General features: G+C 41.5%; 1 protein-coding gene across 10 annotated transcripts; it reads right to left on the reverse strand.

Moving 5' to 3' along the window:
* Window positions 1-2,861: 2,861 nt before the first annotated feature.
* On the reverse strand, window positions 2,862-61,261 carry JADE1 (jade family PHD finger 1). 10 transcript variants are annotated; one of them, XM_032857794.1, is made up of 11 exons: window positions 61,067-61,261; window positions 42,983-43,060; window positions 31,039-31,124; window positions 27,901-28,058; window positions 25,887-26,074; window positions 22,881-23,092; window positions 19,704-19,871; window positions 18,308-18,424; window positions 13,591-14,112; window positions 8,110-8,227; window positions 2,862-4,524 (listed from the first exon to the last, which is right to left on the reverse strand). In XM_032857794.1, exons 2-11 carry the CDS (start codon window positions 43,032-43,034, stop codon window positions 3,617-3,619), a joined length of 2,529 nt encoding a protein of 842 aa, XP_032713685.1. In that variant the 5' UTR covers window positions 43,035-43,060; window positions 61,067-61,261; the 3' UTR covers window positions 2,862-3,616. The 10 variants fall into 10 exon arrangements, 9 of the variants coding, with proteins under 9 accessions (XP_032713685.1, XP_032713713.1, XP_032713693.1 ...); XM_032857822.1 differs by lacking the exon at window positions 61,067-61,261 and adding an exon at window positions 60,815-60,951; XM_032857802.1 differs by lacking the exon at window positions 61,067-61,261 and adding an exon at window positions 60,636-60,804.
* Window positions 61,262-144,179: the final 82,918 nt, after the last annotated feature.

Here is a 144,179-nt window from a genome sequence, read left to right on the forward strand (position 1 = left end):
CTCCTTTGCAGAGTGCAGAGATCTCTTTTTTCCTAGTGTTACAGGATCTGTGATCAAAAGATAGCACTTAATGAAACTAGCCTTTGAAAAATTATTTTTGAAGGATCTTAAAGTCTTCCTGTCATTCAATAATACATTTCTTGCCTCAGAGGGCTCACTGGTCAACATGTTGTTGAAATCAATGCCTTGTTCCTAACATAGTCTACCATTTACTAAGTGCCTACTGCATGCTTTAGATGTTTATGAACTTGCTTGAAAAATCTCAATAACCCCACCCCAGTAGACAGTGGGATGTAATCCTTTTGTACAGAAGGGAAGATGGAAGCTTATGCAGGGTAGGTGACTTGGCAAAGGTCCCGTAGCTGATAAGTTTCAGTTAGCCTTTAAACCCAGATCTCCCTGACCCTGCAGTCAGGTTACTTTCAGGTCAAAAACTGTATTCTGGAAAGAACTCCAGGCAGGGAAGACTAAAAATAAATGGTCATCATTTTCCAATGTCTCACCATCGGAGTTGGGCCAGACAGCAAGCAGCCCAGTGAATCTGTGCTCTTCGCTCTGTCCCCTACAGGTCTTCTTCCTCAACGGTCCAACAGTTGACTTACATACACCAATTCAGGACTGGTATGTCATATACATCTTTAAACACTTAGCAAAATCAAATTTCAAAAGACACTTAAAAATGTATTGCAAAATGTACAGCATTTATTCACATACAGACAAAAAGGCACAAATTCTACTAAATAGTTCAACAAAAAAATACAGCTGTCCTCAACTAGTTTTATAAATACTTTCAAAAAGGGGGTAGAAATAAATACAGGATTGGGCCATGTAATATAAAATAGTCATCTCTACATATACTTTGTTTAATTTCTGATTTTTTTTAACTCTTCATGCACCTTTTTTTCCCAATTTTAGCTGAATGGACACCAAGCTAGGCACATAGTGAAAAATCCTCTGTACAAGGTTACAAATGTAATGACAAGTTTGTCCATTTCAAAATAATTAAGATTTGTACACAACACATAGAACCCTTCATTTTCGATTTTGTGTTTATAACCTAACAAATGACATTCCAGGCAACTTTACAAAAGTTTAACTAGCCTACATTTTGACATAATACATTGATCATAATCAAAGATATTTCTTGGTCAGGATGCACAAGGAAAGATAAAGCTTCAAAGAAAAGAAAGGAAAACAGAGCAAATGGCTCCTACTAAGAGAGTGCAAGTGGGTGGGGTGGGTGGGTGCTGCGTATGGCCGCCTCATACAGAGTTCCCAGCAGGACGTGAACTAACTTACAAAGCTATCATTACACTGTCAGAGAAACCGTGCTCTATACCATTTGCATTTCAAAGCAGGAATAAAAAGTGTGGGCTTTTTATTTTTGTGTTTTGTTTTTGTGTGGGTTTTTCTTTATTTTTTTGTTTTGTTTTTTTGTTTGTTTTTTGTTTTTTTTGGTTCAGCATAACTTGGAACATTTGAAAGCTTTTCAACCTAAATGTGGGGAAAAACAGGTAAGGCATTATTTTTGCACAAAACTAGCATTCCTAAATAGTGCAAATGAATCTGGTACCTCTTAAAATGGTGAGAGGTCATATACTTACTAAAATTTAGATTTTCTTTCTATGGCTTGACAGATTACCCCTCTATATATTCTACTCTCACCCAGAGCTGTTGCTGTGGTCAAAAGGTAACTGTAAAGTGTCCACCTTCTTCTGTATCCAACAAAAACATTTTTGCTCATATGCAAAAAATCTGATTTTTAAATTACGCTATGAGTAAATGTACAACTTGGATTCATTAAGAAACTCCTAATATCTGTAGCAACAGCTTATCTGGACAGCAGTCTTTCAGAATGAGCCCCATAGCTCAAAAATAGTCAATCTAAAAACCTGGGTCATTCTTTCCCCTCCCCTGAATTAGCTACTAAAATGTATTCGAAAAGTTAAGACTTGGTTTGAAAATGTCATACATACAATGGGGATGTGTCAGATCTACTATTTGATCATCGGATAAAACTTGCATAGCAAGATGGAATTCCATAAGCCTTTTTTGCTGTTGACAATCACCTGGAAGACTTGAAAGGTAACTACAGAACTCAAAGCATCCCTCGTTAATTATCAGAATGTCCCTGCCACATGGAAACAGATGTATAAATGAATCAGGAATCTGAATACTGGTATTAACAAACTAAGGATAATTTAGGGGAAGTTGGGCTTGTTCCAAGTGCCCATAATTCTAAATTTCATTGCTACTTAAACTTTCCTTAAGTTTGATTCACAACTACATTGAATTCCAAAGAAAATTAACAGGACCTTAACACTATCCACTGTCTTCATACATACGCACTACAGTGAGTGCAAAAACAGAACATTGTACTCAAATTTAATGCTAAATTCATTATTGCTGATAACTTACTAGTTATTGCCATTTGCAATTAGAAAGTCCAAGTTACGAATTGGAGCTTAGAACTCTGACTCCAGGAAACCTATTACACTTCAGTCTCTTTCCCGTATAACCTTGGTCAATGGTAAGAGGTTATCGCAACTTATTGCCTTTCTATTGTTTTTAAAATATAACCTATTTTTCTTTTTTTTTTTTTTCTTTTTTTTTTTTCTTTTCCTTTTTCTTAAGGAATCCGTTCATGTTGGAAGCCTGGATTCCCCAACATATGCAATAGTGGTTGGCTCTGGGAAATAATGTCACCAGAGTCTGGAAGTTCATTGCTTAAACTTGAATAGCCATTAGTATTGTTGGAAGCCAGATGGCCAGGTATGCCAAAGGCCAGGGAGATCCCAAGTTGGCCCAAAAGGAAGTGGTTAGGGAAGAGGAAGGTCAAGAGGACTGATAAAATGGGACCTTTCTCACAGAACTTTCTAATGGCTTCTTTCTCCACCAGTCCCATACCCACAACACACTCAAGTGCTTCAGGCAACAGGACCTTGCTATACTGACCCTTAATCTGCAAGCTGCAGCAGCTACCCCCTGCCCCTTCAGATCTTCTAGATCTGACCTTTTTTTTTTTTTTTAAATTCTCTCTTCCCCATCTGCTGTTCTAATTTACACATGAATTCCCTAGAGTCACTGAAGCTTCGGAGCTGCTGCCTCTAACTACAATGCAACAAAAACAGCCTTGTGGGCCAAAGTATAAATAGGACTTCAACATCTACCACAGTCCTAGGAAGTAAGTTCTATGGGCTATTAAACGGTACGTGAGGGTTTCTCAAGAACTGCATCTGATTCCGCATATTCAGGTAACCAAGAGTTTGTGCTTTGGGAAAAATACAGAGGGCAATACAAACTCAGGAGGCTTCTGTAAGCCTTGCCCTCTGAAGACTTATTTCAGTCATTCTCATCTTAGTGTTTAATTCAGCCTCAAGTACTAAGGTCTTGAGGGTTACAATCTACTCTTGTGTTTCCTCAACAAGTTGCAGATAACACACTTCTCACAACAGTGATTCATAAAGCACTCTGAAAAAAAAAATTCAATCTGACTTGCAAGTAAATGTGTTTGTGTAGCTCAGGAGTGATGGGGTTCTGCTTGTCCCCCACATCAGAGCTCTGGTCTAGCAACTCCACAGCAAGCCCGCGGCGCCCCCACGCCATCTCGGTTTCATCAAGAGGCCAGAATGCTTCTCCTGATAATGTCTGTCCTCCGGCTGATAGTGCTGCTGGCGTGTATGCATTTCTTTTCTGATGCCTCACTCTCTGAGTCACTCATCTCTACATCAGGGACATACCCGTCATTCTCATTGTCAGATTTTAATTTGTTCTTTACCCTCTCCTTGGCTGGAACTCGGCCTAAGCCCAAATAGGGGTAGTCTGAGTGCTGGTGGCAGGCCCCCTCGTGGGCCTCTCCCTGCTGCTGCCGTTCCCCTTTCTTTGGAATCCGGAATCCTCCCCAGTTTTTCACTGGGCTGGCAGGTGTTGTAGGCACTTTGACTGCAGTCTGGTTACAGTTTACTTTGAGGGAGCCGTTGCACTTGGGCACTATCTCCTTCCTCGTGCCAGGTGCTGCCTGCCCCGCTCCCAGGGAGGCGGCAGCTCTGCTGTTGTCCAGGTGCCTCTGGGACACGTCTGTGGACCTGAGAGGCTTGTGACTCTGTTTACAAGGTCTGTCCTTTAAGTCTCCCTTACTGAGATCACAATGAAAACGATGGTCTCTTCTGTCCCCATGGTCTGGCATCACCAGCCCATTTTTCTGCTGTGCTGATATGAGACGTGCTTCTGCAAAGGTCTTTTCAAAACTCAAAAAGCTCTCTGGGACCACCATCCCCTCCCTTCTCCCACACAGGTCCGGCTGCTTCAGCAGGGTTTTGCCTCCACTCCCAGTGCTGTTCTGCAATAGATCTCGCTTATGGGGCTTTTTCAGCGAATGAACCAAGGAAGTACCCATTTGCTTCCTGAAGAACGCAGAATGCCACTTCAAGTCCTCTATCTTGGGAGCATCAGGGCCCACAGAAGGACTGTTAAACAAAAGCATGTTTTCCAGTGAGGAGGAGGAGCAGGAGGAAGAAGGCACACCTATGAACATATAACCACAAAGAAAAAAATTACAGAAGCAGATCCAAAAAAATAAAATTCTAGAACCTTAGCATGGCCCCAGTAATGCAAACTACCCACCCAACAGTACAACGCACAACCACCCAGTCTATAAAAATTTACACAGAAATATTATCCGCCTTGAGAATCTGCATTCAGTCTGTAGACTCGATTTAATATGCTGTATTTTCTAAAATAGCTGAAGCTCACAGAAGTTTTCATGAAACATCTTTCCAAGAGAAACATTCTCCTTCAAACAAAACAAGTGATCTTTCAAAGAGGAATCCATGCAGAATGCCCCTGGTCAAGCACTGCCTCTGCCCCTGCACCTGGTTAGGCATCTGCCTCTGAGACAAGAAAGAGAGCATCACAAGGGCAGCAACTGGGGCCTTAGAAGTTTGAATCTCCAAGGGCACCTGGGTGGCTCAGTCGGTTAAGCACCCAACTCTTGATTTCCGGCTCAGTTGTGATCTCTGGGTCATGGGACTCAGCCCTGCGTCGGGCTCCATGGTCAGCATGGAGTCCGCTTGAGACTCAACCCTCTGCCTCTGCCCTTCCTCCCTGCACCCTCTCTCACACTGGCGCGGTCTCTCTCAAATAAGTAAGTAAATGAAAATCTTTAGAGTTTCTTTCTCCAAAGTAAATGTACCCTCGTGGGGCTATGATGAGGATAAGTAACTGTAAGTACATGAAACGAGAAAGGAAGATTTAGTTTAAAATCATTCTTGATACCTAGTAAATGTCTTTTAAATCTTCACTATTATATACAAAGCCTATTTGTGGAAGTAAACTGAACTGTCACCCAACACGAGAAGGATAAGTTAAAATGGTGTTTTGCAAACATTTTTGCTGCAAATCACAATAACTAAAATTTCACAATGTAACCCAGTAAGAGCTCACATTTCATGAAATCATATTAGCCTTCCCCCACCAGATGTGGCACTGACATGTCACTTGCTTTCAATGCTGGTGGTGACCCACTGAATTCATCTCACAACCAACTAAGGAATCCTAACCCTCAGCGTGAAAAACAATGAATTCATAACACACTGGATTTTGTCACAAGGACCATGTTTCTGCAAGAGCCTCTGGGACATCTATAAAGAGCTGTTTTCATGTTCTGTCTCCCATAAGGTATAAGCCACCAGGAAAGCAAGGCTCTGCCAGGCAGGAGCCCAGTTGAGACCTCCCTGCTCCACAGACACGGGCACCACATGTGAACAGAAGAGAGCGAGCAACTCCGAACACCATGGAGTTCAATGAGCGCTCTGAACACGAAGGCATGTGGGCGCCACAGGGTAGGGAGTTCTACAATCCACTGGGCCAGAGACTGCCTGCTTTCTCAAGGATCAAACCTTCAGGTCAACCTTCATGCCACACTTCCATTTCTCTTCCTCAGTCACCTACTGTGGGAAAACAAAGGTAAGAGGGACTGACATTTTCTAAACTCTGAGTTCCATCTACCTGGGATCCATGTCTCTGAAAAGCCTTGGCCTCAGGACCTGGAAGCATGGTCCCCACTGAGGACATGCTCCTCCAGCAGAACAGCCCTGCCGTTCTCAGCTTCACACACACGTCCAAACCATGGACCCTGACTGACATGTCTAAGCTGTGGCCATGTCCTCCTCACCTGGAACCACCTATCTTCTAAGACTGGGGATCCACCTGCGGCGTGAGCAATAATACAGCTGAAAGTCTAAAACTGGAAAGGAGGGTGGGAGGAGGCATCCTAAAGGGTTTCCACTTCATTCCCTGTGGCAGCCTGCAGAAAGATTAATGTTGCTTTCAACCCATCACACTTAGTATGGGGAGGAAGGGTTTGTTTACCTTTTCTGGGACAGCAGTAGGATTTCCTTACAGCTATGATACACAAAACACTTCCTAACCTGGTGAAGAATCTCAATCACTTACCCAAATAAAAACCTCAGCCATGAAATGCAAAAAGCTTCCTGCAATATCCAAAAAAAAATGACTCTTAAGTGAAATCAGATGAAAATGCTCTTTACAGCTTATTTTTATAGGTAATCACTCATTACATAACAACTTAACCAGAGTCACAGAAAGCCCTCCAATGGCACAACATGCATTAAAGTTCCTGCTCAAGGGCAGCACAGGCAGCTCGGCCTATGCTGGCCAGAAGCTGGGGCATCTGCAGACAGCTGTTTACAGGAGGCCACAAAGACAAGGGATAAAATAGATCCCGTGTATTTATATTCAAGTAGGAATAATGAATGAAAGAAGTTCACTTGAAACACTGTGAGTCAAACAAACTGCTTTCCCTGATGAACCCTACTTAACAAAAATTTAAGTTTTACAACTATAAACTCTAGCTAATGATACATCTGGAAAATATTTCTTCTCGGGAAGAAAATTATCTAAGTAACATTAATAAGTTAATGCCATTAGTATTCACTATGAAACAACGCCTCAAGAATACCATTCAAAACTCCCTAAGTTTGTTTCTCTTTGTTCAGCTGACCAACTTAAGACTAGTTCCATTCATCTGGCTAGTTTTAGGTAAGCCAGAATTTGGACTTCAGTGTAATAGGGTATAACCACTTCTTTGTTGCTCCTATGCGTCAGCCATCTACAGAGACAAAAAGTCACCGCAGCGGGAAAAGCTAGCTTTCTATGGCCACACAAGGCAAGTGCTTGGGCCTGGGGACAGGGCCCTGAAGACCCAAGACCTGCCTGATCCACTCCGTGATCTCCTTCCCTGAGAGCCTCCCGATGCTGGCTCTGCGGGATTCACAGTCACAGAATGTCAGTACTCAGAGACCCAGGGGAGGTGGAGATTCTGAACCCAGCCCCTCTTACAGATCCAGGATCCCAGAGAGGTTCAAGGACTTGCCCTAGCATGCACCCTGCCTCCAAGTAACAGATGTGCTCTCCACAACGGAGGAAGTATGTATCTTCGTTTCCTTGTTCACTCTGCCTAACCCAGAGCAATGTAGAAGAGAGGGCACTAAATAAACACTTGGTGCTGAATCTCAAAAACATCCAAACTTCCACCTACACCAAAATGTGCATTGGAAATGTTATCTCAACATGGATGTGTGCCTTAACCATACTGTCTTAACAGATCTTATTTATCACACCTTACAAGGTAGATCCAAAGACCAGACAATCTATAAGTCTTTATGGGTATCCCCATGACACTTTACAATTATCAGGTGCTTTGCAACACACCAGAGAAGTTGCTGTTCTACTCGAATCTCACAAGAGCTCCCAGTAGAAAGCCTGAGATATCACCATCATGTTACACAGGAGGCAATGGGGGAGCCTCTGAAAACTTGGGCTTGCTTATGTTTGGCCTATAAGTAGAGGATATAGGATTCAATCCCCATTTGAGGTCACAGAGGTCACATCCAAAGCCCTTTTCCCTATATTGTGATGCTTCAGATGCCCAAAGATTTTCTTGAAATAGTAAAGTCGGTGCTTCCAAGATTCTCCTATAGCATACATAAAAGAAAATTAAAGAAACTATTATTTTTTTTTCCTTTCCCAGAACGTGAAGGCTTACAAACCCCTGCACTACTGTTTGACCTACAAGAGCTTAATGCATACCTGAAACTCTTTCTTGCTCCAAGAGCTTAGTGTAAAGATTGAATATCTGTTCCTGGACTTTGCACACAGACCGCTTAATCTTTTCCCTGCGGGTCACCATGTAAGTGAGGTTCCGAACCTAGAACGTAGAGAATAAAGACGCTAAGTAAGCAACACATCATAACGGTACTTCAGTGTTTTTTCTTTACCTGAGAAATGTGTTCTACTAGGGCTGTGAGTGACGTCGAAATCAAGATGTACTTCAACATTTTATCCAATCTCTAAACCACTTTTGGGCTGCTAACTAGGATTCTGCGTAGGCAGCAGCCACATGGAAGAGAGACTGATGGGGACCTTGAACAGAAGCCCTGCCTCGTCCACCACACCCAGCCTGAGGCTCATCCCAGCAGGGAAGACCACTGGGGTCCAAGTCCAGACATGCCACCTCCTGCCAAAGGGCTCTGCATACCACCCCCCAGGAGCTACTCCCCATGAATTCTGATGGAAGGCTTTCGAGCAGTTCAGAAGCCACTTTATCAAGCATCTCTTGAAGATGGAATTAAGGAAGCACAGGGTCAAGGGCCATCACAGAACACCCTTGACCACACCTGCCAAAAATCATCTCTGCACCAAGCCCACTAGAAGACCAAATGGGTACCAGAATCCAAGTAAACTTATTATCAACTGGACAGCATCTGAAATGCCTGCAGCCTACAGGTAGCTACTGTGTCCCTCTAGAATGTAAACCTAGGAAACGTCCTCCTTGTTTTGCCACTGATATGCTGTCAGCATCTCAAGTCCAACTCCCTGTATCACCACCACCAACTGCCACTGCCCTCTTCCACATTCATCTGTGACAAAAAAGAGCCAAGTACTAAAAGCTCCACTTGGCATCCGACCACAGCTGCTGGGGATCCCACATATACACCCACTAACCAATATGAACTAATCGATCCCTAGATTTGTTCCCCTTTTTTAAAGCCACCTATGATCAGTTGATACGAAAACAAAATAACTAGTTAATAAATGCCCTTAACTCCTCAGTCCTCAAACCTACTGGGAAACCTGACTAGATTGCATGCACCTGAAAACACAAATGTCAAATTCAACACCCCAGAGCTACAATTAAACCTCTTCAGGAAGATGAAGACCAGAGCCTCATTAGAGCTCAGCAGCGCGAGTGCAGGGCCTCCACCTCCGGCACAGCGTGGCGACACTCCCTTAACACCGGTCTTCCTGAGGTGCGGACAACCCCTTTCCCTGCCACCTCAACTGAACAAGCTGAAGGGTTCCCGACCTTTCCCGTAAGGGTGGCAACAAGCCCCACACACAGGCCTTGGCACTTTGGCTTCTGTGCAAGCACCTCCCCTAAGGTCTCCAGTCCTTTCTGAACTCTAACCGTTCCAGCTGCCCTTCCTGTGTTCACGGCTGTCTTGTCTCCAAGAGGACAGGAGGCATAAAGAGTGACAGGCCGGCTGGCTGGTTTTCTTCTTTTTTGCATCATGGTGGTTTCCGGGCCTATTGCAGGAGCACCCAGTCAGGTTTCTGCTGACCCTCATCATCTGGCGGACTACTGAGCATCCTAACAGCTCTTCTTGATGTACAGACATGTGTGCGTGTGTATGTGTCCTCTCAGAATTAAAGAATTGAGAAGAAAATCACTCTATCTCAGAGTCGATATTATTTTGGTGTAATTCGCCCTGGCCAGAGCCTGTTCTGACAGCCTCAGGGCCCCAGGCCAGAAGATGTCCTTTCTAAAAATCCTGGCCAATATGGGGATCAAAGCGGCTCCCAGGCTATTACCTTTGGTAAGTATTGTGCCACCAGGGCAGCGGTTTGAGCGTGGAAGGCCAAAGAGAGGAAGAGGCAAGACTAGGTTTGTATCACAGATTAAAAACTTCTGCCCAACAGTTTTTACATCAGGACTCTGACTTCTGGAAATAGGAAACAGAAACCAATTCTGACATCCTGAGAACAAGCGAAGTTACTCTATTCAAGTCAGATGTACACCCAAGGTACTTACAGCTGACTTGAAAGTATCCGGGAAAACAGAAAATAAGGAAACCAGGGTACCTGAACTTTGCATATTATTTAAATTTAATTCTGATCGCTTCAACCACTATCCCCAGGAAAGGCTTCCACCCTGACTGCTAAGTGGACAAATTCCACTACTATGCCCTCATGATCTCTGATAAGAAACCTCTACCTGTAACCCCAAAGAGCTAAGGCCAAGGTGGATTTTCACTGGGACAAATGAACCCCTGAATAACCTAGCCCTGGCTGACCACATTTAGACTAGTAAGCACACTAAACCTTCCCTCTTCTATGCACAAAATACTCCTCACAGGACAACTTCCACCAGCAGCCCCAGCTGCTCCTGAATGCTCTGCCCTTCTTGCATGCCGCTCAACCAAACATCCTCCCCCCCTTCATCCTCTCGCAACTGCCAGCAAGGAGTTACCAAAAATACCAGTTCATGGGTGCGCCTTCACAACACACTATACCAGAGTCAGGCTTTCCCCCAAAGCTGTGATTCTCAAACAGAAACATAAGGGGACCCTAAAACACAGGAAAGCTGGCCACTAACCACCCCACCCCCGTTTCTGGAGTCAAAGGTGGGGTCCAAAACTCTGCATTTCTGTTACGTTTCCAGGTACTATTGCTGCTGGTTGGGGCCCGTGCTCTGAGAACCACTGCCCTCAGGAATCCAAGAATGGTCTTAAGGAGTTTTCTTGAATCCCAAACACTGCTCGCACACTAAAGCTCAACATGCATTTTGTTTGGGGACACCTGTAGCCTCTATCAGATTCTCAAAGGTGACCATTCCACTGAATGGTGAGTAGGACAGTCTCCCAGGAGGTGGCCCCTTCGCATGAGCCCCACGTGCAGAGGAGGCAGGTCTCTGAGAAAGTTCTCATTTACTGCATCTTGTAAAAGACAATGTCCAAGGGATAGGGATTCCACCAGAGTGAAGCGGCAGCCTCGGGAACTTGACACAGCCACAGACCACACCTCAGCAATTGCGTCTTCTTAAAAATGGGGGTTCCCAAACCCTCCTAAAATGCACTCCTGCCACCTAACTTTGCCATCCAGAACGGTACCCAGGTGTGGAATGCCCAGCGGTGTGTATTTGCAAGAAAGAGCTATCAATATTATCGTTCATCAGTTGTTCGCATTTCTAATGAAGGCTACTCATTTGTCAGTTTAGAACCAACCACAGCCTTGATTATAATCCCGTGTATCCATGGCTTCTGCTTACCTGCTATGAACTACTACTATGTGAATTAGAAGAATTGTAACTTAATTGAAAAAGTAATTTAGGATTTGTTCCGGTCACCCCTGCCCTGATAAACCTTTGGCCTGATATACTTAATTGTCTATAATTACAAAGCACTGTGCGGCTCTCAGGAGCACAGTACGGATTTCAATGTTTTTTAAAGCTTCCACCATAGCTGGCCTTGTGGCAAATTCTGGAAACTTATTTTTCATTATAAGAAGCCCATTTTAAACAGACACTAAATTCCCTAAAATGGCCTAGGCTTTTAATAAAATAATTTTAAGTAATGCCACACACACACACACAAAAATCCTGATTTATTCCCTGTTTCTCGTACATCATCGGTATCATTCTACTTAAAAACCAACAGTAAGGACTCCAAAAAAAATGTTTAGAATTTAATTATAAGTGCGTGTTAATCTGAGTAACTGAAGTACAGAAAAGAGTTAGTACACCACAAGCATTTTCTACACTTTTATTCTGTGGTGATCATGAGACAAACACAGTCCAAACATTTAGACTTATCGTCCTCCCTCCTGAGGACTATCTGACTCCATAGCTCATGCAACCCCACGGACCGCGGTCGTCAGGCTGGGAATAATGGCTTCTTAGTAGGACTCCAGTTTAGCTTTCTGAATCCCTTTCTCCTCCCTCTCTTACAAATGCCACACACAGGTGGTTGAGGTGAGGTCTTCTTTACACTCACCACCAGGGGGGGGTACAGCAGCACAAGAGCCTCACAAACCCTCCTCCCGCTCGGCCTCCCCCTGAATCTGGAATCCAAACCTGGCCAGAGGGGGTGTTGCAACAAGCTGGCCCTCTGGCACTTGGGTCTCCTATGGAAAGGATCTCTAATGAACACTAAATACTTCCGCACCTATGCCATCTTTCGCGGGGCCACACAGGTCTCTGTTAGAGCTGGATTTTTCAGCTTAATCCTCCTCCAATTTATCCCTGCTCTTTGCCTACGCTCGCATTTCAAATTATCTCTGTGTCAGATCCTCTCCCAGGCAGGTGAATCATTCCCTGCTAATAAGTGAGGTGCTTCGGGGCGACGCAGTAACTGTTTCAGGCCACTGGGGTGCCTTTCAGTGCAGGATGCTCCAGGCCAGAGAGCTTGGGTCCCAGTTCCTGTGCACTAATGAATTTAATCGTAGCTGGCAGTCAGGGGAGTTGCCGCAGAAGGTGCTCTAAGATGCATCCCCAATTAGCAACCTCAGTCAGAAACTACCTACGGGCGAACAGGAGGCCCTGGAGGGAAGACAGCCCAATCCTAATTATTCCTGTAGCAGGAAGGGAGGTCCAGACTGGGGCTCCAAAGATAATGGAGAGTTGGGGAGGCACAAAGCAGCCACACGTTGAAGGAAGTGCCATCAGCCAAGGCTCCAGGCAGCCCAAAGCCACTACATTCACAATCCAGTAGTGGAATCAAGTAGTGTACTGAACACTACTCAGGGCTCCTCAGATAGATGAGACAGCACTGTGCGCCAGCTAGCCCGCCCCAGCCCCGCACAGACACACCACAGACACACATGGACAGGAACACACAAGCACACACGCACAGTATATACTCTGCCTCAGTGATGACTTAGCACCTCACTGCCAGGACAACCTCCGGGAACAGATACGCATGTGTATGTAAGTTCATGCACACACATCAGCACCCACTACCTGCTCGCCCCCGGGACGGTACCGGGAATGTCCCTGTGAATTAGCGAATAAACGAGGGTGAGCCAGAGAAGCAGTGCCTAGCTCTCCTTGATGAGCCTGTCACTGGCACCCAGTGTTTCCCCAGGTCTGAACAAGAATCTTCTACTTCTGCCTGCCCCCACCATGAATCAAATCCACCTGGTCTTTCTAACTCCATCTGCAAACAATTCTGAGCCAATCCCTTGGTCGTCTTCCTGGGGCTCAGTTCCCTCTAGCACTGGAACGAAGAGGAGAGGGGACACACCCCATTTGATCTTACAGAACAACAAGGATTAGTGGGAAAAGTGTTTTAAAAATAAATCACAGAGAAGCTCCCCACTCTGTGGCAGTCTTACACATATGTACAATGAGTTTACCAGCCCATAAATATATTTAACTGACACAACCTCATGCTGCAGTGTGTACAAGGGTCTGGGAGTAAAGGAACTGGCTACCATTCCTTGCTCTGGGCAAGCAGCCGCCTCTTTGCAATCTTCTTTTCTAAGTCACTACAAGGTGTCAGTGTCAATCATTACCCTCTCCAGGTCCTGCCTCAGGTGAGTGAACAGCTGCAGCCTCCTAAACAAGACATCCTGCTCCCGCTTCGCTAGATTGTCCTCTTCATCTTTCTTTGGAGTGATCAAGGGCTTGTTGAAGTTGACCTTCCTCTTCAACTTCCAGTACTGGTACAGGAAATCCACTACTTCCTCAGGCAGCCGCAGGGCCCTGGCCACATCCAGCAGGTTGACGAAGGTGTAGAATTCATCTTCCAGCTGTTGCAGCTTCTGCTTGCGGACACTCACCCGGTGGGCCTCCTCTTGATTCTGCTCAAGGCTGGCAAAAGGCTCCAGTGGATTCCGAGGGGAACACTCAGAAGCCCCATTCTCCTGTGCGGCCCCCTCACCGAGGCTCTCCTCAGGTTTTCTATGTGAGCTATGCTTCGGGCAGTAGGACTTGAACTTGACTTCATCATTCTCTGCCAAGATGGTCTTCATCTCCAGGCCCCGGTCGAAAGCACAGGTCACATGGAAGGCCGTGCGGCAGTTCTTCACAGAGCACTGGAAAGAACACAGAGAACGCGAGAAAAAACGGTTATGGAGGACAGTGGCTGAAGGCCCTCCGTGCTGGGCACCCTCTTCACATCCACACACAGGAAGAGTGGTACTTCAAGCATGCGCCAGGAGAGGGCTCTCTACCTCAGTTAACCCTGGCATGTCTAGTCTTCTCTTAAATAAGGTATTGAAGGGAAGGAACTCTTTCCATGAAAGGTTTCATAAACCAAACCATCACTCTTAGAAAAGTAACTGCATCCGAAACGCCTCTTAAGGCAGACGCAATTACACAAATGGCACACGTAGACAAAAGTGGTCTGGCACAGATTATACTAAAAAGAACATGGGCTCAATATGCAGAGTAAACTCTGAGGAATTAACTAGTTTTCCTAGATTTGAACTCTTTTAAAAGTGCTTATATAGGGACACCTGGGTAGCTCAGTTGGTTAAGCATTTGCCTTGTGCCCAGGTGATTATCCCAGAGTCCACACTGGGCTCCCTATTCAGTAGGGAGCCTACTTTCTCCCTCGACCGTTCACCCTGCTTGTGCTCTGACAAATAAACAAAATCTTTTAAAAAATAAATTAGGGGCACCTGGGTGGCTCAGTTGGTTAAGCAACTATTTTCGGCTCAGGTCATGATCGATCCCAGGGTCCTGGGATCAAGTCCTGCATCGGGCTCCCTGCTCGGTGTCAAATAACTAAATAAATAAATAAAATTAGGTTTTTAAAGTGCTTATATAAAAAGCTTGAAAAAGAATCTCTTCAGGAAGGATAACTACTACTCGGAGTTTTTCAAGGAACATGAATCCTCCTGCTTACTTCCAGCCAGGAAGGGAACACATGGGAAAATAAATAGTACACTTCTTCCAAGCAGCCAAGTCTGACAAGAGTGAATAAAAAACTCCTGGAAAGAACAGGTAAAAGGAGAATCGAGCACAGGAAGGGGGATGGGAACAGGTCTCCTCGCCAGTGAAGAGGCTCCACCAGATGCAGAAGGCTTCTGGGGCCAGGGGAGGCCCAGCATCAGGAGACTAAACTGCAGTGTGGTAGAACAACTGCGAAGGACCCACTTCCTGTGGGCCACAGGGAGTGTTACCCAGAGACCAGGCCCCACCCTGCTGTGTCTCCCGCCTCACTAGTGTCTCCCGCCTCACTAAACACTGTCCCTCTCTCTGCCTGATCAGGGCTACAATTTAGAGCCTTGATGTAGATGGCAAGCCAGAGGCTAGCAGGAAAAAAGTCATTAACTTCTCCCCATCTGATCTCACTGGGCAAATCCCTGGAAGGAGATTTCCTTGTGGTGACTGAAGCCAGTCCCTTAAAAGCAACACTGTATTTGTGTGAGGCCAAGTGATTCCCGGGCACACCAAGACTGCAGAGGAGCAGAACCCGTGGCCGCAGGCCAGCTGAAAAGCTTAATTAAACTCATTCAACAGACCCTGAATCCCATAACTACAAATGGCAGAGGCTGGAGATGGGGCTTTTTCCCCTAATCATTTCAGTATTTAAGAGGTGACACACTGGCATCCATGATTTCTTCCATTTTTATAAAGTCTCTTTTACACAGAAGTACAGAAAATCCAGCTCCCTTCACCAATCCCATTACAAACACTTCAGGCACATGAACTCACATAAATCTGTAATTTTACCTATAAATAACCTCAATTCCAAGAAATGTGTGAAATCAGCTTTAGTGGCAGGCAGAACATGCGTGCACACACACACACACACACACACCTGGCCACTATCATTAAAAGACAAAGTGCTCCTCCCTTTTAGAGCACAGCCAAGTGGGAAGTAAAAGTGGGAACAGATGACGAGACACTATCTGGGTTTGGCTTAAACTACATCTAACCAAAACGTTCCAACCTTAAAGAGGAATGAGCTGCAGCAGAATATTTTATACAGGACTTTGTAAAAACGCCAAACGGCCTTCCTCTGGGTTTTCCTATTCAGGTTGACTCAGCAAACAGATGTTACAGAAACATAAACCAGAGCCTTCCAGCTGCAGACATTTCAGAGAGGAATTCTTTAATAAAATCAATCTATTCTGTGAAGATATGAAAAATCATCAACCTTACTTGGCCTCTTAGACTCCTTCAAATTAATGTTCTAGGCAAAAAGGTCAGTGGCGACAAAAGAAGTCATTTTACTATTATTCTTTTCAAAAGAGAAACAGAAGATCTCATTCACGCACCTCTCAGAAACACCAGTTCAGGCCTAGGATTGGTGTACTCAGAAAAGGGCACAAATTCTGCCCACAGAACATCAGGTAACATGGAAGGAAATAACTCCCATTTCCCTCGGTCCCCCTCAGCTTGTGTTCTCCAAGTGCTCACATGGGCAGGTCTATGCAAGAAATGCATTCGCAGGGCTCTAATGCTTGTTTTTAATTGAGGCTTTTAAAAAATTTTCTCTTCCATTCTCTCCCCAAAAAGTCAGAGGGTTTTGCCATGTTTTAGTTTTAAACTGATTCTATTGATGTGCAAAACCCTCCACTATTTTCAAGGTGTGTAGCCAAATCCCACCACCTATCTCGTGCCTCACCCTCTGAATATTTGCTACATTTTAGATCCTTGAACTCCAGTGGAGGTGATAATGAAGAAAAGTAGAAACACCAGGCTTACAAAATGAAAAATTTTAAAAACCTCTGGTCAGTAGATAACTTTACTGAAGTAAATATTAGCCAAAATACAAAATAATTTTGCCCAATGAGGTCATTTCCTTAAAACCTAAGCCCAACAGTTCATATCTGTGCTGATCTGTTGTGTCGTCTGCATCAAAAGAAGCCACTCCAGAGGGACCTGCCTGGATGGCTCAGTTGTTAAAATCTGTCTGCCTTCCAGGGGAGTCAAGCCCCATGTTGGGCTTCCTGCTCAGCTGGAAGCCTGCTTCTCCCTCTCCCACTCCCCCTGCTTGTGTCAAATAAATAAACAAAATCTTTTAAAGAGAGAGAGAATCCACTCCAAAACAGTGCCCTTCTCTGCTCTTAGTGTTGTGGAGACCGAGGACCAGCCCGTGGCCCTGAGCTGTGGACCTCCTATAGGAAGAGCTGGACTTGGCCTTTAGGGCCAATGTCTACCACAAACAGCATCTGAAGACCTGGGGAATGAAGCAGCATCCTGGTCCTCTTAAGTCATGACTCTAAATGCCAATAACAAGAGGCCTGGGGGCGCCTGGGTGGCTCAGTGGGTTAAGCCTCTGCCTTCAGCTCAGGTCACGATCTCAGGGCCCTGGGATCGAGCCCTGCATCAGACTCTCTGCTCAGTGGGGAGCCTGCTTCCCCCTTCTCTGTCTGCCTGCCTGCCTCTCTGCACACTTGTGATCTCTATCAAATAAGTTTTAAAAAATCTTTAAAAATAAACAAACAAAACAAAACAAAAAACAAGAGGCCTGAAATTAACCTCTGGAGCAGAGTTTTTGAAAAACTGAAAAATCATTTATATTCCCTCTATAATTCTATCTACCTAACGTCTGTGTGGTGTGTGTGTGTGTGTGTGTGTGTGTATGTGTACACAGTTTGCACACAGCAGCTCTCCCCCACCCCTGACCCCACCCCACAAACGTGGTGCCTTGACAAATCAGGTATCCAACCTGGATTCAGGTAACAGCTTCTGCAAACAACACTTGGTGCAGCACCCCTCCAGTGTCCCTCTACCTAGCTGGTGCTCCAAGGACTCTATTCTACCAAACACGAAAATATCAGCACACTGAGTTGATTTTCAACAATGCACAGCTAAGGTCTGACACACCCCATGAGCACACTGAAACAAGCAGGATTGGGAGGCAGCCACAGAAGCGGGTCTGCCACCGGCCCTGTAAGGGCCACTGGGAGGGTGGCCAACACTACAGTGTCCAGAATGGTTCTTCCCGGAAGGTGTCTGCCTGTGGAAAGAGCCTCAGTGCCAGGCTTGGGGCAGAAAGGCAGAAACCAGAGACCAACGGGAACTGCCTTATGGCTCAAGTAGACTTCCGAGTTGCCTGTAATTGTTACAGCTAGGGTTCTGGTTACACTGGATAGAATCCACCAGCTAAAGATGTTTGCACTGGGCTTGAATCCTTCCTCAGCAGCCTCAGAAGAACTGTGAGAACCTTGATTCTAGACCTAACCCCAAAGCCTCTGACAGTTCACAGAGCCCTCCCTCATCCAGCCCCAAAACAGAGAAAGAAAATGACACTATTGTGACTAAGTGGATTACCTGTATGGAGGCCCCAAACTTCTCATTGCAGAGGCTACACACCAGCGCCCACCGACTGCTGGGGATGTGAGACACCTTCGTGATGGGTTCCATCTTCTCAGGGCTGCCAATGCTCACCTAGAGGCCCAAGGAATAGCAAGACAGGCTGGCAGAGGCCATCTGACAAGCAAGAGCTGAGCATGGACAGTAGAAACATATCTTCCTACGGACATCCTACCAGCTGGTGGCAAGGGGCATGCATGCACTCTCTAGGGCAGGAAAATCCCTACTTCTGAGCATCTGGACAGTGCAGGTGCCAGCTCTGGGCCAGCAGCAGTAGAGAACCCAGAGCCCAGTCCCCTCCATGCTCCATGCCCTCCATGCGTCGAGGGTGGGGGGGTCCTGTTTATGAAATACTCAGGTAACTAGTAACAGTCACTTCTCACCTGAGTGTCTGACAGCAAAAGATGGGTCTGTATCAGGACAATGCAATCTAACTAAACCTCTGGCCCACAATTAAGTGGTCAAGACTAAAAAGCCTTCCTAGATGTATTTAAATAGTTTGTGAACAATGAAGTAAATACATACTAATTTTAGCATCTCCCTCAGTGAAGAAAACCATTCTTGCCAATCAGAAAACATTACTACAATTCAAAGCGGAAAATTACCAAGATAAATAGGCATCCTGTCTGCATTCAGCCTGGATCACTAAACTCTATCCCTATTAATTAATAACAAACCATGAGATTCAGTGGTACCAAGACTCCAATCCAAATCATTCCCAGATAATATTCCTCAGGAGAAAAAAAATGCACCAAAATCACACCCACCCCCCGCAAAAGCTGCAATTTGAATCACAAATGACAGTCTCATAGTGAGCCATGCAAATCAAATTAGTCAAGGTCTGGGATTTGAAATAAATTAGACCAGACCTGAAATTAAAAAGGTTGAGGCTAAGTTAGAATTTTAATAAAAATCACAAAAATGTGACCTAAAGCAGTGGTTCTTTAACCATCTAGTGCTGCATGGAAGGCTCACCAGGCCCAGGGACTCAGAGCCGATCCCTAGGGAAGGCCAGAGCAGCACCCAGGCCAGACCGCCACAGGCCCACTCCTGGCAGCACGTGTCAGCAGTGGGAGGGTCAGCTGGGACACAGTTCTGAAGTGGTTTGAACACAACCAAGAGTCCGACTGACTGCTGCTTCCAGTTAACATTCCCACAAATTTATGTACCAAGTCAAGAGGTCAGTATGCCTGAGATTCCGTTTAAGAGGGAGGAAAAGAAAGACAACAATTAATAGGTGTCTTTTCACTCATAGGCTATAATACCCCTATTTATGAGTGGTTCCCCACCCCCAATCCCAGCTATAAAGCCCATAGTACTCCTGAGCTAGGCTACTACTAAGAACTACACCTACCTCAGGGATCCACAGAGCACAGCTGACATGGACCCATTTGGTGCCACTGCGGGTAGGCTTCATCGCTCCGCCTTTCTTGGGACACAGCAAACATTTTGGCTGAACCCCCAGGGCACACGTCCGGCACAGCCAACTGCCCTCCGGGACCTTGAGGATTCCGTAACAGGCCTGTGAAGCCACAGCACATCCCCCAAAGAAAACAGAGAAAGAAGAAAGATTTATTTTTCCCTGTGTATGTGTCATTTAAAAAACACCCAGAAAGACTTTAACAGAATAGAATAGAGGTACTCCCACATCCACCTAGCTTAGCTGGAGACCCTCTCCCTTTAGCAAAAAATGCCAGCCAGCCTCACAGCAGCAGCCTGGAGGTATCTGGGATCTTCAGGGATAAACACATCCTTATTTACCAGAAGGTGGTCCTGAAAAATCCTGAAGGACAAAAAGCTTGACAGAAAACCTGCTTTACTCTATTGCTACGGGCACCCATCTATACCAAGTTTCTAAATATTGGGCAATAATTCTCCAAACACCCCAAGAGGCTAAGTGGGGGAAGCTTTTCCTTCTCTGATATACTAATGTGGGTGGGATACCAAAGCGAGGGAAAAATGCACAAAGCAGTTGAGTCTACAAAAGCTATTCATTCAATGAGATGGCCTATGAAATAAGAATGAACTAAGGAGCATCTGCATTCCCACAGTCAAACAAAATCAGCTCACTAGACCCCACCACTCTCCCAAGTGAGCACAACATGCACAGAAAAATGAGACCCTGTAGACAAAGAATTTGGTGTCTTCAGCCAATATTTAAAACAAAGCCTGCTTTGCACAAGATGGCAACATTACACCAGACAACACAGAACTGCTGAAATCAAGGATTTTACCACTGAAGTCATTAAGATGGTTCAAAAATAAGAAAAGGCAAATGTTAAATGTGAAAAAACAAAACCGAGATGGTACCAGGAGCACATTCAGAACCTTTAAAAACACCAAATTATTCAGTACTTTATCCTTAAAGAAGCCAGAAGACAGGAAGTCAAGACACAGTAACATAGCTCCAATCCTCCAGACAGGAAAAACACAGCCATTCTGCGATCTGAATAGCCAGGACACAGAAAGGAAACCACAAGCATGAAGAGAGGAGCAAAGTTAAGCAACACCAAGACTGGAGCTTAGGAGCCCTAGGTCGGTGCCATGAGTAAGCCACTGTCAACACAGACTTACTGGAAAAAAATTTTTTAACAGAGCTAAAAGACATTATTAAGTTTTCAAATACTAAAAAGGTCTGTATCAGGCATTCTAGAAAAAGTCACATTTGAAGTGAGAACTTTTTTTACTGGAAAATCAAGTCTACACTAAATTAAAAAATTAAATATAGTATGCCCTCAAGAGAAGCCTTCAAGAACCTCCCAACAGGATGGTGATATAAATGTGAGGGCAAAGGGACAATGTGGCATGGCAGGCTGGGCAGAGGGGTGGGGCTGGGGGACCAGGGTCCCAAGTCCCAGTTCCAATGCAACTAAACCTGTACAACGGGCCCTAAACAGCCCAACCTACCGTTAGTGAACCCATTTATAAAAGAGGGGGTTCAACTAGTTTTCAAGCAGAACCCTTGTTTTCAAACAAAAAAAGGGTAAAAATGTAAAAAAAATGTAAAATGGCATAAAAAATACTGAATCATCATCCAGGAAAGGAACACCAGCAACAAAACAGCAACACTGGTAGTCAGAGTGATCTTGACACAACAAAACCACTTTGAGAATTTTGTTATCCCAGGGAAACTTCAAAGATAATCTGAAAATCTAGTGCCAAAAGGTGGCCTGTAACAGAACTAGAGCAAGAGACTGTGGCCTCCTGTCTCCTTGTCAGGATGAGTTGACACAGGGCCACCAGTGGTGACATCTTCAAGAGGGGAAGCCTCCTTCTTGTAGAAGGAATACACGATCAGCAAGAACTTCACAGAACAAACCTGATTCTTCTTTCTTTGAGGTCACCCAAAGAACTATTCCACAGGAGTCTTTAAGTTTGTTTTAAATCTCACCATCAACAGTTGAGTGATAGCCTTTTCGTGAGTGTATATACAAACTAGTGTCCCCTCAGAAATCCAAATTACTTCATTACTGCATTAAGGAATACGTGAGAGAAGAGATGGAGATGGTCACAAGCTTTTTAAAATTACCCAGCACCCTTCTTACTGATGTTGGAGGCTTTACCTTTCTGTGGATGGTAGCAAGCAAGCACCAAATGCCAGTGGGCACACGAAGGAAAGTAAGTAACATTTAAGAAAAGGAATCTCCTTACTCTTCTTTTAACATCACAGTTTATAAGCGAACACATTAGCGAATGTTATGGGTTGAACTGAGTCCCAAACAGATAAGAAGTTATCCTAACCCCAAGTCCCTCAGAATGTGGCCTTATTTGGAAACAGGGTCTTAACAGATATAACCAGCTAAGATGGTATCATATGGGAGTAAGGTGGGTCCCTAAATTCATTCGGAGTGTGCCCTTAGGAGAACGTGGCCATGTGTGAAGACAGACACACGAGAACACTGTCAGACAACAAAGGCAGAGACTAGAATTGTGCAGCTGCAAACCAAAAAACATAACTGTTAGCAAACTGCCAGAAGCCAGACAGAGGCAAGGACGGCTTCCCCTAGAAGTTTTTGAGGGAACGTGGGCCCACCAACCCACCACTGATTTCACACTTCCAGTCTTCAGAATTGCAAAATAATAAATGTCTGTTATCCACCCCGTTTGTGGTATTTTGTTATGGCAGCCTAACAAACTAATACAGCAACCTAACTAGCTTTTAGAAACTGCCCCCTGCCCTGCCCCCAGTGTTCATATCTAAACTCAGGTGTGAGCCAGTTCAGAGGGGCTGCATATATTCCTCTGAAGCAAACCTTACTTCTGTGGATGGGAATAAAAACATTATGCAAGGGAAGAAGATCTCCACAGAGGATCCTCTTCTTCCAGATGTAAGAAAGTAGTAGGAAATACTTCAGACACTGTAAGAACCTATTAGGAACAAAAGATGTCGTCCACAGAGCACACCTCTTTCACTCACTTAGGACAGCAGGAAAACAGACCCCATCTGGAGGGAGACCTCTGGCCTCCCTGGCAGCAGGTGAGCTCACACCCCAGGCGGCTCCGTTCTTTCTGGGCCTTATTGCCTACGTACCTGGTGCACACAGATGTTGCATTTGTCACAGAACACCATCTCATTGCCGTCCTCACCATCAGGTGACTGGCAGACATCACAGACAACATCTTCATCATATTCAATCCCCAGGCCTTCTTCAGTCTCTATAGCATGATTCATATTGTCATAGCATCGCTGTTCGAATTCCTCTAGGACCCTTTCCATGGTGTATTCATCCAATTCAGGCATTCCTAAAGGAAAAGTGCCCCAAAAACATTTTAATAAAACCATATTGATAAACATTACAGTAAGACATTATTAGTATATTTGTATTTATAATGCATAATCTTATAAATAAATCCATCCTGAGGATCCCAAACATCTTCTACGGAATGCCTCTCAGACTGTTCCAAGGAAGGATCTTCAAATTAAAAGGCAAAAAGAATCTTCCATGCAACAGTCTGTTACTTATGGTCAGGCACTGAGCTATAGTGTTGTAAGCAGAAAAGCAAAAGATAAATCCCAAAAGGGTTTAAGGATATTAAACACATATATTGTTAAACTAGCATTTTATTATATGATACATAACAAAACCATGACCATATGGGGCACCTGGGTGGCTCAATTAACCATCTGCCTTCAGCTCGGGTCATGATCCCAGGATCCTGGGATCAAACCCTGCATCGGGCTCCCTGCTCAGCAGGACAGTCTGCTCCCTTTCTCTCTCCCTGCTTGTGCATGCATACACACTCACTCTCTCTCACATAATAAATAAAATCTTCTAAATAAATAAATGAATCTTTAAAAAAAACAACAACAACCACCACCATGACCATATATTATAGTTTGGGTGTCTTCTGAATAACACTCCTTTCTTGCTACTGAAAATGTTGCTCTGAGAACAGATTTCACTGTGAGCACACAAATGTTTTTAACTGGTTTATCCCTCCTCACCCTCTGAATTTACAAAGTTGAGATGCATAGTCAATCAGACACATGAAAGACGGAAACACAAGGAATGTCTGAAGCAAGGGAAACAGCTCATTGTGAATCAAATAAAATGCATTCTTATGCAAGAATGATCAAAAATAAATTTCAAGTGGTTATCGTGGTTACAATACTGGTAAGATGAGACTTTTATTTCCTTCCATTTGTGGATATATTCCAAACTTCCTACAATGAAAATACTCATACAGAAAGAAAAACCAGGTTATAAAAATATTCTAACAAAACATGTAAGTGGCCAGAAACAATAGGTCATTAGAGCCAACTTCTATGCACTCTGATATATACAAAGCCATCAAATTAACACTTCAAGTTTTTAAAAACTTGGGAGGACACAGAGCTTCCACCATGATAAGCTCTAAGCACATATTCAAAAAAGCCACCTACCCATCTCCCACACTCCAGTTACTGATAAAATACTCCACTGCCTGGCCAGGCACCTACATCTCAATTCCTCCTACCAGTTTTGAAACACTGGCTTTGAAAATACAATTCTATGCCCTATAATTAACTTCTACCATTACAAAGACCAATAAAAACTAAAACATCTTAAAAAGCGTATGTTCAATTTATGTTAGACAACCGCATATCAGTCTTGCCAAAGTATTCCAGACTACCTTTCCATCTGGCGAGTTAACCCAGTACTCGTTACTTAAACCACCCACAAAGGCCTCAGCGTCTTTGGCTGTACCCTCTACCATAAGACAGGACACCTAGTCAAGTGCATGATACAGGTCTTCCCACAGCTGTCACAAAGCAGAAATTTATAATCTTTGAAGCTAGAACTGAACGGTATTCAGTTCCAAGAGAGCTCTGAAAACTTATCAACAGATTATGTCAAACAACCTCCTGGCTTGCTAACATCCTGGTCACTAATACCTAAAAGCAGGGACCAGGAGGAAGGCACTGTACTTTGTTAAAATACGTGAGTGATCAAACAAGGAGAAAGCAACAACCTTCCTGGCTCAGTTGGCTTGAATGCCCCCATCCAGTGGGCCGAGGCCCAGGGAATGCGGCGGCACAACATGCACCTGCTGTCCGCCAGGCCCTATGTGAGGCTCAGGGACTCATCCACAACAAAAGCAGTCTCTGTCCCTCAGGGCTCTGAAATCTACCACCAAGCATTCTATAAACGCTTACTGTGTGCCAAACTGCCAACAGACCTCTCTGCCACCTCTCCCCAACTCAGGACCCACAGCACAAGTTCTAATGAATCCTCAGTCTCTCACTCCAAGCCCAGACTTGACTGACCTCCGTGCTCCTGCTCATCACAGCCCTTCAAGCAGCACTTAGCAGCCTGAGGTGACAATGTAAGATATAACCTACATACCATCCTGGTCTTGACACCAGGAGGCGCAAGTAAAACGAGGTACAGAAGCCCCAAATTGTAGATAAACACAAAAAGAGTAACTTATAGAAAATAGCCTACAATGGGCAAAACATTCAGCCAAGCGGGGGTTTCACAGAAAGAAAGCAGGACAGAGGTGAATGGGAAAAGCACTCCAGGTTTGGAGCAGGACTTGAGAATCACAGAAGTAAAAATACAAGAGGTGTATTAGAGAACGGTGAGCTTGGCTGGTGTGGAGTTTCCTGAGAGAAACAACAGGCCACAGGAAGAAAGGATCTGAATGGCACTGTAGGAAAACACCACCAGGGCATGAAACTGTGTGGACCAGACCCTCCTGTCATCTTGGGGAAGTTGCTTCATCTCTCTGAGCTTCGGTTCCCTTGAGATAAGCAAGTGAGGGGGGTAGATCGGGGCAGAGATGGGGAATCCTGCCTCCCATACCCATGGAAAACATCTTCCTTCAATCCCACCACTCTATTCACAAGCCACTCACAGACTCAGTCCCGTTGAACACAGGTGCCATAGCCAGGCACACTCATCTCCGAAAAAGACCCCATGATTCTGAAACAGAAGCTAGAATGGAGCGGACTTCACCAGACGATGCTGAGGGGCTTCTGCTACACACCCATATGCCTGAAATTCTTCTCTACTCATCATTCATTAATGAAGCAATATAACCCATGGTCTCTCACCCATCTCCTTAAATTCCTCATTGGTCAGTTCCAGCCATGCAGCATCCATGTCGTTGAGGTCGTAACGACACACACTGTCGGCCAGTGTCCGGATATCAACATAGCCCAACTCTGGAGGCTCGGAGCCTGGCGACACAATGTATTTCTTGGGCCTGATGAACATGAGGGATTTTTCTTCAGACACGACCCTAGTTAACAAGAAAACAAAGCAGCCAGGTTACCCTTCCTGCCACAAAAAAGGAAGTCTTTCACAAGGCCCAAAATTTGCTTCCACTTACAACACCCTAATCCCCAGGATATCACGGGATAAACAGGCTAACACTGAGACATCCTCAAAACAGCTTTTTCCAACTGGCTTCCTGGGATACTGCACGCCCTGCCTTGAGCTAGGACAGTGGCTGCCCTGACCTGCTCGCAATCCCGAAACACTGACCTCCTAAGCTTCAAGAGTTAGCGATTAAGTCACTTTCAACCAATCAGGCCTGCCCACCCTGCTGAATGTCTAGCACCAGGTTCTTCAGAACATGGCGGCAGGACATGCACAGCAGGGCCCTGGGGAGCCAAGGAGACAAACCCACCACCTCTAATCTTAAAAATAAAATTAAGCCTTGCCCATTACTAAGCAAGCTAAGAATGTGAGAGGCCTAGCCAAGTAGGGGACTCTCCCAACATATGCTTAGGACCCCAGGAGACGAACACAAGCTCCCACTTCTCCTTATACTACCACCCTCTCCCCACACCTGTTAAGACCTGGAGCGCCTTTCACTACACCCCACTCAAAAGAAATGACAGCACACAAGACTGAATCCCTCCCAACTTGGAAGGAAGAGCCCTCTTCCTAAAGACATAGGCCCAGCATCACGGCCCCACATTCCCACACAGTTCCTCCCTCCATGCTGCCATGTCAGCAGACCAACAGCAGGTGGTCCAAAGAGTGTCAAAGTACTGTCATCAACCTCGTAACTACCAGAGTGATTTTACCTACAGGTAAAACAGGCAAACCAAAGGGAGTTATTTCTCCGACTCAACCAAGAGCAGGGCTTTAGCTAAAAACTCCATAAGCTGTGGTTAACATGTACTGCTCTTGGTCTGGGCTCGGTCTGGGCTCCCAAATAAAAAAATGACCTGGCGAGTAATTCTGGATGGGGACTGCCATCCAAACAGTGAAAATAGTGCTGTGCCCCAAACGTAGATTCGAAGGCAAACATGGTGTTTATCCTGCAGGGCCAACGACTCTGGCCTACGGAAGCATCGGATTGGTCATTTAAGCATGCACATTTAAGGGGACATTTGTCACAGAGACTCCAAACAACAATAATCAGCAACGGTAAGAGTCCATTTCACAAAGCCGGCAGCTAACCAACAGCACAGCAGAGAAACCAGGCGTTAGCTGAGCGCAGAGGCCCTGAGTCTTCCCTCCCTATGAGGGGTGTCCACAGTCAGCTGAGCAGCACAGTGAAGGAAGGAGCAAACAGGCCCCAGCTCCATGCGGAGGCAGGTCATCAAGGCCCCGGACCCACAAGACCCTTAAATAAAATAATAAGAGAACTCATCAAACGTCCCTCCTCTGAAGCCCCCCTTCCACACAACCATAACCTGGCAGGTCTCCTCACACCTGCCCTCCTCCAGAGGTGGAACCTATCCCCACAATAGCCACGAAGCCAGGCACTCCTCTCCAGCAGAACTGCTCCCCAGAGTGAACACAACTGGGGGTGGGGTGAGGGGAAAAAAAAAAAAGCAGCAGTTGTGTAAACATCCCAATTTCCTCCCCTCAACCAGTCACCTCCCTGCAATGTCTTGGAATTTGCCCTCCTTTCGTAAGAGAGCAGCACCTTCCCAAGATGGCTGGAATATTAAGTATGGAGGCCCATGGCCCACAAAATCACTCCCTCTGGACCTAAAGCATGTTTCTACACATTTCTGTGGCCACTTGAGGCCCCCTCTTAGTTCACTGCTCTTCTCAGGCACCTGGCTGTCAGCAGAAAGGCAATGGCAGGTGGAGAGACACGTCTACCTGGCCACAGGCTGAGGGATGGTCCCTGGACTCACGGGCACCTGGACCCCTTTCTCCCACTCCTGTCTCCAGGGATCTGCCAACACATAGTACTCATCTGGGTTCAGCTGATAGGAGTCATGCAACTTCATAGCAGTGATCAGGTCTGTCCTAAACACCTGGAAAGGGAAAGAAAGGGTCACTGACATGTGATATTTACATTCTGACTCAGAGTGCTGGCAGCTGCAGGGTAACCATGGAGCTGCCGTGTAACAAGGTCACTGTATCAGCAGAGACCAGGTCTGACCTATTACAGGAACCCCTTGGCCTGCCGTGCCCCTTGGCCTCTCAGGCTGGGGGCGGCAATGGCTCACACCAGCCTCTCACTTCCTCATCAACTCCACAAGCCTGCAGCATCTCTGAGAGCAGCGAAGCAACCTTGTCCTCCTCCTCCCAAAAACTCTAGAAACTCTCAATTCAAAAGAGGGCTGCTGAGATTTCACTCAAGGGTGCTCTTTTGGTAAGATATAAAACTCCATTAACCATGCAACAACTTCAAGCCAAAACCCAGAACTGCCAGGCCTCCTCTCCCATACGCAGAACACCACCACCCAGCTCCTGCCTCCCAGAGCACCAGGGCCTGCAGCAAGGTACCCGGGCAGTCAGGTCCTGGCTGGCAGATGCCACACATAAGTACATGTGGGGAAAATATGGGAAAGAAGCAACGACAGACCAGTGGGGTCAAGTCAGAAAAAGGGCTTGTAAAGAACATGTTTACACGTTTGTTTACCTGGTATAACTTCTATAAGGGAAGCAGTATTTGAGAGGAAAGGAGGGGAGGGAAGGAGAAAAAAAGAAAGCAAGCAAGCTACTCTACCCTCTCTTCACCCCACCTAAAACCGACCCCCCCCAAAACTCCAAAGCACCCCTGTACAGGCAGAGCTCCTCAATCTCTCATCAGAGGTAGAGACAAGAGCAAAAGTGGCCCTCGCAGGGCTGCTCTTCCCAACTGGGAAAAGGGCAGAAGTGCAGCGCCAGCGGCCAGACGGGGCCTTGTCCTCAGTCCACCAGTGTCTCAGGGCTACATAAGGAAGCTCTGACCCTGGCATTAGCGCTGGCCCAAAGTTGTATTTGGCACAAAGCATGCCTGCATCTGTAAGCTACACTCTCTGTTTACACAAGTCACAATGCTGAACTCTCTCTTCTTGGGACAGGGAGTTCTTTCTTAAGCTGTGAAGCACAGTTCACATTATACGCCTGTTAATAGGTCCATATTTGTTTCTCCTGGTGGCTTTTCAGACTGGTGATCACTTTAATAAACTTCACCATAATAAAGTCTGAGGGCAGTGTCTGAATAAAAAGTCCATTTCTCTGGCCTGCCATTTTTTTCAACACAGACTTTTTCCCCACTATGCCACTTCTCGTTTCTCAAGTCCCAGTAACAAGCAATAACCTGGCTGTGCACCGTCTGCAAAAGCACAAGCAAGGTCAGGCTCCCCTGCAGCACTGAGCCCCCGAAGCAGGCGCCCAGCCCAGATGCAAAGGACCCGTATCACCCATGCCCTTCTCCCCCAACCAGAGAAAAGTGCTTTAAAACAAAAACCACAAGTCTACATCTTCAGGAAGCAAATCAGTTAAAAAACACATTCCAACTAAGCCTTGCCAGTAAAAATCAAGGGAGTAAGCCAAAGGAGAAGGAAAATCAAACTGCGGCAACAATATGAGAAAAGGCAACCCACCCTTCCTTTACTCAAAGACTCGGAGGACAGTCAAGAACTCAAACAGATGCCCTACACAGACTCCTCAGTCTCTGGCAGAATTCGATGTTAGCACTAACCTATGTGTAAAGTAGTCTGAACTAAAAGCTCAACTCAGAATTTTAGGGGGGGACAAGGCCGGTGCCATCCATGCCGCTCTGCCTCCTGCTGCCTGGTGCCCCTCAGACCCAGTACTAGCTCGCCCATCCTAACCCCCCATACTATTGTCCTGAAGTAACAAATGCATGCAGCGTGAACGGGAGGACACTGGTTGTGGAGGCAGCAGAGAGAATTAAGAAATAAAGACAGGCAGAGCCGCTCAGATCCCACAGGAAAGGAGGAGAGCACGGCAGATCAAAAATGACAAAGACCTGGGAAAACGAAGGCAATAAAACAGCCACCTTCCCATGAAGGTTTGATCTAATGTTTAAGTGTCTCCTGGGATGGTTTTCTACTACGATTCCTCATGGAGAATGGTATTCCACAACTAACAACTCCTAACCTCAATATAGCCAGCGACCTCAGCCCTCCCATTACAGACCCAGAAAAAGGAGGAGCTGGTGGAGCACAGGCCTCAGCTCCGCAGCTACAGGATGAGGCAGCCTCTGAAGCCATCTATTCAAAAGGCAATACAAAACCAGGGGCTGAACCTAAGGCCCTCCTCCCCACAGCCTGCCCACCTGAAAACTGTAGTGAACTAAAATGCCCTTTCTGCGATCATTCAAATCCTCAGAGCCTGGCCAAGGTTGTCAAATAAAACCTATCTCTGGCCTGGTAGAGGACCCTAATCAACAAAGGCCTGCAGAGAAACGCACCTAAAAGCAATTTTAAATAAAGAGACAATAGATAATAAGGAGGTAGGTAACAAAATGTGGGGGAGCAGGAAAATAGAAGATGAGAAACAAATCGAAAAAGAAGGGGGAAAAAAAAGCCTTAAACGTAATCGCCGAAACAAAACTCCCAGAATTACAATGGGTTGTTGCCAAATAAGCCACAAATTCATGGCCAAAACTAACTTGAGGCTGGCAGGGACTGGCAGCAGCCGAACCCGCTGATCTCCTGGCCAGAGGAAAAGTTGTTGGGAGCCAGCGAAGATGAAACAGAAAAGGAAAAAAAAGAATATAATTAATCATAATAGCTAACATTTACTACTGAGCACTCTTTTAAGTGCTTAGTATGTATTAACGTCTGTGTATTAACCCCTCTTAATCCTCACAAGAATCCTATGAGGCAAACACCTGTGTCTCCCCCATTTTAGAAATTTGAAAACTGAGGCCAAAGTAGTTAGATAATTTGCCCACGATTGCAGAGACATCAGTATCAACCAACCAGGTGTGTGCCAACCACATGTACTCATGCACACGGTAGGACATGCACAGTCACACCATCATTCAGGAAATACCTCTGAAGGTTTTCGATCTTCATGTCTGGAGCAGGAACCTCTCCTGTGCTGCGATCGGGAATTCTGCGACCAAGTAGTTGAGAGGCCTAAAGACAAATATCCGAAGAAGAACAATTAAAAGTACACAAATCACTGTGTGTTCACGGGGTTTTGGTTATTTTAAAGATTTTATTTATTTGAGAGAGAGTGAGAGCGAGCAAGTGAGCGAGCAGGCACCGGCAGGAGCAGAGAGAAGGGGTGGGGGCAGGAGAGAGTAGACTCACTGCTAAGCCCTGCTCAGCCCCAGGTTTGATCCCAGGGTCCCAGGATCACAACCTGAGCTGAAGGCACACCCTTAACCAACTGAGCCAGACACCCCGGGACTCCCACAGGAGATTTTTTAACCAAATTCAACAAGGCTCACCTCAGCGCCTCCCCACAACATAAGCGGCAATGCTCCTCCACTCTCAGTACTTACTTAAACCACACACTTTCCAGAGCAGGCCTAACCAGATCCCTCCGTCCTGGCTCTGTATCCCGCTCTGTGTGTAACAGCACACAGGAGGGGGGCATTTTAAGCGTATCACCCATGCAGAACCTTCATCTGTAGGTCTGCACTTCAAGAGGTTCCAAGTCTCTCACATTGGTAAATACAATGTGAAAAGCATTTGAGTTTTCAATAAACTTTCTAAATGCTAGATCATTATGTTAAATCATAATGCCACCCCCCAAAACATTAAAAAACAGTTCTGACTCCACAAAACATAAGAACTTTGCATGGCCTGAAACGGGGAAGCTCAGACTGCACCAGACTAAGTGCTATGGCCAATTAACTTTTAAAATTGCCTACTCACCTTGCCCAAAAAAATGCCAACGGGGTCTTTTCTGTGCCTTTCTTCCACAACTAACTAATGCTCTACGATCCAGCCACTCCCCCACCAGGCCACAGAATCCAGAAGCCCTACCAGGGCACCCATATCTCCTAAATGCCACCATGTCTAAGCCCCTCTCAGGCCTAAGACCTCTTTTGCAGCATGAACTCTATCCTGCTTGAGATGCTCCCTCAGCCTGGGTGGGAATTCTCTTCCCTGGTATCTACTCAGTGCTAACTTCAGTCTTCGATGAACCCTGAACACATTAGCATTTCTCCTTCTTGCTCCAAGTATTCTCCCCATGGAGCAGTCATCCCTGCCCTTGGGTCTTCCCAATGTGCCCAGGAGACTGTCAGAATCGCATTTCCACTCTCACCTCCCTGCCAAGCTCCAGGTCCACGTTCACCTTCAGATAAGACATCAACTTCAGGGTTCCTTAGGTCAATCAACTCCACACGATAAAAAGTGGCCTCAACATTTTACCCAAACCTGTTATTCCTCTTCTATTTCTACTGTGATGAATACCACTACCATTTCTACTAGAATTCAGAAATCTAAGAGTCATCCTAGACTCTCCTCACTCAGGATACATCCAACCATTGGCCGAGTTATATTCAGTGCAAATACCAATACCTCAGAATCCCCGCCTCTCTTCCCACCTCCACCTCTGCCTCCTCACTTGTTTTATTGGTCAACTGCAGTGGCTTCCTGTCTGTGGGTACCTTACCACCACCAGAGAGCTGAAACAGCCCTCACAACTGCCCCTGGCAGGTGCTGAACTTCCTCATCACTCACCTCGAACCTGAACACATACTGTACTATTTCCCAGAAATGAACAAACCTCCGCAAAATAAAAGCACAAACCTAAAGGAACTGCCTTCTACCAATAAAATCATTTGCCACTCAAGTAGGAAGCTTTTATCTCTGTGGATTCCAGAGACGAGGGACACAGAATCAAAACACCTTAAGACCTTGGAGACATTAAGAAACAGATTGTACACATAAGCCTATCATCAGATTTGCAATGATGGAGACTAAAGGAGATTTCCAGGCTCCTCTGACACAGATGGGGGTAGTACCCTTGATCACCAGTTCTGAAGGCTCTTACTGGGTCAAGTGACTGCTGTTAGGTTAGCAGAATTACATTTCCTACAGGTGGCCCTACTGTACTTTCGGTAAATATTTTAGAAAATTCTTCCTTAAAGTATAGTAAGTATGTCTCTTTGGACTCTAATCAGTAAGAATGTTTCACTCCCACACTGAAGGAAATATTCTGGGCACACAGGAGTGCAAACCCAATTTGCAAAAGCTCTATGTCCAGTCATCAGCGGAAAAAGTAGAGACAGAAGCCAACTCAGGAACCTGGAGAGGCAGGCAGATGGTTCATGTCTTCAGACAGGTCTCTTTTCACCCTCTGGTCCTGCAGGCCCTCCTCCAGCCAGCCCACAGGCCAAGAGAACAAACCGAAGAGTACAAACAACAACTCTAGAAGGATGCCCAACTGTTTGTGGAGAGGAAAGAAGATACAGGGCAAAAAGGCACGGCCCCTTTCCTTTGAATTACTAGGAAAAGGATTATAAATATAAGAAAACCAGAAATTTTAGAAGAATCATCCCACTGCTATACTATAAAATGAATATAGAGGGGAGGTGAGTCTTTACAGTCAAATACTTTCAGAGTTAAAGCAGAAAATAAATTTGCTCACTTTTTAAAAAAGTTTTATTTAAGTGATCTCTATACCCAATGTGGGGCTCAAACTCAGGACTCCAAGATCAAGAATTGCATGCTTGGGGCGCCTGGGTGGCTCAGTGGGTTGAAGCTTCTGCCTTCGGCTCAGGTCATGGTCTCAGGGTCCAGGGATCGAGCCCCACATCAGGCTCTCTGCTGGGCAGGGAGCCTGCTTCCCTTCCTCCCTCTCTGCCTGCCTCTCTGCCAACTTGTGATCTCTGTCTGTCAAATAAATATATAAAATCTTTTAAAAACGGGGAAAAAAAAAAAGAATTGCATGCTCTTCTTTTTATAAATATTTTATTCATTTATTTGAGATTGAGAGAGAGTGCACAAATGGGGAGGGGAGGGAGAAGCTCCCCCCTGAGCTGGGAGCCTGACATGACTAGGGGCTCAATCCCAGGACCCTGAGCCAACCAGGCGCCCAAGAGTCACATGCTCTTTTGACTGAGCCAGCCAGGTGCCCCCAAATTTGCTCATTCTTGGTTTTTGTGTCACTCTTGCCTCTTCTTGGGGATCTGTCAGAAGTCCCTCCCAGGTAGTTTCCAAGATTTCCAGGAAGTACATAGTTTTGCTGGCCAAGAACATAATCCAAGTAATGGCAATCACTCAGAAACTTTTCCTAGGGCTGCTTTTGTATTCTTGAAAATGTCTGGGCCACATTTGCTTTTAAAATCAGGAATCCAAAGATGCTCCAAATTTGGTATCTGATAATGGTAATATCCAAGGGAAATGCTGGTCCACCCAGAAATAGTCTGTCCCTCTTCCTTCTAATTTAACTAATGCAAAAGGAAGGAGAGAAAAAGTAATCTATTGAACTCACTTTGCAGAAAGGGAGACTGGCGAAAAGGCAAAATTTAAATTTTAACTGACAAAAGGGATGTTCATTAGAGCCAAAAGCCTGTAATCACCCAAATATCCACAAACTGAATAAGTAAACATACGGTGGTATCCATACAATTTACTGACCAAATTATGGTATGTGCATACAATGGAGTACCACCCAGCAATAAGGGGAAAAATGAGCTAATGATACATACAACATGATGCTGGAATCATTCTGTGATGAAAGAAGACAAAGAATACATATTGCATTATTCCATTTACACAAAACTCTGGAAGGTAACAACTAAGCTATGTGACAAAATAGATCAGAGGTTGATTAGGAAAAAGAGAAGGATTATCTTGAGTGTTATGATTTCATGGGTATAAACATTTCAAAATGTATCAAAAGTGCATACTTTAAATGCATGCAGAAAATAAGTGGTGATTTTCTATCATCCATTAACAGTAAAGGGAAAGATAATGCTCTATTTTACTTCACACAGGTAATTTGCATATAGGTGAGAATCTGCATAGAGAACTAGAGGATCCTTCCATGTCCAACAGCAGGTATTTGTTACCTGTAATCCCTTTTCTGGTTTACTTGCTTTTAAGCACTGTCAAGAGCCATCAGGCCCAAGACAGAGGTGACTATTTACAACATACAGTATACCTAAGTTGGTATTGTGCACACAGCAGATTCTCAAAAAAAAAATTTTAAGTGGAAAAAAGTATAGTGTTGTTGAGAACAGCCATGCTCAACAAGAATCACCACCACTGTAACTCAAAAACTGAAGGTGGCAGGCACCAAGAATATACCTGTTTTACTTACTAGAAGATAAGTTTTGCTTTGTTCTTAAAGACTGATCTATTTATTTATCTTAGAGAAAAACAACACAAGCGAGGAGGGCAACTGGGGCGTGGTTGGAGAGAGTCTCAAGCAGACTCCCCACTGAGTGAGGAGCCCAACCCAGAGATGGATATTAACCCTGAGATCATGACCTGAGCCAAGATCAAGAGCCAGACGCTCAACCGACTGAGCCACCCAGGTGTCCCTAGAAGACAGGTTTAAAAGAAAAAAAAAAAAAAAAAGATATGTTTGAGTTCTGGGAATACGAGGTCATGGAAAATAAAGCAAGAATGCATTTAAAGGGGTGCCTGGGTGGCTCAGTGGGTTAAGCCTCTGCCTTCCGCTCTGGTCATGGTCAGCCCCGCATCAGGCTCTCTGCTCAGAAGGGAGCCTGCTTCCCCCTCTCCCTGTGATCTCTAGCTCTCTGTCAAATAAATAAATAAAATCTTAAAAAAAAAAAAAAAAAAAAAAGAATGCACTTAAAGACAACTTGCTGGGCCACTGCCTCCTGACAGGAATGCCCCAACATCTACAGAAACATTCACAGAAAGCCTACAGGCCAAGAGACTCAGGTCTTGACAGTATTATACCAGTTCTCTCCACAGCAATGCTCTCAAGTGGTCAAGAAGCTCCCAGAGTATTACTCAAGCAAAATAATTTGCAACCCCTTTTAATTTAAAAAAAAAAAAAGTTACAGAAATCTTTTTTTTTTAAGTATGTTGGGTGGAAAAAAAAAAAAAACAGAACCAAGAGTACTTCAAATACCACAAGGACCAGGAGATAGTGATTTATGCTACAGCAAAACACTAGACACCTGTAAGTTCTTAAAAACCATGTGCTAAGATCACACTTTGTTAGTACTGCATTTTGTTTTTGTTTTCAGAATGCTAACATTTAATGGCAAATTAAACTAAGAATATAGCAAGTAAAATTCTTTTTTATTTTCTCGTTGCTTTCAGGAGGAGTTGGGAACTCTAGAAATTTGGCAATGATGTCTAAAATTACTTCACTGTCCATACACAAAACAGGGTTACTTAAAGTCCACTCTAGTGACAAGTTTAAGTGACTTAAAAAATTCTGGACATGTACACCATTTAAGAACAATTCTCTATTAAACACTGGAAAGAATGATTAGACAAAGCATCTTATTTTAATGGCCCCAAACTCCCACTGAAACAGCTCTGTGGGGTAACAATCAAAGTTATAAAAGGCTTACAGATCACAGCATCATGAGCATGGACCCCATATGTGCACAGAGCACTCAACCCTGTTTTTCGGGTCCTACTAGGCAAGTATTTCGAACATTCTCCTTTGAAATTAAAAATAGCCATGCTTCTTGCCCTAGATCTAAAATAAGGAAAAACCTCAAGAGTAAATCTACTACCTACTGCACACACTCCACTGGTAACCCGTGTGTGATAAGCCAGGTTGTGGAGCCCACGAGAGGTTTAGAAATCAGAACGAATGGTGGTCTGGGTGTTGACACCACCACAAAATGCAAACTCTGAAAGAACCGCACCACTCACCAAATACCAAATCTCCTAGGTCTCCAGCATTGCTTTGCTTCTAGACACTACATCACATGCTGGTGTCTTCAGGAATGTTAAACCAGCTTAACAAAGAAAGGAACTCAGGGACCAATGAGTATCGGAGTCTGGCAGGGCAACTGGTGTCACAAAAGCACAGATCCAAGACACACCCCTATGCATTACTTCAAAGCTGGGGACAGCCCTGTGCAAATAAAGCAAGGCTGTGGAAATTCCCACCGGAAAGTAAGCAAATTTAACGTAGTTATTAACCATTTGCTTTAATTGCATGATAGAAGACAAGACTCTAATATAATTGCTGTTTCTTGCAGGAGCTGACCCTACACTTCCCCCATCTCCTCCATCCCAGCATAGCTTAGCTCCACAGTCCAACTCACTTCCACATTCCAAAATACAAAAGCTTCATGCATATATCCAAAAAACTGGCTCAGAAATATTTCAACATAAATATACTTGTGCCTTCAACCAATGGACACACACGTTTCACTTACCCAGCGCTCCTGCCGACACCCAAGTCCAATGGCTATAGAAGACTAGCCCATGGACTAGATCATTTTGTGCTAACTGCTCCTATAGCCCAAGAAGATGCTGGCTCTGCCTCTCAAAGCCAAGCCACACGTTGGGTTTGAAAAGGGGCAAAGCCACCTCTGTGTGTCAGTACACATTCTGCAATATTTGAACCGAAAATCCCCTACATTTCAAGAATGCCTACACAATCCCTGAGTGTCACAAGATTCAACTGATGGGGGATAAGAACAAATTAAAAGTATAGTCAAATATGAATGGAAGTGGAAGCATGCAAAAGAGAAACCACTGAAGACTTGCATGAAGGTAACCAAGCACAGCCAACTGAATTGAGAAAATGACAGCAAGTTATTGAAAGATGGAAGGAAACTCATTAAATGCAATAAGACATAAAGAGGTACAAAGCAGAAGTATATTTCATCCACTAAAATTTTGTTCTCTCATTGTTTACCTGTAAGCTGGAGAAAAACTAAAGTCCTCACATAACTTTATGTTTACCACTCACCAACCTAAGTTACTAAATGCAAAATTAGTAGGTCTGAATTTTGCTCAGCACTCTTTTTCTGCACATTCATCATCACAGGTGATGGAGCAGAGCTCAGCTGCTAACTGGAGAAGACGACATGTTTCAGGGCTAGTACAGGTGTGGAAACTAGGTGACCAGAGGGTCCGCAAGGTACCTGTTTCCAGGCCCCAGCAACACTCTCCAGGCCTTCCCACAGGGAAGTCCCAGTCCTGACAGTTATGAAATTCAACAGGAAAAGGAAGCTCTGCTTCACAACTTCAGGTAAAACTTTCAAGTGTCAGCACACTTCTCTCATTATTCCTAATAAATAAATAAATAAATAAATAAATAATTTTCCCCCTTTCCCTCTGTTGTCTTTGAGAGGCACATTTAAAAACAACCCAAAAAACCCAAAAACATCATTTACATTTGGCTCCCTTATTCCAGCCAAAAATCCCATATTTTGAAAAGAAAAAAAAAGTGTGCCAAATGGACAGTATTCATTAAGTAATATTTAATTCTTGTCTTACTTTTACAGAAAAAAAAAAAAGAAGAATGGTGATCAGAGCTGTTAATTGGCCTGAGATAACAATCCATAATTCCTGCCAAAAGAAAGGACACCCAATGCTTTAATTAGCCTCTGCAGCTTCACCGAAGATAAAAATGCAATCTCCTTCAGGTTTTGGAAATACTGACAATAGCTGGTGGATCCCATTCCCACATTTGCCAAAACTCCAGAGGACAGAGGATCCTGGGCTGGGAAGCAGGAAATGAAGGGCTTGTTTCCCGGGGCCACACCCTGGCACAATATGTAACTTCAACCTAGTGAGGGCCACCCAGTCCCAGGAGCCCAGCTATTACAGGCATAGCCTGTGAACACCCCAATGCTATTTCGTCTAACTGTAGGGCCAGCCCTCCACAGGGCACCTGGAGAAAGGCTTCAACAACTCCAACTGCCGCTGGATGAGGGCTTGCACTGGCACAGAAAATGCCCATCCATCCCCTACTGTAAATACCACACTGGTATTCCCCTGGATCAGGCCAGAAAACAAAGCAAAGGACTCCAGCCCAGAGGCCAGCAGGGCCCTGCCGTGGCTGCGGCTGGTGTTGTGGCCCCACTCTGACGTCTGCAGCTGCCTCTCCTCCACTTGGACAAGTTCTGCATTGGGCTGGGAACTGCTGCCAAAATTCTGTCAGGGCTGCAGGCTGGAGAGGCTGGGGCGCAGCCACTGCACACACCTAATCCTTCTTGCAATCAGGACTTTCCAAGTGCCCAGACCTCCCTGAGGGCGGGCCCGGTTCTAGGGACCGCACTGCAAGGGCAGAAAGCACCCCAATCAGACCACCATGGGCTTACACAAAAAGATGGGCTCCAACACAAATAAGCCGACTGGTCCCAGAGGCCTCTGCTGTGAAGCAACTGCCCTCAGAGAGGGTTTGAAAGGGTATTCCATAGTGTCAATATGTACGTTTTTTTTTTTATTTATTTGACACAGAGAGAGAGATCACAAGTAGACAGAGAGGCAGGCAGAGAGGAAGGGAAGCAGGCTCCCCCCTGAGCAGAGAGCCCGATGCAGGGCTCAATCCCAGAACCCTGGGATCATGACCTGAGCCGAAGGCAGAGGCTTTAACCCACTGAGCCACCCAGGTGCCCCAATATGTATGTATTTTTATAAGCTGTGGAACTCCAAGGGTTCTTAATGAGACCTGTTTGTTTACTTTATCATCGTCTACTATAATTACCAAATCATTAAGCCTGGACAGACAGTCCAGTACTAGAGCATCAACATACACTTTTTACTGAACCAACTATATGACAAAAGGATGGCCCACCTACCTTCTAGTAGCGCTGTCGTGATCCCCTCATCTAGCCTGAGTAGGACAGAACCCAGCTTTGTGGTCTACCCAGTTTAACCCTCCAGCCCTCTGTAAATATTAATGCTCCTTAATGCTCTGACTCTACCTTCTTCAGGGAGGCCAGCACAGACAGGAATGTAGCTTTTTTTTTTAAAGACTTACTTATTTATTTGACAGACAGAGATCACAAGTAGGCAGAGAGGCAGGCAGAGAGGGAGGAAGGGAAGCAGGCTCCCTGCCCAGTAGAGAGCCCTATGCGGGGCTCAATCCCAGGACCCTGGGATCACAACCTGAGCCAAAGGCAGAGGCTTTAACCCACTGAGCCACCCAGGTGCCCCCCCATTAAGGTGACTTTTGATGGACACATTTTGGTGAACTTGGGCACTCTTTTCCTCCTTCCATTCCAACAAGAGTTCTAGGTAGAAAATCCTATTTAGATGAAACACCTGGTCTTCTAGGGCTGCAGGGAATTCTTATGTTGAAGGCTAACCCCCAGTACCTCAAAATGTGACTACATTTGGATAAAAGCCTTTAAAGGGGTAATTAAGCTAAAATGAGGTCATTAGGGTTGACCCTGATCCTATCTCACTGATGTCCTTAAGAGGACATTTAGACACAGAGATGCCAAGGATGCACATGCTCAGATCGTGTGAGGGCACAATAAGAAAGCAAGCCAAGGAGAGAGGCCTCAGAAGACACCAGACTTGCTGACACCTTGATATGAAACTTCCAGAACCGTGAGAAAATAATTACCTGTTGCTTAAGCCACCCAGTCTGTGTCCGTTTGTTCTGGCAGCTCAAACAGACCCATACAAGGGCCTCTGGGGCTATCAGGAGCCTCTGTGCAGCTGAGGAGTAGATTGGGCCACGGCCCAGAACTGCACTGTTCAACATGGTCGTCAGTAGCCACATGCAACTTCTTTTAATGTACATTTTAATTAATTAAAACTAAACAAAATCTTAAAACCCAGAGTTCCTCAATTACAGCAGATAAGAACATTTCCATCCTGTTGGGCAGCTCTAGACCAGAGAGGGAAAGGCTGTAAGTCTGAGAGAATGTTCCAGGAGAACCTTGTCTTCCTTTTCTTTTAAGATTTTAGTAATCTCAGGGGGGCGCCTGGGTGGTTCAGTCGGTTAAGCGTCTGCCTTCGGCTCAGGTCATGATCCCAGGGTCCTCGGATCGAGCCGCGCCATCAGGCTCCCTGCTCAGTAGGAAGCCTGCTGCTCCCTCTCCCACTCCCCCTGCTTGTGTTCCCGCTCTTGCTCTCTCTCTGTCAAATAAATAAATAAAATATTTAAAAAAAAAAAAAAAAGATTTTAGTAATCTCTATACCAAACGTGGGGCTCAAACTCACAACCCCGAGACTAGAAGTTGCATGCCTTACCAACTGAGCCAGCCAGGTGCTTCCAAGAGAACCTCCTCTAACCCAGCTCTCTCAAGGAAGAGATAAAGCGGCAACAAGAGCAAACACAGTGAGCATAAACCTGCTGCTCAATGCCAAAAAATATATTAAAACAGGACTCCAAGCCTTGTATCCAGCATTATTAGTATGTGAAAGTAATTCATGAAACCTTCTTCTGATTAATTCTGAACCTAAAAAGCAAGACATTTTTAAAATTGCTGTAGGACAAAATTGTGTATTCAAGCAAACAGCAAGCATTTATTGAGTACTTGTGACTCCTGAGGACACTTTGATAGGCACCACAGGGGGCAGAAGAGAAATATCAGCATGTTTTTGCCTCAAGGAGTAAAAAGCCTAAGTAAATATCAGAGAAAAAAACAGGTAGTGAGGGCTGTGTACAGACAAGCGCTAAGAAGTTCAGAAGGCTCTCCTAAGGGCTCTCCCAAGTGGTTTTAGCTGCCTGTGCCTGGGCACCGACCCTCAACACCTCTCCCTGAAATTAAAGGGAAGCCCTGCTCTCTGCAGCCCCCAAACCTCCATGCCTCTCCTTCCTTCATCCAGTTAATTCTTCCCCTGTGCCAAACATCAGCAGCTCCCACCATCTGCCCCCAAAGTCCCCGATCCCCTAGCTCGTCAAACCCAGCCTTTCATGATCTTGTCACAACTTAACACTCCATGTACCCCAAACACCCGACACCGCTCCAACAGCCACCAAATCTACATCCCACTGCCCCACACCTGTCCCCAAAGCCCCCTACAGAATGCCGTGTTTGAGGTCTTCTGGTTTTCATGGTCCCTTCCAGTAGGTTTCTGATGGCTGTCAGTGTGGCCACCTTTAGCAGCAAAGGCTTGCTGTCTATAATTTACAGCTTTTACTCTGCTGAAGACTTCCAGACCAGAAAATGGAAAACAATCCTGTTTGCCTAAAAAATATTTCATCCTTCAGGACCTGCCCAAATGTCAATCCTGGTGTTTCCCTGGTCCTCCTGTCCTCTGAATTTGTGCCTATATATATATATATACACACATTTCCAACAAGCGTCAAAAAGACCTCTCTGTTACTCCCCTAATGACTTTCTGTCAGACCTAGATTTTATGTATGTCTAAGACAGAGTTCCTTGAAAGCAGGCCTAATACCTTTCCCATCATGCAGCAGAGCAAGCAGGTTTCCCAAGTTTCATCTGTAACCTAAAACATAAGCCAATAGGCTGGAGCTCAGGCACTGTGCTAGGTACAAAATTCCCTTGTTATCTGAGACGAGCTCTTCGAGTAGTATGTTAGCTTCTCAATACACAGAAGCTGTATGACATTTATTTTGACTGCCTGGAAGCCAACTTCTGGTTCTCAGCTGCACTGTGAAAATACGAGGATGCCAGAGAGCAGAGATGCAGACAGGAGTAGTATTAAATACAGTCACGTTAAAAGTCAAGTGAAGAGCATGGACTCTTGCCTCACTAAAAACCTATACTTAATATTCACACATCACACTCAATCTACCCCTGTATCAGGTTGGACTAGTTGATAATTAACTGGCTTCAATTAAGTTCCCTCTTCATAAATAGCAAGTCTAAGTGCCATAAATGATGTTTAGGAAAAACAGACACACCAATGACTCTTGGAACTGGCTTGTTCATCCTTGGATAACAAACAGGAAGCCTGAGGAATGCCCGCCTGCAGTCAACCTTACCAGAAAGACTTGATTACAGACCTGCAGTCTCACACTCAGAGGCCTTGGCTTTCTCTGACCTGCCTGATATGTGAAGGGCCTCAGCTATTTAAAGCATTACATTAAAAAATCATGTTTTTACACCAACCCAAACCCGGGTAGGCTCCAAGAACAACAAAGCAGGACTTACTGCCATTGTCGTCAGAATCCTCACTGCTGCTGGGAAGGCGACCTCGTTTCATGATCTCCCCGGGAAACAGCAGGCAGCCTACAAAGCAATGAGACAGCACTTAACCCAAGATGATAATACACAATCATCAAGTTGTGCTTCAGATGGCAGCCCAGGATTTACAGCACACAAAAGCAAACAATTGGCTTTAAGTAGCATTTGAATTGTAAACAGCAAAAAGACCAAAGATACATAATTAGGTGCAATCTTTAACAGAACAGGTTCAAAGAGGGGGTGGGGTGGCGAAGTCACAAATCAGTAGGTCTCCTAAAGGTGCCATGTTTCTCTAGTTCCAGTGACATTATCACTACAACTACTCCAGGAGTCTTTTTAGCTGACTGGCAGCAAGCAAAGCAGAAAAAAACACGCAGCAATGAGCACAGTGCTTCCTCACTACAGACAGATTCATATTTTACATGTGTATATGGGGGATGGGGATGAGGTTGTGCCTGAATGTGTGAATATTTACACTGCACTGGGCATGATTATGCTTCTCAGGCAAATTTTGCTAAAATAATCCTAAAATCCAAATAACCTGGAGTTGCAGGAACAAAGTAAATGGGGTATTAGTAAAGCAATTATCTCCTCCAGCCATCTCCGACCCCTTGGCATTCAAAGCTCCAAGAGGAAGGAACCAGACATAGTAGCTGATCCAGCCCCCTCCCCTTTACTTGTGAGGAAATGAAATCAAAAAAAGTTTAAGCAGCTCCTCCCCCAAGTTCACACCAAATCCTATTTCACCGAACTTTACCCAACTCCTTACAGCCTGATCCAACCTAACCTAGCCAGACAGAGAGACACCTGGCCCAACCTGCTCTTGCTAACTCCTTCCCCATGATAATAGACCTACAGCATTACCAGGTAAGAGACTCTATTAGCAGACAGTGACCTGAGACTAAAAGCCAGTCAATGAACTTATAAAGATGGATTCCCTGGTCATATTCGCACAGGTAGCTTTCCAAAGAAATCCAAAAAGCTTTCCCAAAGTGAAGTTACTGATTCCCTTGGTATTTTTAGGAACTTGATCTTACTGCAGGGCAATGATTCCTGATGCGAGGAGGGCTTTACAAGTCAGAAGTACACACCCAACCCCTCAAGAAAAGTACATCCCAAGATCCCCCTCATTGGGAATCAGAGCATTGGAATGTGGTATGTTTCTCGTAGCCTAGAGCACAGGAACAGTGTGAGTTAAAATGTGGAGAACCACTGTGTTAGAACATGATAGAAATTAGAAACCCAAAGCTCCACTCTAAATGGACCTACTAAAGAGCAGACCAAAAAGGCAGAAACCCATCATACACTGTAGTCTGTTCCCACCTACAAAAGAGACCTTACGATTGACTCAAATGTTAAGCCCCTAATCTGTAATTCTCCCTGAGACACCAGCTAAGCTTTGTGAGTTTCTGTTCACAAACTGATTCTTCAAAAACCATTAATAAAACAATTTACCAAGTGGCAGCCCAGACATGACTTGGGATCTGGGTCATGGGCTACTTTGTGCACTAAGGTTTCATACCATAGGGGCGGGGTCATAGTCCTAGAACCCACCCACCCCTTTTCTGCAGAGCCCCATTCACCCATAACTAACACCCAGCAATCTATAACTTGGCCTGGGGCAGGCCCATTCCAGTCAGAAGCGTCCACACCAAACACCTGTGGCCAACTCCCCACTTGGAAGGACTGTCTTTCCTGCCCAGTCACCACATGCCGAAAACATCAACTACTGACAGCTAAAGTCTCCAACCTTCCAGGGAGGGCAGCCCTGTTTCCCTTCCAAAACAGGGGGCACAGGGAGAAGAGGAAAAAGCAAAAGACCATTTTTTCCTAAAAACAACTTCAAGCTCCCCAAAGCCTATTTACACCAAGCAGCTTTAAAAAAGGAAGGAATGAAGGAAGAAGGAAGTAAGGAACAAAGGAAGGAAGGGCTACCTAAAGAGGAATTCCTTAAAAGTAAGGGTGTGGGGCACCTGTGTGGCTCAGTCATTAAGCGTCTGCCTTTCTCAGGTCCTGATCCCAGGGTTCTGAGATGGAGCCCAAAACACACTCCCTGCTCAGCAGGAAGCCTGCTTTTCCCTCTCCCACTCCCCCTGTTTGTGCTCCTTCTCTCGCTGTGTCTGTCAAATAAATAAATAAAATCTTTAAAAAAAAAAAAAAAAGGGTGTGATGTGACCCAAAAGAGATGCAGCTCCCACCCCAGACTAGACACAAGAAAACCAGTGCTGATCACATCTCCACTAACTCAGACAACTTAAATTTACCTAAAAAGAGCTTGAAGAACTTAGCATCCTTTTCAGTCAAAAAGTCTTCCTCCTAGCCTTCAAACACAACTCCCAGAGAAAACACCCAGTTCAACTAAATGAAAAACGCCAGCACTGGCCAAAATAGAATGATGCTCCTAAACACATATATATAAACACTCTCTCAAGCAAAATTATGCAAGTAAAAGAATAAAAATAGTATTTTCCTCCTAACGCATTCCATTTACATCCACCCTGAAAGATGTTGAGAAATGAAGGTTGAAAATGCTATATTATACTTCTCCAGGGAACCTGGCATGGTAACAGGGGTTAGTGCCGGCAGAATCTCCTCTGTTGCTCTAACACACTTAAACCTTGACATCAGGCTGATTTATCTCACCTGGGGTTACTTGCTGTATCAAGAAATCAAAGTACACGTTAGTATCTTCAAGACACACAATACAGCGGTGGTATGCTTCAAACATCTGACCAATAAAAGCCAGTGTGAGAAACAGAGGGCCCTCCTCATCATTACCTTTGCTGACTCTTTAGGGTATGGCTGATTATTATCTAGACGATAGTGTAGTAAGTAATAAGTAAAACAACACTTCAGAGAAAGCACAAGAAGATACAATAGCGTATAATGCACCCCATGAACACGTGAATACCGAATCTACTTGGAGGCGCTGGAGAAAAAGAACTGCTCCGGACCTCATGGAATTTCTGGTCTGGTTGAGGACAGACAAGTCAACAGAAATTCAGTCATGGTTAGTGCTTGACAGTGGTAGACACAAGGCTCTGCAGGAACAGAGCTTGATGGGAGTCAGGGAAAAATTCCCGGAGCAGAGTCCTAAAGAGTAAGGAGAGGTAGCCCAAAGTGGAAGCACGACATTCTGGGAAAAGCACTGTAATATCTGACAACATACATGCAACATACCATATTACTCTACACAGCATCTTCATAACCAGAATCTTACTATTTGCTCAACTGCTTACTAATACACTTTCCTTTTTACCTTTTATCCTGTTGCCAAGCCTTACCGATTCATAACGTAGGACTCTTTCAAGTTCCCCTAACTTTGCCTCAACGATTTGTCTTCAAACACCTGTATCTGTATAGCTTTAAGCACCTCCCTTTCATTCTCTGTGCCTGCAATCTCTTACCCCTTCTGATTATTACAATAAATGAATCCTCTCTAATAGGTGACAGCATCAAGTCATTCCTTATACAAATCTCTCCGTCTGCTGCACACTTACAAATTAGTCCAGCCAGAAACTCCTAAGTGTTCTGCCACCTGGCCCCTCACAACTCTACCCAAGCATCTCTCTTAACATCTCCCCCTCAGCTAGGCTTGCCTCTGCTGGGCCAGGCCTCTTACCATTCTCAGCCTCTGCTAACGCTGGCTTCTCTGCCCTTCTTCTCCTCTGGGGGCCTCAGCGAAAAACCAGTAGGCATGGTCTACCATTCCAATTACAAGCACTTACATTTTGTACCACTCATTCCATCTTGTTTTAAAAACTTTTTCACCCTGCTTTTCAATGTGTTTTCTTCAATAATCAATTCTTGCTTTGTATGATCACCTAAATGTGCCATCTGTGTGTCTCTAGAAATTTATAGAGTCCTTCAGAACAGAGATCCTCGGGGCGCCTGCGTGGCTCAGTAGGTTAAGCCTCTGCCTTTGGCTCAGGTCATGATCTCAGGGTCCTGGGATGGAGCCCTGCATCCAGCTCTCTGCTCAACAGGGAGTCAGTCTGCTTCCCCCTCTCTACCTATCTCTCTGCCTACTTGTGATCTGTCAAATAAAAAAAAAATATTAAAAAAAAAAAGAGATCCTCTTTTAATTAAATATGAAAACAAGACACCATGGAGAGGGTCCTGCATAAAATAGCCTCAGGACAGCTACAATAAAACACACCCGGAACTCTGGGTTCAGTCCTCACCCACTCCGCCTGGTTTCATCAAAAGTGACTCAAGGTGACACAATTTACAAGAGCCTGGAATATCCCTTTGCCATGTGAAGTAGAACAGCTAGGCAGACAAAAATACTAATTATTAGGAATTTGGGACTTTGTCCAAAGAAAGGAAGACTACCTAGGAAGCCTGATTATAATAACATTGCCTGGAAAGGCCAAGTCAAAGGAGGTCCCTGGCCAAAGACCCTGGCTGGATGCATCCAGTGCCAATCCTCAGGCACCTCCACTGCACGCAGGGGCATGCCAAGACAACTAGGCACCAACTCCTCACCAAGCACAGGCACTATTTATAGGACCATCCTTGTAGACATTACATGCAAACCACTCTCCTTCAATCTTCTCTTCACACAGGTTAAAATGAGTGGATTAACTACTATATTAATTCGATTAAATTTGTATTGAGTTGGATACCCAAGAAAGGGTGAACAAGATACAAAATGGCCCAACAGAAAATACGGTAAACTAGACAAGTGGCTTCACTGCAATAACTGCTATAAAGGTTACTTGACTGCCATTCAAGGATTACAGTGGGACACGGCATACATAAATGAGATAGAAAGGTACCTTGAAACCTTGAAATTCCTCAGACTGAAACTGGGGGAAATACATCAGCATGCCCAGAAGCTAAGAGCAGCCATTAGCTGAAGGAATCCATTCCCAAGGTGGCTCAGGAATTTACTGAAGAGTGAACAAGTTCAGTGACCTGGGTGTGGTCCCAGGGAGACATGACTGGTATGTGATTCTGAGGAATAAAGAATGAGAAATGACTTCCGGGATAAGGAGTGAAGGGGTTTAAAAAAAGAATGAGATAATTAAGAATTCGAAGATGTTTATTCAGTGCTATTCCTGGGAAAGAGGGTCCAATTTGAGGAAAAGAAACTGTCCAGTTACTAGAATTACTCTCTGTGGCATAACAAGACCATTTATCAGGCTATAAACTCTACAGTTATAGTACCCTACTGATTTTAATTATCTTACAGCTCATAGGTAGAAAGTCAGGCTTCTTCCTCAAAGTATTAGCCATTATGTCTCATTCTTATTTCACTCTAAAGAAGTTCTAGAAGGTACTCAATTAAACACCTGTAAGGACTTCTCTATGCTATCACCTAAAGCAACGCTATGTATTAAAATAAACTAGTGCGGACACCTGGGTGGCTCAGTCCATTAAGCGTCTGCCTTAGGCTCAGGTCGCGATCCCAGAGTCCTGGGATCGAGTCCCCCATTGGGGTCCCTGCTCCACAGGGTACCTGCTTCTCCCTTTGCCTCCCTCTCCCTCTGTCTCTCATGAATAAATAAATATACTGTATTTGAAAATAAACTATTGGATGAATGACTGAGTTCTCATATACAAAGTGTATCTTATGCTCACTTGGCTTTACAGAATTTGAGATGCTTTCACTTTAGCATCTAATTGACATTTAATTGGTGTTATTCTTGTTATATTATTTTTAAAGATTTATTTATTTGAGAGAGAGAGAGAGAGAAAGCATGAACAGGAGGGGGAGAGGAAAAGAGAATCTCAAGCAGACTTCCACTGAACAGAGCCCACTGTGGGGCTTGATCTCAAGACCCTGAGATCATGACCTGAGCCAAAACCAAGAGTCAGACACTCAATTACACCACCCAGGAACCCCCACCATATTATCTTTAAATTTACTGGTGTCCTTCCATTTTCTGTCAAAGTTAATCTGATACCTAAATGTACTATATTTAAAGATGTATTCAGAAAATGTGTAATATAAAAATGTATATAAAGGAGAATATTTTCAGACACCAACTCATGGTTACATAAAAAGTATTTTATAATGAGCTACTTCCTTTCTGTTTGATAAGTTCATACAATTTGGATATTATTTTTAAACATTATGTAATTGATATTTTGATTCCTAAGTTACTGAATACCCCCTATTTAAAAAAAAAAAAAAACTTGTATTTTCTTAAGAAGTCACCTTATTAACTTCTGTGGCATACACAATACCCAGTGTAACAAAGTATCCAAATATAATAATGATCTATACTTGATAGTAATTTTCTATTCCCCAAATGAATGTGAAAGAAATCCAGCTGGTTTCTTACCTGTTTTTAAAGACAACATTAATTGCTCGGAAGTTTTCAAACTGGCAACATTATCTAATTCATATGCTCACTGAGAGTCTAAAAATACTAGTGTGACTATAACTCAAATCCAGCTTCCTCACTTTAAGCAAGGGTTAGATCTGGTTAAAAAAAACAAGTCATATATTTGATGTAAATGACAAACTGCTTAGATCTTAAGTGTTAAAGTTTTAACCTTGTCCAAATATTTCAAACCCCCTAAAATGGGAACTTTTTAAAAATGTCCTTTATAATGTCATATATCAAGATCTGTTTTAAAAAAAAATGCTGCCTAAGCTACTATAGAGCTTTTGTGAATATGTCACACTTGAAAATATTCAGTGGAGTTTATATTAGCAATAAATAACCACCATTCCCAAAAGATTATAACTGACCAGATAATCATGACTACAGTATTTATTCGTACAAACATTACTAATAAAAGCCTGAGTGCTATAACGCCTTAGTTCACTGTAAATTCTTCATGATTTGTAAACTCAGCCTTTAAAAGTCAATAAAAAAATTTTTTTCAAGATTTTAAAGAATTTACAAATTTGAGTGGTTCTAAACAAATCACAAGCAGTTCCCATCTGCCAAATTTATAAATAATCCAATCCCTGCTTATGAGCTCTAAAAACAATCAAACCCCTCACAGGTCTCTGTAATCACTGACTCAATTAGAGATAGCAACTGAAGAGCAGCTATGACAAAACATTCCAATCATTTGTATGTAGAATTTATTTAACTTTCCTTGACATGGGAATAACGGAATTCACATCCAAACAACAAAGGCAGTCGGTCACCACTTGAGCTTCTATCCCTACTTCTGTCTACTCAAAGTCTCTTCTGTTCTATCTATATGCTCAGCAGGAGCCTCAGCTCAGGTCATGATCCCAGACTCCTAGGATTGAGACCCAGATTGGGCTCCCTGCTCAGCGGGGAGCCTGCTTCTCTCCTCCCCACTCATGCTTTCTGTCACTATTTCTGTCTCTCTCAAATAAATAAATAAAATCTTAAAAATAAAGATCTATATGTTCAGATATGGAAAGATGACAAAGACATATTAAACAAAAGCAAACCGTAAGGGAGGGAGGAAAACCTGAAATATAGGTCCATTTACACATACAAAGGATAGAGGAAGAGAATATATACACACAACAATTGCATATTCATGGAAAATTTCTGTAAGAATATAAAGGATATTATTAATCCTATTTATCTCTGAGAAATGTGACCAAAGTGTTCAGATAAAAATGGGATGAGTACTTTTATTCCTCTTTCTGACCTTTTATATGACTTTAATTGCTTAACCATGATACTATCCGATATTTATAATAAAGTAAACATTAAGTAACAGTAAAGATTTAAAATCCAACACCTTTCTTCCCTGCTCCCAATCATAAATATAAGACCCTGCGAGCACAACTTCTGAGTCCCATGTGAAGCACCAAGTCTAAAAGCAGCAGCCATCAATAAACTATGAGGTACCAAAGGCTTATTTATGTCTGCCTTCTAAAGAATATTTGATGGAATAGTAGTACAGAAGGAAAAAAGTAAAAAAGGTAACAGGGTAATACCATAAAATGCTATTATCACCCACTCATTATTTACTTAAAAGCAAGTTTTCAAAACACGTAAGAACAGCCATTACCAAGAGCAGGTCATTAAAATATATGCAATAAGAATAGAAAAAAATAATTTAGACAGGAAAACTAGGGTTTAAACTACCTTTAAAGAATAAACTTTCCATTTCCTGGCCATTGCAAGAGTACTACTATTTTGGAAAAAAATAAAAATAAAAAAAGCTACATTCCAGAGATGGCTACCAAACAGGCCATTTCCTCCACCCATGACAGGCATTAATAAATTAGGTCATTCTTTTCACAAGACCAGACATGACTTCAGAATCCTTCTTAACACAGTGCTACCACCAGTCAGAATTCATGAGATAAAGCCTATTTGCCCCATATGCCCTAACCCTCTTTTCACACATTTTTTTGACAATTAACCAGGAAAAACTAAAAGTTTTTTTTTTTTCCTAAAATATTTACTGAAATCAGAAGTTGTGTTCCAGTCTACCCTGGGGTTTCTGAACCAAATTCTAATTTATATAACATACATACACAGACACACACACCTCAAATTCTAATTTATGTAACACACACACACACACACACCAAATTCTAAGTTATATAACACACATACACACACCAGCTCAAAGTCTAAAAGTCCCCTGAAGGTAGAGAACACTTTTAGAAAAACCAAATGGTAACAGGAGATACTTCTACACGAACAAAGGTGAGGGTAAGGATAGAAAGGAAGTCTACAAACCCTCACTCTGCCCACATAAGAATAAGTCAATAAATGCAAAGTGTCTACAGGGTAATTTTAAAAGATTTTTAAATGCTTAAACCAGATGTTCTTATACAGGATATAAAAAGCAGCTTCTGCAGAAACCAGACTCAACCAGCTAATGACAATTAACACTGTACACAGATTGAAATGCAACTGTTTTGAGGACTTTGCTCCTTGATTATAGCTAGTTGTCAGAAACTATTAGTTACCACTAACAATGTTAAGTCACCAAAAATTGTTAAAGTAATGTTGAAAAGGGAAAAAAAAAAAAAAGGACTCCCAATGTTGTATATTTTAAGACCTGGATAGCACACTTAACAAAAACAGCATTTACACATCATCTGAGTTCCATATGAGAACAAACACTATCACAATTGTACAAGTCTTGTTATTATGGTCACAGACACATAAAGTTGGTCTCAAACCCAGCAACAAGGTCTCGAAAAGTACTCTGAGTTAAAGGCTGAAAAGAGTCTCACCCATGGACTGCGTTTACAGGAAATCTTCCCAAAAAGAAACCCACAGAATGGCTGTAGCATTAGAAAACATTTCAGAGATAATTTAATCCACTTTTCCTAATTTTAAAGATGAATACATTGAATTCTGGAGAGGTTAAGCAGCGTGAGCAAAAACACACAGATCTAGAACAAAGTCAGTCTCCAAACAAAAGACCAGTTCCCAAGGTGAGTGGGCATTCCAGTGCCAGCCACCTCCCAGGTACCTACACCACAGGCTTCTCCCCTCCTGGACACCGACTGTGATTTAGAAAGATGCTATCTAAAAGATTAAGGCCGCATACTATATATTATCAGGGAGCAGACAATGAAAATATAATCAATGAAAAACAGTCTGTTAACTTAGAAACTGAAACATGGTTTTCTGGCAAGCTGATATGAAGACAGTTGTAAATGTCATTCTGCCTGGTGGAGCACACAAAAGGTAGAGCTGGAAGAAGAGTGCGCTGGTAGTTTCCTGAACACTAATCACAGGGGGTATGAGTCCTCTGAGCTGCAGGCATTAGCTTCTGAGTGGTCGGAGGACACACACATCCTACCTGGAAACAGGTAATCTCCCTCTGCGGGGAACTCCAGTCTATAATCCATATTCCCTTACATGAGGCTTCTTGGCCAGGGTCCCTTGGGAGGGTGTGACTACCTAAGTGTGCTTTCCCAGGTACACAAAGGCCCATGGTATAAATTCTATCCTCAAGTGGGATCTAAGAACGGAAGAATTAAGAACCACAGCCCTCAGACTAGCAAACTCCCTCTGTATTTATCAAACCAACTTGGTTTTTTTTTGTTTGTTTTTTATGATTTCAGCTTATTTCAGGTTCCCAACAGAAAGGTAACTTAGCCCCAACAGGAACAATCTGGTGACCAGGTAATGGTGAGTCTCAATATAAATCAGAATTTCACAGCTTATTTTTGTGCAGCCCCAGAACTAAAAAATTGTTTTACATATTTAAATGGGGGGGTCAAAGGGGGAGTCAAAAGAACATCTCGTGATACATTAAGAAAAATTCAAAATTTCACTATCCACAAATAAAGTTGTATTGGAACACAGCCATGTTCATTCACTATTTTGTCCACTGAGACTGCTTCCATACTTAGAAAAGCAGAGTTAAACAGTTTTATGAGACGATCAGGCCCACAAAGCCTAAAATAATTACTGTCTGGCCCTCTGCAAAGAGTGTACTGATCTCTGCTACAAATCAACATACTGGTACTATGTTTATAAACAAGCATTATATATGTTTAGTGAAATGTAAATCAATGACCAGGTCCTGGGCAAACAAGTGCCTTAAAGCTTACAAAGTTAAGGATCAGACACACATTCCTCAGGAAGTTTTTAACTAGAACAGGGAAGACTCAAAAAGGGAGAAGAGATGGGGATGCTCTAAGCAAATTAAAGACCATGTCTAGAAACCTGTGACTTTTTCTCAAACCCCTGAAGACTCCTACTTGGAGCCAGTGCACACTAAATTATAAAAACTTCTGGGGCGCCTGGGTGGCTCAGTGGGTTAAAGCCTCTGCCTTGGGCTCAGGTCATGATCCCAGGGTCCTGGGATGGAGAGCCCCCAGATCAGGCTCTCTGCTCGGCAGGGAGCCTGCTTCCCTTCCTATCTCTCAGCCTGCCTCTCTCTGCCTGCTTGTGATCTCTGTCAAATAAGTAAAATCTTTAATAAAAAATAAATTATAGGGCGCCTGGGTGGCTCAGTGGGTTAAGCCGCTGCCTTCAGCTCAGGTCATGATCTCAGGTTCCTGGGATCGAGTCCCGCGTCGGGCTCTCTGCTCAGCAGGGAGCCTGCTTCCCCCCCCCCCGCTCTCTCTCTCTGCCTGCCTCTCTGTCTACTTGTGATCTCTCTCTGTCAAATAAATAAATAAAATCTTTAAAAAATAATAATAAATAAATAAATTATAAAAACTTCTAACACATTTCTTACTTAAATTTTAAGCCAATAACCAATAAGGAAAAAAGACTGTTCCAGACAGGCATTTTAAGAATACATGGTTAACAAAGATATGAAAGTATCATAGAGAAATCATAAAAAGAAATCACCAGAATTTAAACAGTAAAATGGAATTCCAACAATACATTTAAAAGTATCCCCCAAATCCCTGAAATGACACACAAATTTCAATGCAACTTGATTTTTCTGGGGAGAGGTTCCATAGGCCTCAGATTTCAAGTGCGCTTGACTTTAAAGAAGTTACAAGCCACCAGTACTCAGCCTCTACATCTTAAATGCACCATTATATTTCAACACTGAAATAACTGATACCTGTGTAAAGATGACTATGAGTAATCAAGAAAAAATCTTAAATAATGTTTAGTGTACCTTGTGTTAAACAAAAGCCAACCATATACTTCCACTCCAATTCCAGCAACTTGTTACCCTTGCTAATTCTTGCTCCTTACTCTGGAGTAAGGAGTAAAGAAAAAAAAAAAAATACTCATTTTACTTTTCAGTTTGGACTCCCACCACTGAAATCGTCATTTAAAATCAGTGCTAAGAAATGGTCTTAGAAGCGGTCAGGAGATTTCATAAAATCTCCTGTGCAAACATTAATCAATACTACATATACATATATATATACACCACTGCCAATTTTGAGTGCTTTTACAACAAGATAATATTGTGGCTTAATTCCTTCCACAAACAAGCCCAAAAAAACCCAAGATATTTTTAAAAATGAACTTCAACTATCCTCAATCACCTAATTATGTTTTGATTCCACCTGGAGAACCAAAAGCAAAAAGTAAATACTGAACTGGTTTGAGAGTAATCAAGTTTGATACTGAACATTTGTTAACTGCACATCATACACCATTGGCCCGGAGTTACTACAGAATGGCAACAGCCCAACAACTAAGTTTTCCATTCCATGTCTGGCAATATTTTTGTCGCTTTCAGGTGAGGAATGACATTATTAGTAATCATTCAAGGCCTAGGCCAGAGAAGGCCACAATAACATCACCAGAGTCAGGAGCAATATCCTTAGACTAGATTTTGTCTGGACTCAGAGGATACTTGACCCTAAGCTAAACCTGCAGACAAGATGCCACTTCCACTGAAAGGTAAAAAGGCTCTCTAAGGCCACCCTGGCATATTTAAGGAATGCAGGGAACTTACTCCACCAAATGCAAAAACAACAAAACCTAACACCCCTCAAGATCACAGACCAATACTTTTATATAAGTATGCCAGGCAAATGACAATAAACTCTCAAATCAATCTCAAACTTTCTAAATATCATATACAAGTGATGTACTAATTGTCCAAATTTTAAATAATGAATCACATAAGCTACTGCAAGATCTTGAAAATGGAGAAAACAGACTCAACAGGAATACTTTCAAGGAAATAACTTGTCTCGGGAATTAAAATACTCTTCTTATTAAGTTTCCTACCAGGCTTCTGATACTAAGAACTAATAACTCCAAGCAAAGCCACCCTTTATTTTAAAAATTTAAAAAAATGTTAGGGGCGCCTGGGTGGCTCAGTGGGTTAAAGCCTCTGCCTTAGGCTCATCATGATACCAGGGTCCTGGGATGGAGCCCCATCTCTGCTCAGCAGGGAGCCTGCTTCCCTTCCTCTCTCTCTCTGGCCTCTCTGCCTACTTGTGATCTCTGTCAAATAAATACAATCTTTAAAAATAAATAAATAAAAATTTAAAAATATTAATGTATTGTTGAATGTGATACCAATACAAAAGGAGAGGAGAAAAGAAGTTTAATACTGGTATAACTGAACAACTGAGCCAAACTTTTTGATGCCAACCCAAATAAAAAGCAAAATGTACTGGCCAAGATGTCTATTTTATTAACCTTGTGGGGAAACTGTGTTTACAATGCATATTCTGACAGACTGTTAACTGCAATGGTATAATGGGTGTCCCACAATACCAAAGAAGCCAAGAGCTTCACAACAGGAAGTAAGCAAAGGGAGGTTCATACGCCTTTTTCCTACTCCTCACAAATCGTAGATACAGGACATGATCAGTTTGAGATCTTGATGTTTGCTGTTCCAACCACCTCAGTACTGAAACAAACAGTTGATAATTCTTTTCCCAACAAGCCTCCAGATAAAAACGTCAGGCAAATTTCTTTAAAGTATTTTTCAAACAAGAAATTTCCAAATGTAATCCCAAGTTACAATAAAATGCTATTTTCATTTTTAACTTTTTAAAAATCCAGTCATGATTAATTCCAAAGGCTTGATTACACAATGTCAGATGTTCTGTCAAAAAGTAACTACAGATTAAAATCTACTTATGGGAAATAATCACCAGATGCAATAATTGATCCTCAGGCTGGACAGTATTAATTTAGACAAAGCTGCCACTATATTTTAGGGCCAATTGAGGATATCTGAATATATCCCAGTCATAGATGAGATGAAAATTTACCAAGCTGGCAGACAAGGGAGAGGAAAAAAAATCTTTATAGAACTGTATGTATAGTATGATCTCATTTTGATTTAAGACTAAATATATAAGCATAGACAGTCATCTACAAAGTGATACAGTGGTGATCAGCAGTGATCTCTGGATAGTAGGAATGTGTTATTATATTTGCTTCTCTGTATTTTCTGATTTCCAACAACACACATGTAACACCACCTCTGTAATAATACTTTAAGTCACTAAGGGCTCCTAAAAGTCAAAAATCTGTATTTATTAAATGCCTACTATAGACAATTCACATGCAGATCTGCTTTCATTCCAAGTTCTCCAAGTTTTTGGCTAATCTTTCCCCCCAAGCCTCTGAACTAAGCAACAGTCCCTTTAAAATGTAACATTTCCTTAAACTCCTAAGAGTTTTTTCCTCTCCTCTCATTCTCAAGCACACTTACCATTTTTCAATTTTCTCCTTACAGCTATTCTTTCAACCTTAGTAACTAATATAAGGCTAAACCGCTCATTATAGGCTAAAACCTGTTAAGGGGAGGAAGGAGGAACTAATTAGATAGACTTTTTTTTCTCCTTTTAAATGAACATACACCTAGTTTTGTCATAGTTAAAATTTCTGAGGCAGCCCATCCAACTTTTCTTACAAAAAAGCAGCTTCCGATCTTGAGCTTAAGATGGAATCAAGTTCAAGGTCTACAGCCTACCAGGCAACTCCCTTTTGTCTGGCTAGCATAAAAATGAAGGGAGATATGGGGAAAATGAACACATAATTGAAAATTTTACTTGTTGCAGACATCAAAGATGACAATTCATATACAAATATAAAAATACACAAACTTAAGAAAAGCAAAATACTAATCAGGAAGTCATCTAATTTAAAAGGGACATTAAATTAGACCAAAATATTTGGAATAAAAAAGTAATAAAATTCCGGGTTGCAGATCTTTGTTATTAAGTGTCACCCCTAAAACACCCTCTCTCTCCCCCAACATGTATTACCCACTTTACTCCAATTACTGTACCTAAAGTGTTAAATCTGTCAAAGTATGGTTATATAGTACTCTTCCTTTACCTAGAAGTTAGTAATCTTGATCAGCTGTGATCTGATCAAAATGCAACTTCCTGTAGTAATCTCTAACCATTGTGGACCACTATTAAACCAGCTTTCAGTGAAATAATTTCCCTGTACCTTAGAACTACAGAAATAGCTCATCAGCTTTGAAAGATAATGAAATCCTTGAACTACAAGTAACTAAAGAGCAAGGCTTTCTTTCACAGTGGGTTTCCTAAAACGGAAAAATAGTTCACCTAATAAAAATCTTTGGGAAATAAGCCCCTAAGCATTCCTTATTAATGGAAACCTCAGATTTTCTCCCACTTCCCTAAAAATGTTGCTGTCGTATCATTCAGTTGCAGCTATCGTTTTACGAAAAGAAAATTTCAATTCCCTCTTGGACGGACTACACTGAGGACGGCTGACCCTCGCCCCCGCCGAAGCGAGGTGGGGCGCCTGTCTCCTCATTACTAGAAAGCCAGCCACAGCAGCTTTTAAACGGTCTCCGGGTGACGACGCATTCCTAACGGGTTTCGAAGGCACGTTTAAATCGCCCGCTTTTTTGTTTGCTCGCTGCATTCACCGGGTGCCGGGGCTGCAGCCGCCCCCGCGCGCCCGAGAGGGGGAGCCCAGGGTCGGGAAGCCCGGAGCCCGGTGGGTGGGGGGAGGGGTTGGAGTAGGGGAGAACCGGGGCGAGAGGCGGGGGTGGAGGACCCTGGGTCGCCGATCCCGTATGGGAGGGAGGAGTGCAGGGTGCGCTGTGGGGAAGAAGGCTGGAGAGGAGGGGGAGAAATCCCGGGGTGGGTCGGGGGTGGGGGGAGCCGGGCCACCGCCCCGCACCAGAGAACGCTTCGCATGGCTCCCGCCTCCCGCCTCCCGCCAGGGTGTGCGCAGGGCCGCGGCTCAGCGCGGCGCCGCCCCCTCGCTCCCTGCCTGCCTCTCCTCCCTCTCCTCCTCCTCTTCCCGAGGCGACAGAAACAACAGCGCGGAAGGAGGGGAAAGTAACTCCCGGCACCTCCGCCGGAATTAGCCCCGGTGCAGTGATGACACCTTCTCGTGGCGCAACCAAGCCCCGCTCCCTCCGCAGCGGCGTCCCCGCCGCCGCCCTCTCCGTTTGAAAGTGGCCACCCCCCGCCGCCCGCGCCGCCGCCGCCGCTCCTCCCGCCCCGCCGCCGCCAGCTGCACCAATCCGCTCGGCCCCAGTTGCAAATCAAACGCTCCCTCGCGTCCAGAAGCCACTTGCGCCGCTGGAAACGGCCGCGCGGTCCCCCTCCCCGAGTCCCTCCCGGGCGGCACCTTTGAGCTGGGGCGGGCGCGCCGGCAAGAAACGGCTGTGAGATGGGAGAGGCGGCGGCGGCGAGCAGCCCCGAGCGGGCTCGGCTCCCGCTCTCGCTCCCGCCCCCAGACAGTTCTGGAAACTGTGTATCACCTCTGTCACAGGAAGCCATCCGGCAAGGAAGGCGGCGCGGAACCAACAAACAAACGCCTGCGGCCGCCCGCCGGAATCGGCACGGGGACGGCGACGGCGACGGGCTTCGGGCCGTTCCCTAGGCGGGGGCGCGGCGGACGCCCCCGCGCCGCAGGCTTTGTGCGGGGCTCCCGCGGCGCGGGCGCGGCGAGCCGGGCGTCCCCGCCCCCGAAGCCCCCCACCCCGGGCCCCGCGGCAGCGCCTCTGGGACCGTTAGGTGACGCTCCGGCCGCGGCCAAGAAAGCAGCACCTCGGCGGCCGCCGCCCGCCCCCATTTCCACATGGAGCAGCCTCTCCTCCAACGCCAGAGGCGGGCTACAAAAGTTGGCCCCGGGGCCACCCAGCACCTGCCCACGTGCCACGGAGGCTCGCTCCCGGGTCTCCCCCGTCCCCTTCCCCCCGCCACCCTCGGCCGCCAGGTCACCTATTACCGGTGGGAGGGGAGAGAGCCTGCTATTTAAACGCCCGCGGAAGTTGAGACACCCCCACTGGCGGGTGCCGTGCACCTGCCTCCCGCCGCCGCGCTCCGCCACTTTGAGCAGCAGTCGCGTCCTCGGCCCCGCCTCCTGCCCGCAGGCGGGCGGGGGGGAGCGGGAAGGAGGTGGAAGGGATCGAATTTCTCCAGCAAATGGGACCGTTCCGACAGGATTCGGTTCCCTGGTCAACATTCCACATTCCATCCCTCTCCCGCATTTGCAAGCCAGGGCCAACAATCCGGAAAGCCTGCTGGCTACCAAACAACAGCCCCCAACTCACAAACACACACTCACAGGCACCAGACACGTGCACTGAAGGGCTTTGCAACTTGCAGTCCCGGGGTACACACTGCACGTTCATTTAAGGCAGGGAAGCCCAAGCGACCCCACCCCCACAATTTGCAGATGGTGCCAAAGGTTGCAATTTGCAATCCGTTTTTAAGTTCATGGTTAATCGGTACTTTGCTCCACGAATGCAACTCCTTCCTAATTTCACCGATGAAGGGTTTTACACTTTACAGACAGTCTCGCTTTAAGTAAGAGATCTGATTATTGGAAACCCAATTTGGAATAATCTAATTGCCAAGCTGTCCCTACACCCCCTGCTCACTGCCCTTGAATTGATGCAAAGAATATTTTGGACATGTGGTGACGCGGTGACAAGAGCCAGGGCTGCGGCGGCCACCCTACAGAGATGGACCTACACACACAGACACACACACCTATGTTTGGACAAATATAGTCGTCCCCCCGCCACCACGGTCACACACTCTCTGGATTCATATATGTACGCGGACCTGCGTTCTGCCATTGCCATCTGTCTACCAAGTTGCTACTATGCTTTCCACTTTCATGCAGCCTAATGCGCTTTGGCTTTTTAAAAAATTGTATCAACTAAAGCCAACTAAACTGGGCTTCTGTTACCAAACGCGTTTAAATGGTGATTCACCTGAAAACCGCATGTTCTTCGCAAATCCGAAAGAAGAAAAAAGCTCTAAGTCTTCAGCCCCCCAAAATTGAAAATTAATCATAATTAAACTTACTGATCCAACACAAATCAATTCTCAGGATCCAAAAATCATCTCCACCTCCTCCTCTGGCCCCCGCCCCAGCAATGCCCAAGTTACTGGTGGGATAGTAACGCTGCGCTCGGCGGCTGCCTGCCCTCCCTCCTCGCTACATATCGAGAACCCAATCTTTTGGCGCCATATTAATGACGTACTATATTATTTCCACTAGGCAGCGACCTTCGGCACTAAATTACTCCCGAGAACTCCCGAGCAAAGCAACAAAACCATCAAATATGGCTGAGCCTCTCGGCTCGTCTTGCAGCCGCCGCCGCCGCCACTGCCGCCGCCGCCGCCGCCGCCGCCGCCGCGGTACCGGGACGCGCACACGGACCCACACGCGGACACGCGCGGGCACAGGCGCGGCGCGCCCCCCCCCGCGCGCCCCCCGCGGCCCGCGCGCGTACCTGCTGCGGAAGGGTTCGGCGGAGGCGCTGGGCTCCACGCCGCTCGCGCCGCGCTGCATGAGTTCTGGCCGCGCCGGGCGGGCCCCTGCTCTCGCCGGCGCGCTCACACACGGCACTCGCGCAGGGAGGCACTCTCGGACGGGCGTTTGGCTTGTTATGGAGGAAGGGCTATGTGAATCAAACTCATTTCTGGGTCACTGCTGCCACAGGGGGGAGCACTTTAATCCCTTGCCAAAACGAGAGGGTGGGGACACGAGGGCGGAGGGAGCGCGCGGGGAGTCCGCGGCGCGGGGGGCTCCGTCCCTCGTTAACTCTTCGCGGTCCTCGCCGCAGCCGGCTGGGCCTTCGTCCGCAGGAGCTGGCAAAGAGTGGCACTGTTCAGCTTTTAAAATCTCTTCCCTCACCTCCCTTGTGAGTCTAGAAATTCTTGAGGTGTCTCCAAGCAGGGAGGTGGGCTCTCAGATCACCCTCTTCAAACTGCCCCAGTTCCAACTCTTATCTAATCTCATTGCACCTAGAAATGGATTCTTTCAAGTTAGTTTAAAATTATTTAGATACCAATGTGACTATTAAAAGTGTGTAATCTGGGTGAAAGGTTTTATTTTTAGGCTGAATGGCAAAATAAATAGTTCTTTTGTAGTAACAGTTCTAGGGAGTTGAGAATTACAATGACATTTTTAAATACAGAGAATCCAGTTTTGGAGACGGACTGCATCTTTACCCAAGTTTACATCGAACTGATAATTGCAACTGAGGATTAATTCATTAGAAGACAGTGATTATTTGTAAATGGACACCAGCTTTATATTTCACAGGATTACAGAACTGGACATTGCCTTCCAGATAAGAAAACGGAGACGACAGCTTAACCTGGAATTGCAGACTAACAAAAAATTAGTCATCAGAGGTTTATTTGGAGGTTATTTATGTGTAAAAATAACTGACCGATTTTCCACAGAATACAAATTTGCTTATTCATGCGGAGGTCAACATAAATGAGTGTGTATATGTCATTTAGCTTCAAAGGAAAAAGACCTTGGTGCAGATAAAAACTCCCATTCAGTAAATGTCAACAGTGGTCACTAATTACAAAATTGGATATTGAACCTAAAGGCATCCTTATCTGCTGGAAGAATTCTTCTGAAGATACCAGGTTTGATTTCACACAATCACACACCAACCTATCCACCTACATCAAGAACACAATAATCTAAGGAAAAAAAAAAAAAAAGAACATAATCTGATAAATGTTGCAAAACAAAACTAATTGAGTCTTTCCATACTTTTTCAGAAAACGAGGAAGCCAAAGGAAATCTCAAGTATTAAGTCTCATATCTTCCTCTCCTGTTTCACTGAGGAAAAGTACGGAGACACCCTGTCAGTCCTATTCCATAGGCTCATTTAATCGTATTCAGAGATCACAGACATAAAGCACTATGCTGTCATTATTACTATCACTAGGTCACAAGGCAGTTGTTGTTACCTTCCTTGGTTCACCTTACACACCCTCTCCTGTAGAAGTAAGAGAACACAGGCTTCATAGCCAGATGGACCACATTGGATCTAGCTCTACCAGTTGACCAACTTGTATGGCTGTGGGGTAAAGTATAGAACTTCTTGGACCCTCAGTTGCTTCATGAGTAATAAAATGAGGTTAACAACTCCTAATCTAAAGGGTTGTTAAGAGGAATGAGAAAGCTCCATAAAAGTGCCCAGCAGATTGGAAGTTATCAGTTCCCTGGGTCATTTATTCCATATCTCTTTCTTGATCTTCAACCAATTTTTTTGCAACTTTTCTAAATTCCAGCCAGCATTCCTGCACATATTCTCAAACAAACAAACAAACAACAACAACAACAACAACAAAAACTCAAAATGGAGCACCTGAATGGCTCTGTCCTTGGGCATCTGCCCTGGGATCCAGAGTGCATGGGGCTCCCTTGCTCAGCAGGAAGCCTGCTTCTCCCTCTCCCACTCCCCCTGGTTGTGTTCCCTCTCTAGCTGTCTCTCTTTCTTTGTGTCAAATAAATAAATAAAATCTTAAAAAAAAAAAAAAAAAGATTAACTTATATTAAAAAAAATTTCAAACATTTGCCACTTAACATTTTACTTGTTTTTTCTGACTATCCCATTCCCAAAACACCAGGCAACAAAATGAAAGTGTATTGAATAAGTTGATGAGAAAAATGAAGAGGTAAAATGGCACACAGACTTCCCTAGCTGATAGATTGACCAGGACTGATGGTCCCAAGAATATTCACTCAATAATGCCATGACATCAAAATACTGATGCACTGAGGCAGTGAGATGTGTTATAAATAACCCTGGACTAGAAGACAGGAGACTCCCACCAACTCACACTGTGACTCTGACAAGACTTTTGGGTCTTAGTTTTTCCAATGAGATGACTGACAGATGGTATCTGGTGCCTCTTCTTCTTTAACATTCAGTGATTTCTGATTGTTCTTACCTAACTTAGAAAGTGATGATTATTTGAATAAATGAAGGACAACTTGAGTCCTAAGGAACGTGTAAAAACATTTTGTCATTGATGATCAGCAGTTGTCATTTTTTTTTTTAAAGATCCCATTCATTTATTCTAAGAGATAGAGGGAACACAAGCAGAGGGAGTGGGAGGTAGAGGGAGAGGGAGAAAGCAGGCTCCCCACCAAGCAGGGAGTAGACAAGGGCTTGACCCCAGGACCTTGGGATCATGACCTGAGCCAAAGGCAATTGCTTAACCGACTGAGCCACCCAGGCACTCCAACAGCTGACATTTAAAAAATAAGATAGGCATTTTGCCATCAGACCACAAAGGAGACTTTTATACAAGCTATTTTTAAAATAGGAGAGGCAATGACATGGTTTGCCTTGCAGCTGCACAGGTAATACAATGTAGAATAAGAAGTACTAAGGTGGCAATTAGAAAAACTACTTTCTCTTCCATTCTGTCACTTAACTGTCTTACCTTGCCCAATCACTCAGGATCTAGATCTCCTAGTCTTTATTATTGCTATTTTTTTTAAAAGACTTTATTTGTTTGACACACAGAGAGAAATCACAAGCAGGCGGGGCGGGTGGGGGTGGGGAGCAGGCTCCCTGCTGAGCAGAGAGCCTGACTCGGGATTCAATCCCAGTACCCGAGATCATGACCCAAGCAGAAGGCAGAGGCTCAACCCACTGAACCACCCAGGCACCCCATCTCCTAGTCTTTAGAACAGTTCTGTTAATTCACACTTTATCGCCAGAGATGAAATGACATTTAAGAAAAGAGCCACAAAGTGATCAGTGTGGTTGAAATAGCAAGATTAGTCTTCCAGGGTGCCTGGGTGACTCAGTTGCTGGGCTTCTGCCTTCGGCTGGGGTCATGATCCCTGGGTCCTGGGAACAAGCCCTGCATTAGGCTCCCTGCTCAGCGGAAAGCCTGCTTCTCCCTTTCCCACTTCCCCTGTTGTGTTCCCTCTCTCACTGAGTCCCTCTCTGTCAAATAAATAAATAAAATCTTAAAAAAAAAAAAAAAAAAGATTCTAGTCTTTCCTGAACTCATCTGGCCTGATCTGACCATGTTTGTGATGAAAGTTATAATTCTATATATCTCTTACATTCTGCTGTAGTCATACACTGTTCAATTATTTTCTTCCATAATAATGGATTTTTATGAAATAAATATTTGGAACTTTATACTCATATTTCTGATTTTGAAACCATACATGATTAAACCTATGAATGTTTACTTAATCATTTCATTTGTATGTACATCTTTGTAGGTAAAGAATTATAAGGTCTTGATAAGAGATTCAGAATTATTCATAATTAATAGTTGTTTTATGTTTTGTTTTGTTTTTAAATAGGCTCCACATCTGACATGGGGCTTGAACTCATGACCCTGAAATCAAGAGATGCATGTTCTACCAACTGAGCCAGCCAGGTGCCCACAGAATTGTTCACAATTAAAATGAAGTAAATGCATATGTTGAAACTGCTATATATCTCATTCCTTTAGAGAAATGAACAAAAAATTCTTACTGGCAAATACCACTGCTAGTTGGTATACATTATGACACATAGAGAGAATTTTTTAATTGCACAAGGGCTATCCTGGATAAAATGGGTTGTGTTCTAAAAGTTTATTTGAACTTTACATGTTTGGAATTTTGAATTTATACCCTAAATAAACCTTATTATAAAGAGGGTTTAGGTTGTTAAGCCATCTTTAAGAAAATAATTTTAGGGGGGCCTGGGTGGCTCAGCTAGTTAAGCAGCTGCCTTCAGCTCAGGCCGTGATCCCAGTGTCCTGGGTTGGAGCCTTGAGTTGGGCTCCTTGCTCAGCGGGGAGTCTGCTTCTCCCTCTCCCTCCGCTGCTCCCCCTACTTGTGCTCTCTTTGTCTCTCTCTGTCGGATAAATAAATAAAATCTTTAAAAAACAATAGTAATTGGGGTGCCTGGGTGGCTCAGGGGGTTAAAGCCTCTGCCTTCGGCTCAGGTCATGATCTCGGGGTCCTGGGATCGAGTCCCACATCGGGCTCTCTGCTCAGCGGGGAGCCTGCTTCCGCCTCTCTCTCTGCCTGCCTCTCTGCCTACTTATGGTCTCTGTCTAATAAATAAATAAATAAATAAATCTTTAAAAAAAATAGTAATTTTAATACTGAATGATAGAAAAGAATAACTTTTTGTTTACTTTAAAAAATGGTATTATTTGGGTGGGAAAGGATCCAGTTCAAAGAAAGATAAGGAGGTATAATTCTGAATAAGAAGAGTAAAGTTGGGAACCATACTTAGCACATGCCTGAATTCCATGAGAAACAGGCAGTGATGAGTAAGAGATTAGGACTAGTGTACCCTGTCTGACCAGTCAATGAGGTCACCAGTCCCGAATGGCCTGGTTACCCCTCCAGGGAGGTGGTTACAACCTTCAAATATATGGAATGATTGAAGGCCAACATCTGACATACTTTCTTGTGGGTGTCAGTAACAACCACATTATTTTTTTCATGAGGTTCTTTCTTTCTTTTCCTTTCATCTTGCTTGTTTATTTTCGTTGTTTCCATTTTGTTGTTTTTCATACTCTTAGCACAAGTTGTCAATGAGAAACAAGTCCAAGAGGGGGTTAAGAAGGTCTATAACTTAATCCAACCAAATGGAAATGTCTAAGACTGGAAAGGTTCAAAATAACAAAAGCTTTGCTCTAATTATGAAAGAAAAATATGATAATTTTGAAGAATTATTATTATTGAGAGAATTTTGAAAATTTACAAAGGCAATATAACTCACCCACAGGGATAACTATTATAAATACTGCCATGTATTTTCAGTATTTTTTCTAGACATTTTTAATAAAATTAGAATGATGTCACACATTCCATTTTACAATCTTTCTTTGCACTTACACCTTTTTTTAAAATTTCAATATTATACTTTTCAAGTAAAAAAATTATATTTTTTTATTTTTTAAAATGTTCAGGGCTTTGCCTCCATACCATACTTTTATCTACAAGCCACTTCAACCATGCATTCTCATAGTTACTCCCTGGACCTTGTCAACTCTTGGAAAGTTTAATATAAAATTCAAATATCTCCCATTTGAGCCACCACTTCTGAGATGTGCAAAATGTATAGTTCTCACTCAGCCTTTCTTTTTATTTGAAAAGTCACTCCAATCTACCTACCCCTCTGGCCTGTCTTCTTTCTAAGACTAGACTGGTAACTCAAAATGTGATCTCCAACCAGCCCCAGCAGCTGTACCTGATACTTACTGGAGATGCATAATTTCCAGTCCCACGCCATAACCACTGAATCAGTAAGGGGGATCCAGCAGCGTGTGTTTTAACAAACCCTCCAGGTAATTCTGATCCATGCTCAAGTTTGAGAACCACTGGTGTAGCTCTTCCTCCTACCCACTGTACTCAAAGCACAGGGATGGACGCTAGAGAGAAGGTGACAAGTAGACAGCTAGGCCTATTTTCAAGTTAGTTAAAAAATATAAACAAGTAATTACAAAAAACTGCAGGGTTGGGGGGAAGTATATATCTAGACATCTAATCTTGTGTGTGTGTCCAGGGAAGAGGGTGCTCAGGAAAGACTTCTCTAAATAAGTGACCCTAAAGCTGAAACCTGAAGGAGTACAGCTGTTAGGCAGGTGAGGAGAAAGGGGTCAATTATTGTGAAGTATTGTGCTGCTTCTTTCTCCTTCCTTCCTTCCTTCCTTCCTTCCTTCCTTCCTTCCTTCCTTCCTACCTCCCCCTTCCTTTCTCTTTCTTTCTAACAAAATGTCTGACTTCCGTGTGCAGGATGGATGGGGTGGGAGTAACATAGGAGGTAGGGAGGCTAGTTAGGAGGTCTCTGCAGTTACCAGGTGAGAGATGAACGAGGCTTGGCCTACAGTTATTGATCATGGAAGAGAGACAAGCAGACAGATCAGCTCATGATGGAGGCGTGGTTAACAATGTCCCCGCTCTTTGGAGGTCTCCAGCTCACAATGTCCAGCAACCCTTCAGGGAAGCGTGTGGGAACTCCTTCTCCCAACTAATTAGTTGCCAAGGGGATGTCTCTATACCTTACGAGTTCCCTGGGGCTTCTCAAGAGGCACCCCCTAGATAGATGCAGTTGTCTGGGGAGAGAGCATCTTCCAGGGGAACCAAATGAAGGTCCTGCTGGGCAGTGAACAGGTTAAAGGCCCAGTGCAGAGGGGTCCAAGCCCTAACCTATGCACAGAGCAGCGGCTCAAGCCTCATGGACCCGGGCGATCAAACAGCCAGTTTCCTCCAACGTGGTTGGGAGGACTTGTGCCCCTGGCAGGGTCTTTCTCAGCCCCCCTTCTCGCACAAGCTTGGATCCCATCCCAGGCCCCTCCTCCCTCACTTCTCTGTAGCCACCCCACGAGGTCCTTATCCCTCTCCAAAAAAGCTCTGTTTTCCTCTTTTCTTCCACAATATACCTCAATGGCCCATTATAACCTGAGCCCAAATCATTAGCAAATGAAAAACGGGCTTGCTTTTCTCAAAGACTGAGAGGGCTGGGTGCAGATAGGGAGAGGAAGCAGGGAGGGAGGTGCCCTCCCACTAGTTTAGTCCCAGTGTTAATGAAGCCAAGAAAAGGAGGCAGAGCAAACACAAGTTACTGTGTTAAAACTGTTTGATAATTCACTTTTTCCCCCCTGCCATAGACATATCTAGTTTTGGACACGACTTGGTGCATTGGATGTCAGAGGTGAAGGAGAAATTGGAGTAAAAGATGACTCCCAGGTCTCAGGATTAGAGAACTGAGTGGATTCTTTCATTTATTTTAACAGACATTCACTGAACACTGAGCTCAGGGCATGCAGTGGTGAGAAAGACAAATAAAGCCTTGCCCTCCTGGAGTGCACATTCATTCTCAGAGTAGATGAAATGCTTGAGTTTGAGGAGACGCTGACTAAAGATACTCAGAAGGCAGATGGGCCCAGGAGTCTGGTGCGCTAGAGAAGGGCTGGGTTGTGTTGGGGAGGAAGAACTTCCACTCTATTATGGTCCTTCCAGCTGGATTTAGAATCAAATTGATAGGAAACAGAAAATAAAATTTAATAGGCATATGTACAGGGAGTCCACACAGAAACGAAATTCCAACGCCGATTAGGCAACCTGAAGCTTCCAAGAGCTAAGGAAAGGGAGAGGGTCTGAGGCCTTAAAGGGGAGGGGGCCATTAGCAGGAAGGTGAAAGGAGATGTCTTGAAAAACAAAGGTTGCCCTGTGATGCAGATAAGTTTCTTAGGTAAGGGGGAGTCTCTATTAATAGCTCTCTTCCTGGTACAGGCTCTCCTTTCTGATGTAAATTTAGGCAGGACCAAGAAGAGAGCTTTTCTGCATTTGCTGGGTTTTGGTTACTCTTAACTCAAAATTAATGTTCATTTCAAAGTGGCCTGTCTTGGGGCAGCCTGCCCTAGGCACTGACAGTGGCAAGTATTGGTTTAAGAGTTATCAGCATAGAGAGATTAAATCCCGACTTGAAGTAGATGAGATTAATTGGAAAGGTCTACAGAGTAAGAAGAAAAGAGAGACTAGGCTCAAAACTGTGGTGTCACATTTAAAGGATGGGCAAAGGAAGCTGCAATGCTTCAATGGTTTCATTGAGGACAGTCCAGATTAATTGAAATGTTTTAGCCTACCTCGTGCCTAAGTCCAGACTTCTAAGCACTACTAGAGAAAATCACAGACTTGTGCTGATTGGTTTCACAATGTATTCATTATTCTCCACTTCCACAATGTCCTGAAATCACGCTCCATTTCCCCCCAGTCAGTTCAATCTCCCATTCTCCTTGGAATCTTCCTCAGAACTTAGTCTTCCCATCCTTAGTCTACCATCCTGCGACTTACCTTGGCACTTTGAGCGGAGCTTCTAATTTCCTACATCACAGAAGTAACAGGCCCTTGGACAGGAAAGTCTTTGACTTTCTACCACCGAACTTGCAGATAGTCTTCCCTGCAGGCCCATCTTTTTCCCTTCTTTCCAGTCACAATGAGAGAGAAGATCTTCCCTCTACCTGGACTCATAGTCCCTGGAGCCTGATCCACTTTCTCTGTTCTCTAACTCGAGATTAGCTCTTCTCTCACAGGTACCTCTACTGCCCTGGTTATTGACTTCTTCCCAAATATGTTTAAATAATAGTTAATAACTCCACAAAACAAAATAAAAACTAACAAAAAACTCTCAAAAACTCTCTTCCTATTTCTTCCTCTTCATAGTCACATTTTTTAAAGAATGGTCTACACGTACTCTTGGGCCCACTGATATCTGACTGATGCCCCCAATCACCCCATTGAAACTGTTCTTGCCAAGATCACCATTGACATTCTTATTACTAATTCCTGTGGCAATTTCGAATTCTTGTTTTCCCTGACCTTGCCCTAACATTGACACTCTTGCTCAGGCGTGACCTGTTTCTTCAAATGCTTTCATCTGGCTTCCATGACACCAGCAGTCTTCTGGTTCCTCTCCTACTTCTCTAGCCTCTTCTAATTCTATTGCAGGTTCCTCTTTCTTTTCTGTTAAAGCAATGCCTTTGACAAATTATTTTTGAGTATATGAGAAGAAGCTTTTTGAAAAATTCAACTAAAGGAATAATTTTGGTTGAGACATTTTATAAGGAAAAAAGAATGGTTCACTAACCATTAACCGTTTAGAATGGATATTTAAAAAAAAAAAAAAAAAAGAACATCTGGTTAAAGATTATTAGGCTAGTCAATCAGCTGGATGGGTAACCCTAGCTTCCCAGAAGGAGTTCTCAGTCTTATTAAAGTCTGTCAGAAAACTGTTCACGCACTTTATCAGGAATGCTAATTGCTTCCCAGAAGGAGTTGTAAATTACATCACACAAAAAAATTTCTGTCCCAGACCAGGTTTGAGTCCATTTTTTTTCTCTATTTTCAGCCTCTCAAATGTTGGTTTTCCTTAGGGTTCCGTCCTACGTGTTTCCTTAGGGTTCCGTCCCAAGCCGTCTTCTCTTCTCATTATACATATATCTTTTGGTGATCATATCTACTCTCATTACACCCCTCAAAACACATGACTATACAGCCACTTTCACACTTGACCTTCACACTTGTGTCTCCAATGGTTTCCTGAACACTCCATTGGCAGCTTAAACTCAACATATCCCAAACTGAACTCATTTTCCCTTCCACTTGGTACTTCCTCATCTGTCCCATATCTGTCTCATTTAGTGGTACCACCATCCACAAAATCCAACTCAGGAGCCAAAACATCTTCCTTGACTCCTACTCTTCTTTGACACAGTGGGGCCAAGGGCAGGCTGCCCCAAGATGGGCCCCTTTGGCACGAACTTTATTTTGAGTTAAAAGCTTTTGAAAATCAGCTGGTTTAGGAAAAGCTCTTTACCTCCCCACTCAGCTGCCAGCCAGTATCGGGAAGAGAGCTATTAACAGAGATTCCTCTTTACCTAAGAAACTTATCTGCATAATAGGGCAACCTTTGTTTTCCAGACATCTCTTTTCACCTTCCTGCTAATGGTTTTTCTCCACTTTGTATCCTCTGACCCCTACCACTCCCCTTAGCTCATATAAGCAGCATGTTGTCTCACTGTCTTTGGAACTTCATGTTTCCATGGATTCCCCATACTTTGCCATTTTATTTTCTCCTGTTAATCTGGCTCATTTCAATTTGATTCTTAGTCCATCTAGAAGGACCTCAAAGGGCGGAGGAAACTCTTACTCACCAAGAACACCCTCTCCACCAACACTACCAATCCAATTTATCCCCCAATCGCTTCTCCATCAGGTCTCATTTCTTCATCCCCACAGCTACTATTATTAGGTCATTGACTTAAATCACCACTTAACTGGTCTCCTTGCCTGCAGTACTGTCTCCCTTTAATTCATTTCCTACCCAGTAATCAGTGTGATCTTTTTAAAGCAAAAAATATAATCATGCCATTTCCATTTAGAACCTTTAATTGCCATTTTTTTCCTATTTATTCATAAAGATAGAACATGTCACCAACACAGTCTATCAGGTCCTTCATGTTCCAATTTCTACTTACTTTTGCTACTTTTCCTTCCAAACCCTTCTCCCACACTCATGACCTTCATATTTCTTTAATGATATCTTGAGATAACTTTGAAAATCTTTATCCCTAAGCTTGGATCATTCTTCACTCTCTGTCCACTTTTTTTTTGGCTCCATCTCCCTCAAATTCCACAAAAAAGGCTTATTCTACCTCTTTAACCCCCACCCTTATCTAATTTCCCATGATATTCAAGACTATTGCTGTATGATCACTTCTCTTACTATTCTGTAATTTTTTTGTGATTCAAGGACTTTGTCAGTTATGTTCTCCATTGTGTTCATAGAAGGGCCTCGCAGTTGGTAGGCACTTAATAAATGTTTTGAATGTGATGGATGAATGAAGATTACATTCATATAATAAATACCTCCAAAACACTATTTTAAAAATAGATTATAACTTTCATTCTTATTTTCTTGTGCTAAAAATATAAATATTATGCTTTAGAGAAGCCAAATTAAAACTAAAATTACCAAAAAGCTTTTACTCAAAGACAATCACCACTAAAATTTTGGTTTATATTTTTCCTGTCTTTTGTATGGTTGTATACCTATATGTACATACAATTTTTTTTTAGCAAATGGGATCAAACTTTAATTCTATTTTGTGACTTTTAAAGTTAATTTATCCATATAGTTGGCCTTCTAGTTTATGTCTAATTTTTTTCTAGTGTAAAAAGTGCGTTAGTGAATATCCTTATAGCTGTATCATCCATGATTAGGAAAATGGAATCTTATTAATGGTATAATATTCTATCATACAAATAGAATTTGCAAAAATACAAACAAACAAACAAACAAACAAAAAACAGATAGAATTTGCATGATTCCTGATTTTTTATTGCTGTATCTTTATGTCTTTCTAAGTCCTTACTTTTACAGATAAGGGTATGAGAAATATTCCTATGTATAAATTTTTGTTCCTATATCTGAACATTCTTTGGATAGATTCTGAAAAAAGTAAATTACTAGGTCAAAGTGTTTAAGACTTTGGATTCATTTTGCCAAGTTGCTTTGCACAAAACCTGCTGTAATTGAGATACGCTCTATCAGTGTATTGGGGACTTGTTGAGGACTTGCCACTTGCCCAGCATAGAGCTATATTCCATGGAGGACGGTGAGGGGTTTGCTCTCTAGGAGATATTACGGTGTACATAATATTATGTATATGTAGGCATATTATGCCCATGAAACAATAACGCTAACCTGACCACATATATGGGTACTATGATAGTTTGGAGACAGAAAAATCTTTCAAATGCCAAAGGAGATTGAGAAGATTTCATAAAGGAAGGAGAATATTAGGACCAGGAGAGAGAGGCAGAGAGGCAGAGAGGAAGAAATGGAGGGTGTGGGGAAGGAGACTCTGAGTTGGGGAAAGTGTCTAGAGAATCTGCATTGAGTGTGATGTGTCTGTGTATGTGTCAGGCACTGAGCTAAGCATTTTTACACTTAATACTTCATTTATTTCTCACAACAATCTTTAGGCATAGGTATTATTATTATTTTCATGCAGGTGTTAATGGACTGAAAAATTGACATTCAGAGGGATTAAGTAACTTGAGAAAGATCACAAAGTTTGGGAGAGATGGTCCCAGGATCTGAACTCAAACAGTCTGGCTCCCAAGGTCATACTTTTAAGTACATCACTCAACTGACTCATTACAAAGTCAGAATCATGTGCCTTATCAGAAATTGTATCCATGACTTGGTATCAGTGACTTGAGTCAATAGATACTTGAGAAAGAAAATTAGAACAGAAAGAACTGCAAGTACTAAGGCTTATTTCAGACAGCAGGCATCTATAGCTATGTAAATATGTGGCCAAGGACTTAACTGTAAAGTGTAAAACTTTTAGAAAAAAATATGAAAAAATCTTTAGGATCTAGGGGTAGTCAAAGAGTTCATACACTTGACACCAATAGCACAGACCATAAAAGAAAATGTAATATAATGGATTTCTCAAAATTATTTTTTTCCCTGAAAAACCTGTGAAAAGGATAAAAAGTTAAGCTACAGACCAAGAGAAAATATTTGTAAACCACATACCCAACAAAGAACTAGAATCCAGAATATATGGAGAACACTTAAAACTCAACAACTAGGGGCACCTGGGTGGCTCAGTGGGTTAAGCCTCTGCCTTCAGCTCAGGTCATGATCTCAGGGTCCTGGGATTGAGCCCCACATGGGACTCTCTGCTCAGCAGGGATTCTGCTTCATCCTCTCTCTCTGCCTGCCTCTCTGCCTACTTGTGATCTCTCTCTCTATGTCAAATAAATAAAATTAAAATTAAAAAAAAAAAACTCAACAACTAAAATAAATAAATAAATATTTTTTTAAAATCCAACAATTCAGTAAGAAAGCGGGCAAAAACCATGACCATATTTCCTAAAGAGGATATACAGATAGCAAATAAGCACATGAAAAATTGTTCAACATCATTAATCATCAGGAAAATAATGCAGAGTTAAACCATAATGCTATATCACAACACTTGTTTCAGAATAACCAAAATAAAAAATAGTGGCAACATATAATGCTGGCAAGGATGTGAAGAAATTGGATCACGTATACATTGCTGGTGGGGATGTAAACTGCTCTGCTCCCTCTTGAAAAGAGTTTGGCAGGTTCTTATAAAACTAAACATGCAACTACCACAAGACCCAGCAATGGCACTCCTAGGCATTTATCTTAGAGAAATGAAAACTTACGTTTGCATAAAAGCCTGTACACAGATGTTCATAGCATCTTTACTTGTAACTGCCCCAAACTGGAAACAACCCAGATATCCTTCAATGAGTGAACAGTAAACAAGCTATAGTATATAGATTCTATAAAAGAGTACTCTCCAATTAAATAAACAAGCAAACAAAACGAACCATTGATAACATACACAAATCTCCAGGTATTTTTGGTAAGTTTAAAAAACCAATACCCAAAAGTTATAGACCATATGGTTCCATTTCTATACATTCTTAAAATGACAAAATTACAAAAATGGAGTAGATTAGCAGTTAACAAGGGATAGTGAAAGGGTCAGGGAAGAAGGGAGGGATATGTGAGTATAGAAGTGTAATATAAAAGATCCTTGTGGTGATGGGAATGTTATACATCGGGGTACCTGGGTGGCTCAGTTGGTTAAGTGGCTGCCTCCGGCTCAGGTCATGGTCCCAGGGTCCTGGGGTTAAGTCCCACATTGGGCTCCTTGTTTGGCAAGAAACCTCCTTCTCCCTCTGCCTGCCACTCCCCCTGCTTGTGCTCGCTCTCTCTCTCTTTTTCTTGCTCTCACTGTCTCTCTCTCTCTCTCTCTCTGTGTCTCAAATAAATAAAATCTTTTTTAAAAAATAAAAAATAATAAATAATAAAAATTAAAAAGGAGGGGCACCTGGGTGGCTCAGTGGGTTGGGCCTCTGACTTCGGCTCAGGTCATGATTTCAGGGTCCTGGGATGGAGCCCTGCATTGGGCTCTCTGCTCAGCGGGGAGCCTGCTTCTCCCTCTCTCTGCCTGCCTCTCTGCCTACTTGTGATCTCTCTCTCTGTCAAATAAACAAATAAAAATCTTAAAGAAAAATAAAAAATAAAAAAAGAAATGTTGTATATCTTGATTATATCAATGTTAATGATATTGTAGATAAATGCATCGCACAATGATACTATACCATAGCTTTGCATAATGTTATGATTGGGAGAAACTGGGTAAAGGGTACCCAGGATCTCTTAGCATTCTTTTTTTTTTTTTTTTTTTTTTTTTTTTTTTGACACAGAGAGACAGACAGTGAGAGAGGGGATACAAGCAGGGGAAGAGCAGGGTTCCCGCTGAGCAGGGAGCTGGATCCCAGGATGCTGGGATCATGACCTGAGCTGAAGGCAGACACTTAATGACTGAGCCGCCCAGGCACACCTCTTAGCATTATTTCTCAAAACTGCATGTCAATCTACAATTATCCCAAAAGTAAAAGTCAAAGTTAAAAACTATATAACCAATTAGAAGAGAAAAAAATTATTTTTTTAACATATTTTATTTATTTATTTGATAGAGAGAGAGATAGCGAGAGAGGAAACACAAGCAGGGAGAATGGGAGAGGGAAAAGCAGGCTTCCCGCAGAGCAGGGAGCCCAGTGTGGGACTTGATCCCAAGACCCTGAGATCATGACCTGAGCTGAATGCAGACACTTAACGAACGAGCCACCCAGGCACCCAGAAGAGAAAAATATTTAGACTCTTACACACTCCCAGAAAGTAACCTAAAAAGCAAAGGAATTTCTTTATGTCATTCAATAGGGCCGCACAAATGAAAAATTCATTTGGCTGTATGATTATGCTGATGTATACATTCCTAAAACTTCTGTTCTGTACCTTTTCAGTAGTGGTAGATACAATATAAGCAGGGTTGCGTAGGTAGGAAAAGAAAAGAGCATTGAAAATCGAAAAACAGGGGCGCCTGGGTGGCTCAGTGGGTTAAAGCCTCTGCCTTCGGCTCGGGTCATGATCCCAGGGTGCTGGGATTGAGCCCCACATCGGGCTCTCTGCTCAGCAGGGAGCCTGCTTCCTCCTCTCTCTGACTGTCTCTCTGCTTGCTTGTAATCTCTGTCTGTCAAATAAATAAATAAAATCTTAAAAAAAAAAAAAAGAAAATCGAAAAACAAAACAAAACAAACCTAGAGTGGTTCCTCCCAGAGCCCTTGATAAATATTCTCTGTCACCTGGCTTTCTGTGTTCTCCCCAAATGGCCAATAGGAATGAATGACTATACCCTTTTTATGGCAGAGACCCGCCGGAGCCCTAAGGACAGAGAAAGAATCTAAGCCTTGCCTCATATCAGCCAAATCTTACTTAATCTCTTGCACATATTTCTCCACCCCAGTTCCTAGGCTTCACCCTGGATGCCCTTCCCATCCTCCCAGAATCCCGCTGCCCTAGCAGCCCTGCTCCCCAGAGCAGATCAGCCATGCAGGCATCTAATACATCAACGCCTGACTTCCACTTGAGGGTCAAGCCCACTAGGTCATTCTGTAACATTCATCTTAGTTTTAAAAACATGAGAGGGACATTGTTGGCAAAAATCCAGGCATAATGAATTCTATGTTCTAGAAACAGAGAAACTTGAACTATTTCAATTTGAAAGTAAGAGCTGGCAAGAAACCAACAGAGCAAAGTCCTCTGGGAGAAAAAACAAAACAAAACAAAACAGGCTGGTTAGTTAACTTGTAGGTCTGTAAGGTGGGCAGATTTCTTTAAAAAGCAAACAAAGCAATTTTAGACTTGAGAGACTTAATTGGCATCCAAGGCCAAGAATATGAATAATGTTATATAAAAACCTTGCTCAAGTGAGAATTCTGCAATCGAAGCATTCTTACTCTAATAGCTAATGTTTAAGGGAAAAGAATACAGAAAAGGATATTATTTATCTACTCATACATTATATACCATTCATCGTACCAAGATATAAATTTCATCTTTTTGTTTCTTTGTTTTTAAAGATTTATTTATTTGAAAGAGAAAGCACATGAGCGGGGGGAGGGAGAAGCAGACTCCCCTATATTGCAGGACCCCAGGATCATGACCTGAGCTAAAGACAGATGCTTAGGGGCACCTGGGTGGCTCAGTCCTTAAGCGTCTGCATTCACCTCAGGTCATGATCCCAGAGCCCTAGGATTGAGCCCCACACTGGGCTCCCTGCCCAGCAGGAGTCTGCTTTTCCCTCTCCCACTCCCCCTGCTTGTGTTCCCTCTCTCTCTGTCAAATGAATAAATAAAATCTTAAGAAAAAAAAAAAAAGACGCTTAACTGACTGAGCCACCCAGGTGTCCCTCATCTCTCTCTCTCTTTTTTTTTTTTTTTCAGGGAAGTAAGGATTGATGCTTTTTAGAACTTCTTTAAGAAAACAGAGTCAAGCTGCTTTGGTAGGTTCCAGACAATGCCAGGGTATTCTTACATCATTGTATCACTGATGCATCCTCCATCAATAAAATGAGAAATTTACTATGTATAAGGTAAAAGTAAGGAACTAATAATGGCTTAATAGCAATTCTAGATCACTTTGGTAATGAAGGACAGGAATAGCATATGTAAATAGAATTAAAAAACAATTAAAAAATCTATATGTTTTAACCCTTTGCCTTTCTCATACCCCTCCCTGTCCACCTAGAATATTATCAGTGAAATGAAAGAAAGGCACACAGGAAGAAAAACAACAAAGCAAAGAACGTGGGGAAGCTATAACTATGTAATCTTCTCTCTTCTTTCAAAATATAAGCATCATTGTAAGCATCACTGGAAAAGACATATTTACGTATAAAATATGCCCATTTCTGGGTTATTAATTTTATTACAGCAAAAAAGGGAAACAATCTAATGACCAAAAACAGGAAAATGTTGGGGTACCTGGCTGGCTCAGTCAGAAGAGCATGTGACTATTGATTTCTGAGTCTTAAGTTCGAACCCCATGCTGGATGTAGAGATTACTAAAGTAAATAAATAAATAAATAAATAACCTTTAAAAAATCAGAAAATGTTTAAGGAATTTCTGACATGTTGACTGACAGAATGTTTTAAAGCCTCTACAAGTAGTCATATTTTTAAATCATAATAATTAAAGAGTGATTTGCCAACAAATAGTGGAAACAATAAAGAAAGGGGACTCTCATATAATGCCAGTAGAAACATGAATTGCTATAGCCTTTTAGGAAAGTAATCTGGCAAGATTTTTTAAAATTAAAAATACATTATTCAGATAGACTTGATGAAGGGAAAGAGTATTTATTTATATATTTTTAAAGATTTTTATTTATTTATTTGACAGAGAAAGAAAAATAGTGAGAAAGGGAATAAGCAGGGGCAGAAGAAGAGGGAGAAGAAGGCTTCCCACTGAGCAGGAAGCCCAATGTGGGGCTCGATGCCAGGATCCTAGGATCATGACCTGAGCTGAAGGCACACACTTAATGACTGAGCCACCCAGGTGCCCCAGAAAAGATTATTTAAAAGCAAAAATAAACAAAAGCGAGTAAGGACTATGCCATGGAATCCTCTTATACAAATGTGGAATAATTTTCATGGAGTAATCCAAACTGAAAGTTTACTTCCAACTACCTGACCATAATGTCTCTGTGTTCCTGTGAGATCCTCAAGCCTTGTCCCTCTCTTTAATACAGCCCTCTGGGCAATACCGTCTCTTACTTGGCAACAACTCAGGGATATTTATGGACTACCCGTAAAGTACAGTCTTCCTAGACTCTTTCTTCACTCTCTTTCTCCTCCTCCCCTGTACAATTAATCGCCAAGTCTAGAAAACTCTGAATTTGCAATGTGTCTCCCACTTGTCCCTTTCTCCTATTCCTACTTCCTCTAACCTGACACAAAACTGTATTACCTTTCACTTGAATTATCCAATGGTTATAATTGGTTTTCCTTCCTCCACAGCTCTCCCTGCTCCAAGATACTTTAGAAACTGTGACCAAAACAATCCTCCACGAAACTATAGCCATGATACTCTCCTGCACAGAGCAGTTGATGCCTCCTTTTTGGGTAGAGAGCAAACCTCAGCATCTTCGACACAACATTTCAGGTCTTCAAGCACCTAGCTTTAAACATGGCCTGAGGGGTGCCTGGGTGGCTCAGTGGGTTGAAGCCTCTGCCTTCAGCTCAGGTCATGATCCCAGGGTCCTGGGATCAAGCCCCACATCAGGCTCTCTGCTCAGCAGGGAGCCTGCTTCCTCCTCTTTCTGACTGCCTCTCTGCCTAGTTGTAATCTCTGTCTGTCAAATAAATAAATAAAATCTTTAAAATAAATAAATAAATAAAATAAACATGGCCTGAACGTGCAACCCTAGTGTCTTGGTGTACTGAATTGGTGTACTGGGTTAACGTCCCTCCCAAAATTCATGTTGACCTGGAACCCCAGAATCCAGCCTTATTTGGAAATAGGGTCTTTACAGAAGTAATTAGTAAGGTGAAATCTTGCTAGATTGGGGTGGGATAAATCCAATGACTGGCGTCTTGTAAGAAGGCCATGTGAAGTTACAAAGAGACATACAGAAGGAAAATGGCCATGTACAGATAGAGGCAGAAATTAAAGGGATACAGCTACAGGCCAAAAAATGCCAAGGATTGCCAGAAGCCACCAGAAGCTAGAAAGAGTGAAGGAAGGATTCCTCCCTGGAACCTTTACAGGGAGTGTGACACTGTCGCACACCTTGATTGCAGACTTACACCTTCCAGAACTGGGAGAATAAATTGTGGTTTTAAGCCACCAAGTTTGAGGTCATTTGTTAGAGCAGCCCTAGGAAACTAACACAACTGGCTAGGAGAATTTTGGTGGCTAACAACCATAACAAAAATCTAAAAAACTCAATTTAGCTTAAAGAAAAAGAAATTTATCACAAAGATACTGCTGTATTTCAGGGAACCAAGAGCAGAAATGCAACTGAGCTTCAGGGATGTCCAAAATCAGAGAAACAAAGGCCACCAGTTTCTCTGTGACTTTTTTTTCCCCTTTGTATCTGCTTCATTTCTTTCTCTTCCCACTTTTCCTTATTTTCTCTCCCTCTCTTCCTACATTTCTCAAGGTCATGGTCATCAACAACTGCAAAGTTTACTTTCTGGTACCCCAAAAGATATTGACTTTTTTTTTTAAGATTTTATTTATTTATTTGACAGAGAGAGAGAGAGAGAGAGAGAAATCACAAATAGCCAGAGAGGCAGGCAGAGAGAGAGGGGGAAGCAGGTTCCCCGCTGAGCAGAGAGCCCAATGAAGGACTCAATCCCAGCACCCTCAGATCATGACCTAAGCTGAAGCAGAAGCTTAACCCACTGAGCCACCCAGATACCCCTGAAATTAACTATTTTTGTCTCACTTTCTGTTCCAAAATTCCCAAGGAAGAATAGATCATCCTTTTGGGTCAGAATTCAGCCTCATTTACCAACCAGTGATCAGAAGATGATTCCTCGAAAGACCATGTGATCCTATGGCCCCAAGAAGATGATTTTCACAGAAATCATGTAGATGAAGTAGATCTAGGAAGGAGAGGGGAAAAAGAACCACTGGTGCCTTGATACTCATGCTTCCCTTTTCCTAGAAATTCCTTTTTCTCTCATTCTCTATCCCTGCTTACTGAAATCACATGTCTTTTAAAGTCTAGCTTAAATGTCACCTTTTCCACAAAATATGTTGGTCTCTACCATTAGACCATGAATCCCCAGAAGCAGAAACCCATAGATCTTATTCTTTCCTATATCCCCTTCCCCTAACGGAAATTTGTGTCTGCCCCTTAAACCCTTCTTGTATCTATTCATTTGGGATCCATGCCACCCTAGGACTCTGCTGGAACCTCCTTTACAGCATTTGCCATCTTCTGGCTTCTACTGGAGACACTTCTAAACAGGTTTTCTCCCTCTCTGAGGTGTCTGCTCCTTGTAGATGAAGTCCAGTACTTTGTATATAACTGTCAGATGGTGGTTCTTTGTTAAATATAATTCCCCATCCCTACCCTCTCAAAAATTCAATTAACAGTATGTAAAGTTCATTTTAATTGAAATACAGGTACATATACAACATCAATGTATTTTTGTCCTCAGCATATGACCTAGCTTTGATCGTTTTCCTCACATCATGGACTCAAACCATACTTTGTTGCATAATATAGTGAAGTCCTTCGAGCTTAGAGCCCTGAAGAAAGACATCCCTGCAAGAAGCCCATCCCTCCAGGCTCTGAGTACTGTGTGAAGGAAGGGGAAGACAGAGGTAAGAAAACTGCTGAGGACCTAGGAAGGGAGGTGTGCTGGCTGGCATGTCAGAGACAGGGATGACAAGAGCGGAGGGAGGTTTTGCCTGTGTTAAAGAGAAAAACAGAGAGCTGAGTGGGCAGTTTTGACTGCCAGTCCAGGAAGATGGAGTTGGTGAAGGAAAAATGGAAGTAGGTCTTGTCACAGTCAAGATTCTGTAAACAGTCTGCCTCCCCTATTAGGAAAGCAAAGCCTTATAGTGCTTAGATTGTTGGAAACCCTTGGAGATGCTTATCCGAGCCGGGCAGGGCAGGGAGTGGAGGTGACCACACTGTGCCTGGGTGAGAGATCGCTGTGCCCTGCAGGTGGTAAGGGCAGGGCTAGGGTAGGCAAGGGAAGGCCTCCAGGGAGAAATCCGGACTGGGAGGTTGTAGCCACTGGTCAGGCAGTGCAGGGGATGTTAAAACCCATGCAAAGGGTGGTAGGGCTGGGAAAATGGTGCCATCGCAGAGAGAAGCCACCCTGCTATCCGGCATCTAAGAGGATCCCTCACCCCTCCCCCACAACAAGTTGGGGACTTCTGAGGCTCCCTTCCTGCACCTTAATGCCATCTCAGACAAAGAGCACAAACTGGGAAAGACAGACACAAGTGTTAATAGAAAATTTAAGAGTACTCCTGCCCGTAAAACAGCTGGGTAGGGGGTTCAGATGTAAGATCAGGTAGAGTCCATTTAAAACTTCAATATGACAACCAAAAACAAAATGTGGGACTGTGCCACCCAAAATTAATCAATGTTTGTCCATACTTTTGTTTTATATTGATAAGTCATATGACTACAATGTGATGAATTTGCAGATCCTATGTCCAGGACCTCACACAGGTTTTTACTGTACCCTTTGCTTAGTCCTGCAGGTCAGTTCAAAATCCTTCAGACAATCAGAGAGCAAGTTAATAAAGAAAGACCATCATGCCATGTGCTTACCTTCTTTGGGGAGAACAAGAATCATGCTGTGAATTGGCATGAAGGACAGTACAGCTCTTATCACATGCACCGAGCACAGTGAGGACAAGGGAAGTAGATGGGGAGACAGACGACTGATAGGGACTCCGCATGCCTTCCTGCTTCACTCTCCTCCTCGGTCTGGCCCTGGCAGGGAGGAGCTCCTCCAGGTGGACCCGCTCAGGTCATCAGCCAAAATCTCTCTTCCTCCCTTTCCCTACTTACCACTCAAGAGAATCTCTTCACTCAAGGGTGACTTTGGTGCACAGAAAAACTATTCAGAAGTTACTTTTGTTTAGAAAATTAATAATTGACTTTACAAAGTTAAAATCTCTGGGTAGTTTTCTGTAAGCTTATAGATTCAATGTATACATTTTATAGATATAGCTAAATTAAACGTTTTTTTAAAGATTTTATTTATTTATTTGACAGAGATCACAAGTAGGCAGAGAGGCAGACAGAGAGAGAGAGAGAGAGAGGGGAAGCAGACCCCCCACTGAGCAGAGAGCCCGACCCAGGGCAGATCCCAGGACCCTGAGATCACGACCCCAGCCAAAGGCAGAGGCTTAACCTACTGAGCCACCCAGGCTCCCCTAAAACATTTTTTTAATTTACTTTTTCTCATCATAGCACATACCCTCCCCAATGTTATTTCTATTTATTTTAGATAGACTCTACATCCAACATGGGGCTCCAGTTCATGACCCCGAGATCAAGAGTTGCATGCTCTATGGGCTGAGCCAGCCAGGGGTCCCTAGATATAACTACATTTAGACAATCAGTTTTAAGGGGGGTTTTGATTATGTTTGGTCACATTTCCAAATTTACTTAACTAACCTATTTTAAGTATTATTTAACGATTGTTTATTTATTTGACAGAGAGAGATCACAGGTAGGCGAACAGGCAGGCAGAGAAAGGGGAGGGAGTGGGGGGGGGTGGGAAGCAGGCTCCCTGCTGAGCAGAGACCCTGATGCGGGGCTGGATCCCAGGACCCTGAGACCATGACCTGAGCAGAAGGCAGAGGCTTAACCCACTGAGCCACCCAGGCGCCCTATTTTAAGTATTTTAACTGCATTTATAAATTTAACATATTCAATTTATTTTTTAAAATACTTTATAGTTGTCTGACCAAAAAAAAAAAAACCTCCCAAAACAAAAAAACCTTTCCAAATACTTAAGTAATTCATATATATCTAATGAATTAATCTTATAAATATATCAACATTAAGTTCTTTTAAATATCTAATATTACATTTACATTTGAAAATTTTCCACTTAAAATCACAAATATAAATAATTAGATTACATATTTTAAATAAACTCTATACATATAATGTGTTATTCTAATAGGTCATATTCTCTTGAACATCATAAAAAGTTAAAATACTTAATGGACAGATTTCTTTACACAAAAGAACTAATACAATGTGTTTGATTTTTTTAAACATTTCTATATTTAGTTGTAAATTTTCCCACTGTTTAAAAACATTCTTATTGCTTTTTTAAAAAATTTATTTTCTCTAATTCTTTTGAGCATATCTTCCAAAGTTGGTTGAATTGCATGAGGTTTGAAGCCACAAATATCTAAGGGAATTTTGCTCATGACACCACTACCAGGGTGAGTCCCTTTATACTCTTAATATATCATAAACTCAAAAACATAAAAAGAGAGTTGCCTGTCACCAGTATCTCCAAATTGCTTGCAATGATTCTCACCTCCTATTAGTTACTTCCCTGGGTAGACGTTTCCATTCTAACCAGGACTCACCTGTGTAATCAATAGGATATTGTGGAAATGATGCAGCGTTCCTTCTGAAGCTAGGTCATAAAAGACATTGCTTCTATCTTATGTGCTCCTGGATCGTTTGCTCTGGAGGAAGCCAGCTACTCATACAACCTTGCGAAGAGTACTGTGTAGTGAGGAATTGAATCCTCCTGCCAATAGCCAGTGTTAACATGTGATGTGTATGAATCACCCATCTGGGAAACAGATCCCCCAGCCCCAGTCAAGCCTTCAGCTAACTGTAGCCCTGATTGACACTAAGACCAAGCAGGTGCTTCCTGCTCAAAACATAAAAACCCCTGCTCCCAAACTCCTGATCCATAGAAACTGTGAGATAATAAACATTTGCTATTGTTTTAAGCCTCTGAACTTTGAGAGATTTTAAGTAGCAGTAGGTAACTAATACAGAATGGTCCTATCAGCCATACCCCTGAATCTAAAGCATATCATTATCTCATTTTAAGTCTACTAGCTCCTATAAACCTCCACTCATGTGCCTACACCATTTGCTTGGATTAAACTATTTATTGCTTCATCTCATCTGGATTCCTCCCCCCCATTCTTTCTATCTGTTTGATCCACAATTATAGCCGTTAAAGTATGTCGAGCTCTGTGTCTCATAGCCTATTGCTGACTCTATTATCACAACTTAAAGGAACAGCATTCTATTGCCACTTATCATCATAGTTTCAGAGTTAAAATGTCCATGAAGTCTAATAAACATCTCAGGCTTAACATGGCTAAAATAGAACTGTCAATTTTCCTCCCCCCTAGCCTACTCTTCTTCGTTTTCCACAGCTCTGTAGATGGCATCATCAACAACCCAGATCTAAAATCTAAGTCCTTCTTGATTCCTCTCTTCTTCTCATGCAATCATCAATGAGGTTCTACCTCTAGAACATATCATGAATTTGTTAACTTCTCTTCGTTCTCTATTCCTAGCAGCCTAGATTAAGCCATCGTCTTTCACCAGGACACTACAAATAGCCTTCCAACTGTAATCCCTGCTCTATAAATATTCACTTACAGGTCTTGGCATGACATATTTTATGTCTCTTGAGTAAATACCTAGAAGTGAGATTGCTGAGTCATATGCTAAGTGACTACTTCATTTTAAAAGAAATTGCCAAACTATTTTGCATTTCCACCAATAAAATATGAGAGTTCCACATCCAGTTTTCCACATCTTATTTAGTACTTGGTATTGGTTTCTTTTGTTTTTGTTTTTGTTTAAGCTGCTCTAGTTGGTGTGTAGTAGTATTCTCCCCCCTTTTTTTTATTGAGGCAAAATTCACATACAATGAAATGTAACGATCATAAGTTTTCAATGAGTTTTGATAAAAGCATACATTTATGTAATCAAGATGTAGAACATTTCCATTACCCTATTTAATTCCCTAGTAACCCCCTTCCAGCGAGTTCTTATCCACTAGAGGCAGCCACATCTGATTACTATCACCACAGATTAGATTAGTTTTACTTGTTTTTCTTCTTAAACCTCATAAGAGGAATAGTATACATATGCTGTTTTGTATCTGGTTGGTTTTGCTTAATATGCAATGGTTTTGAGATTCATCCATGTGATTGCCTGTATCAGGAGTTCTTTATTTTTATTGCTGAATAGTATATTATTGTATGAACATATCACAATTTGTTTATCCATTCACCTTTTGACTGACATCTGGGTTGTTTCCAGCAATTCCATTCCTAGGTATTTACCCAGGAGAAATGAAAGCATATGTCCACAAAAAGACAGTAGTAATACCCTGCCTCCTCTCTTGATTCACTACAATTCACTCTCCATTATAGCAGCTAGAGGGATCTTTTAAATAAATTACTCAAATCCCATCACTCTTCTGCTTAATACCCTTTAGTGATTTCCTATCCCACTTAGGAGAAAACACAAATCCCTCACCATGGCTTGTGAAGCCCAGACATTACTGATTTTCAACCTCTGTCAACTTTTGATGGCTGGACCCCACCTCAGGCTAAGTGAAAGAAAATCCCTGGAGGAGGGCCCCACATAGTTTTTCCCAGGAGATTCTAAAAGGCCTCCATGTTTTTCAGGTCTTGCCAGCATGACCTGGTCTCTGGCTCTCCCCCTTTATCTCACACCACTCTCCCCATCAGGTGCTATAATCCAGCCACACTGGCCTCCTTTCCTCCCTCTGAACACAGCAATTTCATCCCTACCTCTGGGGCTTTGTACTAGTGTTTCTTCTGCCTGGAATGTTCTTTAGATCTTAGTGTGACTGGTTCTTTCTTGTGAGTCAGGTCTCAGCTGAAATGTCACCTGCTCAAAGGGGCTCTTCCTGCCCACCCAGTCTAAAGGAGGTGCATTCTAGCATTTTACACTTTTTCAAATACACTACATCACACTTACTTCTGACACTGTCTTGTTCATGTACTTTTGTGTGTGTTTATTGTATGCCTCCCCTTTCTAAAATGTAAACCCTGTGAGAACAGGGAACTTTCCTGTCTTGCTCTCTACCATATCCCTAGTATTTATAACCATGTCTGACACATAATAAGGGCGTAAGAAATATTTGTTGAAAGCACAAAGGGATACATGTATGAAATGTGCATGTTACCTGGAGAAAGGCAGAAATCGAGAAAGGTTCTTATAACTTTTTTCCCCCAAGTGTGTTAGCATGAGGTAGTTGATTTATAGGGGAAAGGAGAGATTCTAGCCTGAGCAAATTAAGTCCAGGTTCTTGAGTACATTGGGACTAAAGGCAGAGGTTGTTTTTGGCTTCTACTCTCATCTTTAGCCCTACTTCATGCTCTGTACATCATAGGTACTCAGTGATTATATTTCTATTAACAGTGAAGTGACTATGATCTGCTTTGAGGGGCTTGAGGGGATGTGGGAGGAGGGGGTATGGAGTATAGTGTATGAATGGGGATTAGGGGATCATGAGAAAGGAGACTGAAGTGTATTTATGTCTTTATCCTCACTTTAGGAAACTGTCCTCAATTCAAAGCATGAAATTCCAACTGGCTTTCAAAACATCATTCTACTCTACATGTGATTTCTCTTTATAAGCCAGGCAATATGTTAAAGCAATGTTTTAAAGAAATTTAAAAAGAAAAGGAAAAATATCAGGAAGAAGAGAAGAGGAAACAAGGAAGAATTCAGGAACCTTTGTGTAGACACAATACTAAGCATGTTCAAGAGTTTACTTATTTATCACAACCCTACATGAAATAAATATAATTATACTCATTTTACCAATGAGGAAATGGAATAAATTTTAGAGAAAAGTTACGTCTCTTTTAAATATTCTTACAACTTACCTGTTATAAGATTGGATAAAAATATACAAGACATATTCACTTAATATATAAATGACATTAACAGTGGAAAAGCCACCTAATGTAAGCAGGATAGACCAAAGAGTAAAACTGATCTTGTCAGGCTAGCGAGCTTGACTGAAACTGAAGGTTAAATACAATACAGGGCATAAAATGTAAATCCTGCAGTCAGCTACACAGGTACAGAAAGTTTATCTGGAGTTTTTTGTTCATCTGTTTGTTTTTATTTATTCATCTGAGAGAGAGCACAAGCAGGGGGTGGAGTGGTGGAGAGGCAGAGGGAGAGGAAAAAGCAGACTCCCAACTGAGCAAGGAGCCCCATGCAGGACTCCATCTTAGCACGATGAGATCATGACCTAAGCCCAAGGCAGACACCTAACCAACCAAGCCACCCAGGCGCCCCTGGAGTTTTTGTAAAAAAAAATTAAATAAATAAAATGATGTCAGAATGGTGAAAATCAAAAATGCAATAAACAACAAGTGAGGGTGAGGAAATGGAGAAAAAAGAAACCCTCACACACTGTTGGTGGGAATGGAAACTGGTGCAGTCACTGCGGAGGTTCCTTAAAAAGTTAAAAACAGAGTTACCCCTATGACCCAGTGATCCAGTAATCACACTACTGAATATTTACCCAAAACGTACACAAACACTAATTCAAAGAGATACATGCACCCCCATGTTTATTGCTGCATTATTTACAATAGCCAAACTATGGAAATAGGCCCAGTATCCACTAGTTGAATGAATAAAGAAGTGTGATGTGTGTGTGTGTGTGTGTGTGTGTGTGTATACTGAGATATATATACACACACACATATATAATGAAATATTATTCAGCCATAAAAAAGAATGGAATCTTGCCATTTGCAACAACATGGATAGAGCTAGAGAGTACATGCTAAGCAAAATAAGTCAGAGAAAGACAAATACCACATGATTTCATTCATTTGTAGAATTTAAGAAACAAAACAAGTGAACAAAGGGGAAAAAGAGACAGAGAGAGAAAGCGAAACAAACCAAGAAACAGACTCTTAACTGTAGAGAACAAACTGATAGTTACCAGAGGGGTGTGGGTGAGGGGGCTGGGTGAAATATGTGATGGGGATTAAGCAGTGCATTTATTGATATCATGATGAGTCCTGAATAATGTATAGAATTGTTGAATCATACTATACACCTGAAACTAATGTAACACTGTGTGTTAACTGTATGGAATTAAAATTAAAAACAATAAATAATGAATAAATAAAACTTGTGGACTGCTAGTTTAATGTACAGTAATAGTAGATGCTAAAAACGCAAATAGAACAACCCATAAGCATTTCATGATGGCCCTTACCTTACGACTTCTTTTTGTACTTATCCCCAGAGATATTTAAAAATCCTCTACTCTCCTGGCTTTGGTTACATATGATTATCTTTCTGTCTCTGAAGCAGATCCTCATTAATACTAACATGAATCATACATGAATAATACAATAGCCCTCATTTATTAAAGGTTCTGGGCCAGCTACACACAGTATTGTGTTTCATCCTCCCTTTGATTGACAGCGCTAATGAAATAGGCATAATTAGTCCCTCCATTTTCTAGATGAGAAAACTTAGGTGTAGAAAATCTAAGTGATTTTCTCCAGGTCAGACAGATGATGAGGTCAGTAGCATCCAACTCCAACAGTCTGACTTAGAGCATATGCTCTTCACCCCGTACCACAGTTTCTTTCCGAGCTTCCTTTTCCTTTGCTCACTCAAGTGTCCGTGTTCCTCAGAGTCCAGTCCTCAGTTCTTAGCTCAGCTTACTTTATTGCCTCTCTGGTTAATCACCAGTAGACGTGAGATTTCCTCTTACAGCTTCTACACTGATGAATCCCATAGCTGCCCCTGGTAGTTGCTCACCCAACATACCCTCCCACTTTCTTTCCTACTGGTAGGCACCTCTGTGAGCTTTAGAAGAGGCCGGACCCCAGAGAATGAATCATGATCACTTAAAACCAAACATGATGCTCCGTCTTCCACCATCCCCAGCTTTCTAGTGACTGGTTTAAGCACTGGTAGAAAGTCAACTGAGGAACTTTTGAGAAAAGTTATCTTGGTTCTTAAACACAAATACGCATTAACTGATAATCTGTCTTCTATCACTTTGTTGTATCTGTTTATGTCTAGAACTAAAGTAGCTGTCTTCGAGACTTTAATAATTTTTAAGATAATTAAAAATTTTTTTTTAATTTTAAAAATAATTTTAAAGAACGTGAAGGGCTTCTGAGAACAAAATGTTTGAGAACTCTTGCCTATAAATGCCAGAATCATTCCTCACCAGGATTTATTTGAATAATTTCTGAAATGGTTTTTCTGCTCCTGATTTGTCCATGGCCAATCCCAATATGCCCATTCCCTACATTGCTTCCAAGGTGATCTTACTAAATGCTAATCAGATCCCTGTTTAATCCTTCGATGGCTCCTTGTTTCTTTCAGTTTAGCATCTAACACTACACTTCTTGTGTTTTTTTTTAAGATTTTATTTATTTTTTTATTTATTTGAGAGACAGAAAGCAAGTGCACACAAGCAGGGAAAGCGTCAGGCAAAGGGAAAGGAAGAAGCAGACTCCCCACTGAGCAGGGAGCCTGAAATGGGACTCGATCCCAGGACCCTGAGATCATAACCTGACCCGAAACTACTGAGCCACCCAGGCACCCCTGTACTTGTCTTACTTATTTTCTTCACTCCTCTCACACCCATTCACAATTAATTGCAGTTTCCAGTCAGAAATGATGTTTCTATGCCTTCCCACCTGCTCTTTTTTTGTCTTTAGACCAGAGGGCATTTACTTCAGTGAATTGATTACACAGGTGATGGAAGAGCTAATAAATCAGTTGAGATGGTGAGGCAACCAGAGATGAGCAACACTAGCAAGCCACTACCAACAGACAGTCCCAGGCTGGAAGGAAGAGGAGGAGGAAGTGGTGTCACCAGGTCCCATGGGTCAGGGCTCCGCAGGGAAATCTAGAACACGTAGACCTGTTCTGCAGATGCTGGGAGCACAGAGGACCCAAGCCCTGCCAGTTGTGCTTTCCAAAGCAGGGGTTCCCCACCTGCTCTTAAGTCAGACCTGTCACACACTCTCCCCTCATTCTCTAGCTAGCTAACTCCTACCAGTCCTTTAAAATCCAGCTCCAGGGTTGTTTTGTACAGGAAGCTGTCTCTGAGCCCACAGTATGATTTACCTGTCCCTCTTCTGGGCTTGCAAAGCTCCGTTTATCCAAGTGGTCATCAGAAAGTACTGTGACCACTGGTTTGTCCAGTTTTCCCACTAGATAATAAGTTCTTCGAGGGGTGATGTGGTATCTGTTTTCTTGATGTTTCTTGAGCCCAGGACAGTATCTGACTACAGTGTTGGGGGCTAGTATATGTCCTCAGAAAATGTTTTGTGAATTCATTCATGAACTCTAACATAATTTGCTCCTGGGATGAGTTTCATTTTCTGAAGCATTTACTTTCTTTTGTCTGTGTTCAAGGCCTGTACTATTCAGGGCCTTTTTCCTCACACCTCCTGTCCAGTGTCTCCTGTTGCCCTTGAGAGGAAATGTTATTTAGCTTTTTAACAACAACTTTATACCTAGGGATGTATAGCAATACTTTCTGGGACCCCAACCTTATGCTCCCCTTCAAACTGTGCTTCCTGGAGTAGAGGCCTCAGCAGTTTCTTCCTAAGTCTCATGCTTAGAGCACTTAAATTTTACAAATCACTTTCTAAAAGACGTCAGAAAATATTTTTCCTGTTTTGTCAGTCTTGTACGTTTTGTGCTTTCTCATACCTTTTTTCTTTCACTTTGGATAAAAATAATAGGTAACAAAGACTTAATCGTATTTGGGGAATCGCTTCTTTGCTTTTAGATATGGCCATTAATATTAGTGCCTTGGCTTGAGATAGTCCGTACATGCACAAGTACTAAGAAAAGTTTTTTAAAGAGTAGGAAGACAATGAGCACAGTTAAAAATGAATAAATTATGTACTTTATAGAGATAGAAATCACATACCATAGCAGTCACTCACTTGTGTACAAATCAATGGTTTTTAGTATATTTACAGATGTGTGCAACCATCACCATAATTAGAACATTTGCACCACTTCAAAAAGACACCTTGTACCCTTTAGCTACCCCCCCCCACACACACACACACACTGCCTGCCTCCCACACTACAAATCTACTTTCTGTCTCTATAGGCTTTCTGGACTTCTATATGAGTAGAACCATATAATATAGTAGAATCTTTGGGGACTGGCTTCTTTCACTTTGCATAATGCTTTCAAGGTGCATCTGTGTGGTAGCACGTGTCAGTACTCCATTCTTTGGGGCAGCCCTTCCCAAACCCCAAAACTGGACTGGCCAAGCACTGTCACTGGAGCCATCAGTGTGACCCAATCTGTTTCACTTTGGTGAGGTTTTCATCTGCAACGGTTCCTTGCTGGCAACCTGCCTGGTGCCTGCTGTGTGCTTCTTTACCCAAGCCACCACTTCACACTGAGTCTTATGTGAAGAGAGGAAACTCGGAACCAGTCAGAATTACAGACAGAATCCTCCAAACCATTGTATGACTTGGAGCAATAGATTTCATACAAAACCACCTCGGATTGTTTCTTCATACCGTTCTAGTGGACTCCCCGAGTACATCCAGCAGGGGAGCCCAGGCTGGTAAGTGGGCTGAAGCTTATACGAATAGAGTGGTTATTAGTTCAGTTGTTCATTTGCTCTCCGTGTGTTCCCTCGGACCAGTAGCATCAGTAGCACCTGGGAAACTTGAGAGAAATGCAGACTCTTAGACCCACACTAGACTCACTGAATCTGACATCCTGGGAGTGGGGCCCAATACATCTGGGTGTACCGTGTACATGCCACGTGATTCCGATCCACACTTAAGTTTGAGAACTGCTGATTCATTAACTGGTATAGTACTATCATCACTGGCACATGAACACAAATTACTGACTCATATTCTGTTTGTATCAAGTGTATATACCTGATGGAAGACAAAGAACACCATTCAGGGATGAAATGGAAGATCGAGAAATATAGACTGGATTTCTATCCTTTGATATGACAGACAACCAATTATTCCCCATCTCCCATCTTTGTTTCCTTTTAAACATGTTTTGATAAAAAATATACTTTAGGGGCGCCTGGGTAGCTCAGTCATTAAGCGTCTGCCTTCGGCTCAGGTCATGATCCCAGGGTCCTGGGATCCAATCCCACATCAGGCTCCCTGCTCAGCGGGAAGCCTGCTTCGTCCTCTCCCACTCCCCCTGCTTGTATTCCCTCTCTCGCTGTCTTTCTCTGTCATATAAATAAATAAAATCTTTGGGGAAAAAAGTACTTTAAAAATCCTAATAAACTTGTTGCATGAGTAGAGGTTATTTCTACTTCAGACGGAGATGATCTTAAAGCAAGCATCCTTAGAAGATGGTATTTCTACAAATCTTGGTTCAGAAAAATTAGTTCTTCCATGCACTCACATCAGACATAGGTCTCTGGAGATTGCTTTTCTGAGTGAATGTTTTGTCAGCAGAGACAGTATCAGGCAATGCCTTTTTAAGGCAATTGGTAACATGATGCCCGTATTGATGAAATATCCAAGAGTTGACTTTGGACACGCCAGGGACTTTATCTATCTTTTCTTGTAAAGACCAAACACTTTTTAGTTATTCTGAGGATACTCATTATCTCTTTCATAAAGAGCACAAGAATGGTTTATTCTTAGTTAATCTGAATAGATTTGACTCATGGTTAGCAGTTTTGAAATTTTGCTAAAATGTGCCTTAAATACTTAGATAAAAGTATAATTCTGATAAAAGCAAAATTCACTTTTGTGTGGTTCTTTTGAAACAGTAGCCATCGTTTCATCAGCCTCTATTTTCATTTTGCTTTAAATACTATTAAACTTGATTCTTAAAAAGTCTTAAACTCACCAGATCGTGTCATGTGGTACTTACCATATACAGCCTTGCACTGCTAATTATCACTTCCTGTGTCTCTGTGTCATCCCTCAACTAAGATTATCCTCCTGGAGGCCAATAAAAATCTCTTATACATATTCGTTTGCCCTCATCCTGTCTATCAGGTGTCTTAAACATAAAAATCCATTAGATATGTGTGTATTGATTGAAAGTTTTGATGGTAATGTGAAATACCCATTCCTTTGGTCAGGAATAGAAACTCTTGGGGTGCCTGGGTGGCTCAGTCGCCTTTGGCTCAGGTCATGATCCCAGCATCCTGGGATCAAGCTCCACATCGGGCTCCCTGCTCAACAGGGAGCCTGCTTCTCCCTCTCCCTCTGTCTTCCTCTCTGCCTACTTATGCTCTACTATGTCTTTGTCAAATAAATAAATAAAATCTTAAAAAAAAATAGAAACTCAAATTAGGTCAGTTAAGAACAGATAACAGGGCGCCTGGGTGGCTCAGTGGGTTAAGCCTCTGCCTTTGGCTCAGGTCATGATCTGAGGGTCCTGGGATCAAGCCCCACATGGTGGGGGGGGGGTCTCTGCTCAGCAGGGAGCCTGCTTCTCCCCCTCCCTCTCTCTCTGCCTGCCTCTCTGCCTACTTGCGATCTCTGTCTGTCAAATAAATAAATAAAATCTAAAAAAAAAAAAAAGGAACAGATAACAACAGACAATTCGTAGGTATCCAAGGACATAAGTAAAGTATACCCAGACATGAGACAGAGACATGGAACTGGACAATTAAGACCCAAGGCCAGTCTTTCCTCTTGGGACCCTGTGGCTTCAGGTCTGTGCTTCTATCTCTGCCTCTCCTTCTCTCTCAAAATTCTTTAGTAGATTGACCTTTTACTGTGGAAACTTTATTTTAAAATATGAGTTAAAATAGGAGCTTATAATTGCTTTTAGTTTATCATGGCCCTACCCAACTATTGCAGATCAAGAGCCCATCAGCATGTATTGGTTCGGTTTCAGTAGCCCAATTTCAAATTTGTAGAGACATTATCCGATCAGGGTAGTGTTCAGTTCTAGTACAGTCACCCATGAGTAGGGAAGACTTGTTGTTGAGGTATCAAATAGTATATTGAGCTGTCTTTTCAGGAACTGTGAGTGGAACAGGGTCACCAAGAAGGGATCTTGGGCAAAGGAGTTAACAGCTGGTGCATCTATTCCAGTTTATATACTACAACCTAGAACTCCAAAAAGTATACAAAAGTTAGGCATTAGAGATAACAGAGGTCATAGATAAACTTCTTTCTTAATCTATATCAGGGGCTAGCAATTATGGCCCTGGGGTCAAATCCAGCCTGTGGTCTTTTTTTATAAGAACGAGGAATGACTTTCCCATGAAAAAGAATAGACAACAGAGATTTTTAAGTGACAAAGCCTAAATATTTTCTCTCTGGCCCTCTACAGAAAAAGTTTGTCAACCTTTGCTCTAGATGAGCTTTCTTTGTTCATTCATTTCATGAATATTCACTGAATATCTAATCCATTCTAGGCACTGTTCTAAGTATTGGAGATGCTGTGATGTCACAAGACTAAGATGGTTCCTGCCCAGGAGCTTAGATTCTGTTGTGGGTGAGAAGAGACCAATAATAGGCATATATATTAATAAATAAATAGGAGAATTTCTTTTTAAAAAATATTTATTTATTTATTTGTCAGAGAGAGAGAGTGCATGCACACAAGCAGGGGGAGTGTCAGGCAGAGGGAGAAGCAGGCCCCCTGCTGAGCAAGGAGCCCAGTGCGAGACTTGATCCCATGACCCTGAGATCATGACCCGAGCCGAAGGCAGATGCCCAACTGATCGAGCCACCCAAACATCCCTAAATAGGACAATTTCTAATTTTTAATGTTGTGAACAAAATAAACAGGAGATACTAGTACAGGGAAAATAACTGGGGAAGTAAACAAGTTGGTCCGAGAGATCCTATTTGTGGAGAGGACAATTATGCTAAGACATAAAGGACAGAAAAGAACCAGTCATAGGAAGTGAGCATTACAGACAGAGGAAATGAGGGCAAAGTCCCTCAGGGAGCTTGAAGTTTGGCTTAGTCAAGGAACTCCAAAGAGGCCAGTGGTGTTCAGGCTGAATGCAGTAGGAAATGAAGTTGAGAGGTAGATAGGGATCAGATCATGTATGGCCTTGGAAGGAAGCTATTGAAGATGACATGCTCTCATGAATGACATGATCTCATGGAGTTTCAAAAATATTCCTCTGACTTGGGGTGCCTGGCTGGCTTAGTTGGTAAAGCATATGACTCTTGATTTCAGGGTCATGAGTTTGAGCCCCACATTGGGCATAGAGATTACTTAAAAAATTCTCTGGTTGCCATGAGATAGATTATAAAGAAGCAAGAGTAAGTTTTCTCTAAGATTATTGTAAGATTATTTAACCTCTATTTAAGGATATTGTAATAGTTCAGGTGAGATATGATTGTGATTTAGACCAGCACGGTGCCATGGAAATGGAGAAGAGTAGATGAATTAAACTATTTCAAAGGGAGAATTAATGAGAATAATGGGTTGTATATGAGAAGAGAGGAATCACAGATTTCTGTTTGAGCAGCTGGGTGGATAGTGGGGTTTGTCACCTTATCCATATCAAGTTTCAGTAACAGTAATTGAGGCTCCAGAAATAAGAATCTTGCTCATGTATTAGGAACATTTTCAAAGCCAGGAAAAACATTCTCAGTATTGAATTTTCTTAACTTTTATGTATGTATTTGTCTACAAGAGATAATTGAACACAAAGCACTTCTTTGGTAAACTCCAGGCTGTCCTTAGAAAATTGCAAGTAGGGGTGCTGGTGTGGCTCAGTCGGTTAAGCATCTGCCTTTGGCTTGGGTTGTGATCTCAGGGTCCTGGGATTGAGCTCGCCCCCACATCAGTCTCTCTTGCTCAGTGGGAATCTGTGTCTCCCTCTCCCTCCCCACACTTGTGCGCTCTCTCTCTCTCAAATAAATAAATAAGATCTTTAAAAAGAAAAAAAGAAAGAAGGAAGGAAGGAAGGAAGGAAGGAAGGAAGGAAGGAAGGAAGGAAGGAAGGAACAAGGAAGGAAGGAAGGAAGAAAGAAAGAAAAGAAGGAAATTGCAAGCACTCTTCTCCTCTTCAGCATAATAACTTGTGTGTATGGACAGTGTAATGACCTCTCAGGGCTGCCATTTTGTCCCATGATTTTGTCACGTTGTTTCTCCCTTGGGGGAATTCTGTGAAAAGCCAGAGAACCATGGGTCCCTGTCCAATAGGGCGTGCCTGTCCCTCTTCTTCTTCCCCATCAAGGGCGCAAGATGAGAACCAGCATCAGCCTACAGATGCTGAGATTTGTTTTGAAGCATTTTAAGAGGAAGTAAATGCTCGAGGGAGGCTTTAAATTTCTTTCTACTTACAGAAGTTGAATTGCAGGAGCTATCTCTTTACCATTAATCACCAGGTCTAGTGTGAAGCCTGCCAACTTCAGAGTTAGTTAAAAGAGGTGACTAATGACTCAACTCTCTCCTTATCTCACTTTCTCTTCAGGTTTGATCTCCCTAGACACTCAGGCTGCGCTCACCAGCTCTCACAAGACTTCCAGGGCACTGCAGTATCCAGGGAGTTCTGCATTTAAAGAGGCCTGTGCTTTAGCCCCGTGTGGGCTGGTGGGGAACTTCAATGCCTAACCTGGGCTGGGAGCAGGGCCGAGGTTGGAAGAGCAAGTGTACTAGGTCTCTAGAAATGTCTGTGCTGACCTTGATGGTTTAGGCATGACCTAAAATCCCTGGGAGGTCTTCATCATTTTAGTCTAACAGTTTGACTCTTATTATATAGAACCTTCTTTGAAGTTAGTTCTTCTAAAAGTCTGCTTTTGGTCTCCACTCCCTGACTCCTGCAAGAAGTTATTTCAGAGATAAGCTTTCATGGTTATCCCTATTGTTCCAGCTTCAGTGATCAAAACATCCAAGACTGTGTTTTGATTTTACTTCTTTGTAGTTATTCTATTGTGGGTCTTTCTGAGTCTTAGATTATACTAAGCAATTATTAGTTACTTTGAATCCACAGTTTCACTGCATAACCCCTGATTATAACCAAGCATTACTCTCTTAATGATATTCCAATTGGAGCTAGTTGTTCAAATCACGTGTATCTCCCAGGACGTCTACTCTCCTTCACAAACATGGGGCTCCCTCCACTCCCCTCCACCATGGCTGCACATTTCCAGAAGGCCCTTTGCCAGCATCCAGTCAGACACATCTTAAGTAATGAAGTCAAAAGGAAAAAAATAAAGGATGGAAATGTAACCACTTAATGCCAATGAATTTGTTTAACTATTTAAGGCTGTATCTCAAAGTATAAGTGTGTTGCACTGTGTTCTGTAAATTAGTGCTTATAATTCATTGAGCTTTCAAAATAACTCTTTTCTATTAAGCTTGCATTGAGAAGTGGGGTTAATTTGCCAGAGTACTTTTTTGTGATAATTACAGGACTTGCAGAATTAGCATGAGTGAATTGGCGAGGTTCTGTAGCTAATAAAAATACACACAAAAATTGTAACATTCAACTGCTTCATGATTCCTCGAGGAAAGCAATAGGCATTCCTGCTAGGCCAGTTTTGAGTTCAAGCTAACACATTAATACTTACTTAGGGAAAGATACTTTTCAAGAAACTTGGTCCAACTTTCCCCATAATAAAAGACAGAGTTCTGCTATTCAAAGATTTGAAACTAATGGTAGATGAACTAATAAAAGATAAATTTCATGAAGTAGAAGATATTTTTAAAAATCAAATAAATGAGATTGGGGGGAAATAATTATTTTGCCAGCTAGGCTATATAATTTATTAGAACCATATGTGGAATATTGTAACACTGCCCTGAAATCTAGGAGCATATTATCATTAATCCAATGAACACTTGTTAAGTACCTACTGGGTTTCAGGCACCATGCTAGGCACTGGAGCTGAAAGTCCCCACGGGGAGTCCTGTCTGAACACTATGCTCAGAGATCCTGCAACTAGACTTCCGATGGTGGTTACTTCTGACCAGTTAAAACCATCACTGTAATTGCATTGGTTGAACTTCAAGGACTGCGGAGGAAGGGGTCTACTGTTCTAACATTTAGAAGCTACTGACTATCTATGTATAATAGTGGCTATTTCTCAGCTGCCTTAGAAATCTCTTCAAGTTCCAACTAGTTAGTTATATTATCTACTCAAGGGTGCTAAGGCATCTGTCTTCAACTTTGGCAAGCTCACTCATAACACCAAAGGGGAAAAAGAAAAACTTTCTGTGTCTCTGAGCAAAGATCTTTTCTGTGTTTAGCAAAAAAACCAAAAACGAAAACAAACAAAATAGGAGCTCCTGGGTGGCTTAGTCAGTTAAGCATCTGCCTTCAGCTCAGGTCATGATCCTGGGGCCCTGGGATCAAGCCTCAAGTAGGACTCCCTGGGAGCCTGCTTCTCCCCCGCCCTCTGTCTCCTGCCCCACTTGTGTTCATTCTCTCTCACTATCAAATAGATAAAAAAATCTTAAAATACTCCCTGAGTTAGAAGGGAGGAAAGGAAAGTTTCTTTGCTATGCATGGAGGGGGTTCGAGGAACAAATCGGGGCATATCATAAGGTAGTCTGTTGACCACTGACTTCATGGCACTTTCTTAGAGAACTGTTGTGGGTTTTTATAGTATTTCATTTATTTGAGAGAGGGTGTACACATGTGTATGGGTGTGTGTGCACGAGAGAGCATGCATGCAAGTAGGGGTGAGGGAGAAGCAGACTCCCCACTGAACAAGGAGCCTGATGCAGAACTCCATCTCAGTGTCCTGAGATCATGACCTGAGCCAAAGGCAAATGCTTAACCCACTGAGCCACTCAAGTGCCCCAAGAATAGTTTTTAATTCACAGAAAAGTTGAGAAGATAGTACCAAGAGTTCCCCACCCCACGCTAAACCCCAAGTTTGCATTTTTAGTGATATCTTACACTAATATGGTGCATGTTACAATTAATAAACCAATGTTGATATATTATTAATATCTGAAGCCCATACTTATTAGATATCCTTAGTTTTTACCTAACGTCCTTTTTTAGTTCCAGGACACCAAATTATATTTTAGTTCTCATGTCTCCTTAGGTTCCTAAGGACAGTTTCTGAGTCCTAACAGTTTCTAAGTCTTTGTTTTTGATGACCTTAACAGTTTTGAAGAATGATGATCAGGTACATTGTAGGATGTACCTCTTTTGGAATCTGATAGTTTTCCTCGTGATTAGACTGGGGTTATAGGGTGTGTTAAGAAAATCATTGGGAACAGTATCATTTTCATCACATCATATTAAGGGTACACACTATCAACATGATTCATGACTGCTGTGGTTGTCCTTGATCACTGTGCTGAAGTAGTGTCTGTCAGCTTTCTCCATTATAAAGTTCCTCTCTATGTCCCCTTTCCATACTGTCCTCTTTGGAAGGAAGTCTATGTATAGCCCATGCTTAAGGAGTGGGGAATTATGCACCCCTCATTATGGCTTGAGTAGCTACATAAATTATTTGGCAGTCTGCACATGAACAGAAGAGATTCGTGTCTTCCTCATCATGTTTGAATGGACTCAGTCATTTATTTCTATCAGTATAGACTCATGGATACTTACGTGTTGGGTTATAATCTGATACCAGTTTATTTTCTAGTTGCTTGAGTTGCTCCAGATTTGGCTATTTTATGAGAACTTCATTTGGCTCCCATGACCCTATGATAGACACCCAGCAATATAGGGGGTTTTTGCTTGTTTTTAGCACTTCGTGACTCCCTTTTATTCCACACAAGAGTCTTTTATAGTTTCTAAATCAGAGATTCAATCAGAAGGAGAGATATTTTTTCAGGTATCTGGATTTAGTTTCTCAAATCTTGTAATGAAGTTGCCCATTATTTTAGGTTTATCCAAAGGTATATACACTGTCTCTGCTATGCACCTCCCAGCCCTTTCCCCACCTGGACATAGAAAGATGAGTTAATCACATTCCTTGGTACATCGTACATTATCAACACTGTTATGTGCAAGTTTCTGCTCTTATTCTACTTATTTATTCTCTTATCCTTAGATTCCATTCCCATTTCCCCTTTCTTCTCCTCCCCCACTCCTGACCCAGGAAACTATTATAAATGGTTGTAAACTATGAACTTAATGTGTGTGTTGGCTGCATGTACTTCTGTAAAATGTGCAGTGTTTTATGCTCAGGTATTTTAAGCAAATGGTGTTCTATTATATACTCATACTTTTTTTACTCATCCATATTCTTAATGTCCACACATGTTGCTATGTGTGTATCTTTGCTTTTCTTCTAACTGCTGATTGGTACTCTATATTTCATCTATTCAGTCTCCCATATTATCTCCTACTTCCCATTATCACAAACAACCCTGTAACAAACATTCTTACACATATCGCTGAATGGATCTGTGTGACAGTTTCTTTGAGGTGTATAGCCGGGAGCAGAACTGGAATACTGTGATTTTAATTTAACTAAGATGGGCCAGATTGCTCTCCCAAATTATACTGCCTACATTTCACCAGCACATATCCCACCAATATTTGGCATTAGCTAGTCAAAATTTTTAAGGGTAAAAGTGTAAAGCAATATTTAGTTATTTTCATTTAAAAAAAAAAGATTTTATTTATTTATTTGACAGAGATCACAAGTAGGCAGAGAGTGAGGGAGAAGCAGGATCCCCACTGAGCAGAGAGCCCAATGGGGGGCTCAATCCCAGGACCTGGGGATCATGATCTGAGCTGAAGGCAGAGGCTTAAACCACTGAGCCACCCAGGCACCCCTGTTATTTTCATTTTCTTTTCACTAACTACTAGTTACTCTGAATATCTCTTCACATGCTTCTTGGACTTTGGATTCACACTCTTATAAATTGCCAGTTGTACCCTTTGCCATTTTCCCTTTGAGTTTAATGTCATTTTCCTGCTGATTTGCAAGAGTTCCTTGTTTGTTTTAGATACTAACCTCAACAGTTTTAGATAATGCAAGTATCTTCTCTATTCCGCATTTTCCTATCTTCACTATGTTCTTCCTTGAAGAGGAATTCTTAACTCAATATAATCAAATACATCAATATTTTACATTTTTATTTTTTTTAAGATTTTATTTATTTATTTGGTAGAGAAAGACACAGCGAGAGAGGGAATACAAGCAGTGGAAGTGGGAGAGGGAGAAGCAGGCTTCCCACTAAGCAGGAATTTCTGATGTGGGACTCCATCCCAGGACTCTGGGATCATGACCTGAGCCGAAGGCAGACGCTTAACGACTGAGCCACCCAGGTGCCCCAATATTTTATATTTTGAAATCTTGTTTTAAAAGTCATTACTTAATGATTGCTATTTTTTATAGGTTCACTGATGGCATTGTGGCCATCAGAAAAAACGTGGTCACACAAAAAAATTTGGCCATATTTTTAAGATACACTGGGGGCTATAAAGAATAAAATAGGGACACCTGGGTTACTCAGTCAGTTAAACATCTGCCTTTGGCTTGGATCATGATTTCAGAGTCCTGGGATGGAGTCCCATATTAGGCTCCTTGCTCAGCAGGGAACCTGCTTCTCCCTCTGCTGCTCCCCCTGCTTGTGCTCTCTCTCTCTCTCTCTCTAACAAATAAATAAATTTTTAAAATCTTTTAAAAAAAGAAAAAAATGATAAAAATCTTGGATTTGCTTTAAAATAATTTGGTAAAGTGAAGAAATGAAAAAGGGAATAGAAGAAGCAAATATAATAAAAATCTTACTAATTTTAAAATCTGAGTGATGACTATGTGGAGTTCATTGTTCTATTCTACTATTTTTTTTTTTTTAAGTAAGCTCTATGCCCAACATGGGGCTTGAACCCACAACCCTGAAATCAGGAGTCATATACCCTACCTACTGAGCCAGCCAGAGGACCCTGTTCTATCCTACTTTTGATATATTTGGAAATTTTAACATGAAAAAAATGAAAAATGAGGTATTTCTTTCTCCCAGGTCAGAAATTATTTTCTATATTTTCTCTTATTAGTTGTATACTTCCAACATTCACATTGAGGTCTTTAGTCCCTGTGTGATTTTGGCAAGAACTCAGTTATATATTTCCTTGTATGTATTAAATAGAGAAAACAGGTTTTCCCAAAAACATCTGTTAAATTATCTTCTCTTCATTCTAATTACTTGTATACATTAGTATATCTCTATAATCTGTTCTATTCTATTTTGTCTAATATGTCCATTCTATTTTATTCCATTCATTAATTTGTTCTTACACAAATATTATCCTGCTTTTAGTACTAAGGCTTTGTTATATTTTAATAACCCTTTATTCTTGTTTTTAAAAATTAAGCTGGCTATACATATGTCTTTCCATATAAACTTTAGACAAGTTTATTAAGTTCTTTAAAAAATCTAACTGGTATTTTGATTAGGGTTGAACTGAGTTTATGGATACAATTAGAAAGCACTGACAGGTTTATAGTTAAATTTCATATGTCTTTTTCTATCACAGTGACTTAATAAAGTAATGGTCTTATATCTCTTGTATCAGAATCTGGCCAATTTATGTTATTTGCCTATTAACAAGATAGAATTTAACTGAATGAATGGCAAAGAAACCAGACACTGAGTCATGAAGATATATTTGTTAAACTCACAATTATTCTTGGTGCTATGCTAGATTTTGTACCCAAAAAAGACATAAGTGTGTACGTTACATCAGTTGGAGGCTTACATTTAAATGGGCAACACTGAGTGGATAAACATGTACAAGATTTAGCACAATAAGAGCTAAACTAGTCAGTGAATGGACTAATGTATTTCCAGAATACAAAAGTGCAGAGTAAATGCATATCAAGAGTGAGAAATGGGAGCATGGGAAGAGAGAGGATAAAGAGCACGACGGTGGAGAAAGTGTTAGAAGATACCAGGAGTTATTGTTGCCTAAAAACAAGGTGTGTAGGGGCGCCTGGGTGGCTCAGTGGATTAAGCCTCTGTCTTTGGCTCAGGTCATAATCTCAGGGTCCTGGGATTGAGCCCCGCATCTGGCTTTCTGCTCAGCAGGAAGCCTGCTTCCCCTCCACCCCGCCCCCCGCCTGCCTCTTGCCTACTTGTGATCTCTATAAAATAAATTAATAAAATCTTAAAAAAAAAATTGTGTAAAAAGTATGCAAAATAGACTACCACATGTGTGAAAAAGGGAAAAAAGATTATCTATACATTGTTTTTCTTGCATATATTTAAAATATCTCTAGAAGGATACACAAAATTTAATAACATTGATTGCTGTATAAGTGGGAATGGGTGGGTTGAAATGGGAACAGAGAGGGAGAAAGAGTCCTTACTGTATACACTTTTAAATTTTTTTAAATTTGAATTATGTTAATTATCTATTTAAATTTTTTTAAATTAAGCTTAAAAATTAATGGATCAGAAAGGAAATTTACAGAATATTTATAATTTAAAGTAGGAAAAACAGGGGCACCTGGGCGGCTCAGTGGGTTAAGCCTCTGCCTTCAGCTCAGGTCATGATCTCAGGGTCCTGGGATGGAGCCCTGCATTGGGCTCTCTGCTCAGCGGGGAGCCTGCTTCCCTCCCTCTCTCTGCCTGTCTCTCTGCCTACTTGTGATCTCTCTCTCTGTCAAATAAGTAAATAAAATCTTAAAAAAAAAATAAAGTAGGAAAAACAGGCATGCATGCATACACACTTATAGACATACATCAAAAGAATTTTGTACCAATAAAGGGAAAGATGGTGGTGGAATAGGAGGACTCTAGGCTTGCCTAGTTCCACGAATACAACTATAACTATCATAACATCTAAGTACCCCAGAAATCGATCTGAAGACTGGTAAAACAAACTCCACAACTAAAGACAGAGTAGTAGCCACATCAAAGGAGGTAATTGTGAAGACATGGCTTGGGAGAGAAATGGATTGTGCCCACTGTGGCAGGGAGGGAGTCAGTCACAGAGAAGGGTGAGAGATAGACTATCACACAGGGGAATGCACAAGGAAAACAAATCCCCATAACAATTGGCTTGGAAAACAAAAGGACATGAATTTTGTGAGTTCTTGCAATGAGTGGGGTTTAAAGCCTGGAGTTTCAAAGGTCAGTGTGCTTGGCTCTGGGAGAGCTCAGAAGACATTGGGATTGTTTTTGGAGAAGAGGCAGGACAAACAGCTCGCAGACTTACAGTATGGAAACAGGTCTGAAGTGTGCCTGCAGTACACAGTGGAGAATAAATAAATATTTATTCATCTCAAAGCATGTCCCAGAGAGGCAGCATTCATGGAGAAACTCCTCCAGAAACAAAGAAACTGGCAGGTGCCATATTGTTCTCCCCATGACCACCACCACACACCCACACCTCCCCCACCCCCACTGGCCTCTCAGCATTAGCACAGAGTCACCTGGGAACCAGCACCACACCACACTTGTTACCTAAGTTGCTTACACCAAGACTCATGCCTCATACTCCAGTGGAACCACCCTTTCCAGTCATGCTCATTTCAGTCCCAGCACAATGCGTCCTCTCCCCCAGAAGACTGGCCCAAACCCCTACCAACATTGCACCACATTCAGGCCAGGGATCAAACGCTGCCCACAAAAGGCAAAGACAGCCTCTGCAGATGACTGTCCTGAAAGATGAAGCAACCAGGACACAACAGGAAAGCCCACACAGCAAAAATTGGAGACACTCCATGAAATACTAGGCCCTGGGGAACAGGGGACACCAAACTGCAAGGCACTATAGGACCTCTTCTTTACAAAGCCATTACCCTCAAGGACAGGAGACATAGCTCCCTTTCCTAACACAGAGAAAGACTTAGACAAAATGAGAAGACTTAGACAAAATGACAAAAGACTTAGACAAAAAGACTTAGACAAAATGAGAAGACAGAGCAACTTATCCCAGATGAATGAAAGGACAAGGCCACAGCTAGAGATCTAAGTGAAAGAGATATAAGTAACATGTCTGATGGAGAATTTAAAGCAATGATTATAAGGATACTCACTGGACTTGAGAAAGAAGTGGAGGACATCAATGAGACCATCAACACAGAGATAAGAAATAACATAGCAGAGATAAAAGTTTCAATAAACAAAATAACAAACACACTTGATGGAATGAACAGCAGGTTGGAAGAAGCAGAGGAATGAATTAGTGACCTAGAAGACAGAGTAATGGGAAGTAATCAAGCTGAAAAAAAAAAGAACTATGCAAAATGAGAACAGATTTAGGGAACTCAATGACTCCATCAAACATAATAACATTCGTACAATAGGAGTCCCAGAAGAAGAGAGAAAAGGGGGCAGATAATTTATTTAAAGAAATAATACCTGGGGTGCCTGGGTGGCTTAGTTGGGTAAGCATCTGCCTTTGGCTCAGGTCATGATCTCAGGGTCCTGGATCAAGCCCCTTTGCTGATTTCCTGCTCAGCAGGGAGTCTGCTTCTCCCTCTCCCTCTGCCTCACCCCTCCTGCTTGCGTGTTCTCTCTCTCTCTCTCAAATAAATAAGTAAAATCTAAAGAAAAAAGAAAAAAAGAAAAAGAAAAAGATATAATACCTCAAAATTTCCCTAATCTAAGAAAGGAAACATATCCAGATCCAAGAAGCACAGAAAACCCCCCAAAAAATCAACAAAAGCAAATGCATACCAAGACATATTGTAATTAAAATGGCAAAATATAATGAAAGAGAAAAAATATTAAAAGCAGCAAGACAAAACCAGACATTTACATACAAAGAAAAACCCATAAAGTATAAGCAAATTTTTCAGCAGAAACTTTCCAAGCCAGAAGGGAGTGGCAGGATACATTCAAAGTGCTAAATGGGAAAAACCTGCAGCCAAGAATACTCTATATAGCAAGGTTATCATTGAGAATAGAAGGACAGATAAAGAGTTTCCCAGACAAACAAAAACTAAAGGAGTTCATGACAACTAACCCAGCTCTGCAAGAAATATTAAAGGGGACTCTGAGTGGAAAGGAGAGGCCAAAAATGATAATGTGAAGGTAGGAAACACAAAAGCAGTAAAATGAATATTTCTGTAAAAAAAATCAGTCAAGGAACTCACAAAATAAAAAGACATAAAATATGACACCTTATACCTAAAAAGTGAAGAGGAGAGGAGTAAAGAACAGGTTCAGACTTAAACAACCTAATATAGACTGCTGTATGCAGATGTCATATAAAAACCTAATGGTAACCACAAATCAAAAACAACCAAAAAATTTTCAAAGAATAAAGAAAAAGAAATCCAAATATTTCACTAAAAAAAAGGCAGCATACCACGAAAGAGAGAAACACAAGAAAGAATCAGAGAAATCTTCAGAAACAATCACAAAACAAGAAATAAAATGACAGTAAGTACATGTCTATCAATAATTGCTTTGAATTAAATGGGCTAAACACTCCACTCAAAAGGCAGAGGGTGACAGAATGGATAAAAAAATAAGACCAATCTATATGCTACCCACAAAAGACTCATTTTAGACCTAACACACCTGCAGATTGAAAGTGAGGGGATGGAGAAACATTTATTATGCAAATAGAGATCAAAAGAAAGCCAGAGTAGCAATACTTATACCAGACAAAATAGACTTTAAAACAAAGATTGTTAAGAATAGACAAAGAAGGACGCTATATAAAAATAAAGGGGACAATCCAAGAAGAAGATAAAACAATTGTGAATATTTGTGCACCCAACATGGCAGTACCCAAATACATAAAACAGTAACAGTCTCTTCTCTACCATACAAATGGTATTGGGAAAATTGAACAACCACATGCAAAAGAATGGAACTGGACCACTATCTTACATCATTCACAAATATAAATTCAAGATGGATGAAAGACTTAAATGTGAGACCTGAAACCATAAAATCCTAGAAGAGAACACAGGCAGTAATGTCTCAGACATCAGCAGAAGCAACTTGCTTTCTAGATACGTCTCCTGAGGCAAGGGAAACAAAAACAAAAATAAACTATTAGGACTACCTCAAGAGAGAGAAAAAAAAAAGAAAACACTTTTGCACAGAGAAGGAAACAATCAACAAAAACTAAAAGGTCACCTGTCAAATGGGAGAAGATACTTGCAAATGACATATCTGATAAAGGGTTAGTATCCAAAGTATTTAAAGAACTTGAAAAACTCAACACCCCAAACCCAAATAATCCAATTTAAAGAATGGGCAGAAGACATGAATAGACATTTTTCTAAAGAAAACATTCAGATGGCCAACAGACATATGAAAAGATGCTCATCATCACTTATCATCAGGGAAATGCAAATCAAAACTACAATGATATCACCTCACACCTGTCAGAATGGCTAAAATTAGCAAAATAGGAAATAGCAGGTGTTTGTTGAGGATGTGAAGAAAAAGGAACACTCATGCACTATTGGTGGGAATACAAACTGGTGCAGCTACTGTGGAAAACAGTACAGAGGTTCCTCAAAAAGTTAAAAACAGAACTACCCTAACTATAAAAACATGAATTCAGAGGGATACATGCCCTTATGCTATAGCAGCATTATTTATAATAGTCAATATGATTTCCTTCATATGTAGAAGTTAAGGAACAAAACAAATGAGTAAAGGGGGAAAAGAGACTGAGACAGAGAAAGAGAAACCAAGAAACAGACTCTTAACAATAGAGAACAAACCGATGGTTACCAGAGGGGAGGTGGGTTAAGGGATGGGTTAAATAGGTGATGGAGATTAAGGAGTGCACTTATGATTAGCACAGGATGATTAAAATAAAAACTTAAAAATATTTTTTTTTGTACCACAATGCCAGTAACTCAACCCTATATTAGTGAGAAAATAAGGAGACCAACTTAGAAGTTCCAAGTCTGTTATCAAGGTCTAGTAGCCACATACAACACCCACTAATGTGAATAGAACAGGACTAAGAGTGAATTATTGAACAGGTGAGTCTAAGTCACCCTCAAAGTGTACTCCCTCTTGGAATAATCTATACTTTAAAGATTTTATTTATTTATTTGAGAGATAGAGAGAGAGAGCATGTATGCAAGTGGGGGTAGAGGCAGAGGAAGAGAATCTTCTTCAAGCAGACTCCCATTTGAGTGCAGAGCCTGATGTGAGGCTCGATTCCATGACCCTGAGATCATGACCTAAACTGAAATCGAGAGCTGGACATTCAACTGACTGAGCCACCCAGGTGCCCCTAAGTGGATAAATCTTTTAAAAAAATAATAAAAGATATTTAACCATGAGATACAGTATCAGTTTATTGTCCCATAGCACCTGCCATGAGGATGTTAGAAAAGCAATTTGGTCAGCTTCTTCTAGCTCCTCCCAGCCAACTGACATCTATGTCCAAAGTTTAATGATAGAATATTGGTCTGTGTGGTATAAGAACTGGTAATCACTCAGCTATCCCAGCAAATATTGCCAACCATTAAATGATTATAGGTGATTCACTGTAAACAACACAAGATAGACAGCTTTTCTTTGGCCTCACAGGAGAAAAGAGCTAACAGTCAGCCTCAATAGACTTTTTTCTGGCTCATAATCAAAATCTTGCATTTCACAGATAATTCCTTCTCTGGATGATAGATAATTTCTACCCTGTTTTGTATACTTGAGTTTTACCCTTACTGCTATCAGCATTGGTAAGTTTATATCACATGATGATTACCTGAAATACCTTCATCAATAGCATATCCATGTCTCAGCTATATATTTTTTTCAGCTATATATTTCTATATTAAAATTCACCTAGGGGTGCCTGGCTGACTCAGTTGGAAAAGCATGTGACCCTTGATCTCAGGTATAGAGATTGCTTAAAAAAATAAATAACTTTAATTTTTTAAATTAAAAATAATCCTTTAAAATTTGTATATGGATTTTTAAAATCACTTATTTTCTTTGAGTATATACATTCTGATTTCTTAGAATTTAACCTTAACTGATTAATATCTTGTTTTTTGTTTTGTTTTGTTTTTGTTAAAGTAGTCTACATACCCAGCATGGAGCCCATCATGGGACTTGAACTCATAATCCTGAGATCAAGACCTGAGCTGAGATCAAGAGTTGGATGGGATGTTAACTTAACCTACTGAGCCACCCAGGTGCCCATATTTTCTAGGTTTTTAAAATTTTTGAATTATGTTCTATGTTATGGCTTTACTTAGAATTTTGCACATAAAGTATTTTTCTCTGAAACCCATCATTTAGTAATTGTCTTACATTCCTTAGTGCTACCAGTGAAAACTTTGTGACTTATTTTTAAGCATTCTTAAAAAAAAAAGATTATTTATTAGAGAGAGAGCTCATGAGCATGCAAGTTGGGTAGGGGGCCAGAGGAAGAAATAGTTGTAAGCAGACTCTGTGCTGAGTACAGAGCCAGACTTGGGACTTGATCTCACCACCCTGAGATAATGGCCTGAGCTAAAACCAAGAGTTGGACAATTAACCAACTGCATCACTCAGGTGCCCCAAGCATTCTCAGGTTCACTGGAATCACAGATATGAACAAAGATTTGAAATGTGACCAGGTTCACACAAAATTTTTAGGTTGCCCATATCTTGGAACTCACCTTTCTACTGAAATATTGGTGAAATAAACTTCATTTAAAGGTTTTTTGTTTTTTGGGTTTTTTTGTGTGTGTGAAAAGCAAGTAATAAAAAACCAAATGCTACTGTGGCTAATTACTGTTTGGGGTCAAATCCCAGGGCTACTACTTTTTTTTTTTTTTCGTTTAAGATTTTATTTATTTATTTGACAGAGAAAGACAGCATGAGAGGGAACCCAAGCAGGGGAAGCTGGAGAGAAGAAGCAGGCTCTCCACTGAGCAGGGAGCCTGCTGATGGAAAGCTTGATCTACGGAGCCTGCAATCATGACCTGAGCTGAAGGCAGACTTAAGGACTGAGCCACCCAGGTGCTCCCAGGGCTACTACTTTCTAATTGTGTAACCATGGGTAGGAAGTTGAACCTCTGTATGCCTCAATTATCCCCCCTGCTGGGCTAATAATGGTACCTACCCCATAAGTTAAGAAGGTTAACAATGAATATATGCAAAGTAGTTAGTTTTGATGTCGTAAGTTTAGTTACTTCCACCCAAATAATTTATGGGTCTGTTATCTGGGAACTTTATTACTTTCCCTTAAAAAAAAAAATTCTTTTTTCTCCCTTTCTTTCATGTAGTTTTCCCTCTTTAGAACAGTTCTAGATCTCCGTTATCACCAAAATGTATTATTTAGTACCTGTGCTGATGTATCTCAAATTCCCACAGGAAAACTTAGCTATGACTTTATCAAAGCCCAACATGGGATTAGGTTATCTACACAGATTTTTTTTTTCTCTATCTAGTCTTTCTCTGATTTCTTTCTTCTCATCTTCAACCACACAACACTTCAGGTGAAAATCAAATTGAGAAGCCACTTAGAAAGGAAAGACAACTTGCCTTTTAGAGCTTTAGGAGATTTTATGAACAAAACAAAACAAAACAAAACAAAAAAATCCAGACATTATATCTAGTAAATGCTCCAGGAGGATAAAAAGGAACAATAACTTCAACCAATAAGGTAGTTAATATGGAAGTTTTTCCACATCACAACACATTCTGACCTTACTCTGAGACTGTTTTGCTACTTAATCCTTTCATGGACATTAATATGCTAACTAGAGAGAACAAGAGCAAGAACAGAAGAAAGTTTCAGGGGGAATAAGATATAGAAATAGAGAGGAAAAAGAGGAGGAGATTTTTTTTTTAAAGACAAAGTTTTGCTAGCAGGCAATGGGAACAAGAATGGAAATGGGAAATATAATAAGAAAGCTTCATAGTGACAAATATGGGAATAAATGCAGGGCTTAGTAGATGGCAGTAAATTAAAAAAAAAATCCATGGGGAAAAAAAATGAAGAACATATGGGAAAATAACTAGAAAGCTGTTGAAAGGATGAACCTGGAAAGAAGAAAAGAGCTTAAATTCACAACAATGTTTGAGAGAGTGAAGAAAGGTTTTCTTCCTCTCCAAGATTCCCATGTCCTCTAAAAATATGGTCACTAAGATGCAGCCATTTCCTTGGAGCCATCACTCCATTTCCTTCCTTTTCATTCAAATAGGCGGCAAATCACTTTTACTAGAAACTTGCCAAATCATATTTCAAAAGTTTATAGAAGACTTGACGCTCTTCAAATGGTATCTTGGGATTGGCTGTTTCATTTGGTCATACACATTTGGCTATCCTTGAATAGCCACAACAGCAGCAGGCAAAATGGAACGTTGCTCACCAGGTTGGAGCAAAGGGCTCAGGTTACTTCCTCATGTGACCCAGTTGGCTTGGCTTTCTTCTGTGGCACCAAACTAAATCTCTAGCTCCAGCCAGCTGTCACAGAACTGCCAATGGTCAAAGGATGTCCCAGCCCTTAATATAGCCTAAGGATCCATGCACACCTTTGGCCCAAAAAAGCTGCATGACTTGCCACAAGGAGGGTCAGGAATAGAACCGAGTGTCCTAGTTCAAAATGCGCTTTCACGACAGAGGCTAGATTTACAGATTCTAAAGATGGCTATGCAAGGCTTAGTGAAAAACTTTCGCTTACTAGGAGACTCGACTATTTAGGCAACTTTTTTCTTCCTTCTTTCCCACTTTCTGTTAGATTAACAATGTTTTCTTTTTTTTTATTTTTAAAAAGATTTTATTTATTTATTTTTTTTTAAATTGTATTTATTTATTTGACAGGCAGAGATCACAAGTAGGCAGAGAGGCAGGCAGCAAGGGGCGGAGGGGAGCATGCTCCCTGTTGAGCAGAGAACCCGATGCCACACTTGATCCCAAGACCCTGAGATCATGACCTAAGCCGAAGGCAGAGGCTTAACCCACTGAGCCACCCAGGCGCCCCAACAATGTTTTCTGATTTTTGGTTTTTGTGTTTCCCCCGGCCATTCTCTATCCTCACCTCCTGCTAAACTGTTTGGAGGCTATGATATTTCCACTAATTAAAAAAATACATGATGAGGGGTGCCTGGGTGGCTCAGTGGGTTAAGCCTCTGCCTTTGGCTCAGGTCATGGTCTCAGGGTCCTGGGATCAAGCCTCCAATAGGGCTTTCTGCTCAGCAGGGAGCCTGCTTCCTCCTCTCTCTCTGCCTGCCTCTCTTCCTACTTGTGATCCCTCTCTCTCTTTATCAAATAAATAAAATCTTAAAAAAAATACATGATGAGATTTCTCAAACACATACAAATAGAGATAATAGTATAAACTTCCCCATGTATTCATTACCTAGCTCTTCAGGTGTAAATAAATAGCCAATTTTGTTACACCTTTGATTACTTTGTTTTTAAGGGTATTTATTTATTTAATTAATCTCTACCCTCCAATGTGGGGCTCAAACTCACTACTCCAAGACCAAGAGTCATATGCTTTCCTGAGTGAGCCAGCCAGGCACCCCACACTTCTGATTATTTTGAAGAAATTCTAGATAGCAGGGATGTGTGGCTGGCTCAGTCGGTTAAGTCTCTGCTTTCACCTCAGGTCATGATCCCAGGGTCTTGGGATCGTGTCCTGCTTTGGGCTCTTTGCTCAGCAGGGAGCCTGCTTCTCCCTCTCCAAGCCTCTCCATCTGCTTGTGCTCTCTCTCTGACAAATAAATAAGTAAAATCATTTAAAAAAATTTTTTTTAATATTTATTTTATTTATTTTTTATTTTTTATAAACATATATTTTTATCCCCAGGGGTACAGGTCTGTGAATCGCCAGGTTTACACACTTCACGGCACTCACCATAGCACATACCCTCCCCAATGTCCATAAACCCACCCCCCCTCCCAACCCCCTCCCCCCATCAACCCTCAGTTTGTTTTGTGAGATTAAGAGTCACTTATGGTTTTTCTCCCTCCCAATCCCATTTCATTTACTCTTCTCCTATACCTTAACCCCCCATGTTGCATCTCTTCTCCCTCATATCAGGGAGATCATATGATAATTGTCTTTCTCCAATTGACTTATTTCGCTAAGCATGATACACTCTAGTTCCATCCACGTCGTCACAAATGGCAAGATTTCATTTCTTTTGATGGCTGCATAGTATTCCATTGTGTATATATACCACTTCTTCTTTATCCACTCATCTGTTGATGGACATCTAGGTTCTTACCATAGTTTGGCTATTGTAGACATTGTTGCTATAAACATTTGGGTGCACATGCCCCTTCAGATCACTACGTTTGTATCTTTACGGTAAATACCCAGTAGTGAAATTGCTGGGTCATAGGGTAGCTCTATTTTCAACATTTTGAGGAACCTCCATGCTGTTTTCCAGAGTGGTTGCACCAGCTTGCATTCCCACCAGCAGTGTAGGAGGCTTCCCCTTTCTCCACATCCTCACCAGCATCTGTCATTTCCTGACTTGTTCATTTTAGCCATTCTGACTGGTGTGAGGTGATATCTCATTGTGGTTTTGATTTGTATTTCCCTGATGCCTAGTGATATGGAGCACTTTTTCACATGTCTGTTGGCCATCTGGATGTCTTCTTTGCAGAAATGTCTGTTCATGTCTTCTGCCCATCTCTTGATTGGATTATTTGTTCTTTGGGTGTTGAGTTGGCTAAGTTCTTTATAGATTTTGGACACTAGCCCTTTATCTGATATGTCGTTTGCAAATATCTTTTCCCATTCTGTCAGTTGTCTTTTGGTTTTGTTAACTGTTTCCTTTGCTGTGCAAAAGCTTTTGATCTTGATAAAATCCCAATAGTTCATTTTTGCCCTTGCTTCCCTTGCCTTTGGCGATGTTCCTAGGAAGATGTTGCTGCGGCTGAGGTCGAAGAGGTTGCTGCCTGTGTTCTCCTCAAGGATTTTGATGGATTCCTTTCTCACATTGAGGTCCTTCATCCATTTGGAGTCTATTTTCATGTGTGGTGTAAGGAAATGATCCAATTTCATTTTTCTGCATGTGGCTGTCCAATTTTCACAACACCATTTATTGAAGAGGCTGTCTTTTTCCCATTGGACATTCTTTCCTGCTTTGTTGAAGATTAGTTGACCATAGAGTTGAGGGTCTATTTCTGGGCTCTCTATTCTGTTCCATTGATCTATGTGTCTGTTTTTGTGCCAGTACCATACTGTCTTGATGATGACAGCTTTGTAATAGAGATTGAAGTCCAGAATTGTGATGCCACCAACTTCGGCTTTCTTTTTCAATATTCCTTTGGCTATTCGTGGTCTTTTCTGGTTCCATATAAATTTTAGGATTATTTGTTCCATTTCTTTGAAAAAAATGGATGGTACTTTGATAGGAATTGCATTAAATGTGTAGATTGCTTTAGGTAGCATAGACATTTTCACAATATTTATTCTTCCAATCCAGGAGCATGGAACATTTTCCCATTTCTTTGTGTCTTCCTCAATTTCTTTCATGAGTACTTTATAGTTTTCTGTGTATAGATTCTTAGCCTCTTTGGTTAGGTTTATTCCTAGGTATCTTATAGTTTTGGGTGCAATTGTAAATGGGATTGACTCCTTAATTTCTCTTTCTTCTGTCTTGTTGTTGGTGTAGAGAAATGCAACTGATTTCTGTGCATTGATTTTATATCCTGACACTTTACTGAATTCCTATACAAGTTCTAGCAGTTTTGGAGTGGAGTCTTTTGGGTTTTCAACATATAGTATCATATCATCTGCGAAGAGTGATAGTTTGACTTCTTCTTTGCCAATTTGGATGCCTTTAATTTCCTTTTGTTGTCTGATTGCTGAGGCTAGGACTTCTAGTACTATGTTGAATAGCAGTGGTGATAATGGACATCCCTGCCGTGTTCCTGACCTTAGCGGAAAAGCTTTCAGTTTTTCTCCATTGAGAATGATATTTGCGGTGGGTTTTTCATAGATGGCTTTGATAATATTGAAGTATGTGCCCTGTATCCCTACACTTTGAAGAGTTTTGATCAGGAAGGGATGCTGTACTTTGTCAAATGCTTTTTCAGCATCTATTGAGAGTATCATATGGTTCTTGTTCTTTCTTTTATTAATGTGTTGTATCACACTGATTGATTTGTGGATGTTGAACCAACCTTGTAGCCCTGGAATAATCCCACTTGGTCATGGTGAATAATCCTTTTAATGTACTGTTGAATCCTATTGGCTAGTATTTTGGTGAGAATTTTCGCATCTGTGTTCATCAAGGATATTGGTCTGTAGTTCTCTTTTTTGATGGGATCCTTGTCTGGTTTTGGGATCAAGGTGTTGCTGGCCTCATAAAATGAGTTTGGAAGTTTTCCTTCCATTTCTATTTTTTGGAACAGTTTCAGGAGAATAAGAATTAGTTCTTCTTTAAATGTTTGGTAGAATTCCCCCGGGAAGCCGTCTGGCCCTGGGCTTTTGTTTGTTTGGAGATTTTTGATGACTGTTTCAATCTCCTTACTGGTTATGGGTCTGTTCAGCCTTTCTATTTCTTCCTGGTTCAGTTGTGGTAGTTTATATGTCTCTAGGAATGCATCCATTTCTTCCAGATTGTCAAATTTGTTGGCATACAGTTGCTCATAGTATGTTCTTATAATTGTCTGTATTTCTTTGTTGTTAGTTGTGATCTCTCCTCTTTCATTCATGATTTTATTTATTTGGGTCCTTTCTCTTTTCTTTTTGATAAGTCTGGCCAGGGTTTTTTCATTCTTATTAATTCTTTCAAAGAACCAGCTCCTAGTTTCGTTGATTTGTTCTATTGTTTTTTTGGTTTCTATTTCATTGATTTGTGCTCTGATCTTTATGATTTCTCTTCTCCTGCTGGGTTTAGGGTTTCTTTCTTGTTCTTTCTCCAGCTCCTTTAGGTGTAGCGTTAGGTTGTGTACTTGAGACCTTTCTTGTTTCTTGAGAAAGGCTTGTACCGCTATATATTTTCCTCTCAGGACTGCCTTTGTTGTGTCCCACAGATTTTGAACCGTTGTGTTTTCATTATCATTTGTTTCCATGACTTTTTTCAATTCTTCTTTAATTTCCTGGTTAACCCATTCATTCTTTAGAAGGATGCTGTTTAGTCTCCATGTATTTGGGTTCTTTCCAAATTTCCTCTTGTGATTGAGTTCTAGCTTCAGAGCATTGTGGTCTGAAAATATGTAGGGAATGATCCCAATCTTTTGATACCGGTTGAGACATGATTTAGGACCCAGGATGTGATCTATTCTGGAAAATGTTCCATGTGCACTAGAGAAGAATGTGTATTCTGTTGCTTTGGGATGAAATGTTCTGAATATATCTGTGATGTCCATCTGGTCCAGTGTGTCATTTAAGGCCTTTATTTCCTTGTTGATCTTTTGCTTGGATGATCTGTCCATTTCAGTGAGGGGAGTGTTAAAGTCCCCTACGATTATTGTATTATTGTTAATGCGTTTCTTTGATTTTGTTATTAATTGGTTTATATAGTTGGCTGCTCCCACGTTAGGGGCATAGATATTTAAAATTGTTAGATCTTCTTGTTGGACAGATCCTTTGAGTAGGATATAGTGTCCTTCTTCATCTCTTATTATAGTCTTTGGCTTAAAATCTAATTGATCTGATATAAGGATTGCCACTCCTGCTTTCTTCTGATGTCCATTAGCATGGTAAATTCTTTTCCATCCCCTCACTTTAAATCTGGAGGTGTCTTTGGGTTTAAAATGAGTTTCTTGTAGGCAACATATAGATGGGTTATGTTTTTTTATCCATTCTGATACCCTGTGTCTTTTGATTGGGGCATTTAGCCCATTAATATTCAGGGTAACTATTGAGAGATATGAATTTAGTGCCATTGTATTGCCTGTAAGGTGACTGTTATTGTATATTGTCTCTGTTCCTTTCTGATCTACTACTTTTAGGGTCTCTCTTTGCTTAGAGGACCCCGTTCAATATTTCCTGTAGAGCTGGTTTGGTGTTTGCAAATTCTTTCAGTTTTTGTTTGTCCTGGAAGCTTTTAATCTCTCCTTCTATTTTCAATGATAGCCTAGCTGGATATAGTATTCTTAGCTGCACGTTTTTCTCGTTTAGTGCTCTGAATATATCATGCCAGCTCTTTCTGGCCTGCCAGGTCTCTGTGGATAAGTCTGCTGCCAGTCTAATATTTTTACCATTGTATGTTACAGACTTCTTTTCCCGGCTGCTTTCAGGATTTTCTCTTTGTCACTAAGACTTGTAAATTTTACTATTAGGTGACGGGGTGTGGACCTATTCTTATTGATTTTGAGGGGGGTTCTCTGCACCTCCTGGATTTTGATGCTTGTTCCCTTTGCCATATTAGGGAAATTCTCTCCAATAATTCTCTCCAATATACCTTCTTTTCCCCTCTCTCTTTCTTCTTCTTCTGGAATCCCAATTATTCTAATGTTGTTTCGTCTTATGGTGTCACTTATCTCTCGAATTCTCCCCTCGTGGTCCAGTAGCTGTTTGTCCCTCTTTCGCTCAGCTTCTTTATTCTCTATCATTTGGTCTTCTATATCACTAATTCTTTCTTCTTCCTCATTTATCCTAGCAGTGAGAGCCTCCATTTTTTGTTTTATAATATTTTATTTTTTTATTTGACAGACAGATCACAAGTAGGCAGAGAGGCAGGCAGAGAGAGAGAGAGGAGGAAGCAGGCTCCCTGCTGAGCAGAGAGTTAGATGCGGGGCTCGATCCCTGAGATCATGACCTGAGCCGAAGGCAGAGGCTTTAACCCACTGAGCCACCCAGGTGCCCCGAGAGCCTCCATTTTTTATTGCAACTCATTAATAGCTTTTTTTATTTCAACTTGGTTAGATTTTAGTTCTTTTATTTCTCCAGGAAGGGCTTTTATATCTCCCAAGAGGTTTTCTCTAATATCTTCCATGCTTTTTTTGAGCCTGGCTAGAACCTTGAGAATCGTCATTCTGAACACTAGATCTGACATATTACCAATGTCTGTATTGATTAGGTCCCTAGCCTTTGGTATTGCCTCTTATTCTTTTTTTTTGTGGTGAATTTTTCAGCCTTGTCATTTTGTCCAGATAAGAGTATATGAAGGAGCCAGTAAAATACTAAAAGGGAGGCAACAACCCCAGGAAAATATGCTTTAACAAAATCAGAAGAGATCCCAAGTCGTGAGGGGGGAGAAAGGGGATAAAAGAGGTTCACAAAGGAAAAAAAAAAAAAAAAGAAACAATTAAAAAAAGAAAACGAATAAAGAAAAAATATAAAAAAGAAAAAAAATATATATATATATTAGATAAACTAGTTTAAAAAGTTAAAAAAGAGAAGGGTAAAAGTTTAAAAAAAATTGGCAGAAGAAGAGAAAAAAAATTGAAAAATAAAAAAAAAAATAAATTAACTGCAAGGCTAAAGAATCAAGGGGTGACAGCCATGAGTTCCGTGCTTTGCTTTCTCCTCCTCTGGAATTCCGCTGCTCTCCTTGGTATTGAAACTGCACTCCTTGGTAGGTGAACTTGGCCCTGGCTGGATTTCTTGTTGATCTTCTGGGGATGGGGCCTGTTGTAGTGATTCTCAAGTGTCTTTGTCCCAGGCAGAATTGCACCGCCCTTACCAGGGGCCGGGCTGAGTAATCCGCTGGGGTTTGCTTTCGGGAGCTTTTGTTCCCTGAGCGCTTTCCGTAGAGTTCCGGAGGACGGGAATGAAGATGGCGGCCTCCCAGTCTCCAGCCCGGAGGATCTGAGAGCTCAGGGCCCCACTCCTCAGTGCACCCTCAGAGAACAGCGCCCAATTACTCCTGTCACCCTGGCCTCCAGCCGCGCTCCTAGCTCACTGAGCCTGCGACCAGTTCTAGGTAAACCTGAGCTTAGAGCTCACTCTTCGGCTCTGTCTCTGTAGCCAGCTTCCCTGTTCTAATACCTGCGAGCTCTGCGACACTCAGACACCCCTGATCCTTCTGTGACCCTGCGGGACCTGAGGCCACGCTGACCCTGCGTGGGCTTCACCCTGGTTAAGCCTCTGGAGCGATGTCCCTCAGTGGAACAGACTTTTAAAAGTCCTGATTTTGTGCTCCGTTGCTCCACAGCTTGCCAGGAGCCGGCCCCTTCCCCGCGGTCTATCTTCCCGTCGTTTTGGATTCACTTCTTGGCCAGTCCTACCTTTCAGAAAGTGGTTGATTTTCTGTTTCTAGAATTGCTGTTCTTCTTCTCTTCGATCTCCCGTTGGATTTTTTAGGTGTTTGCAATCTTTAGATAAGCTATCTAGCTGATCTCCTGCTACCTGAAGTACTCTCAGCCTGCTACTTCTCCGTCATCTGGACTCCTCCACCCCAATAAGTAAAATCTTTTAAAAAAATAAAAGAAATTAAAGAGAAAGAAATTCTAGACAGCATATCATTTTACCCAAACATATTTTACTACGTATTTTTACAAGATAAGGACTCTTTTTAAAAAAACATAATTAGAATACTTTCATCACACCCGAAGAAAATTAACAACTCCTTAATATTATCAAATATCTAGTCAGTGTTCATACTTAATTGTCTTCACTTGTCTTACTTTTTTCTTCTTTTTTTTTTTTTTTACAGTTTGCTTGGATCAGTGTCCAAATAAGGTCCACACACTGGAAATGTTAGAGAAGTATTTTAAGTCTCTCTTCTCTTTATTGTTTTCCCTCTCATCTCTGTTTTATCTCGTAATTTTATTTTTATTTTTGTAAAGATTTTATTCGTTTATTTGACAGAGAGAGATACAGCAAGAGAGGAAACACAAGCAGAAGGAGTGGGAGAGGGAGAAGCAGGCTCCCTGTTGAGCAAGAAGCCCGATGTGGTGCTCGATTCCAGGACCCTGGGATCATGATCTGAGCTGAAGTCAGACGCTTAACAACTGAGCCACCCAGGTGCCCCTGTAATTTTATTTTTTATTGATGAAACTTTTTTTTTCTTTTTTAATTTACTGAGGTTCCCCACGAAAGCAAAAACAGTTCCACTATCTCTTCTATTTCTTGTGAAATCAGAGCTAGGTCTAAAGGCTTGATCAGAGGCTCCTGAGTGGCTCAGTCATTAAGCATCTATCATTCAGCTCAGGTCATGAACCTGGGGTCCTGGGATCAAGCCCCACATTGGGCTCCCTGCTTGGTGGGAAGCCTGCTTCTCCCTCTCTCTCTGCAGCTCCCCGTGCTTGTGCTCCCTCTCTCGCTGTGCCTCTCTCTGTCAAATAAATAAATAAAAATCTTAAATAAAAAATTAAAATAAAAGTAAATAAATAAATAGAGTCTTGATCAAATTCAAGCATTGTGAACTAATCACTATGAACTAATCATGAACTAATGGATTTAAGTAAGAATTATAAGCAAATAAATAAAATCATGTGGTTTAAGCCACTACATTTTGGAGTAGTTTGTCACGTGGCAGTAGATAACTGCAACAGTCCCCTTTCATTGAAAGAGAAACCTTTATGAATAGAAGGATTAATTAAAACACTTTTCATTGTCCATTCTGTTGCATCCATGAGCTGGCATTCCAAACTCGATGGGCAGGTGGCATTGCCATTTGTTATAGAAACTGCTCCCCATTCTGCGCCCACCCATGTGTGGCAGGGTGCCTGATCAGCCCAGTGTGTTCCCCACATGTCCTTTCTGGCATTGTTGCCTCATGGATCACTGCATTTGTCCCTCAAGAGTTCCCTTCCCATGATCAGGTTCTCTGGTTTCTGCTAGTGCTTCTAAATAACTGGTGACCCTTTTACTTCAAAGCCAGTGTCTGGGAGCCTCCTTTTCTGGAGACAGAAATGTTTTAAGCAAAATTGTCAGCCTCCTTTACTTACACAGAAGCCATGTCTAATTTGTAGGTGGATAATTTGGATATTACGGGAACTGTTTCTCCTGTCCAAATGACTATAATTTGTTTGAATCTCATTTGCGAATGAGGCACTTACATATAACTTTCTTAATATTTAGTTTCTGTGTTGGAGCCTATGGAGTGATGGGAATCTAAATGTAATAACATTGCATAGTAAAATTTTAAGAGCTGTATCTAGAGACTTCTTGAGTCTCCAAATCTCCAACATCGGTAATTATGGTATGACTAGGTTTTTTCACTAGCCAAGGGACTCTCAGCCACCAGCTTTCTGGGTTGGCTGATTCTTTCCTACAGAATACTTTAAAGGCATTGTCTCATGTAATTCTCAACAAACCCTCATGAAATAGGAATTCCTGTTGCAAACCACAACACACCAGTGCCTTTTAAGTCACCTGCAAAGAGAGAATGCAGCAGATGTTAAATCAAAGTGTACCAGGGTTTTGCTCTGTTCACTATAATGTGAATATTGGTCATGACCATCATCAAGGTTTGCTGTCTTCTAAATAGACACGTGCAGAGGGCTACTAAAAATGTGGAAAGCAGAACCTATAATTTTGGTGGTCTTAGCCCTCCCAGTTGTGAGCTAAATGGATGATATGTGCACTTTGATTGCCTTCTGGACAATTTCTCTGCTTTTGGTGTGTGGAAGTTTCCTAGAAGGGGAAATATAAAGCTAATCCGATGCAGAGGAGACAGAGGGAGAAGAGTGGGAGAAAGAAGGTAATGGAAAGAGAAAGTTTCCTTGACATAATAAGACTTACCCATCAGTTACTGTATAGATAACTTAAGTCAGAAGGAAATAGAGTAGATTTACATTCTTTCTTGCTGTGTGCTTTATCACAATACCAGAAGACTATAGCAACAGAGGATGAACAACATGAAAAACACTGAGAAACAACAACAAAAATATTCTGACAGGCTGCTCATCTCCTGTACAGTGGTATTTTCTCTGGTCAGGCTGCTAATGTTATGGCTGGGAAAGAGGGTGACTGGAGGATGGCAGTAATGTGTATATTCAGGAATAAATTTTTAGAAATTCTTTTTTTTTTTTAAAGATTTATTTATTTATTTATTTGACAGAGATTACAAGTAGGCAGAGAGGCAGGCAGAGAGAGAGGAGGAAGCAGGCTCCCTGCTGAGCAGAATGCCCCACAGGGGGCTCGATCCCAGGACCCTGAGATCATGACCTGAGCCGGAGGCAGAGGCTTAACCTACTGAGCCACCCAGGCGCCCCAAATTTTGGAAATTCTTGATGAAGTTCAGTAACATCTTGCTAAATCTCAAGCCTGGTAATTTATATACACTCTTATATAAAAACACAGACACAGTCTTCTGCTCTGGTTCTTCAGCAAAGGGAGGGCAGCTTATAGCTAAAGAGAAAGCTCACATTACAAAGACTTCATTACTTTTACAAAATATGTACCCAAGGACATTTACTACTGCACTGAGAGCTATTATCATAAATAATTAAAACTAAACTATTCCTCTCTAAATAAATGTATAAAGTACATTGGGTGATTCAGAGCACTAAGCCTTCTCAACATAGTGTTTTGTACACTTATAACGCAAGAACCCACACAGGTCATTAAAATCATATTCCTGGTTCTTCCACAGAGACTTTTAGAGCAAATTTGGATGTGATATAACAACTTAGGATATTGAAGTAGGAACTGCTTGTTTTTTCCTTCCTACAGTGATTATTTGGAAAAGAATGAAAAGGTTTATAGACATCTTCACATAAGGGTCCTCACAGCAGTATTTTATACAAATACATTGACTCATAGCTCAAAAAAGTCTGAGTGTCAAGCAACATGATATTTCTCAAGCATCACTGCCCATCACAGAAGCCACCGTGGTTTGTGTTGAGGAGTTTCCTTCCGGACACTTCCCTACTCAAAGAATACAAAATGAAGAGCCATCACAGAGACACCCAAAGGATTCCCTATGCCCTTTAACCCAAAGTACATCCTTGTATTTTCCTCAAAACACTGATTTAGATATCATAACTGCTTGGCTTGTTCCTGTGTTAGTCTTAGAGGACTGAGGTTGCCTTGAGAGGGAGGTGCTATGTTAGGGTCGACTTCAATATGTAGGATTCTCCTTAGTTAGTCGACTTCCAGGATTATCCTGATTTGAGTCTTCTGAAAGTAAGTCACCTTTAGGAATCCCAGCAACCTGGAGGTTAATCTGACCCAATTCAGCTCTTGGAACTGAAGTTAATTCAAAAGCAGCTTACAGAGAACCTGACCTAGGTTCTTATTCCTGGGGTCTCTATTAAACTAGACCTCTCCTTCTTCTATCCTTAAATCTTTAAAGTCAGTAGAGATCCACTGAAGAACTCAGGCTCTATATATCTGCAGCTGTGCTACTTAAAGGCTGTGAGTACTCACACTATCTCCAAATCTAAAGGATTTATGCCAGACTTTAGGAAAGCTCATGTCAAATAAACGTCTTTATCATGATAGGTTAAAGTAACAACTAAATGAAAAACCGAGGCATTTGAGAAGATTTATATGTAACTTCAATTTAAATATCCTGAAGCTCATTATCAGCAATCAGAGAGAGGTACTATACAAACAAAAAAATACTGTACAAAAAAGTACAAGCTTCATTTTGCTCAAACTTTTAAACCCATCCTCTATCAGTTTTTTCATCAGAGTCAAAGTTATCATGGCCTTCGGACTTGCCCTTCTCCTTCCCACCTGCATCATGTCACCACCAGCAGCCTGAACAAATTCAGTAATCTAGAATGCACAAACACATGTGTTATGTCCACCCTCTGGCCTTGATCTCTATTTATTCTTTCTCTTCCCCAACAAAATTCTAGAGAAATATGTGACCCTGAACAGGTATGTGGGCCTATAAAATGAATCAAATTTGCTCACTTAAAGTCACTTAACAGATTTGTATTATACCTTAATAAGATGTTCTATCACCCATTGCATCATGGGTTATATAAAATAGCAGGTGAATCATCAAAAGGTCACCAACTGGAAGGAAACAGAATACATAATTAGCAGCCAAGGGGTCGCCATCTTAGGGTTTTAGAGGCATTGAGAAAGGCCTTCTCAATCCAAACTCTCTCTCTCTCTTTTTTTTCATTTGACAGAGAGAGAGAGAGAGATCACAAATAGGCAGAGCAGCAGGCAGAGAGAGAGAGAGAGGGGGACTCCCTGCAGAGAGCCCAATGCAGGGCTGGATCCCAGGATCCTGAGATCATGACCCCAGCTGAAGGCAGAGGCTTAACCCACTGAGCCACCCAGACACCCTTCAATCCAAACTCTTAATTGGTTCCTACCATAGGGTGTTTCCACCATGGTGTTTGAGAATGTCGCATTACCAAACCTTGGAGGAGGGGGGGAGGGGATTAGAAAGTATTTGGTACCTGTGCCATTACTCCCCACCCCTCCCTAAGGGTAGACAGCACTAATCTACCGTGATTTTCTGTTTTAATAAACTCAGATGTGTTCTTGAGTACTTCGCAATGTGCTACAGAGAGCCGTTATCAACTGTTGGTATTAGCTCTTTAAAAGAACACTGTTGGGGCGCCTGGGTGGCTCAGTGGGTTAAGCCTCTGCCTTTGGCTCAGGTCATTGATCTCAGGGTCCTGGGATCAAGCCCTGCATTGGGCTCTCTGCTCAGCAGGGAGCCTGCTTCTCCCTCTCTCTCTGCCTGCCTCTCTGCCTACTTGCAATCTCTCTCTGTGTCAAATAAATAAATAAAATCTTAAAAATAAATAAATAAATAAAAGAACACTCTTTGCTATTCTGAGGTTATGGTGTGGACATCTTTAAACTAAAATGAAATATCAGACCCAATGACACTGTCAGGCATAAAAATTTTAAAACTCGAATGTTTATATCAACGCAGTGTAAAACCTGCTAAAATGGGGAAATGTTTCGTAAAGAAGAACGAAAGGAAATGTTGGGGCCTGAATTTGGGGCAAGGAGCAGTTCCCTGTAAAATATTGTGGCAGAAGGAAGATGAGACTGCAGTACAAGTAATCCCTTGGCACACAGGTGCAGAAGAACTTTTCATAAAGCAGTAATTTTTTAGAATGAAAACACTAGACTTTGAATCCACTTGTTATCCTGTTTTACTTAGAGATGAAGATATGATATTTTAAATAAATATTTAAAATGGAAACAGGAGAGATCAGGGAATAAGTTTATTTTTAATAGTATTTATCCATTCTCACCTCTGGTGTGAGGTTTGTCCTGTTTTGCAAATGAGAAAGTGAAGAAGGTAAGAAGATAAAGAAGGGCAAGTTCAGAAGGCAGAAAAGTGTGAGCCAAAGACAAAGTGCACACTGTAAAGCCAAGTGAAAATAAAAGAATTTTAGTATAACAATTTACAGCAGCAAAAGCTTTCGCTATCAGGGAACTCGTGGAGGCTCGATTTTCAAGGGTTTAAATTTGGAAGTCTGCAAATTGGGGAGTTGCTTCTGCATTCTGAGCGGGAGCATGGAACTGGAATTTGTCCTTAGGTAAAGTCTTCATTTCTGTCCAGGAAGCACTATTCTGGTAAATCTTTTAGTGATACAAATATAAAGTTGGTCAGTTCCCACCTGTCTCAGTCCATTTGGGCTGCTATAACCAAATAGCATAGACTGGGCAGCTTATAAGCAACAGGAATTTATTTCTCACTGTTCTGGAGGCTGGAAATTCCAAGATCAAGGTAGCAGCATGATCACGCTCTGGTGAGAGCCCTCTTCGTGGTTCACAGCTGGCGCCTTCTCACTCTGTCCCACATCATGGAAGGGCCTAGGGGTCTCCGTGGAGCCTCTTTCACAAGGCATGAACACATTCATGAGGGTCCCTCCCAGACTTAAGTAATTCTGAAAGGCCCCACATACTAAAATCATCACCTTTGGGGCCAGGATTTCAACATACGAATTTTGCAGGAACACGGATATTCAGACCATAGCATGGCCCCTTACCGATGCTCTGAATCAGCAAGTTACACAAATGCAAAAACCGATGTTAACGTTCTGCTTAGTCCTTTCAATTAGTTTATTACTGATGGAAGCTTGCCTCTCCAGAAAAAGAAACTATTTTCTTCCACAATCTGAATTTCAACTGCCACATGTCTTAAAACTATCCCTTTCTCTAAAGATACTTGATTAGCTGTTTCCAACCATTTGTTTGCAAAGAGATAAGGAAACTAGATTATGACAAGAAACATTTTCAGACTAAACTTTCCTCTAGTTTATGCCTGAGGAAATAGAATCCCAAGAAAATGGATGCATTGTATACATGCTCCCTGGGCTGCATGCAGGAAAGGCAACACAACTTGTGGGCCCAGTAAAAAATGAAAATGCAGAGCACTTTGTTCAAGAAGCAAGAAAAAAAACGCTGTTAAAGCTACTAAAATACAAGGTTTTCCTCTCTTCCAGTGTCTCTTTCTCTACCTCGGATGGTGTTCTTTATTTGCCACTTAATGTCACTCTCCCTTTAGCACCAGAATACTCATGGGCAAGTGCAGATCCTCACAGGTATTGACAAAGACTCTCCCTGTGGTTAGGCAGTAGGCAGACTCCTCTGACCTTCCTCTTGCCGGGGCCTGATCCATAGCCCCCATGCTGGCTATATAGCCCAATTGAGAATCTCCCACCTGTGACCCATGAGCACCCTAGCCTGCCTTCAGTAAGAGTCCTGTTAAGTCAGTTAACAAGAATCCCCCTACTGTGGGTATCTCCTCTTAGTAATTTTTCACCCACAGACTCTTCACTCCGCTCCTTGGCTGTAATCTCCATTGTCTTTGCTGCATTCAGAGCAGAGCCTGATCTCTCTGTTCTGTTACCGCAGTCTTGACGCCTGTAGCCATCGTCCCAAATAAAGTATTCCTTACTGCTTTAACAGATGTCAGAATAACTTTTTCTTTAACAGTTACGATGCTGCCACTCAGGATCCCATTCATCATCAGACCCCTGGACCCCTCACCTGGGATCCCAAGTGTACATCTTTGATGCCTTTGTCTTCAGTCCTGACTGACTGGGGATGCGTTGGTGAGTCTGACGACTAAGCCAGTGCTTTGGATGACAGGCCATCGAAGCGCTATAAGGGCAGATTCTGATTCTTAGGGTTCGGAGTATACTCTCTGAGGCTGGGTTACATGCAGTCACAGGGGTTTTTTGTTTGAAAGATACCTCCTGAGCTGGGAGTTCTTTCCAGAACTTTCAAATGGAGATCACTCCCTGATTTTTGGGTTGGAAATTTCTTCCCAGCACTTTGTTTCAAGTGCGATTTATGTCCTGACTCCTAGGCTGGAAATTTGTTTCCTGGTTCCTTGTGAAGCCTCTTTCTCTTCTCTATTTGATCCTGCTTCTCCCATGAGAATGTCTCAGTCAGCTGAAGCCCCTTTTTCTCAAACTCCTATTAACTATATGCTCCATCACTAAGGCACTAATTCTGCCCACTTTCTTTCTAGTTGACATGATTTTACAAAGGATAATTTGGAACTTAGGATCTCTCCTAACGGGCTCATCTAAGACCTCTCCTTTTCCATCACCTCTACTCCTTTTACCACCTTCAGTCTTCCCTTCATCCCTTGAAACTTTTAGTTTGTCCACCTCCCAACTCCTGTCTCCTCGATGCCCCTATCCACCCCTCCAGTCCTTTCCTGCCCCACTCCAGGCCCTCAACTCCCCATAATCACTACAACTTTAAGTGTCTTGCCCCCACCGGAAGCTCCTAAGAAACTCAGGGAGGGGCGCTCCGGTGGCTTAGTCATTAAGCATCTGCCTTCAGCTCAGTTCATGATCCCAGGATCCTGGTTATCAGGGAGCCTGCTTCTCCATCTCCCACTCACACTGCTGTGTTCCCTCTCTCCCTGTCTCTTTCTCTCTCTCTGTTAAATAAATAAATAAATAAATAAAATCTTTTAGAAAACCCAACCAAATTGGCTTAGAGAGAAATACACACTTAAATAAATTAAATAATCCTGAAACTATCAGAAACATAGAAATTTTTTAAATTAAAAAAAATGGAAATTATTCTGAATGTTTTTCTTTTCCCTTTTCTTCTTTTTTTCTAAACCTTTTCTCTTTTTTGAAGATGTTATTTATTTATTTGAGAGAGAGAGAGCACAAACAAGGGGAGGGGCAGAGGGGAGGAAGAGGGAGAAGCAGACTCTCTACTGAGCAGGGAGCCCAACTCCTGGCTCAATTCCAGGACCCTGAGATTATGACCTGAGCCAAAGGCAGACACAACTGAGACATGAAGGCACCCCTATCTAGATCATTTCTAAGATAAACTATCTGAAACATTCATCACTAAGCATAAATTTAAGTGTATATACTTTGGCTTCTTATTTTAATATGGCACAGAGAAGCTAACTGTATTTGGGTCTATTAATAAATTCTTTTTGCCATATTGAAAAGTTGTATTATGAGGAAGCATATATCCACAAAAATTGTGAGATGCAGGGATGGCTAATTTTATGTGTCAACTTGACAGGGCTGAACATATCTAGACGGCTGGTAGAACTCCCATTTCCTAGAGTGTCTGTGAGGATGTCTGGGAAGAGATTAGCATTTGAATCAGTAGACCAAGTAGACCAACTAGACCACTGCCCTTAGCAGTGCTGGTGGGCATTATTTAATCCAACAAGAGCCTGAATAGAAGAAAAAGGTGAAGAAAAAGAAAATTTACTCTCTTGAGCTGACACATCCATTTTCTACTGCTCTTGGGGACATCAGAGTTCCTGGTTCTTGGGCTTTTGGACTCAGACCAGGACTTATACCATTAGTCTCTTAATTTTCAGGTCTTATGACTCAGACTAAATTACATCACTGCCTTCCCTGGTTCTGTACTTTGTAGATGGCAGACACCACTTCTTGACCACCATAACTGCGTGAGCCAACTCCTATAATAAATCTTATATTATATATATCTGTATATGTCCTATTGGTTCTGTTTCTCTGGAGAACCCTGACTGATACAAATAATATAAGATTTGCCAATCTGCTGCAGAATTATGGTATGCAACATAAAATTCACAGTTGACTACTTCCCCATTTTCTCTGTTTCAAAAAAGGTTACTAATGGCTAAAAATTATAATAAGTATATGTAAATAAAACTACTACAAATAATAAGGGTAAAGAGAAACTTAACGTGAAAAAAAAGCAAGGAATGTAGGCTGTGTTTTTGTTAAGGGAAAAAGAGTAGTTTTTGTCTTAAATTAAATGACTAGTTATTTCAGAATGAAAAAGAGAAAAAGTGTAGGACAAAAACTGAATGGATATAAATTTTGTAGGTTTGCAGAAAAGGAATCTTAGAAAAGGAAATCTATCTCGTGGTCCAAGCTGCCTCAGATTTAGCATGTCAAAGCCGGTTCATTTATAAGTTAAAAAAAAAAAAAGAACTTTGATACCAAAAGCACACTGATACAAAACTAGATTTTGGTTTTCTCCCTATTAAAAAAGATAAAGTTTTAAAAAAATATGATAAAGTTTTCTTGGATTATTGGTCTACTCTTGATAAGAGATTGTAAAAGCTTTTTCTTTACCTTTTGAATAATATGCCTAGGAAATCAAGATTTTTGTGTCTTATCAGAATAATTCCCTGTGCTTTAAGTTAACCTTTATCATGTCCTCAGTTGTTTAGGAGAACCAAGTCGTCTCACTTTTTTAAAGAGCTAAGGTTTTTTACAATCAGGTTACCTTCTATAGTTACTTTTGATTTCTTTTATTGTCACTTTGGTTAAATGAGTAGCTTAGGATTGTTTCACAGTGACCTAGGATCTTATTTAAGTAACTGTTCAAACCTTTTGACATTCTGCCTTCCCAAAATCAAATCCTAAGTAAAATCTTGATCCCAGGCTATGAGATTTTCAAGTGGGGCTCTGGAAAATCACAAAGGATTTGTTCTTTCACTTAGTAAAAAGAGAGATATTAAAAAATAATTAGGGTATTTCATATGTTAATGGCATAAAAAAATGACTGTTGAGATACCTAACCTTCCCTAGATTATATCTGTATGGATAAATGTCATTAATATAAATATTTCAGAACTTGTATAAAGTTCATAGGAATTTAGCAATATTCTCACTGTCTATGATATGACCAGTATAATGTTATCAATTAAAATTCCAGTTATTATTTTTAAATGTGGTATGCTATAAAAATAACAAAAATTCCTGACCAAATTAACTCACATTGGATCTTCAACCATGGTCTTTTAAGTCTTTTGTTCACAGGTAGTTATTGCTTTACTCTGATACTTTCTTTTTTTTTTTTTTTAAGATTTTATTTATTTATTTGACAGACAGAGATCACAAGCAGGCAGAAAGGCAGGCAGAGACAGAGAGGAGGAAGTAGGCTCCCTGCCAAGCAGAGAGCCCGATGCGGGACTCAATCCCAGGACCCTGAGATCATGACCCGAGCTGAAGGCAGAGGATTAATCCACTGAGCCACCCAGGAGTCCCACTCTGATACTTTTCTTGAAAGTGTTTGGAATCAATTATGCGTCAGAGCATTTCATCCTCAACAAAAAGCGATTCTCTCAGGGAGCCATGGAAAAGAATATGACAGATACTCTAGGATACAGGCTTTTTGGTGCCATTACTTAAAAAAGTTTGAGACCATACCACTGAACTGAGTAAGGATTTCTAGAACTCTAGCTGAGAAGCTGACAGGTTCCTAAAACTGTTAACCCAAGAACAAGCAGAACAAGAATTAATTACATGGGATTGAATGATCTGATTAAGGATGATTATGGTTTTTTCTTTGGAATTTTGCTAGTTCTTTAATGTTCTATATTCCAGATATAATGTACTCCTTTCTCTTTTGTCTTTTAAATTTTTTTTTTAAAGATTTTATTTATTTATTTGACAGACAGAGATCACAAGTAGGCAGAGAGGCAGGCAGAGAGAGAGAGAAGAGGAAGCAGGCTCCCTGCGGAGCAGACAGCCCGATGTGGGGCTTGATTCCAGGACTCTGGGATCATGACTGAGCCGAAGGCAGAGGCTTTAACCCACTGAGCCACCCAGGCGCCCCTCCTTTCTCTTTTTTCTTAAGCTATGTAAAATCTACAACAATTTAGTGATTACACTTTTATAAACGGAAATTGAACACATATTTTTTTCTCTCTGCCTGATCCTTCCAGAATTAAGAAATTCTTTTTGAGTATTCTTATTTCCATGACAAAATAGTTATTTGCATAATTTCCATAAGAATCTGTTCTCCTTGTAACAGAGCATAACAATTAGAGGCACCTGTCTGGCTCAGTCAGTAGAGGATGCAACTCTTGATCTCCGGGATGTGAGTTCAAGCCCCATGTTGAGCACAGAACCTACATTAAAAAAAAGTTAGTTATATAACCAAGCTTTGACTGGAGTGCCACATTTCAGAGTAATATGCATAAAATCAGATGTGACCAGAGAGTTTTAAGGAACTAAGTCTGATTTTAGGAATTAATGCTTACAAAGCCCTCTTGGGAAAACCAGCCTGATACCAGAGTTAACCAGATTTCTGGATTTACAGATAAGTAAGGAAAGTCACTTCCTGGCATGCCCAGAAACCTAGGATCTCTGGAGGAGCTTGAAAAGAAAGGAAAGCACCCAAGTCTGTAGGTATTGCAGGTGAAGTCTGGTGGTGAGTTCTTGGCTTGGCCTCTTATCCTCAAAAGTCTAATTTGAGATTCCTTATTAATAGTTCTAGCTAAACAGACTTAAGACCTGCCTATGTGGTCAATTACATCGACACAGTTATGTAAATAATCAGGCCAAATCTGATGAGACCAGACTTATTTGGTAAACAAGAATCAAAAAGGAAGATAACTTGGCACCTGGCTGGCTCAGTCAGTAGAGCATGTGACCCTTGATCTCAAAGTCATGAGTTCAAGCAAACCCATGCTAGGTATAGAAATTACTTAAAAAAAAAAAAAGAAAAGAAAAGAAAAGAAAAAAGAAAAATAGGTGACTATAGAGAAATTCCATGTTTTACAAACTATAGGAAATATTAATGCTTTATAAATTACAAGAAAACTATAGCCTTCCTTTATCTATAACCTATAGATTCTGGTTCTAGTCACCTTTGTCTTTTTTTTTTTTTTTTAATCTATCTGTACATTGGACTGGATCCTGCTATCTTGCATATTTTGTCAGTCCTTACCAAATTTTCTATTTGGTTGTACCTCTCCAAATTAATGTTTTCAATTTTTCTCCCACCTCTCCTGCATTAGAGCTATTGAGAACCAAACACTGACTACCCAGTTCCCTGTGGGGATTCTACATTATCTTGTCTCTAAAGAAGCCCTGTGAGCTGAAACTGGACATTCGGCAACTTTTGTGCCTGGAGCGACTGCTGTGTGAACCACTCAGGAAGTTCATTGGAAAACCTGCATCTTCATGCTCTGCTTCAGGAAGTAATCACAAATGTGACACTGGTGTTTATGCTATATCAAATACATTCATACCGCAGACCAGGAAATCCGTCAGATTGCCACTGCTGTCCTCACTCCACCATCTAAGGATGTTTCAAGCCTAACATCTAGAAATCTTTTCTACGGGCTGCCCTACTACCAGGTCTCAACAGATAGCTCAGTAAGTCCTGACGGAACAAAAGGCAACTAATGAAAAATGGACTTACACTGTCTAATAAAAGAAAGAATGTCTCTTCTTTCCCAGAACAAGAGGAGGGGTTGAAAATGATTCACTGCTTTTAAAGAAATTATTTATTTATTTATTTATTTATATGAGAGAGAGAAAGCACAAGCCGGGGGAGTAATAGAGGGAGAGGGAGAAGCAGGCTTCCCGCTGAGCAAGGAGTATGACTTGGGACTCAATCCCAGGATCCTGGGAGCACGGCCTGAGCCGAAGGCAGACACTCAACCTACCAAACCACCCAGGTGCCTCAAAGATTCACTTTTTCTTTTTTTTTTTTTTAAGATTTTATTTATTTATTTGACAGCGACACACTGAGAGAGAGAACACAGCATGAGGAGTGGGAGAGGGAGAATCAGGCTTCCCGCTGAACAGCGAGCCCAATGCAGGGCTCCATCCCAGGACTCTGGGATCATGACCTGAGCCGAAGGCAGCCGCTTAACCGACTGAGCCACCCAGGCACCCCAAAGATTCACTTCTTAATCAAACTTTTAGACAGATTCCTCTGAGCCTTTTTCTTAACTAGACCTTGGTCTTGACCCCCATCCCTGCTGGGCCTGAATACCCTGTTATAGGATGAATCTTGCTAAGTCAGTTTAAAGATAATCCCCCATCACCTGATATCTGATCAGATTCCTCAACCCCCACGCTTTATACCTGATTACCCAGGCCTGCCATCAGCAAGAATGCTGTTCTGTCAGTTTGACAAACCCCCCTACCTTTGATGTCTCATCTTGGTAGTTTTGCATTCTACTGACCCCTCTGTTTCTGTTTTTTGGCTGTAAATCTTCCCCAGTCCTTGCTGTATGGAGAGGTGAGCCTGAGCTTTCTCCCCTATTGCAATTGCCTAGACACCTATTGCAACAGTCCTGAATAAAGACTTCTTTACTATTTTAATAAGTTTTAGAATAACTTTTTATTTAACAGAATTTCGGGTTCCCATCCTGACACTCAGCACATGGCCCATGGGATTCCCTTCCTGCGCCTGCCTGGGGGCAGCAAAGTCAAGACAGGTGTCTATGCCAAGAAGCTCAAGATACCTGGATCAGGGATGAGGGAGGAGTGAAGTTTCCCCATTTCTCTGGGTCAGAGGGCAAGTTGGAGGCCTCAGTGGCATATGCACTTGGAGACACCTCTGCCCAGCAGAATAGACATTTCACGAGGGTCACTGGCAGCACAGGCAAAAGGAAGAGGCTTGAATAGAAAAAACAAAAAACAAACAAAAAACTGATTGATCTGTTCTGAAGCACATGAGGAAATCCCCTAAGAAATTTTCCAGAAATAGCAGAGGGAAGACGTAAAAGGACTATATTTCAGCAAATGAATCAGTGATAATTTAGTTACACAAAGGAAATATAATTTCATTTTGAAGTTACACACTACTGAGGCCAAAAAGTGTGGGTTGCACGTTCCAGAAATTATAAATAACCAGGATTATCATCCCTATTCTAAAACTCCCAAACACACAAAATCTATGGCTATTCACCACTTTAAGAAGCAAAATAGAAATGATTTCTTGGCTACAATACCAAAAGCTCAGGCAACAAAGGAAAATACAAACTGGACACTACGAAAATTAAAAGAGTAAAAAGGGAACCCACAGAATGGTAGAAAACATTTGCAAATTGTATACGTGATAAGAGATTAATATTCAGAATATATAGTAATATAAAGGTGTGGATAGGAGTTATTGCTTAATGGTTATGGAGTTTCAGTATGGGATGATGAAAAAGTTCTGGAGATGGATAGTGATGATGGTTGTACAACAATGTGAATGTTCAACACCATTGAAAGTAGCTAAAATGATGTTTTATGCATATTTTACTACAACAAAAAGAAATAAAGAATAACCTAACTACCAAAACCCTTGAATTTACTAAACTAGTTAAGTTAGGAGATGGTTATGGGACTATAAAAGGATTTCTCAATTTTCAAATGATCACCTTTAAGGAAGCTCTTTCCTAAAACTATACCATCTTTTCACAAATCATTAAACATTTGTTAAAGCAGTTAATAAGGGGGGGGGAAAGGTAAAGAAAAAAGAAAATATACTAGACCTTTGCAAAACTATATGTGTTTCTTTACAAGGTAATTACGTATACTGTATACTGTTTTCCAAATGTTTTGTTTTGAAAAAGACTTTAAAGTTACAGATATAGTACAATGAACTTCCTTCTATCTGTCACCAAGGTTTATCAATTGTTAACAATTTGCTACATTACCTTTCTGTCTCAATATTTATATAATTATTGTAATTTTATTATTATTTTTGATAAACTATTGAAGATTAGAGAGTAAACTGCGGACACATGATTCTTTACCTCTAAATAATTTTATCATGTATTTCATAAAAACAGTGACTTTATATTATGTAGCTATGTTAAAATGATCACAATCAGGAAATTTAACATTGATGCTGTATTTTACAATACATATGCAAATTTCTCCAGTTGCCCTTTTTTTTTTTTTTAAGTAGGCTCCACACCCAGCGCAGAGCCCAATGTGGGACTTGAACTCGCAATGCTAAGATCAAGACGCACATACTTAACTGACTGAGCCACCCAAATGTCCCTCCAGTTATCCTCGTAAAGTCATTTATAGAAAAAATAGTTTTCCTTTCTATCCAGAATCCAATCCAAGATCTGCATTTAGTGGAGATGTGTTCTTTAATCTCTTTTGATCTGGAACAGTTCAGCCTTTCCCAACATAAATAATTTTGAGGAATACAGGCCAGCTATAGAATGTCCCTTGCTTGAGATTGATCTGATTCATTTTTGTGATTAGTTTCAGGCAATGCACTTTGGGCAGGAATACTACCTCGGTGATGTTATGTCTTTCTGAGTGCATCGCGTTATGAGGCACCTGACACCAGTTTGTCTATTCTTTTGCATTCTCTCTTGGTTAAGAGAGTGTCCACCAGTTTTCTCCACTATAAGATTACCCTTATTTTTCCCTTTGTTATTGTAATTTGTGGGGAAATACTTTAAAACGAAGTAAATAACCTGTCAAATTTGAACTCAATGGTCTTAACATCCATTGATGATTCTAGTCCTGATTATTTCTCTTTTTTTAATATCTATTTATTTATTTGACAGAGATCACAAGTAGGCAGAGAGGCAGGCAGAGAAAGAGGGGGAAGCAGGCTCCCTGCTGAGCAGAGAGCCCGATGTGGGGCTCTATCCCAGGACCCTGGGATTATGACCTGAGCTGAAGGCAGAGGCTTTAACCCACTGCGCCACCCAGGTGCCCCTGATTAATTATTTCTATGATGGTTGCAAAATGGTAATTTTCTAAATTGATCATTTCTTTAACTAGATGATGTTGTTGTTTTTTTGTTTGTTAGGTTTTGGGTTTTTTTTTAGATGTTTTAAAATGTAATGTTCTGGGGTGCCCGGGTGGTTCAGTCGGTTAAGCATCTGTCTTCAGCTCAAGTCATGATCCTGGTGTTCCAGGATCAAGCCCTGCATTGGGCTCCCTGCTCAGTGGGAAGTCTACTTCTCCCTCTGCCTTGGCTCCTCCCCACCATCCGTGTTCTCTCTCTCTGTCTCTCTCAAATAAACAAATAAATATTCTTAAAAAATTAAAATGTAACGTTTTGTAGCAAATAAATGCATTCTTTTATATGGCAGATATACTGAAAATAAATCTATATTATGACCGTGAATGTGAAAAAAATGTATTACATTTTTGACCACAGAAGATATAAAAGAGAAAATTAAAGAGGTATGGGAAAATGGACAGATATTTTAGTTTTCTTTCCAAAAAATAGGGGCTTCTTTTGGAAGACAATAGTCATCTAGAACTACACTAGCGTTTAATATAAAGAGGTCTATTTCCAAGATAAAGGTTTAGAGAGTGAAGGCAACTTTTTAAGGAAGTCTGATTATAAAAAAACAAGCAGAAAATAACATCAATTGATAACAATCAGGGACTAGTGAGAAAGATTGGTTCTGAGTATTTACTTCTTTAAAGCTTATTTTAAATATTATCTTAAAATGGGGTGCAGTGATTCTAATTGTATTTAGCTTTTTTTTAGAAGTACACTTACTGTGATCCACAGAACTAAGGACCATTAGTCATGTAACAGCATGATATAGTAATTGTACATAATAAACTAGCAAGAAAAACCTTCTGATGCTGAACTTGCAAAAATTAGGTGAGAAAACCTTAAGTCAGTGGTTCTAAACCCTGATAGCACAAAAGAAACACCTGGGAGTGTTTAAAAGGCTCAGACCCCACTTCAACATAGTCATACCAGCTAGTGTGTGTGTGTGTGTGTGTGTGTGTGTGTGTGTGTGTGTGTGTGTGTTGAAAAATCTCCCCAGGTGGTTCTAATGTGCAGAGTTGAGGACCACCACCTAAATCCATCACGCATTAAGGAAACAATTAAATCTCAGGCTGGTTAAACTTCCTGCCCAGTTCCCCATTGCTTTTTCATCCTAGGCTAGGATCTTTGGTTTTTCCCAAAGCCCACTGGAGTATGACTCTTTCAGCATCTGTACCCACTTGTCTTACTTACCTCTTATAGTTCCTCCTTCACAGTTGAACATATAATAAAGATTTCAATTTCTCTGGATTCTTCTGCAAAGAGTCCCTTTCATTTTTTTGAAGTTTTCATTCTAATTCTAGTTAGTGCACATGCAGTGTAATATTAGTTTCAGGTGTACAATACAGTGACTCAACACTTCCATTCAGTACCTGGTGCTCATCATGACAAGTGCTTTCCTAAACCCCATCACCTATTTAACCCATCCCCCCACCCACCACTCTTCCAGGAACCATCAGTTCTCTATAATTAAGAGCCTGTTTCTTGATTTATCTCTCTCTTTCTTATTTGAATCCCTTTCATTTTAGGGTTTTTTTGTTTGTTTGTTTTTTAAGATTTTATTTATTTATTTGACAGACAAAGATCACAAGTAGGCAGAGAGGCAGGCAGAGAGAGAGAAGAGAAAGCAGGCTCCCCGCGGAGCAGAGAGCCTGATGTGGGGCTCCATCCCAGGACCCTGGGATCATGACCTGAGCTGAAGGCAGAGGCTTTAACCCACTGAGCCACCCAGGCACCCCTCATTTTAGGGGTTTTTGATGCAACAAGCAAAATAATAAAGCATACATTGTGGAAACTATAAATATTGTGAAGATTTTAGTCAATTCTTAAAGTATCTATTGCTATTTGAAATATAAACAAAATTCACCTTGCTGTTTTCCCTTCCTAGCCTCTTTTCTTTGATAATATAGAATAATCTTCTATACTTTCATTGTATTACTTTTACTCCCCAGGGCTTAAGTTCACTAGGATTCAACATTCCCAATAAGAATCCACAAACTTTCCATCTGATACCCTTCTTAGAGGTCCCAATGATTTTACTAAGGCAAATATATCAATATATAAATTTATATGCATATATATGTGTGTATACACACACACATGCTGGTTATATATAGCAGAATATGCAACTGCTGTAGGACTCCAGTTTTATACTTCAGGGAACTGGCTTATTCAATCTCTAATCTCCCTGTTTTGCATTGGAAAACACTCCCCTATAGTGTCCTGCTGCTGCATATTGAAAATCATAATGAGTAAAAGGTAAAATACATGTAAAGCTAACATCTAAGCCAAGGAAATCCAAGTTTTTTTGATTTATTAAATTCACTTTATAACATGCCCAGGAGCAATTAGAAACACTGAATGAGAGTGAAAACAGAGGGAAACATAAATATTAACAGTCATGATAAGCTCTGCTGATGAGTACTTACAAGAATTTCTTGAAATGCTTCTAAATCTTAATATGAATATTTTAACACCACAAAATACATTTTTGAGGTAAGTCGGTATTATAAACTCTTGTCCAAATGTAAAACATATTTCTGAACATCTAATTTCAGCAAACTTATGTTCATTTAAGTAAAAATGCTGGGAAAGTATAATTCTTTCAAGTTCAACACAAGGGTTCTATTTAATCAAACATTTCCATCTTTGAACAAGTTGGAGCATTTGGCTGCTCTGGTCACAGTAAGTAATCGTGGACCATGCTCATTTTCTATGGTCTCTCCATAGAAGATTGACTCTACCAATGGAAGTCTCTGGATATTGTACATTGGCAAAGAGAGAAAAGAGATCAGCTAACTTAGCACTTCATCATTTTTCATCCAACATCCAAGTTGCCATTTTCATTGAACTGTTTTTTTTCTCTCCACCTTAAAGTGATAAATAATCACACTAAGAAAACTACACAGAACCTTTCCTGTTTTACTCTTTTGTGAAATGTAACTCTGGCTTCTGATCATTGTTTTATGACACCATTGTGATAAAACAACTGAAAAAAAATGTCACCATGCTAGTTATAATAGAATTTAATCTATGCAATTAGATATTAGAAATTCAGAAGCTGTATCTGGCCAAAAGGCTTAATATGATTCAGGAGGTTTGGTACAAACCCACCCAGTGTAAAGCTACATGATTTTGAAGAGACCACTTACAAAATAAAATACCATGTAAAGTAGGAGTTAAAAAACAAACAAGCAAAAAGATATAGAAGAAAGTCCCAGAATCCAAGAAATAGTCTTTGGCTAGGAAACACTTTATCACCTATAGTTTTCTACTTCTGGAATTACTTCTCACCAAAATTTAGCTACACCCAGGATACGGTGTTGGGGAGTTTCTTCCCAAAGTGGTCTTAAGGCTCTTCAGTTTCAGTAAAGAAGCTACCATGCTTCCCTAATAATGCTCATTTATTTGCCTTTATACACCATAATTGAAAAAAGAAAAAATAAAGACCATAATTGCATACAAAATGCTACATTACTTTTCATTTGAAAAAAAAAAATGTGCTTGATGAGTTTTATTATTTCACTTTGGTACAAGGATGCAGGGCTCAGAGAAGTGCCTTGTAATCTCCTTTTCTCCGCTCTTCAGCAATGCAGTAATCCCCCTGAGCTGGAACACTGACTTCATCTATTATGGGGTGTCTTTGAACATTAAGTGTGTAGTAGCTTTTGATAATAGAAGGGCTTCCTCAGAGGCAAGGCTGAAATCACAGTAACTGACTTCAGGTATAATAAATAGCACCAAAGGCAGGGACCTTTCTATATTAGAAAAAGCCTATGCTTTTGAGTCATTAAGTCAAAAGACAACTTCCAAGACCTCTGAGTCAATGTGACAATAACCTGGGTTAAGGTTTTGCTACCTTCTGAACACTCGGTTTAGCCACGATGAGTGAAGAAAAAATAATTATTTTTCAGCTTTATTATTTTATTCTAAAGGAGATTATTTGGGATGTCTGTGTAGCACAGTAGGTTAAGCATCCACCTCTTGGTTTCAGCTCAGGTCGTGATCTCAGGGTCATGAGATCAAGCCCCTTGACAGTCTCCATGCTCAACTCGGAGTCTGCTTGAGATTCCCTTTCTCCCTCTCCCCTTCTCACCCCATTCTCTCTCTCTCTCAAATAAATAAATAAATAAAATTTTTTAAACAAAGGAGATTATTACAGTAAATGCCATTACCACTATCTGTTATCTAAATTTAACAATTATCAACATTTTCCCAATCTTGAGGAAAAAAAAAGAGTTTTAACACTAGGGAGAGGTAGAATAATTAAGACCGTCACAATAAAAATGTGACAAGCTGATCTGAAAAATTTAGCATTTTTTAATGTTTTAATGACAATGTTTTAATGAGAAAATGAGAAGAATGATAGTCAATTGTAAGAAACTTGCTTTCTGCTGACCCAGCATTCAGTTTTGTTCAGTACCATGAAAGTAATTGCTGCACAGTAAATTTTCAGCTGAAACAACAGTATAAACATTGCCTTTACTTTGGGTTTTATGAGACCCTGACTGGGAAGAGTGGTACTTTACTTCTTCCAAGACTATTGCAGGGTTCTAATTTCAAAAGATTATGGTGGATGTAAGAAATAGGAAAAGGAAACTCTTCTCCTTCCAAAGGCATTCTGTGATGGAAAAGGGTCCCAGATAAGGCTGGAAAGATTTAGGTTCTATTCTCAACTTAGTCAATAGGTAGCTGGATAACCACTAACAGAATAAAATACTATAGAAAATAGGAGTTAAAACAAAAAAGATGTAGAAGGAAATTATGCAGAGTCCAAGATCATAGTAAACTAAAGAAGATTAAGGTTTAAAATGGCCTATCCTGTTTAAAAAAAAAAATTAAATTAAACCTGAATCTAATCAACCTTCAAGCTGAACCACAACTTACAGGGGATAGAAGAACAAGTCATAGAACAAGGAGACAGCCAAATTCAGAATGGAATGGAAGTCATTCTACAGGGGGAAAAAATGAGCCAGTTTCTGTAACAAATTATGCACAAAAAGAAAAAAGTGAGGGAAATGGGAAGAGAGGAAGCTCTTACAGAATAAAAGAGATTTAAGAACCATAACAAAGAAATGCATTGTGTGAACCATTTTTGGATCCTAATTTAAACAAACCAGCTGGAAAATACACCTTTGAGACAGCTGGGAAATTTTGTAGATGGCCTCAGTGTCATATGGTAAGCAGTTACTCATAACTATGTTAGGTATGATAACAGTGTAGTAGTTTTTTTTTTTTTTTTTTGAAAAATCTTGTTAGAGACCTTTTACTAAAGTATTTACAAGGGAAATGACATATCTGAGACTTTCTTGAGAAGTTTTCAGCAAAAAGAAGAAAAGGAAGAAAGAGAAAAGAAAGGAAAGACAGGCAGTAAAGTATGTGAAGTAAAGGAAAAAAGTATGTGGGGAAGGATAGATGAAACAAAATTGACAAGATGTTAATTTTTGCTGAAATTGGATAATTGGAACATGGGAGTTCATTCCACTTTTTTCCTACTTTTGTATACATTTGAAAATTTCCATAACTAAGCATTTTTTAATGGATGCTTTAGTGTCTTGGTGGGATATAATATTGATGTAATTTCACCCTGCTCCCTTGGATTTATAGACTGAGAAATTTTCATCTTATTTGAAAGCAAATAATGTAGGAGCACTTAAAGGATACATGATGTGATTTAGGTTAGACTTATTCTAGCATTGTTTTTGTGTCATAATTTACTATAGTTGGAGGGCTGTTTATTTCCTGCTTATTTGCAATTTCTGTAACACAACCTTACCTAGCTCTTGAATTCTGTGCTTTATAAAATACCATTTATAAATTAAATATTGCACGAGTCCCCAAGCCAGGCCACTTAAATAAAACAGAAGAGTTTTTAATACCTCCGAAATGCCCATGCAAGTACATTTTATTCCAAGAACATATTCTTGGACTTAGGTGAAAACGCACTGTGGAAATTCTAAGCTTTACTAGTTAAGATGAACAAAACTTGCCAACTCAAGATCTTAGACCTAGACAAATACGAATTATGGTGTTCTCCTCAACACCGAACAGCAATTTAACCCCCTTCAAAAACAAATTTTGATTCCATCTAGGGCCTCTGCCCATATAAGCAAAATCTACCAAACAGGAGTTGACAGAGTTGTAACTTTCTTATGCCTACAATATATCTCTCAGAATGCAAAGTTCTGACAAAGAAAGATCTCCTCATCGGTTTTTGATAAGAAGGCAGACATCAAAAAACTATTTAATTTGATCTGAACTTAATTTTTAAAAATTAGCCAAGTTTTTATACACTAATTTATTTTTAGGTGAACTTTTAGCAGAATTCTAAACATTCTAGAGTAACTGTTTAGTTATGAATGGACAAAAATGTAGTTACTTTTCCCAAAATTGAAAGAAAAGCAGTCATTCTTTAAAGGTCTTTAATACATCTCCAGTCATATGTCTCCAAATATTCCTCTTTTGAATAGCACTCTAGCATAGAAAAATTGAGACAAGTCATGGAGAGGTCGAGAATAGGTACTAGAATTAAAACACTACCAACAATGAATATACATTAAGATATATCCCTTAAAACAGCTGACATCTATTTTTCAATATACTTTTCAATAGAAATTTGCAAATATGTACGTAAGTGTATAAATCAGTGGATTTTGCACAAAGGGATCACAACTGTGTACTGACCACCCTGTTCAGAAAACAAGTCATGGGGATGAAAGGTGCAGCATAGGGAATATAGTCAATGGTATCGCAACAATGCTGTATGGTGACAGAGGGTAGCCATACTTGTGATGAGCATAGCATACAGTTGTTGGATCACTATGTTATACACCTGAAACTAATGCAACATTATGTGTCAATATACTTCAATTAAAAATTAATTAAATATATATATATATTTTAAACAGTATGTAGCAGGGACACCTGTGTGGCTTAGTTGATTAAGTGTCCAACTCAATTTTGGCTCAGGTCATGACTTCAGGGTGTGAGATCGAGCTCTGCATAGGGCTCCACATTCAGTGAGGAGCTTGCTTGAGATTCTCTCTCTCCCTCTCCCTCTGCAGACCCCCATGCTCTTTCTCTCTCCCTCTAAAACAAACAAAACTAAACACATTATGCAACAGCCCCCCTTTGTATACCAACCAGTTGCAACTCCCATAACCTCATTGTCTGCTCTATTTTGTGCTCTTCTGCCACATTTTATTTGTGCCTGTTTTAAATTTTACATAAATGGAATCACGCAATATGACTTTTTCATATCTACATTCTTTGGTTCAACAATGTTTGTGAAATACATTCATATTGTTGCAGATGCTGTATTTTCACTGCTAGAAAGTATTTCATTGTATGCATACCCTATAGTTTATCCATTCTCTCCTGAGGAGCAAGTGGGTTATTTCTAGTTTGGCAAGTTACAAATTGAGCTGTTATGAAATTCTTATGCTATCTTTTGGTGCACATATGAATACACGTCTGTTGAGCATATGTAGGTGACATTTATTTTAATAAAACCTGAGATTTACAGTGTAGGGATTGTATTTCCTTCATCTTTGTGGTCCCAGGACAATCTAGTGGTTGGTACTCAGTAGATAATAAATCTCTGCTAAATGAATGAATGAATAAATGCCTTCTGTGGCCAATTAGCTTTCCTTCAGGACTTAAGGCCAAACCACCCAATATGTGAGCATAGTTTGGGGTATCATTCAAATCTTTCCTTTTATACACATATGTCAATTTTTCTTCAAGTTAGGTTCCACCACAGAGGTTTTCTATATTGTGTATGTGTGTATTGTAACTGAAATGATTGATGCCCTGAAGGCCTTTCAAAAACAACATGCATATTAAGACTGCCCTCTGCCTTGTGCTGTTTACAGCTTGCTTTTTGCTTTGTGAACTGCCTGACACTTTTGCTTAGAGTCATTTATTACTGAGGCTGCAGTCTTCGTTTATCTGTTTGCTACTCTTTTTCTAGGGTACCATTACTCAACTTTGTAATTTGAATTAGCTCTGGTTATAATACTAGCCCTCACAAGTTACATAAACTTTAAAAAAAATGAACTTTAAACTAAAATTTTGACTTTTATCTTT

Source organism: Lontra canadensis, unplaced genomic scaffold (genome assembly GCF_010015895.1).
Source record: "Lontra canadensis isolate GAN:19392208 unplaced genomic scaffold, GSC_riverotter_1.0 scaffold1, whole genome shotgun sequence".
Taxonomy (NCBI): Eukaryota; Metazoa; Chordata; class Mammalia; order Carnivora; family Mustelidae; genus Lontra; species Lontra canadensis.

Bases quoted from the DNA above. Each gene is read 5' to 3' on its own strand.
- JADE1 (XM_032857783.1), bottom strand. The intron at 31,125-42,982 runs GTAAGTCCTGCT...ATTTGTCTTTAG, and splicing joins GGATTCTGACGACAATGGCA to GCCTCTCAACTACTTGGTCG. The intron at 19,872-22,880 runs GTACGTAGGCAA...GTGGCTTCACAG, and splicing joins GCAACATCTGTGTGCACCAG to GCCTGTTACGGAATCCTCAA.